At 45.0% G+C, this 121,896-nt stretch overlaps 7 protein-coding genes across 11 annotated transcripts; 5 read left to right on the top strand and 2 right to left on the bottom strand.

Moving 5' to 3' along the window:
• Window positions 1–2,280: 2,280 nt before the first annotated feature.
• dhcr24 (24-dehydrocholesterol reductase) lies at window positions 2,281–11,710 on the bottom strand. 2 transcript variants are annotated; one of them, XM_079266860.1, is made up of 9 exons: window positions 11,367–11,710; window positions 9,738–9,893; window positions 8,680–8,785; window positions 8,065–8,183; window positions 6,310–6,573; window positions 5,989–6,132; window positions 3,677–3,874; window positions 3,412–3,590; window positions 2,281–3,111 (listed from the first exon to the last, which is right to left on the bottom strand). In XM_079266860.1, the coding sequence occupies exons 1-9, from the start codon at window positions 11,595–11,597 to the stop codon at window positions 2,958–2,960; spliced, it is 1,551 nt and encodes a 516-aa protein (XP_079122986.1). In that variant the 5' UTR covers window positions 11,598–11,710; the 3' UTR covers window positions 2,281–2,957. The 2 variants fall into 2 exon arrangements, with proteins under 2 accessions (XP_079122986.1, XP_079122987.1); XM_079266861.1 differs by lacking the exon at window positions 11,367–11,710 and adding an exon at window positions 10,006–10,129.
• A 1,709-nt stretch (window positions 11,711–13,419) lies between these two features.
• On the top strand, window positions 13,420–17,701 carry LOC306776864 (uncharacterized protein; the record flags this gene model as incomplete). The annotated part of the gene is made up of 2 exons (XM_079267730.1): window positions 13,420–13,733; window positions 17,185–17,701. 2 exons carry the CDS (start codon window positions 13,420–13,422, stop codon window positions 17,420–17,422), a joined length of 552 nt encoding a protein of 183 aa, XP_079123856.1. The 3' UTR covers window positions 17,423–17,701.
• A 4,199-nt stretch (window positions 17,702–21,900) lies between these two features.
• On the top strand, window positions 21,901–25,308 carry LOC306776776 (uncharacterized protein). The gene is made up of 3 exons (XM_079267597.1): window positions 21,901–22,012; window positions 22,207–22,554; window positions 24,279–25,308. Exons 2-3 carry the CDS (start codon window positions 22,289–22,291, stop codon window positions 24,436–24,438), a joined length of 426 nt encoding a protein of 141 aa, XP_079123723.1. The 5' UTR covers window positions 21,901–22,012; window positions 22,207–22,288; the 3' UTR covers window positions 24,439–25,308.
• Window positions 25,309–25,539: 231 nt separating this feature from the next.
• On the top strand, window positions 25,540–26,720 carry bsnd (barttin CLCNK type accessory subunit beta; the record flags this gene model as incomplete). The annotated part of the gene is made up of 3 exons (XM_079267284.1): window positions 25,540–25,871; window positions 25,998–26,059; window positions 26,630–26,720. Exons 1-3 carry the CDS (start codon window positions 25,695–25,697, stop codon window positions 26,718–26,720), a joined length of 330 nt encoding a protein of 109 aa, XP_079123410.1. The 5' UTR covers window positions 25,540–25,694.
• Window positions 26,721–28,875: 2,155 nt separating this feature from the next.
• pcsk9 (proprotein convertase subtilisin/kexin type 9) lies at window positions 28,876–35,117 on the top strand. Its single transcript, XM_079267549.1, has 12 exons — window positions 28,876–29,156; window positions 29,325–29,516; window positions 29,917–30,049; window positions 30,242–30,375; window positions 30,472–30,613; window positions 30,866–31,062; window positions 31,163–31,346; window positions 31,446–31,616; window positions 31,699–31,847; window positions 31,935–32,100; window positions 33,627–33,793; window positions 34,820–35,117. The coding sequence occupies exons 1-12, from the start codon at window positions 28,986–28,988 to the stop codon at window positions 34,982–34,984; spliced, it is 1,971 nt and encodes a 656-aa protein (XP_079123675.1). The 5' UTR covers window positions 28,876–28,985; the 3' UTR covers window positions 34,985–35,117.
• Window positions 35,118–37,393: 2,276 nt separating this feature from the next.
• Window positions 37,394–74,653, bottom strand: usp24 (ubiquitin specific peptidase 24). Of its 4 annotated transcripts, none has more exons than XM_079266727.1 (66): window positions 74,259–74,653; window positions 70,402–70,570; window positions 70,078–70,145; window positions 69,835–69,978; window positions 68,801–68,926; window positions 68,458–68,493; window positions 68,287–68,352; window positions 66,671–66,736; window positions 66,400–66,474; window positions 65,602–65,760; window positions 65,399–65,513; window positions 65,136–65,239; window positions 64,919–65,026; window positions 64,734–64,829; window positions 64,040–64,201; window positions 61,544–61,651; window positions 61,299–61,448; window positions 60,657–60,788; window positions 58,196–58,307; window positions 58,032–58,108; window positions 57,808–57,948; window positions 57,059–57,112; window positions 56,846–56,979; window positions 56,650–56,716; window positions 56,187–56,297; window positions 55,977–56,075; window positions 55,614–55,787; window positions 55,445–55,530; window positions 54,691–54,799; window positions 54,369–54,515; window positions 54,087–54,184; window positions 53,362–53,457; window positions 53,062–53,281; window positions 52,812–52,974; window positions 52,039–52,200; window positions 51,832–51,902; window positions 51,300–51,460; window positions 51,164–51,225; window positions 50,867–51,058; window positions 50,397–50,511; window positions 50,140–50,284; window positions 49,903–50,022; window positions 49,683–49,808; window positions 48,748–48,846; window positions 48,562–48,647; window positions 48,327–48,468; window positions 48,130–48,249; window positions 47,796–48,010; window positions 46,826–46,953; window positions 46,340–46,481; window positions 45,878–46,028; window positions 45,696–45,791; window positions 45,490–45,593; window positions 45,049–45,162; window positions 42,975–43,182; window positions 42,785–42,874; window positions 42,584–42,686; window positions 42,381–42,496; window positions 42,130–42,243; window positions 41,980–42,045; window positions 41,824–41,890; window positions 41,295–41,373; window positions 41,105–41,180; window positions 40,394–40,480; window positions 40,143–40,253; window positions 37,394–39,589 (listed from the first exon to the last, which is right to left on the bottom strand). In XM_079266727.1, the coding sequence occupies exons 1-66, from the start codon at window positions 74,571–74,573 to the stop codon at window positions 39,527–39,529; spliced, it is 7,818 nt and encodes a 2,605-aa protein (XP_079122853.1). In that variant the 5' UTR covers window positions 74,574–74,653; the 3' UTR covers window positions 37,394–39,526. The 4 variants fall into 4 exon arrangements, with proteins under 4 accessions (XP_079122853.1, XP_079122854.1, XP_079122855.1 ...); XM_079266728.1 differs by having other exon boundaries at window positions 48,562–48,644; XM_079266729.1 differs by having other exon boundaries at window positions 56,864–56,979.
• A 1,405-nt stretch (window positions 74,654–76,058) lies between these two features.
• Window positions 76,059–78,242, top strand: bloc1s2 (biogenesis of lysosomal organelles complex-1, subunit 2). Its single transcript, XM_079267431.1, has 5 exons — window positions 76,059–76,235; window positions 76,431–76,547; window positions 76,677–76,796; window positions 76,906–77,010; window positions 77,439–78,242. The coding sequence occupies exons 1-5, from the start codon at window positions 76,070–76,072 to the stop codon at window positions 77,468–77,470; spliced, it is 540 nt and encodes a 179-aa protein (XP_079123557.1). The 5' UTR covers window positions 76,059–76,069; the 3' UTR covers window positions 77,471–78,242.
• The last annotated feature ends 43,654 nt before the right edge of the window (window positions 78,243–121,896 follow it).

Here is a 121,896-nt window from a genome sequence, read left to right as displayed (position 1 = left end):
TTTTATGACTTATTTCAACATCCTATACTATGACTTTTTTATGACTTTTTTCGACATGCTATACTATGACTTTTTTATGACTTTTTTCGACATGCTATACTATGACTTTTTTATTTTTTTTCGACATGCTATACTATGACTTTTTTATGACTTTATTTCGACATGCTATACTATGACTTTTTTATGACTTTATTTCGACATGCTATACTATGACTTTTTTATGACTTTATTCGACATGCTATACTATGACTTTTTTATGACTTTATTTCGACATGCTATACTATGACTTTTTTATGACTTTATTTCGACATGCTATACTATGACTTTTTTATGACTTTATTCGACATCCTATACTATGACTTTTTTATGACTTTTTTCGACATGCTATACTATGACTTTTTTATGACTTTTTTCGACATGCTACACTATGACTTTTTTATGACTTTATTTCGACATGCTACACTATGACTTTTTTATGACTTTTTTCGACATGCTATACTATGACTTTTTTATGACTTATTTCGACATGCTATACAAAGACTTTTTCATGACTTTTTTCGACATGCTATACTATGACTTTTTTATGACTTTTTTCGACATGCTACACTATGACTTTTTTATGACTTTATTTCGACATGCTACACTATGACTTTTTTATGACTTTTTTCGACATGCTATACTATGACTTTTTTATGACTTTTTTCGACATGCTATACTATGACTTTTTTTATGACTTTTTTCGACATGCTATACTATGACTTTTTTATGACTTTATTTCGACATGCTATACTATGACTTTTTTTATGACTTATTTCGACATGCTATACTATGACTTTTTTATGACTTTTTTCGACATGCTATACTATGACTTTTTTATGACTTTATTTCGACATGCTATACTATGACTTTTTCATGACTTATTTCGACATGCTATACAAAGACTTTTTCATGACTGTTTTCGACATGCTATACTATGACTTTTTTATGACTTATTTCAACATCCTATACTATGACTTTTTTATGACTTTTTTCGACATGCTATACTATGACTTTTTTATGACTTTTTTCGACATGCTATACTATGACTTTTTTATTTTTTTTCGACATGCTATACTATGACTTTTTTATGACTTTATTTCGACATGCTATACTATGACTTTTTTATGACTTTATTTCGACATGCTATACTATGACTTTTTTATGACTTTATTCGACATGCTATACTATGACTTTTTTATGACTTTATTTCGACATGCTATACTATGACTTTTTTATGACTTTATTTCGACATGCTATACTATGACTTTTTTATGACTTTATTCGACATGCTATATTATGACTTTTTCATGACTTATTTCGACATGCTATACAAAGACTTTTTCATGACTGTTTTCGACATGCTATACTATGACTTTTTTATGACTTATTTCAACATCCTATACTATGACTTTTTTATGACTTTATTTCGACATGCTATACTATGACTTTTTTATGACTTTTTTCGACATGCTATACTATGACTTTTTTATGACTTTTTTCGACATGCTATACTATGACGTTTTTATGACTTTTTTCGACATGCTATACTATGACTTTTTTATTTTTTTTCGACATGCTATACTATGACTTTTTTATTTTTTTTCGACATGCTATACTGTGACTTTTTTATGACTTTTTTCGACATGCTATACTATGACTTTTTTATGACTTTTTTCGACATGCTATACTATGACTTTTTTATGACTTTTTTCGACATGCTATACTATGACTTTTTTATGACTTTTTTCGACATGCTATACTATGACTTTTTATATTTTCGACATGCTATACTATGACTTTTTTGTGACTTTATGATTTTCATTTACATTCTTATAAGTTATATCAATCCAACATGTCAATTTAATTTCCACTTGTCAGAATTTAATTTTAGATTTCCAGAATTAAATTCATCATGCCTGTAATTTAAGACCACTTGTAGGCATCTACATTGAACATGGCCATTGGTGAAAATTGAGTTGTAATGAGTTGTCATTAATCAGAATTGCAACTCGTCAAAACTACATAATGGATATATTGACTTAGAATTCTAACACATACAAATCAATTTAAAGATATCTGTAATTGAATTTGAATAGAAGTCAATGGTAAAATTAACGACTAAAGACTTGTTGGTCACTGGTTTGCTATGTCTTTCAGATCACACACGGACAACAAACAAACCCCCCAAAAAGTGAAACTGTCCAGTTATTCAAACGAGGTGAAACAAGTATTGATGAGCACATCAGTTTATTCTGAACGCATGTAGAGAGAAGTGAGCGGAAACAGGACAGAGGATCAGCGTCGCACTGTGCTGTTCTTCAAACAAATGTGCTCAAAGCAAAGTCATGAGTTGTGACGACATTCGTGAACAATTATTACAGTTCAACTTCAGAATCTGTATTTAATAAAACATGAGAATGAAAGAGCTTTTAATTCATTATTTTACGAGTTACAATATAATTTGGCTGGTTTCTGTTTGTCAAATATTTATTACAAAAGTGTATTTAAAAATATGTGCACGACTGTAATGAGGAAGTCGTGTGCATAAAGTGTATGGCACTTGTAGGTGATTATTAGGTCGTTAAACACGGCAGAAAATACACATTAAACAAAGGAGAAAAAAGAAACGAGTGGGTCCAATATGCTTAAACTCAAGGACAACCAACACAAAGAGTCAAGCAGCACATGGAACCAGAACATGGATGTTGAGATAAGCTCTGGAGAAAGAGAAGACAAAATACATTCGTGACATACGATACTTGTGCTCCTGCTTCACATTGATAGAAGGGCCTCTGAAGACACGGCCTGGTAGCCAAAAATAACCCTTTAGCGTGTAGTAGCTTATTTCTGAGATGTATCTTTGAGTAAAACAGTTTGTCTTAGTTGAAACATCCCATAATGCCGACACAGGGCCGGGGTCAGTGTCGGGCGGATTTACAGATTTTGTCGTAAACCTCCGGGAAGGCGTCCTTACAGCCGAGCTCCTCTCTCAGCCTGTGATACAGCCGTCCGTCAAACATCTCCCAGAACTCCTCTCGGTCCATGTACACATCTGCATACAGCATCTGGAACCTAAGTACAAGAACGTTGATGTCATTATGTTTAGTATGCTTTGGTGCAGAGGTTAACATTAACGAGTTCCAGTTAGAGAGAATTTCCTCATGCAAAGGTCCGAACAATGTAATTCCACAGCGCTGTGAAGTCCAAAAGTAAAAACTTATTTTGATTTGCTTAAAAAAAAGTTGTTCTTAAAAAAAATACAGAATCATGTGATGGACACAGATGGCACTGTTAAAAATGAACAATTACAAAACAATTACAAACATTATATCGCCTAACAAATTCTTCTTTCACGTGTTATTTGAGACTTACCCGTGCACGTCTCTCACAAACTTCTCCAGCTGCCGCGTCGATGCTTTAGCTTCAAAGTGTTTGACTTTGGGCTCTCCATAAGCTCCAATGTCCACGTACAGCTCCTCCTCCGCACCTTTGGGGTGGACCATCCCTCTGCCGGGGGGCAACAGGAAGGGACACAGCCACAGAGGGTAGACCTGGAACCACACACACGACGCACAGGAGTTCAAACAGGACTGCAGGCGGCTGACATTAAACGGCTGCATTCAGACCCGAGTCTCACGTCGACGTCCTGGTGGAAGCGCGTGATGGCAGCCTGCAGGTTCTTCATGGGAACCAGCATGTCCTGGACCACGTGGTGCTGCTCGTACAGCCGTCTGATGGTCTCTCCCTGCGTGAGCTTCAACAGGGAGATCTTCGGAGGAACCATCCATCCAAAAACCCAGCGAAATATCGGGTTGTTGCCGAAGGGAATAATATCCTGGAGAAAGGACACACACACACACACAGATGTTCACAAATGGGGATAAAAGACGATGGTAACGAGGCGTTCCGTGACGCATTGTGCTCCAACAACCAATCTATCAGCAGAAACAATTGTAATAAGTCATTGTTTAAACAACAAAGACAAACATTTGCTGATATCAGTTTCTCAAATCTGCTGTCTTACAACTGAAAATGAAATATTGTTGGCTTTTGGGTTGTGAGTCAGACATCAGAAGACGTCACGTTGGCTTCTGGAAATCTGCGATGGACTTTTTTTTTAAATTAAACTTTTTTATTCCTCGTGTGTTTAAGTTTAAATGATGTTGACAATTATCATCATCTGCAGATCTGTTGAGATAAATGTGTGTGGAAGGAAAATCATATTATCTATATTTACATGCAACTATATTAAATACAATTTTAATATAATACAAATAGTTTTACTTTGAAACACATCTAACATCTGAATGTATGTGGATGGAATTCTCTTTAACATTTGCAAGAGATGGTTTCAAGTGGTGCAATGTCATAAAATAAGTAAATGTCAATACACATCTAAATAAATGGTGTGCTGGTTTCTATGATTTTGGATCATATGACAGAATATGAACTGATTGCACAAAGAGTTCAGACTCGATTGATCATGAGAGTTTGAATTTATTTTACTTGGCTTGCATTTTTTTAACAGAATTCGACTAAATTAATTTAAATAAGATTTTCATGAATCTCAATTTGTGAACACAAATAAAAATCTTTTAAATTGCACAACCTGAAACGACCTTCTGGAAACTCAAAAGCGGGAAATCTGAGTGAAATATTTCAAGACAATAAACTGTGAGATTTAAATTCCAGCTTTAAATAGTCAGTTGTGAATAAATGTAACGATTGGATATTCAGTTGCTGATCAAATTAAAATCACTATGGCCTTTCTTTGCCTTCATATTTGTATTTAATTGATCCTTTATGAAGCCAGGAAGGTTCCTGGTCAACACGGCAGCATGAGCAGTTTCACATGTTGGAGATCGCATCGCATGTCACAGGACATCCCATCACCAGAGTGCATGAAGGAGGAAGCAGTTTGAAGCTGCGAGCGTGCCCTGAGGACATTTAAAAGAATCCCATGTGTACATGTAATGCTCAGCTGCTGCTGTGAAAGGATAACAGGCTGGTGGTCTCAGTCGGTAGTTTACCCAACAATGTCTTCATAATAATAATAGCCACATGTGCATTCTCTGATGCAGAGCGGACCATCCTAAAGGTTCACATGAAGCATCAGTGAGCGTGTTACAGAACGTGCAGCGTGACGAGAAGAATCCAGATGTTTTAAATCAGGATGAAGTTGTGCGTCTGTAAATCACATCACGGTCGTCTAATACAGACAGAAATGAGATTGTAATCAGTGTTAATAACACGAATCATAAGCATTTTGTTTTCTTCATATAATGTTGCATTTCTGCATGAGGACAGAATGTGTGTGTAGATGAGACGCTGACACAATCCTCTCCAGCAGGGGGCAGCCTCAACCTTCCAAACAGCATCAAACACTCTCACGTCTCCAACACCACGAAAATCACAAAGTGTGAACGTAACCAGAGCGCCGGTCCGCCTTTCATCTCCGCACCGTCTACAGAACAAAACTCAGAGAGCCAGAGACCCAGAGACGGCTCCTGTAGGTATCTGCCAAACCAATACGATGCATAATTCATCACACCACTTACTGTTACAGAAAACAATGGATGCCAAGCCCTTCTCACTAATGGCTAATGGTGTGTGCGCGTGTGTGAGAGAGTGCGAAATGTGTGTGTGTGTGACAGAGAAAGAGCATTAGAGTGTAAGAAAGAGAAGTGAGCAAGACGTTGCTGAGATGATGACGAGCTAATATCTGGCAGAAATGTGCAGGACCTTAATGTAAGCTTGTGGAAACAGCTTCTGTGTGTGTGTGTGTGTGTGTGTGTGTGTGTGTGTGTGTGTGTGTGTGTGTGTGTGTGTGTGTGTGTGTGTGTGTGTGTGTGTGTGTGTGTGTGTGTGTGTGTGTGTGTGTGTGTGTGTGTGTGTGTGTGTGTGTGTGTGTGTGTGTGTGTGTGTGTGTGTGTGTGGTTTTGTGAGTACCTGAATCTCCCAGAAGATGCTGCGCGTGTGTCTGTGATAGTACTGTCTCAGAGGGATGTATTCAACTCCAGCCTGGTCGTCTCTCAGGTATCCCTCCACGTGTTTGAAGAACCAGGGCTTGAAGTGAAGGCCGATTCTATTGATCTGTCGTCAGAGAGGACGAGGGGAGGTTAACGCGGAACGTTGGTCATGTTTCAGCCTATTTCCCATGTTTGTGTGTCTTGTGTTTGGTGAGTCGAAGACACATTTACAGCCTACTGGTCGATAAAGATTTATTCTATTGTATTTTACTCCGATGTGATAAAACAAGTCAAACCTCACCTTGTCTGGCTCGGCGTGGTCCGTCATTGTTCCCGTCATGATGACGGCGGCGTCCCGAGCGTACTGGAGTCCCTCTACGAACGCGTTCTGCTTGTTCTTCGACGCTTCGGTGAAGCGCTCGCAGATGTTCTCCAGCCCTCTGACCGGCTCGTAGCGCAGCTTCACCCAGGCTTTAGTGGGGACTATCTTAATCTCAGCCGCAACCAGGAACCCCAGGGTTCCACAGGACCACGGGACGGCGTGGAACAGGTCCGAGTTCTCCTCCTAAGAGACAGAAGACATGTATATTGTGTATTTGAAGTCTATGAAACATAAATGGATGTGGTCTCGGCCTTCTGGGTTTCTAACGTTTGGCACCATGTTGGCTTTGACAACTAAACCATTATAGCAAACCTCACATTTCATCTCCTCCACAAGAAGACCTTTTGCTTACTTGATGAGACAATTACACAACATTTTACTGCAACCGTGGGCCTCCTATCACAAGTTAAACCAGGTCTGGCTCACCTTTACATTACGGACAGTTTGAAAATGATTAATCAGAAAAGAAAAAGATAGGGGAGGTGTTTTTTTGGGGATCATGTTTCTGTAACAAGATTCTATTTTGTAGTTTCCAGTAGAGCGGCAAACTCCAGGTCAGAAAAGTGAAGTCAAAGCTTCATGTGTTAAAGCTGCATTCTCTCCAGTGTCCAGCAGGGGGCGACTCCTCTGGTTGTATAGAAGTCTATGAGAAAATGACTCTACTTCTCTCTTGATTTATTACCTCAGTAAACATTGTAAACATGAGTTTATGTCTCAATCTCTAGTTTCAAGTCTTCTTCAATACAGCATGATGTTCATTTAGTACATTATGGTCCATTTAGAGTCACACAGACCATAAAGCAGGGGATGCTTTAGGGCGGGGCTACACAGTGATTGACAGGTCTCTACCACGCCGTTGTCCGGTCTGGGAGTTGTCCGTGTTTTCATCTCATTACTTTCACAGTGTGATTTCAGTTCATGAAAGTTAATTGTAACCTTTTTGGTCGCCTTAAATGTCTTATTCAGCGTTCGGTTGCACTTAACTTCCACCCTCTAGTGTCACTTCTGGTTAAAAAAACAAAATGGCGACAGCCAAAATGCCAAATTCAAGGCTTCAAAACAGCAGACCACAAACCAATGGGTCTCAGTCTGTGATTAGAACCAATATGTCAGCTCTGAGAAACAGCAGATGTGGATTATTTTCCTTTTTAAGGCTCTAACAAACTAATTTTCCCTTGCGGGATGAATAAAGTATCTATCTATCTGTCTATCATTATCTCTCTCCAGAGCCTTCACCCGCTTTACTTTATTACGCGTTACAACATAACTTAAAGTGTCATATAGATAGAATTTAACACGCGTTTAGAGCGACCCAGACTTTGCTTCTAACAGGTGAAGATAAAATCGAACAGAGCGGAAACCTGCTCACTCATCAGTGACGGCGGTAATGACATTCAGTAGCTCTTGGTTCAAAAATACAAAACAGCTGGAATGGTTCCGTAAACAGGAAGCACCATTTGTTATGTTTATTTTTCATTGATTTTGCCAATTTAATTGTGATTTGAGCTTTGTAAATGTTTTGCCTCATTAACATTTTGAGCTTGAAATCAGGGTTGAGTTGAGAAAGTGAACTTTGTAATACCGGAAGTCTTTCCAAAAATGGCATGCTCGGTAACTCACTCCTTCACGCCACAGGGCTCCTGAACACACACACGTCACACACTCAATACTCACCTCAGTGCAGCGCACCAAGCTGCCGTCAGCTAGAACCAGTTCAAATGCGACGCAGATGTGCTGAAACAGCCCGTAAATGTGAGAGGATGACTCAATGCCTGTACCCATCACCAAACCACCTGAGAGAGGGGAGAGGATTAAAGAGTTTTAAATTCAATATCTTTCCAGGTGGGCAAACACACACAAGCACAAAGCAGCGTTTGCCTGCTGGTTGTTGAGTATGTGTGTGTGTGTGTGTGTGTGTGCCTGCTTGGACATCAGGATAAATGAATGCACCGCTACCTGATGGAAAAACATTAGGATTGCTGATGCGCAGTTTATGGCATCAGGGAATCCATTATGAAACCCGATACAGGGGTGCTTCCACCGCTGCAGCCATTTCCTCCCGGTTTCATCTCCTGAGCTACAACATCAATCCTCTAACTCAATTAGAGAAGTCGCTGGTGCTCTAAACAGGATGCAGGGATTGATGGAGGAGATGCAGGATCTGCCTCACAGAACAATGAGCCGTGGGGATCATCAGCACGTCTCTATTTCTAGAAGCCAGAGAGCCACAGATGATGCCACTCTGTGATGGTAACACAGCAAATGATGCACGGTTGCAGGGCGACTCACCCACGGTGAGGTCATCCAGCTCGGGCAGCACCGGCAGCGTCCAGCCAATAGAGGTGAGGAGAGCGGTCACCTGACCCATGTTGGCCAGCGGCTCCACTCTCACCACCTAAAAGAAAACAAGCATTTGCAATCAGGCTGATACAAAATCCAGCCAGATACATTTTAACATTGCTGATTTCTGTCTTAGTGCCATCATTGCTATTGGTCAAGAATAACAGCAGATTAAATGCCGAACACGACGACCCTGCTGATTAACAGAAGTTCAAGGTGGCTAGAAACAGAGGCAGCCGGATGAGCACACAGGTTTAAACAGACCCCGTAGGTTAGCCAAATACAGTCAGTAGAACAGACTAGTGAGACGGTAAAAGTATTAAGCAGTGTCCTTCAAATGAAGTGGTTCTAAAAGTCTGGCTGTTGGCTTGTCAGCCATTTTATGCATCACAAGACCTGATTTGTGTGTTTGAAAAACGTCATCTCAGTGTCAGAATGTTCTGAAGGTATGTGGCTTCTGAAAAATGGATCCAATATTTACTTTGGCAACTATGGAGCGAATGTATTGGTCATAATCTGTGTTCAACTTCCCATTGGAGTCAATTGAGAGGTGAAGTTCTGCCCCTGTGAAATTACGGTAATAGAAAGACGACACACCCGAAAGTTGCGCAAGTGACGTCTCCCGCTAAAGATAAAGCTACGATGCCTGTGTGTTTCGTATCGGGTTGTATGCTAACACTCTCACAATGACAATGCTAACATGCAGATGTTTAGCAAGTATACGGTTTACTATGTTTACTATCTTAGTTTAGTGTGTTAGCATGCTAACACGCTCACAATGACAATGCTAACATGCAGATGTTTAGAGGGTGTAATCTTTACTATGTTCACCATCTTAGGTTAGTGTGTTAGCATGCTAACATGCTCGCAATGACAATGCTAACATGCAGATGTTTGGAGGGTGTAATGTTTACTTTGTTCACCAGCTTAGTTTCGTGTGCTAGCGTGCTAAAGTAAGCTAATGCGCACTAGAGCTGAGGCTGATGGGATTGACTGACTCCTCCTACCTGCCTCTTTGTGTCCACCTCCAGAATGTCCATCATGTTGATCATGATGTTCTTGTGGGTTTTCTTGTACTTCCCCACTCTGAGAGACACGGTGAGCCAGCCGGGTCGACCCGTACACATGTGGGTCTTACTGCCCTCCTTCCTCCACTCGCTCACCTGAAATGTGGGATAAAGACAAGAACACATTATAGTCTCTTGAGTGACCCGTAAGTGACGGAGGACCTTCTTCAAAGGCCTGAACGCTGATCTTCACAATTCATTCACCCACCTGTGGAGAGCCCATATGAGTCTTTCTGTCATTATTCCCGTACACATGATTGACGAACGCTCTCTTGGGGCTGTGGATCAGTTTGATTTACCTCCACTTCACATCAGATTCTTCTCTCCTGACCAAATCCTTCTAGGAATCAAGGTATCAGGTGTCTGTCTTGTCTGCTTCCAGGGCTCTCTCCCTCTTTACATAGTCAGCATTCTGTCAGAATGTGAACAGATTGCCTACATTGAACGGGACAGTGCACATTAATAAAAACATTTCTGCAAATGTGCCAGAGTTAGCCAAAAGGCTATTTTTCATCTGTCACACAACCTCCGCATAATCTTAACTGTACGACAGCACAGAGGCAGACAACGTTGTTACGGCATTAGCACTTTAAAGTGCTGTATAAGATCATCATGTTTGCCTCGTTTCTGAACTAGTTAAGTTCATTGATCACTTTTATTATGCCCCTTTTAAACAATTTAATGTGACCACGTCTGCCTCTTATTATCTGAGGATTATCGCTAACAGTGCAGCCATTTCTCTCACAGGAAGATACTGAGAAAACACACCTGAATCAGACTTGATTTCCAGAGCGTGGACACGTTGTTATTATGTAACTTTGTGGTTGAACACCCAAACTGATTCGGTAAGTAGTTGCTTCACAACCAGTTCACCAGTTGCTTCTTTATTGGTGGTGAATTTAAAGAAACCGTAGGTTTTGATAATCAATCACAAGCCGGTTCAAAACGTTATATACTGTGTGCAGGCAAAGTGAAACGTCCTCCAGTTGCATAAAAAGCAGGTTAATAAGTGAGTAGATATGAAACACTTGTGAAAAATTCATAAATTAATTTATAACATAAGAGAGATAAAGCAGCACACTCTTACATCACAATGCACTGCTAATAAAGATGATTTGACTCCATGTATTTCACACAAACATCACTCTGGTCCCATTGGAAACACAAGTGGTCACTGTGAGCTTTTTACTACCCAGGATTCCTTGCAAAGCAGGTAAGTCCTCAAGCTGTACATCGTATAGGTATCATATAGGCCACACTGTCACACTCACACACACCTGTAAGAGTCACTGTCTCTCACTCACACTCACTCTCTCACACACACACACACACACACACACACACACACACACACACACACACACACCTGTAAGAGTCACTGTCTCTCTCACACACACACACACACCTGTAAGAGTCACTATCTCACACACACACACACCTGTAAGAGTCACTATCTCACACACACACACACACACCTGTAAGAGTCACTATCTCACACACAGACCTGTAAGAGTCACTGTCACACAGATGATGATGATGGTGATGGTTGTGGTGGTCGTTGTGGCTCACCTGTCGCTGGATGTCTCGCACGCGCTGGTCGTGCAGCTTGGGCGCACTGCACATCTTGAAAATGAGCCACGCGCGCACGTAGTAATACACATCGAACACCACGGAGAGCGGCAGCAGGAACAGACACACGAATATCCACCTCTGGTGCACGATCACGTAATCTACACCTTTGACTTTGATCCACAGCAGGAACGCGACGACCACGCCCACTAAACACAACAGCGGCTCCATGGTTTGTGCACGGTGTTCGGTCTCCAAACTAAAAGTATCGGACAGACTGTTTTAAGTTAAACTACCGGGATATCGATTATCTCAACCCCCCCAAAACTCTGGAGACTCCTCATCACCTCTTCACCGCGATAGGTGAATGTTTTCCCGGTGGCCGGTTGGCCTTTCGCCTCTGCGCCACGCTGATTGGTTGAAGCTGCTAACAAGGCGGGACAGAGCCACACATGCTTCACGCTCATTGGTCAAACAGGTGACTGTGGGGAATCCTAGAGCGGTAGTCCCTCTGATGTTTAACCAATCAGGAAGCAGAGAGGCTGTCACGCCATGCGCGCGGTCCCTCATGGCTCTGTTACACCACTATGACCATATCAGCCAACCTGAGTTCACTCACACAGTGTGTGAATACAGACAGATATACACCTGATTAAACACCATTATTCCCTACTACCATACATATTATTAGGATCATTCATATACATTTAATGTATTATATCAGCTCTAATTTGGGTGCGTGACTATTTCCTTGAGCTATACATGGAAGATGAAGATGGCTTATCATCACAGTACTACATTTGATTCCAGCTCTTGTGACCATTTTAATAAATCAAACTTTGTGGCTTGTATCCAGCAGAAAACACTGATCTCCCGTCCCGATACCGACCCTTTTTATCTCCTTGGTTGTGTCTCTAATGCATCCCCAGCAGTGGTTGAGTCTCACACGAATCCAACAGAATATAAATGACGGTTGCTGTCTCTGTTTTACTCCCACTGTGTTTTACTCCCACTGCTGTTAAATAGGTGAATTATATTCAACTGTACCAGCTTGTGACGGCTAAGACAAACAACTGAGCCTCTTTACATATCGATCCGCTTTGCAGATAGATGTAAAATCCTGGATTCAGTTATTAATCAAAGATACTGGAAAACACAAGAATTAACCTTTAGACTCAGGTTTCTCTCAACTGCCTCTGTGTGTATCCGTAACATACAGTTGCACACTTACCGATTCCTCCTCTGGAACTAAAATAGCACTACTCTGTCAAAATACTTGCTGTGATTTATTTATTTAGTTTAGTCTACCGTGTCAAATTAATATTGATTGCACGGGGCAGAAATAAATAAACACTGCTGTTGGTTAAAACTTTGAACGTCCCAATCAGTCATATCAAAGCAGATTTTCTGTCACTGGCTTGCAAATAAACTCAACTGCCAAACATTCAACAATTTTTTCTGTTTGAATGTTGTAACCTGACACAATGAGGCAACAACAGCAAGAATGTAGGCCTAAATTCCACTCTATCTCTTGCCCAATATATCCATTTATGTTTAGAGAATTGCTGTCTCTCTCTCACACACACACACACACAAACACACACACAAACACACACACACACACACACACACACCCCTCAGACACATTAGACAGAGGGAGGGTGGGGCGCCAGTAAAGATTTCTTAATGGGCTCTGCCGTCCTCTTGTCCATCTGCCCTGATGATAAACACAGCCAGTCCTGATGCGCATCAAAGCCTTCACCGCTTTCTTTTTTCTTTTTTTCAGACAAAACAACTCATTTTAACACTTTTACCCACGAGCTGGAGATCTACAGCGTGAGGACTAACACTTTATGATCAGCTGTTGTCTGGGAGATGGAAATTATGGGAACAAATAAGTAAGATTTAAGGAGATTATTTTTCTTTTTTTACCTCAGGACTTCTGTAACTGTGGAGTAAATCTTTTTGTTGATGGTCAGTGTCAGCATCACCATCCAGCCGGTCACAGCCTTGAAAGTTAACCTCAGGAAAACAGTCGATGTCCTGCAGGAGGATGCCTTCCCTGCACCACGGAACAATCTTCATCGGAGCCTTCCTCATCGCGACCGGGGGCTCCACAGCCTTCCTGGCCTCGTCCCAGAGCCGCCTGCAGGCGTTCTCCCTCTGCTGCGTGGTGCTCGGGGTGGTCATGCTCATCCTGGGGCTGTTCTGGGCAATGAACAGCAAAAGTGCCGCCAACTACAACCACCGGGAGTTCGACCCAGAGTGTCCACATTATCCGTACGACTACCCCAACTTCGGCGGCCATGCCCTCTTCACACCCCCGGGGAGCCGCTTCCCAGAATCCCAGTCGGTGTTTCTGCCGAGGTGGGTTGAAAAATAAGATTCATTACTGTTTTGCACAGTTCAATTATTTGTAAGTATGGACAATTTTATCTTGAAGCCAGAAAATAAGACTTCATATATAATAAAGTGTATTACATGGATTTTTCTGCCCTGTATTTGTATGGAAAACCAGTTTATTTAACCCAAAGATCAGTTTTGATAAAGGCCCTACACACTGTTACTGTCCACTACATTATTATTATTATTCAGGGTCCTTTAGAGATACACCTGTTCATAAGCGGTTTGCACAAAGACGCCAACAACTGCACCGTTTCAAGAGAAAAGTCTACTTTCATTTTATTTCTTCTTAATTCTGGTCAAATATGGACGTGTTCAGCCCTTGATGACACAGCCCTTTCTTGGTAGTATCCAATTCAACAGCGCCCACAACAGGCGAGATACACAGCATCTAAATACGATCACGACAAAAAAGAAACTTAAAGAAATCGATTGACATTTTAGGAAATAAACTTATTTGCTTTCTTGGCGAACGTTCGGTGAAACAAGTTAATATCACTTTCATGTCTGTACGCTAAACAGTGACGTAAAGTAGTCACGACGGGCCCCAGAGTAGGCCTGGTAGTTACTCAATATGACACACACACACACACACACACACACACACACACACACACACACACACACACACACACACACACACACCATGGTATCGTATCATCACATGATCAAATAGAGACTTGACATTTGACAACCTGAACATACATATTGCACAGCAATCATCATTGTGTGATGTTATGTGAAAAGAAAATACCGAAGACAATATTCATTTATTTCTAATTTACGTTTCACGTACACAAAATCCATATATTATGCAGTCGGAACGCACAACATACTTCATTTGACCTAATATAAAAGTATGTTAGTATGCTATTACAAAAACTGTCTATTTCTTGTCTGGTTACCTTTGGACAGAGCAAGGCTAGCTGATTCACCCAATTTCCAGTCTTTATGCTAAGCTAAGAGGCTGCAGTAGGTAGCTTTATACTGCTCCGCAAAATCATGGCAGGAGAATTGAGCTCACCAACAGGCCATGGGGCCCAAAAAGTCAGAGGCCCCCCTAGTCTTCCCCTACAAAATATCACTCAAAGAGACACACACCAACTAGAAGGAGGCTCAAAATAAACACAACGGAACATAAAAATACTGCAAAGAGACAAAACAGACCAAAACAACTCCAAAGAGATGTAAAACAGCTGCAAAAAGACACAAATAGACCAAATAGTCTTACAGTGATTATGAAAAGGGGCAAAACAACCACAAAGAGACTCTAAATGACCACAAAGAGACAAACAATTACCTGAAAGAGACACAAAGCAACAACAAAGAGGTTCAAAATGAATACGACGAGATACAAAACTACCACAAAGACACGCGAAACAACACAAAAAGACACAAAACTACCACAAAGACACACGAAACAACACAAAAAGACTCAAAACTACCACAAAGACACACGAAACAACACAAAAAGACTCAAAACTACCACAAAGACACACGAAACAACACAAAAAGACTCAAAACTACCACAAAGACACACGAAACAACACAAAAAGACTCAAAACTACCACAAAGACACACGAAACAACACAAAAAGACTCAAAACTACCACAAAGACACGAAACAACACAAAAAGACTCAAAACTACCACAAAGACACACGAAACAACACAGAAATACTCAAAACTACCACAAAGACACATAAAACAGCACAAAAATACTCAAAACTACCACAAAGACACACGAAACAACACAAAAATACTCAAAACTACCACAAAGACACATGAAACAACACAAAAATACTCAAAACTACCACAAAGACACACAAAACAACACAAAAATACTCAAAACTACCACAAAGACACACGAAACAACACAAAAAGACTCAAAACTACCACAAAGAGACACACAACTACAAAGATACTCTAAATAACTACAAGACACAAAGCAACAACAAAGAGGTTCAAAATTAATACGACGAGATACAAAACTACCACAAAGACACGAAACAACACAAAAAGACTCAAAACTACCACAAAGACACACGAAACAACACAAAAAGACTCAAAACTACCACAAAGACACACGAAACAACACAAAAAGACTCAAAACTACCACAAAGAGACACACGACTACAAAGAGACTCAAAATAACTACAAGACACAAAGCAACAACAAAGAGGTTCAAAATGAATACGACGAGATACAAAACTACCACAAAGAGACGCGAAACAACACAAAAAGACTCAAAACTACCACAAAGACACACGAAACAACACAAAAAGACTCAAAACTACCACAAAGACACACGAAACAACACAAAAAGACTCAAAACTACCACAAAGACACGAAACAACACAAAAATACTCAAAACTACCACAAAGACACACGAAACAACACAAAAAGACTCAAAACTACCACAAAGACACACGAAACAACACAAAAATACTCAAAACTACCACAAAGACACACGAAACAACACAAAAAGACTCAAAACTACCACAAAGACACACGAAACAACACAAAAAGACTCAAAACTACCACAAAGACACACGAAACAACACAAAAATACTCAAAACTACCACAAAGACACGAAACAACACAAAAATACTCTAAACTACCACAAAGAGACACACAACTACAAAGAGACTCTAAATAACTACAAGACACAAAGCAACAACAAAGAGGTTCAAAATGAATACGACGAGATACAAAACTACCACAAAGAGACACAAGGCTACTACAAAGAGACTCATGACTACAAAGAGACACAAACCAAATACAAAGAGACTCATGACTACAAAGAGACTCATGACTACAAAGAGACACAAACAACCACAAAGAGACATAACGAACTACAATGAGACACGAAACAACAACAACACTTTCTAAAGGCTAAACAACGATAAAGTCAGTTTGTTTTGCTCCCTGTCTGCGCTCAGAGGCCCGTTGTCTCGTGCGTAAACAAGAGTGGTATCGATCTTTTCGTCTAACTCTCAGCAAGACAATGAATGCATGTATTTCCCAGATGTCAAACTTATCCTTTAACGAAGTAGGATTCAGGAGCTAGTGCTGCTGTAATCCAAAGATTCTGCAGACTGTAATTCAAAAGCTTTTTATCTTCTGGCACAGCCAATCCATTATACCTCAGTGTTACAGCCAATAGGTTCATTATACCTCAGTATTACAGCCAATAGGTCCATTATACCTCAGTGTTACAGCCAATAGGTCCATTATACCTCTGTGAAACCCAACACTGCCATCCCGTATTTGTCAGGAAACACAACTACGGACAGAACTCGACTCCATCTGCTATCATCTGATCTCTCCAACCGCCAACAACTATACCGTACTTGTGTTTCCACGAGATTGTTTTCACATCATTTGTTTTCTCTGCCGCTGTGTTCTCGGGTGCAGGACGATGGAGCGCCACAGGCACGGTGCTCGTGGTGAGGAATTCGACTACCCTCCCATGGACCCTGGTGGTTTCAGTCCGTCACCGCACCCTCCTCTGTGGCAGGAACCCCCGCCTCCCTACGAGGTCGCCATCAAGACCACGTGCAGCTCGACACACCTGCGGCGCGCATACTCGGACACACACCTGGCGACGGAGCCCCTGTTTGGACGGTCAAGAGAGATCAGCTTTGAGGTGTGACGCTGGACGATACGGACGCCCCCAGCTCTCTGTGCACCAGACCGGAAGATAAATAGTCATAACGGGGGGGCTTTTACTCAGACTCTGCAATAGCTGTCCTCTGACGGCAACAGACTCGATCAAACACTTGAAGCATGCTTCTTTCTGATGGCCAGTGGGTCCTAGCATGCTTTCCCCAAGTTTCCTGTAATCACAATGCAGGTGTAAACGCATATCTACATGTATGGAGAAAATGAAAAGTACAACACACCGATTTCAGCCATAGCAGAACTAAATAAAGCACCCAAAATGAAAAAAGTGTAAAAAGAATGACAAGTCGTGGTTTTAGTGGGAGTTTATGGACTGGACAATTTATTTATTTTGCAAGTCACAGTGACTGCCAGCCTTTATGCTAAGCTAACACAGACCAAACACATCGAGCACACATCCATTCATACCAAAGGAGATTAATTTAAACAAACAGCTGTGACGTTCACCGACTTAGAGCAGCAGATTCTTTACACAGAAGAATAAAAATAATGTCGGATCAGCCATGTGGACGTAAAACAAGGGACAAAGCCTGTTTTGGTGTCCTCCTTTTCTAATCGTACCCGTGGTTAACCCTTAACTTTGAATCACTTATTGGATTGAATTACGCTAGACATCTTTGAAGTATCTTATTTGCTTGGCAAGACAGTGTGTATTTTCTAAAAAGTGTAATATATCTCTTTACAGGCAGTCGGTCAATTAGCTTCTGCTACTTGGTAGCTGACAAAATGTATTGTGGAACCCTGGTCCCACATTGTCTTTATTCATTGTATTTAATTGGAATTAAAATAAAGAAAATAATAATAATACATGCTTATTTTTCTGGTGCAGTCACAAAAGTGCTTTGCAAAGGATACTGATGCAATAAGCTTTATAGTAAGCTGCTGATCCTAACCGTGGTCTCGATTAAAGGGAAGGTTTTGTGACTTCTTCATAGTCGGTGTATTACCGACGGTAGACGGAGTTTGGAGAAACAGACGAGTAGCAGCACAAGAGAAAAGCAGCGTACTGCTGTGGACGTATTTTGGACACTTAAAAAAATCATTGTCAATTGACGTGTACGTTATATTCAGAATATTGAAGAAGAAAAGTGAAGCCGAAGCTTCATGCGTTAAAGCTGAATTCTCTCTAGTGTCCACCAGGGGGCGACTCCTCTGGTTGTATAGAAGTCTATGAGAAAATGACTCTACTTCTCTCTTGATTTATTCCCTCAGTAAACATTGTAAACATGAGTTTATGTCTCAATCTCTACTTTCAAGTCTTCTTCAATACAGCATGAGTTTAATTTAGTAAATTATGGTCCATTTAGAGTCAAACAGACCATAAAGCAGGGGATGCTTTAGGGCGGGGCTACCTTGTGATTGACAGGTCTCTGTTGCTACCAGAGCCGTAAACCGGGTCTCTCCATATCTCCACTGCAGTCCAAATGGTCACTTTCGCTAACTGGTTGCAACAACAAAAACATGGCGTTGGCTAAATCCAAGATGGCGACGTCCAAAATGGCAAAGTCAAGGCTGCAAAACAGCAGTCCACAAACCAATGGGTGACGTGACGGTGACTACGTCCACTTCTTATAAACAGTCTGTGGCCATCAGACAGCCCTCTATGATGGGAAGTGAAGCCGTTATCTCTGCTCTCTCTTCAAAGCCACCAGACTCCACAAAAACAGTTATTTCACACAGAACACAGAAGCTGCTGGTCTGCCGCTGCCTTGATCTGGTTTGTTTGTGTTAAAATGACTTTGGTGAATCTGAACTAACCCCTTAAAACACTAAAGTCATGGTACGCCAGTCTGTTCCCCCAAACTCCATATAGGTAACACACGGATAAGTACTTCAGAAAAATCGGAACTATCCGTTTTAAGGTATCGCTTACATTGGTACAGAAGCACACAGGGAATCCAGGCTGCAGTTTCAGATCAATAGCTCTGGATAATCCTCTTCAGTGGGATTCCCCCTGGTGACTGCCGAGGACAACTTTCTTTTTTGTTTCCTCGTCTATGACACAATGCAGTGATGCTTCATTGCAGGATACGATGATAATTCACTTTAGCGCTCAGATCCGTAGACGTTTTTATTTTAGTTTGCGTGCCACACATGTAGTCAGCAGGGGAACGACGACTCGTCTGACCATGTGAGCTTTTCCACAGCAGCTCACTGGCAACACGGCCATTTTAAAGGCTCATATCAGTGGTTTTGCGTACTTTATTCTTGCATACTTACGGTACATTATTTTCACAATATAATTTTCTTTACAGACTTCCGTTGATATCGACACATTTCAATTGAAAGTGCAAATCAACTTGCAGAGGCGCTGGACTGGTTTGGGGAAGTTAATTCATCAGAGTAAAATCATTCATTTATGTAAAACTCCTTCAGTACGAGACATTCGAGTGCTGGTGGGAATCTCAAATGTGAAGAGTCAACCATGGAGGCTGTGGGAGGAAAATTTGGCAGCCATCTCTCAAATGTTGAAATATTGCATCTCAGAGAATTCCCACGAGGACCAGACTCACAAAAACATGCACCAAATGAGTGTAATGTATAATCTTTGTTAATGACAAGTAATTAAAGGAATAACGGTGATGTGATGATCGCTGCGATGGTTTGCTTCCTTCGTGCAATCTTGTATATCTGCAAGCTGATTTTCATACCTTCATGAAATTAATAGTTATAAATAAAAATGCACAAAAATCTAAGTATGCACCATCATTTTTTAATGATGTAAAATATGCAAAAACACAAGAATGTTCCTTGAATTATTATTTTTTTTTAAATACCAGTCTTCTTCTGCCACGCATTAGACCGTGTTTTATTTATTTTTCACAGGATGCATGAAGGGTAAGTGTAATGTCAGCCTTCACACGACTGTTATACTGAATTATTTGTGTGAAGAACGAGTCCAGCAGCCTTCACCACCTCTGAAATAAGATGCTGCACTGAAAGGACCACCACAAATATTGTTATCTTTGACAGCACAAGGACGAATGGCTTCTCTCAGACACACACACACACACACACACACACACACACACACACACACACACACACACACACACACACACACACACACACACACACACACACACACACACACACACACACACACACACACACACACACACACACTCTGCTGCAACAGGAAAGCTGATATGAATCACAGGATGTTGTTTGGAACTGTTTGAATATGCATGCTTCCATGACTGATGGGCTTTCCTCTTGGACAATCCTGCACCATGTTTTTTTAATGTGTGTATTCAACTTTATTTAATAAATCAGTGAATATCACTCATTGGCCATTGCCGTGGTAAATAACCCTGGGCTTTTGTTTGGCAACATTAAGTATATTTTGTGGTCTAAATTAACCTGATCCAGTGGTTCAGGTCTGTTTGTTCTGATATTTACAGCGAGAGAGAATCCCAGTCAGGGTTGAAAGGCAGAAACCACACACATCCCTGCTGTGCACAGAATTACACTTCATACACAAAGACTGATCCATATTTGCTAGAAAACATTTAGCAAAATGGTAGGTTGGAATATGAAGGAGCAGGAGAGAATAACAGTTCTGCAAATATATTGTATTTCAGAAGAGATTTACACAGAACACGATAGAAAAAGAGTGGCTCATAAAATATATTTGAGTTTTCAAAAAAGAAACAAGCATCATTATTGTACTGTCTGGTTTTGTTTTTACTGAAGTCTTTTTTTCTGGTCTTTTTAATGCCAAAGTGGGAGAACTTTATTTATTTTTATTTCATTCCTTTAATGATAGTAGGAATATAATTGTTAAATGGATATTTAAGGGTACATTTACAGATTTAAGATGTTAAAGAGCGACCGAGAGCTTCAGGGAAACAAATCAAATATAATAACATCAAATATGATGTGTTTTTCCAAACAGCTTAATATCAACATTGGATCGATATTGTGGGTTGAGCCTTGGTGATTTTGCAAAAAAAGATTATTTGTGATAGATAATCATGAGTAATGTGATATAATGTGATCAGCTGTCCAAATGAAGGCTCGTGACTTGTGAGCGAACCTCTCCAGCTCATTCATAATCTCGTTTTAACACAACAAACTGTTATTCTCCCGTTGTGCACACAGCTTGGCCCAGACAGAAGCAACGTGACAGTGTTCAGCCCGCCCTGCTCTCCATGCCTCGTCACTGGAAACCCTTCCTCTCAGAACACGAAATAAAAACACTTCCTCACACTGCTGCTGCTGCTGCTGCATGAAACCCAAACAGCGCCCGGCGCGCATGCGACACCAACTCCTCTACTTCAGATTTTCGTCGTCGTAATCACTCCAAAGCCGGATATGCTTCTTCTGCTGCGGGGAGAACAACGCAAAGAGGAGCAGCGAGAGAGAGAGAGGCGCGGCGGAGGCGGCGGAGGCGGCGGAGGCGGGGAGGGCGCAGCACCGGAGCTGCTTTCTGAGTTTCTTCTTCAGGGGAGAAGCCACACGGAGCGGAGGGAAAGTTGATGAAGAGGAGAAAAGAGATGGTGAAGCTTTCAGCCCACGCAGCGGCTGAGTCGAGCTCCAAACCGCGACTTCCTATCAGGTACAGACAGAGAGGAGCGATGCTTATTGGCACAGACGCACCGGGATGATTTACGTGTTGCATATCCGTGTTATTCCCTCTGGTGTCAGCTTCCTTTTGCTTCTGATCACATCACACACACACACACACACACTTAGACACACACACGCACACGGATGCTGTGTATCTGATGCCTCTAGTCTCCTCTCCTGCAGACTGGCTGCTGCTGCTGCTGAGGTGCAGCTGTAGCTGCAAGGCGTGAATTCATTCAGAGGAGGCAGCAGGGGTGCTCCGGAGATGCCGTTCCCCCGGGGCATGCTGCTCTGCCTGGGCATCGTGCTGATGACCGCTGGGGGGGTCGTGGCCCTGGTCGTGGGCCTGGCCCATCAGTCGGCCCCGCTGTTTGCACTCGGGATGTTCCTGGGCATGGGGGGCGTGGCCCTGCTGGTCAGTGGAATCTGCGTGGCCATGAAGAACCTCCAGGTGGCAGTGCCCGGACACTCCCTCCTGCACCCCCGCACGGGCACCCGCTTCAGCCCGCAGCAGGCCCTGGCTATACAAAGGTAGGCATGTCATAAAAGTGTGACAGAAGACGGGGGGAGGGGGGGGTAGACAGACCGTCCCCCCAGTGTTTGGACCAGGCGACAACCTCTGGTTCCGCCTAGTGAAGATAATGCGGAAGTGTCTTAAGCCTGCAGTCTCTCTAATGTCCATCAGGGGGCGACTCCTCTGGTTGTATAGAAGTCTATGAGGAAATGAAGTCTTCAATACAGGGTTATCAAACAGACCATAAAGCAGGGTATGCTTTAGGGCGGGGCTACACGGTGATTGACAGCAGCACACATGCTGCTGAGTGCCTCTGGGCGGGGGGGCAAAAATAACCTTTTTCGATAAACAAACCCTGCTGTCCTAAACATTGGAAGCAAAGAACGTTCCCGGCTTCCCCCTTCTGTTGTTCAAGATAAATAAACGAGCATGAAGACAAATACCAGAGCACAGCGTCCGGGGCGCCGAGCTGACAAACGGTCGGGTTGTTGTTGTTGAACAGATCTCAACACCTCGGTCACATCGCACAGTTTGTAAAAGAGCAGGAACCAAATTAGGATCTTAAAAACACTGGACTTGTGACACCAATAATTGGAAAGCGTGGATTATTGTGGATTGATCGGAGAAGTAGTTCATGGAGAAAACAGCACTCGTGCGTGTGTCTGAGGTGATCTACGACGGGCTGCAGGATCACACGAGACGCGTCTGCTCTTTGTCCGGCACCGAGAAACAGAGACGCCAGCAGCAGCATCCATCACGAGGAGTTCCTCTACCGGCAGACACGGAACAGCACGCAGACTGATCCGTATCACCGACCCGAAAACCACCTGACAAATGTTTCTCGTTAGAGGATGATGGAATAAAACCGGGAATGCCGGGATAAATGTGTTTGGAATAGCTGAAGGAGTAGAAGACGGTGTTCTTACATCGTGGAAGGATAAAAGAAAGTACCGGAATTGTGAGAACCGACAGCGCTTGAATTTTAAATTACAGTCTAAGTGCTGAAAGCAGTTGAAGTGTGAGATGTTATGTAATCGGTTCAAGTGAAAGCCATGAAAGGAGTTGAGCTTTAATGTTGAAAGAAGTTGACAATCAGTTGAAGTGTTTCTGCTGAAAACACTTGAAGTGTTTAAGTGTGATCACTGAAAGGAAGTCGGGATGAAGCCAGCGCTTCTTCCCGATGGAGGAAAACGCTGCGTGGACAAACGCAGCTTCACCAGTCGACCACCAGTGGAATACTGTTGAACCGCAGGAGTCCTTTTCCCTGAACACTGCGCTGCAGGTAAAGTGGCCGCTCGTGTTGCTGGACATTCAACGGAGAACACGTGAAAAATAAAATAACTTTCCGTAAAATATCATACGAACCCTCGTATGAGGACACGTTGAAGTGGTGGATGGAAAGAAATCATTGAAGTCGACTGACAGCTGAAGTGACAGATCTGAAGTGTCAGCTGGTGAAATATAAGACACAATTAAAGAAGCGTGACGCCAGCTGGAGCGTAAGCACTCATAGAAGTTACAGTGTCAATGAAAACACTGAAAGGAGTTGAAGTGTAAGCACTGAAAAGCGGTTTAGTACACTTGTCATTCTCTCTCTCTCTCTCTCTCTCTCTCTCTCTCTCTCTCTCTCTCTCTCTCTCTCTCTCTCTCTCTCTCTCTCTCTCTCTCTCTCTCTCTCTCTCTCTCTCTCTCTCTCTCTCTCTCTCTCTCTCTCTCTCTCTCTCTCTCTCTCTCTCTCCAGGAGGTTGGACCGAGTTCGCCGGGAGATGTCGGAGGACTCTGTCGCCGGAGCGCCGGAGCCTGAACCCTCGCTCCCATCCACCCCCCCGCCCTGGACCATGGAGCCGCCCCCATCCTACGACACCGTGATGAAGAGCCAGGAGCACAGCGAGCAGCTTTAGCCTCTCGCTCTGCCGGACTTCGTGCAGTCGGTGCTCCTCTGTGCCTTAAAGACAGCTGCTCTGAACCCGAACACAAGCCAAGCAGCAGCGAGACACTGCGGCGGGTTGAAGACGAAGAACCGCTCCGCTCTCTACACTAACGGCCTTTTCTTGAGAACCAGCATTCTGTAACTTTTATAATCACGTTAGTGGATTTGCGTCAGCGGTTTGGCTGCGAATGTGGATTTTTGTGACCTACTACTGTGGCTGCAGAGCACTCTTCATCAAGCGAGAAGAACTTTCCTCACCGCTTCACAGCTGCTCTTTGTATCGGCAACATAGCCCTGATGGACGACGCGTCTCCAAAATATCCCCATGAAGGAGCTGCCATCTTGCGCTTTTGAGTCGGCGCAGTGGTGACGCGGTGGAGCCGCGGTACCGGTTTCCCGTCTGAACCAATCCTTTATGACGTCAACTGCAGCCAGCCACCAGGGGGCGATCACGATGTTCTGCCTTCACTTTTAGGCAGCTGTCTACAATCCAGGTTCCGTCACATGACGCCCAAAAAGAGTTTTTCCCATGAACTTTCCCATAAATAGAACTTATTTCAATAATTAAGTCCTAAAAGTTGTAAAATGCACTCATGTTGTTTTCCTTCTTCATACATTATGTCGTCCATCTTTAGACACGGTCGATGGGCTGCACTCTTTTCTGTCTTTGCTCATCGACAGCTTGCTGCAATGCAAAGTGCCTTAACCAGTGACGGCATAATGTTGACGACGCCACGGCTCTGTATCCATGTCCACTGTTCTGTTGTTGTGATGTCACTATAAACTCGTTGCTGAACAGCCGCCGAGCTCTCTGTGGTCGGTGGCGCACTGAGAAACGGTCGCTTTTTCAACAGTTCGAACGCGGAGAAGAGAAATTGCAGAATTATTTAAAACCATGTTCAAACCAAGCAAACATAAACACTCACTCGGCACAAAAAGCTCAGTTGCGAGTCTCCTTTTTTTCCAGCAGCTTGAGGCAAGGTGACCTATCGGCTACACACACACACACGCACGCACGCACACCTGCAACCTTACACCTGAGCGGGCTGTCTGCAGGCTGTAATAACCAGCAGAGTGGAACCCTCACTGTGCTTTCTCCACCGTCGCCTTCAAGCTTCCGACACAAGAACACCACCGAACCTTCCCTTCGCTTTGCAACAGGCGCTTGATTCTTTCTTTAAAAGTTGACACGAATAAGAGCTTCATTCGTCGGCAGCAGTGGCACCGATGGTCGAGGGGAAACCGTATCGATACGGGCTGATAGCGGCGGGGATGTGTGTGGCGGCAGTCGGCCTCTTCATCATGACTCAGGAGCAGCCGCACGTCTACGCCGCAATGTGCGCGCTGGGCGTCACCATGGTGTGTATCGGGACTGTGTGGAGCCTCTGCCAGTGCTATCCCAAGGTAGACACAGACTCTGTGTGTGTGTGTGTGTGTGTGTGTGTGTTGGGGAGAAAGACACAGTGAAATAACCTGTGATTTGCTGCCCAACCGAAATTGATTTGGTAATGGAAAGTGTGTGTTTGTCAGGTCATTTTGGCTCCTGCGATTGAGGAGAAAAGTCGAGAGGACGTGGTGTTTACTGCAGCAAGGTACTGCCTCACTCTCTCTCTCACACACACACACACACACACACACACACACACACACACACACACACACACACACACACACAACCTCTGTCCTAATGGCCCCATTCGTTCAGGCCTTAATGCTTCCCTGCGGTTCCGCCTGTGGATCTCAGGACGCTCAGCCATCATCGAGTGGGCGAACATGGCGACAGCAGCTGTGTAATGTGTCTGCGGGGACCAAAGATCTGCACTAATACACTGTAGATGCTGATTTTATGATCTTATAATATATATCTTATCTTATTATCGAGTAGCTCTGGCAGCAGAGGAGCGGAGGGAGGAACATGTGGAGTAGAAGAGCAAAAGGAGAGATGGAGGTCTGAAGGTTTGTGACTGAAAAAGGAGAAGCTGAGTTGGTCACCAGAGTGATGTGATTAAGCCGCTGAGTCTCGCTTAGTATCGTGGCCAGCGGGTGGAAAAAGGAGGTTTGAACCGCTCAGCTCCTCCATGTGAGTGTTTGTGATAACCGACATGCATGCTCAGCAAAACCTTCCTTCTATTTCCGTCTCCCCCCTCTTGATTTGATTGTAGGCATGCTGAGGCTCTGCAGAGGCTCTGTGGCCAAAGACTTCCTCCCGAAGCCCTGACGAGCCACAGCTGTCCTACATTGCACCTGGTGTGAAGGAGGGACCCGGTCCAGCATCACGGTCCTCATTGGTCCAATCCAAACACTCCACCACACTCGGGACAGCGACGAGATCCTCTGGTGCATTTTTCAAATTTTGTTTTTTTTATAGCGAATAAAAGTGCATTTTGTGTCACTTTGTATTTGTTCATAAAGTTGAATGTGTATTCCATTAATATTCCAGAGGATGGCACTATTTACTGAATGAAATATTGTGCGTGCGTGCGTGCGTGTGTGTGTGCGTGCATGCGTGCGTGCGTGTGTGTGTGTTTAGGGCTCCTGGGGGACAGTAAGTGACGCTGCAGTGACCGACATTAATTCCATTAAGGCACATTTTTGGCCCCATCATGAGATTATAGGGGTTCTCTGGGGAACCAGACTTTATTTATACTTGTGTTCGGCGCCGTGGCGTGAGACTCCACCGATGATGAGCGAGCTACGAGCAAACACGCGAAGGCGCTTCTGCTCAGTGCGCTCTTCTCCTCGACACCAGAGGCTGCACAGACGGAAGGAACGGCTAAGAAGCAACGAGAGAGCGACCGTTTAACGGCAAAACCAAACTCCACAACGCAGAGCAGGAACAGTAATAACTGAAGTCACAGCTCATATTCATGACTTTATACAAGCCCTGCACAGAAAGAGGTCAAGTACTAAATGCATTGTTAAGAAACAAAGGTTCATTGTCCTGGAAACAAGCAACATTTAAGAACTTTTGTTGAGAGTGATTTAATCAGTGAACTATTTGCGACAGTTGGATTCGAGTGAACTCAGATGAACTCATGCAGGTTCACCAGAAACCCCTTCAGCTCAGACTCCAGCAGAGACCGGTCCACTGTGGACAGACCCAGATCCTCCAGCAGAGACCGGTCCACCGTGGACAGACCCAGATCCTCCTGCTGCGGTAGAATGAGAGGGACTCTGGCGCTCAGGAACACCACCACTTTTGTCCACAGGGACCAACAGAACCAACACTAAATGGAAGTTCCTCTTGCAGCTTTAAGGTTTGGGGTCTTGCGAGAGACAATGGTCAAAACCAGTGCAACACATATCCTCACTTTTAATCTCTATCAACATTAAAACACTGGACCTACAATTCCCAGAATGCAACTCAATAATGTTTTTCACAGTCTTTCATCACCCTTTTTATATTATTGTTATTATGAGTCAGATGAACAGAAACAAAACTCCGAATGAACATCAATGCTGCTTCATAACTGCTGGGTATGTAAATAAGAAATTGTTTGCAAACATATTTATCATAAAACCATGATAATGTGTCTGTAAATGAACTTCATTATTCTCCAGTGAACTGTCAGTCATACAACTTCTGCCTCCTCAATGCTGCCAGATGTGCACCGTCGTGGTCACATATTTACGGTCAAAGTTCAATTGAGTTGATTGAGGTGAAAGTCCAGGACTGACTATGACGCGTACAGTTTGTCTGCATTGTTTGCAGACTGCGTGCAACAGCAGTTTGTGAGCGCAGCTGCACAAAGTACTGAAAGAACAGAAACTCTCCATCGGAAGTCATGTTCTTGCTCTGCGCGGGATCACGTGTGCACATGACGTCATCAGGGTTATTTTCTCAGACTCGACAAAGAGCCATGAAGAACACATTGTGCAACTGATTTCACAGAAGTATTCCGTAATAAACATACACGCGATTGTTTGACGTGAGTTGAACTGAAACGGAAACAAAGAGAAGCTTTGATAGAGATTTAGGAGTTTTTGCATCTCAGCACAAACAGAAGTGACGAAAGTAAAATACAATAAAAGTATCTTATAAATAACAACAATAAAAAGACAAATAAGAGCTCCGAGCCTCTCAACACGAGTTCATATTTGCACCGGCATGCACTGCTCATAATACGTGAGTGCACACGTTAAAACTGCATCCACAACCACATGAACAGAGAAAGGGCTTTGACGTGAACGCACCGCTTCAGCGGAGCGCGTGAAACATGACTCCTCCACAAAGGTGTTTTTAACGGAGGACAATCATTCGCACTAAAGCGGTGGCGTGAGCCCCGGAGACGTCAGCAGTCCCCGCCTTAATTACAGGAATCAATTGTTCGATTTTTTTTCTTCTTTCATTTCCCAACTCAGAATAGATGGTTGGAGGCGTTATCTGACTGTCAGGGCGCGCGGGCAGTGGGAGACACCAAAACATCTGGAGAACTCTGTGGAATAAAAAAAATAAAAAAAACTCTCCTCAGTGGATTTGTGTGATTCTGCCTCACATTTATCCTTTTTGTTTGAAGAATGCGTCGCGCCTCAGCAGCCTGGGCTGGCTGGGCGCTCTGTTTGTGCGCATCTTTGGCCACGAGCGCGCAGGACTACCCGGAGGACGAAGAGATGGTTCTGGATCTGATCCGCGAGGACGGGACTCGAGCTGAGACCGGAGCCGCTGCTGAGTTCCTCAAGTGCAAAAAGGTAAGGGGGGGGTTGCATCTTCTCCACACTACCTGAGGTTGTGTGCCTGACAAGTTTGAAGTCTCCATCTTCTCATTATTATGCAGGAATTATTTTATATGTGCAATAACATACATCATGAACTCAGTTCTGAACTAAGCACCTGTACTCTTGTGTTCTCGGCTGCAGGCAGCGTGGCGCATGCCCGGTCAGTACCTGGTCCTACTGCGTCAGGGGTCGCGAGACTCTCACGTGCAGAGGACCATCAGGAGGCTGAGAGCCAAAGCGGCCAGGAGAGGCTCCCCGCTGGAGGTGCTGCAGACCTATTCTGGAGCTCTGCACGGCTTCCTGGTGAAGATGAGCAGCGACGTCCTTCACCTGGTAGGGGGGGGGGTCAATGCCATGACACCAGTCAAATAACCCAATCAACTTATATCAGCATCTGTGCATTTCTTTGTGTTTTGCACGCCATTAAAATGCAAAGTATTCCAAAATATTCATACCTTCGGAAGAATATCTTACATATGAGAAAGACAAACTTTGTGACACCTTTGCCGATTGTATGTTGTTTTGCATCTCTTTATTTTGCATAACTTTATAATTTACCTTTGCTCTTATCATAATGGAACTCAATGGAACCTCCATTAACTAACATTAGCTCTTCTTTTGAATTTTAAGATGTGAGCGACGTAAGAATTTCGGCATCCTTGGTACCAAAGTATCAGTTTTCATGACATTCCTATTTTTGACCCACAATGCAATGGGATTGTGTTCCTGGCAGGCGGTGAAGCTCCCTCAGGTCCACTACATCGAGGAGGACTCGTCGATCTTTGCCCAGAGCGCCCCCTGGAACCTCCAGAGGCTACTGCAGCCTCACGGCGGCACCTCAGAGAACGGGACATACAGGCCACCCAGTGAGTCTGCCTCTGACACACACACACACACACACACACACACACACACACACACACACACACACACACACACACACACACACACACACACACACACACACACACACACACACACACACACACACACACACACACACACACACACACACACACAGTAATCACATCTGAAATCTCACCCTCTGTCCTCTGCAGACGACGGAGGGATGGCGGAGGTGTATCTGATGGATGGCGGTGTTCAGATTTCTCACAGAGAGATTGAAGGACGAGTGCTCGTCACAGACTTTAACAACGTCCCCGAGGAGGATGGAGTGAGAGTTCACAGACAGGTGAACACACACACACAGAGGGAAATACATTGCACATTTGTCATTCAAATAAAAAAAGGTATTACTTGTGCGTCCAACCCTCTCTCTCCTCTCCAGGCCAGCCAGTGCGACGGTCACGGCACACACACGGCGGGGGTTGTGAGTGGGTCGGACTCGGGTGTCGCTGGAGGCGCCGGCGTCAACCTGGTCCGTGTGCTCAACTGTCAGGGGAAAGGGACCGTGTCAGGAGCTCTGGCGGGTAGGACTCACGCGGATCTGTTGGAGATCATGTGATGGTTGTTCACGTTTGAGAAGCATGGCTTCAGAGAGCCTGCTCGATCACTCTAAGCCTAATCAGTCGTCCGTTTGCATGAAAAGCAGGCGTAGAAATGGAGCTGCTGTTGCATGCAACCGTTATGTAGAAACACATTGGCAAAGGAGAAATGGAGGGCAATCATTTCTGCAGCAGCAGGCTTTCCAATTATTATTCAAACCAAATGTGTTATCTCAGGTCTGGAGTATATCCGCGCAGCTTTGCAGTCCCGCCCCGTGGCTGCTGTGGTCGTTCTGCTTCCTTTCATTGGTGGATTCAGCCGTTCGTTAAACGCGGCCTGTCGCGACATGGTGGCGAACGGAGTCGTGGTCGTCGCCGCTGCGGGGAACTACAGAGACGACGCCTGCCTCTACTCACCTGCTTCAGAGCCCGAGGTCACGCGACACTTTCCATCTCGAGCAGCCTGACGGATGCATTTCAAGCACATCCCTTACCTTAACGTGTGTGTGTGTGTGTGTGTGTGTGTGTGTACAGGTCATCACAGTCGGGTCCGTTAACTCGGCGGACCAGCTCATGTCACGGGGAGCGGGTGGCACCAACTTTGGCCGCTGCGTCGATCTGTTTGCACCCGGCGATGACATCGTGAGCGCCAGCAGCGACTGCAGCACCTGTTTCACCTCCCGGAGTGGAACCTCTCAGGCTGCTGCTCATGCTGCAGGTACGCACACACCTGAAACAAGACGCCAGTAAACTTAAAGGCATCTGTGTTGCAGCTGCAGTATAAGTGCTTCACATCTTTTGGTTTGTGCACCTGCAGGTGTAGCGGCGGTGATCCTGTCGTCCAATCAGAACGCGTCCCCGGTGCAGGTCCTGCAGGTGATGCTGCGCTACTCCGTCAGCAACACCATCAACTTCCTCTCTCTGTCCGACACGAGTCGTCTCATCACCCCAAACCTGGTAGCCGCCATGCCTCCCGCCAACGCCACAAGTTAGTGACACGACGGACACTTTGATTTTCAACACGACCGGCATCAGCGAGTAGTTCACACCGTGTGCCTGTGTGTGTGCAGATGGGGAGCTCCTGTGTCGCTCGGTGTGGTCAGAGAGGTCAGGGGTCACGAGCACCGACGAGGCCGTCAGCCGCTGTCGTCGGGGGGAGGAGATGATGAGCTGCAGCGGCTACAGTCCTGACGGTGACCACGTGGGAGAAACCATCACTGTGAGTTCAAACTGCTCTGTGATTATCACTAAAAACACTTTGATCTCAAGTGTGCAGTTCATAAAAAGCCTCGCTCGGCGTGTACAGGTGCACAGCGGGCAGATGGAGTGTGTTGCGCACAGCGCTCCGGGGGTTAAAGGCGTGTTCGCTGTGGCGCGTTGCTGTGTGACCGGTGGGCTGCAGTGCCGGATCCACGCTAGTCCTGAACCCGGACGCGATGCCGAGTGCGTCGGCACGCAGCACCACCTGACCGGTACGTCTCAGCTCCAATCTGCTCGAGAGGAGTGTGAAATTACAAAGCTTTTTCTTTTTTGACAATTTGGGGAAATACACTTACTTGATTTCTTGCTGTGAGTTGGATGAGAAGATCGATATCACTTTGGTGTCCGTCCATTACATTTGGAGTAAAGCCAGCAGACGGTTGGAGACGGAAGGACAATGACTGGTTGGAGGAACTTGATGTTGGACTTCCTCCTCAGGTTTATTCATACTTGTGTGAAAGGCACAGAGACAGATGCACGAATGCAGGCGAGTGATCATCTGTTTCATTTGCCCCTTGGCTCACACAGAAGGGAGAACGGGGAATATGGGAATGTTCTCCTCCGTTCATTTTGCACACGTGACGGCGTCTTAAAGATTTTCAAAAAGATTCCATTTTAAATGACTTCAGCGGGTCATTCATACGCCACTGTTACACTTTAATGAATCAGATTGTTGGACAGTCCTTTGGACAGAGCCAGGCTAGCAGTTTACCCCCGCTTCCAGTCATTATGCTAAGCTAACTGTCTCCTGCCTCATATTTAATGGAGAGATATGAAATTGGTTAATTCAAAAATAACAAGGTGTTGAATTCAGTCCACACTGTATATAAACCAGAGTACCCTTTAAACCCGGAGGAAGCTGCATTTAGAACACCGCAGTCAATTATGCCAGTTGCCATGGCAATCACCCTGAGAGTTCTATGTGCTCCCCGCCAACATAAACACCGGCTACAGCACACGTGCGCTGTAAAGAGCAGGGCTGTCACACGCCGTTAGAACACTTGAATGCATCGTTGTTATCCATAGATATCACGTGTTCCAGCCCAGCATCACGGCAGGTCGGGGAATAGTCACGAAATGATGATCTATTGGTTTCATGGACACTCGTCCATCTTTCTCGTGTCGTCAGGACCAAAACAACACAGATGGAAAGTTGATCAGGATCCTGTTTGGTGGAGGAGACATGTTAAAGGACCACTCACAGTATTCCTGCACGATCTAATCTGAAGCGTTTCTTCAACTTATCGTCTTTAAGCGTTTGGGGAATACTTCTCTCCCCTCTTTGTCTTCCCACCGTTTCCTCCTCTGCTTAAGAAACTCTGAAAAGTCCTCCGAACAGATTTTCACATTAGGATCCAACTGAAAGACGAAAGACTTTGTGAATAACTTTGACTTTACATCTCGACTTAATTCTCAGAAAATGTACTCTGCATCTAGAGATAAACGGCTCATTCTACGAAAACACAACAATTCTTATTTTCAGGTGATTGTACACAAAGAAATACTTGTTAATATGACATTACATTTCTGCCAATACATCCCCCAAAATGCTGCACACTGCACCTTTAAATAATTCTTACAGTATGCTTGTTTGTCTGCCGTTTCATCTTGTTTTGATGTAAAGCATTGTGAACATCTTGTGTGTGATATGATGCTGTACAAACACATTTGAGTTGAATTATTGGGCAACACTTCTAAAGGCCGAGTTCATCACAGCGCGTCGCTCACGTGTCTGCAGGCTGCTCCTCTTGGTCCGCTGCCTCCGTGTCGTCCGACTGGCGTCCACATGGAGGCGATCGGAGGCGCTGCGTCGCGGAGGCCGGGGTGACGTCTCACGCCGTGTGCTGCCACGCGCCGTCTCTAGAGTGCAACCTGTTGGACAACAGATCAGCTGACGAAGATCAGGTGAACGTTTTATCTCTCAAATCTTTGTATTCGTGAAGAACTCTTGACGTTTACAGAGTAGGTGACGGATTACACCACGCAGTGTGTTCAAGAAAAGAAAGAAATGCTGAGCGTACTTTAAAACATTGCTTCCGTTTATCATTCAAGATAAACTTATTTCTCTTTGTGTCACTGGAGGGAATTTCCTCCAGAATTCAAAGTTGTCTTTCTGCTATTAGCCAGCTGTTTACTTTGTGGTTGTTTGTGCCTCTCTGTGGCTGTTTTGTGCCTCTTTGTGGTTGTTTGTGCCTCTTTGTGGTTGTTTGTGCCTCTTTGTGGCTGTTTTGTGCCTCCTAGTGGCTGTTTTGTGCCTCTTTGTGGCTGTTTTGTGCCTCTTTGTGGCTGTTTTGTGCCTCTTTGTGGCTGTTTTGTGCCTCTTTGTGGCTGTTTTGTGCCTCTGTGGATGTTTTGTGCCTCTGTGGATGTTTTGTGCCTCTTTGTGGTTGTTTTGTGCCTCTTTGTGGCTGTTTTGTGCCTCTTTGTGGCTGTTTTGTGCCTCTTTGTGGCTGTTTTGTGCCTCTTTGTGGCTGTTTTGTGCCTCTTTGTGGCTGTTTTGTGCCTCTTTGTGGCTGTTTTGTGCCTCTTTGTGGCTGTTTTGTGCCTCTTAGTGGTTGTTTTGTGCCTGTTAGTGGTTGTTTTGTGCCTGTTAGTGGCTGTTTTGTGCCTGTTAGTGGCTGTTTTGTGCCTCTGTGGATGTTTTGTGCCTCTTTGTGGCTGTTTTGTGCCTCTTTGTGGCTGTTTTGTGCCTCTTTGTGGCTGTTTTGTGCCTCTTTGTGGCTGTTTTGTGCCTCTTTGTGGCTGTTTTGTGCCTCTTTGTGGTTGTTTTGTGCCTCTTTGGGGTTATTTGTCATTTTGAGTCTCTTCCTGGTCGGTACGTGTCCGAGTAGTAGATGCAGTCCATGGTGACCACCTTCTCCGTATCAGCCTCAGTTAAATATTCTAAACCGATAGAAATGTCTGTGAACACATCTTTCCTTCTTGTTGCAGGTGGAGGTGTCCTGTCCGTCTGGCTGGACTCTGACAGACTGCCGCGCCGTCTCTCAGGGCTCCGCCATCATGGAGCCAGACGCTAGCGGCAGTAGTTCCCGTGTCCGCGGCGTCGCAGTCTGCTGTCGCGTCCGACCAACGCAGCCCGATACAACTCCCCGCTGATTTAATGTCCAACGTCTTAAAACCAGCTTTGACTCGTCTCTTCTCTCATGTTGTCATCTTTAACTTTCACCAGAGACTCTAAGCACTTCTGTAACGCGGTTTGTGTGCGTTTCAGTTTTAGGGATTAGATCAAAACATGCTTCAGCACACAAAGTGTTATAATAATGCCTCCGACTTGCTTATGTTGCCTCAGTTAGTTCCGTCTTTAAACTCTATATAGTTTGTCAAATGTAACCAAATATTTCTGCATCTTTTAAAAACAATGAGCTTTGACAAACATTTCATTTGTGTTAAAAAAAAAGAAAGACGCCTTGCGGCATAAGATACGTTATAATCGTTTATATATCGACCTGATGTCGACGTAACACAGCAGACATTAAAGGTGACATGTGTATGATGTAGTAAATAAAAACAGCAGATCTCTCTGCAACGTCGACGCTGTTAACTCTTCACATTCTGTTGATGTTCTTTAAAATAAATCTGTTTATTGCTTATGGTGATTCCCAACTGAGTGAAACGACCAGGAAGTCTCAAAGTGGCAGCCATGATGAGAACTGGTTTAATTCTCTAAATGCAAATCAAGTAATGTCCCACAATCCTTTGCTGGAGACACCGGGGGCCTTTTCTTCTTTTCACGAGATTCATCATCACGTAAATGTATTTGTTTAAACTGTCGGTTTGTTGTCAACACGGAACACAAATGTTACAACTCATCACATTGTGTGCAACGGCTCGAGTTGCACCTATAATTTATGAACCTTCTGTTTTCACCTTTCACAATAAAAGCCCTAGACGTATAATATATTTGCAGAGTATCTTGCAGTTCCGTGTCCGTTATTCATCAGGTGTAAAAGCCTTCAGGAGGTGTGTATCTAATTTGGACAGGAATCTTTAATTGAATTGTAAAGCAACAAGTTAGTCACTGTAATAACTTACTCATGAAAAAAATAAAAAATGTGATCTTAGCAACGTGGTCGTCTTTTCCTTACATCTATGAATTCTCCTTCACATCTTTCCTCGACTACATGACGTTCGGCGTCGAGGAAAAGTTAGGATGAAATATTTTTGGGACTATTTGACCGCAACCCCAGGACCCTGAAACAAGCAGCCAAATGGAACTCAGCCATCACTCATGTCATTATTCACGCCGGTTATGTTCCTACTGTCCTAACTCTTCAGATAACACACACAAATCACCACACACACTGATGAAAGCGCTTCATGTTTCTGATTGTGAGTAAAGAATCAGGCGGCACCACCGCTGTGTGTAATCAGCCTGATTAGCTTCATTAACAAGATAGTTTCCTTCTGCTCTCACCAAAAATAAAGTGAAATAACCGACTTTACACTTACAGAAAGCATTTGTCCGTCCCGAGCGTCAAACTGTCCTCATGTGACAGTAAATAATAAAAATGGAGTGTAAACCACAAAGCAGTTTAAACAAAGCTCACTCACATGGGACTTGACCCCGCGTTCAAACACACAGACGCGAGCATGGCGCGCGACGCTGAGCCGCACTGATGAGCGGACTGGAGGCTGATTGGCTCTGACGTCATCACTGCTGCAGTGATCCGTCTCGTCGGGCGGCTGATTGTTCTCGGCATCATGTAACACGAGGCCGAGGTCACATCTCGTCCGATAAGACCTTTTTCAAAGCAGACGTTGTGACTCATCGCAGCAGGAAACGCACCGGCGATATCAATAACGAGGCTCTGTTGAGTGAAGTATCTCGTGCATTAAAACTGCCTCGTGTGTCGATTGCGTGTACACAACAAATGCTTTAATATTTACGACATTGGGAAGAATTTCTGAGACGTGAGCTTACTGCACATGCTCCACTGCCCCACAATGCATTGCGTCCCCGGGGGCCTCGAGACCCGACGTCAGCAGTGAGAGATTTTGAGCAGAGCTGACAGCCGTTAACATGCCACTTTTATTAAGTGAGTAAATGTTTTACATTCAAATGATGTGGTCAGTTTATCCAAATGACGCGCGCTGGGACATCTGAATGCTGATGTGCGCGCAATGAGCCAACGAAGGTTTGCCTCTCATCTGGGAGCAGAAAATAAGGAGTTAAAATGTTCAGCATGTACTCGTCATTGAGCCAACTTCAGTGTGAACAGTAGAGTAAAATGATACTTTATGGCTCGTTTAGTGGGCAGTAAGCAGGACATTCTGATGGAAGTATTCAGAACGCAGCGCAGGAACCTAAAACTGAAGCAGCTAAATGCTACACCTGTGCTTCACCCGTCAAAACGTCTGCAAGGAAAGTCTATTCAGACGATATAAACATGAAAAAGGTAAAACATCTAAATGGAGCATTAACGTTTTATATAAAAATGACAATGTGTAAACATACCTAAAAAAAACAAAAACAAAAAAAACAAATGTTTACAAAAGGTTGTGCATTCCAGTTTATTTTATATCAAATTTCCCCTTAAATCAAACTCCGATGTACAAATTAAAACTCGTGTTTTAACATGCGTTACAGAATCCTGCGATGGCAAGAAGTGAACTTTCCAAAATCGAATGACAGTAAAAACCCGTAAAGATGCCACGATATCCCCCCCCCCATCCCAGGATTAAAACCGACGTTTCTTTTTTTTAAGTTTTCTTTTTCTTTAAGTAGTTGTGGGTGATGAAGCAGTGAGGGGGGGGGGGGGGCAATGTAGGAGCGACTGTTGGCTGAATGCAACTCGTGTTGCCATGAACACACATGGCTAATGGGGGGGGGGGGGGGGGGGGGTTACACAGCAAACAACATGGAAAAGATGAGTGTTCCTCTGTCACATCTAGTGAGATAGAGAAGGGGGGGGACAGAAAAAAGAACGCATTGCATGATGGGTTCTCACGCTGTAAACATTGACCTGTTAAAGCTGAGAGAGAAATCGGCTAATGACTCGTCTTCAGAACATCTCGAGTGGAAGTGTTGCTTCCCGAAAACCAGGCAGCGTGAACTCGGTATCTACAAAGTGTCTGAGAAGCAGCATTTTGTTCTTGTTTGCTTTAAACTGTCATTGAAACCCTTGTCCTGTCGCCTCAACCCCGTTTTTAAATCAGGGTAGAAGTTACAACCCCCCCCCCCCACACATACACACAGAATCAACAGCCAACGGTTACAGTCCTACAATCCTTTGTCCCGACACACAGAGGTCTAACCGGGGGATGAAGAAGCCCTGTTGTTCTACAGCGAGACGATTTTAAACCACAGGAGACACCAAAGTGGAGCAGACGACGACCCACCTCCTCTGGAGATGTGACGATAGTGTGGGAGGTGGGACGGGGTGTGTTGGGGGGGAGATCGGGAGGTTAAGGCACTTCAAGTCTCCCGACGATGGAGCTACGTTTGGGGTTCAGCTCCTCTGTGTGTGTGTTTCAAAGACAAAAGCTGAAGGCGGCGCAAAAACAAAAACCTGATAAAGCAGAGGTGACAGTGAGGCGAGAACGAGCTGCTTCTTTGTGTTTGTGAGTGGATGAGTGACACACGCTTGCATGTTAGGTATCTTTCCCCCACTGTGTGTGTGTGTGTGAGTGTAACCATGGCACCTTAAAGTAAAACATGCTCCTGAGCTCCCCTTCAGTCGGCACTGACGGCCACACCGCGGCTGATCCGTGCACTTCCCAGATCAGCTTCTTTTGCATAAGGCTTGAGTCCCCCCCCCCCCCCCGCCCAAAACAAAACAAAAAAACATTCCTCTGCAAATATTCAATCCAGAGTCAAAGAAAACTAAAACACAGGCGATGAGAGAACAAAAGAAAAGCATAAAAACCCGGCACAGGAGGAGCGTCCGTGTGTCTGCTTAGTGGCACTGAAACATGTTAAGTTGTCGAACGCTAAAGCGGCGGCGAGGAGGCTCTAGAGGAACCGCCCAGTGCTGCTGTACATTCACAATAGAACTGGGCCGGACTATAAAGTGCATACTTAACCCCACCCCTCCCAAGTGCTCCTCTGCGTGTGTGTGGAGGTGTTCCTGTACAAATGCACACGCGTGTGTTTGTGTGTCTGAGAGTTCCTCTAGAGCAGCTTACTTGACCTCTCGCAAAAAAACAAAAAAACAATGTGTTGCATGTCTGTGGAGAAGAGCGCAGGAGACTTTAAAATATTATCTTACACTGGAAATTACACCTATGAAACAAATCTTTACAATATGTCTGTAGATACATTGGCAAATATGAGCAGAAAATTGTTAAAACACAACCCAAACCCATCCTCCACCTCGCTGTCATTCTGAGTGAATGAATGAATAAAAGGATAAACTGAAGTCATCCGTGATTGAGGAAGGTGTTTTTCTTCTTTTCTTTTTTAATGTACTTTTGCCCGTTATGATAATGCATCTCCATCATCGCCCTCGGCGGCTCTGAAAGGAAGTAATTTATGATTTTATTCATAGCTCCTCCGCTGCCGCAGCGACCGAGAGAATTAAGTGTTCCGATTGGCTTGTTGTGGAGTCCTAAATGTCACCGGCCAATCACGAGTGCAGCTCTTCCAGTTGGCTGCCGGAGCCGTGCCGCCTCCTCCCCTTCTCCGGAGGGCTGGAGGAGCTACGGGTCCACGTCTTCCAGGTCACTCTTCGAATCGCCGAGCATCATGGGAGATTCTGACCCCTGGAGAGACAGACGATAATAACAGGGTCGGTACAGATTTTTTTAAAGTCAAAGTCAAGCACTTTCAAGGTACCTGAACCAAAAATGTCAAGACCCTCGACGTCGACTATGAATGCAATCGCAAATAAAGTTTACCGGAGTTGAAAATCAAGCATTACTCAAGAAGAATATTCAAAATTCAAGCTTAACCCCGACCTTATAAATAAACCACGTTTCAAACTTTCTATAACCAAGAAATGTTTTTGGGAGGAGAAGGAACAAATGGTGGACCATCCCTGTGCTGACCAGCCACAGTGGGATTATGACTCTGAATATCTGGAGTATTGGTGACAGCGTTGAGCTGTGTGGGCATCCCGTCAGACTCAGCAGGAGTCCCAGAAGAATGGAGCCGCGGAATAACAACCGTGGGAGGCAACGAACTGCCTTTACAGCTTCTGACAGAAGCTCGGTGAGATGCTCCATTTTCGTTTTCCATTCTTCTCTGCGTGAACAGAGCGACGATGAGCTGCTGTAATGCGATGAGTCATGCTCAGAAGGCACCGCGGCTGCTGACCTGTCGGAGGCTGCGGTCTGCGTTTTCGTTGGCCGGGCTGCCGTCGGAGCCGTTGCTGCTGCCGGACTGCTCCTTCTCGTTTAACAGCGCCGTGGCGTAGGCCAAGGTGTCCTGCAGGGTTTCACACACACACAAGACAGTGAAACGGGAGAGAGCCAAGCGGGGAGCAGAGAGCATCAAGTAGAAACGTTTGTGTAGTCGTGGTGGAGGAACTGGAGGGGGTTGTATCATGTATTACTGTGTGTGTGTACCTGTGCAGAGATAGTACGCTGGAAGGTTTTGTTGGTGGATGTCTCATTGGACACGTTGCTCTGTGGAGTCCAGTAATGCTCAGTCATCTGAGGGCAGAGAGAATTTGATGCAAACATGTCATTTCCTTTTGCTAAGTTATTGCTCCGAGAAACAAGTGAGAGCCGCTGCACAGCGCTGGAAGGAAGTGTGGAGATCTGAGCGACAGAAAATTGTTAAAATTCATGTATAAATTGTTAAAATAGTTATAACGTAATGAATAAAATGTAGCAATAGTTATAAAGTCATGTATAAATTGTAGCAATAGTTATAAAGTAATGTATAAAATGTAGCAATAGTTATAAAGTCATGTATAAAATGTAGCAAGTTATAAAGTCATGTATAAAATGTAGCAATAGTTATAAAGTCATGTATAAAATGGAGCAATAGTTATAAAGTTGTGTATAAAATGGAGCAATAGTTATAAAGTTGTGGATAAAATGTTAAATTTGTTAAAAAGTAATGTATAAACTGTGAAAAAGGTTAAAAGTCATGAATAAATAGACGAGTCAGATATAAAGGGTAGATGTGAGCTTTTGTTGCATGTTATTTGTGACGTCTCTCTCTCCCCTCGTTTCCTGTCAGCTATCTACCGTCACTCTCAAAGTCAAAGAAAACCTAAAAAATAAACACTTCTTCGACATAACTGACGGCTCAGTCGTTCAGACGCTTGCCTTTTTTTGCAGCCACTGCACTGCCCAGCTCCAGTGACCAGACAAGTCCTTGAAGTAATCTTTGGCTGGAGCACACCTGGTGGGAGGAAGAAGAGGATCAGAGGGATTGTATCGCCCAGTTCATCTGTCAAATAAACCATCGAAGTATCACAATCACGACTCTTAACTTCTGACACTCGGATGAACTCACTTCTGGGCTAACGTGACCAGGAACTTCACACACTGGTAGCAGCGCCTGCTGTCCACGTTGTTGCTCTGGTGCATCAGAGCTGAAAAGAAAAAGCCCTCAAGTTAGATTTTTATACATTTAATAAATACATTTCATTCCAGAGATGCACGGATATGCAGATTCTCTTTCTATGAACCAGTGTGCAAAGTACCCTTCTGAAATACAAGTGTACTTCTCTCTTGATTTATTCCCTCAGTAAACATTGTAAACATGAGTTTATGGTCTCAATCTCTAGTTTCAAGTCTTCTTCAATACAGCATGATGTTCACTTGGTACATTATGGTCCATTTAGAGTCCATCATGTAAATTTGTCCAAACAGGGTTCTGTGTAGTCCACCAACAGACGTGACGACCGGCTCACTTCACCCAACCTGATGCGTCTGTGAGTGGCTGTGACATCACCGCCTGAGCAATCGGTGTATCTATCTAACAGCAGTTGAGTTCTACTCCACTGCTTTGGGCATCAGAGCAACAACAGACGTACTCGTACCTAAAAGGCCTTTCTCCGACTCAAAAGCATACTTGAGTCTCTGCGTCTGCAGCGGGTCCTCCATAACCTGAAAGATTTAACCGATGTTAGAAACTCATCACGACCGCAATCGTATCTCACAAAGCGAGCGATGAAAAAGGGGAGGAGTGAACTCACGAGGAGCTCCTGCAGCATCTGAAAGATGTTCTTCAGCTCATGAGGTGGAGCCGTCTCCAGCTGGGTCTACGAGACACAAATTATTCACAAGAGTTTAGACTCCTTATTGGCAAATAGTCTGTCAGGTTTTTTCTTATTATTTATTTTTACCTTGAGCAGCTGCAGCACACCCAGGGAGAAGGGCTCGTTACAGTACGAAGAATAGGTCACCATTTCTATCAGGAGCGACAGGGGACCCGACAACTCCCGCATGGCAAACATCACCTGTAAACACCCACGACGAGAAACATCAGGCAAAGAGGCTCCGAGCCTTTTCCACACAGTCCATGCTTTTATATCCCCGAATGACAAGAAGTGCAGGTCTGGTTTAACGCCACAGCACGCGGTGTTTTTAACGTCACCTCTAGAAGGTAAGGCTGTCCCTCTGGAGTGAAGAGTGAGGCCAGGATGTCGGCGTGGAGGAGGAGCTGGGTGGAGGCCGGGACGCAGCTCACGCGCAGCTTAAACCCTCCTGGAGCTACGCAGGAAATAAAAACAAAACAGGATCAGACTAACAGCTGGATCGCATACAAAGACGTCAAATCCGAAACCTGCAGTGTCTCACCCTGCGTCCGCTGGGGGTTGAGGTCAGAGTGAAGAGTGATGAGGGCCAGCGTGTTGTGGAGGTGGAGGAACTCCCGAGCCTGAGCTGGACTCCACCGCCGGTTCTGTGGAGACACACGGAGGAAACATTGGTAATGTGGGCAAAAACAAAATCACATGTATTTGTCTACTGAAAGTGTCAACACAACTACATCGGCTCTACCTGGTTGTTTTGCCTGTTGGGTCCCAACAGGAAGATGAGCATCCGGCGATAAGCAGAGTGTTTCAATAGCAGCTGACACGGACCGCATCCCTGAGGAAGACCAGAGGGACAAAAGACATTCAACTCAACGCGTTGGACACCAAAGAGAGCAGAAAGGTCCAAATCCACGCATCAGCTGACGGTTTCTTACCCTCTGAGCAAAGTTACTGAAGAGGCCGAAGTACTGAGCGCAGTTCTTCACATTCTCAGGAACGTCTTTGTCCAACAGGGACAGCAGCGTGTCCGTCAGGTTGTCCACTCCCGGGTCTCCGAAGTGAAGCGCGCTCTCCAGAGTCCTCTCGAGGATGGAGGCGACCACCACCCTCACCTCCCTCACGCTGCACTCCAACAGACAAACCCTGAGGAGACGCGATGGTGATCAATGTCTGTGGTGGAAGTGATCACGAGGCGTAAACGTCCTCAGGGTTCAGACACTGAAGTGACTTTATAGTGTTTACGTCATGTCCGCTAAGCAAAGGAGCAGCCAAACCTTTCCTTTTGTGTGTGTATTCATCATCTCTTTCCTCTACACTGTTTTACATTTATATTATAGAATTTATTCAGAATTTTATGCCTCTGATGAAGTTTGAAAAAAATGTTGATTTAGCAACAAAACAGCAATAAAGCAGAAAACATCAGAAACAATCATCAAGATCAGCTAATATGAAATAAAAGGTAAAATGATGAAAAGTTAAAGATTTAAAATGGTAAAATATGTAGTAAATTGTGGTAATATAGTCGTGTTTTATTGCACATCAAACTCACGTTTCTGTGAGTATTATCGGAAAAAACCGAACTGACTTGAAGCCTAAATAAACTCGTGTATGTGAGAACGGATGCGTTTGAGTTCTAGACACGGAGGAAGACAAGAAGTCTCAAACAACGTTTGTGTGAGAAAACACATTTGATGTCTTTGTCCTTGAGACACACAGCTGAGTGGGAAAGCTCCTCATCTGGTCTCTCTGGGAAGAAGACGAGTGATGAGACAACCGATCATGTCTCAAGGACTTCATAGCAAAACAGAGCAGAGCAAGACAACACCTCTCCCTAAACACCCCCCCTCCTCTGGCTTTGTTTACAATTCTAGAATCAGCAGCCAGCCAGTGAGGGTGAGTGAGTGCGAGGGGACACACACAGAGACAGAGAGAGAGAGAGACAGAGAGAGACAGAGAGAGACAGAGAGAGACGGAGACAGACAGAGAGACACAGAGACAGACAGAGCGAAGCTTTAGCGGCTGCAGCAGCGTTATCATCAGGGTGGATTATGTGACCTGAGGTCAGAGGGTTTAACGTTCAATGATTAGGACGAGCTGTGGTCTCTGTGTTATCACGTATCACGAGGACAGCGACAGACGCGCTGCAGCGATGTCAGACAAAACTGTTTTGTTTTCAAGTCTGCTCTTTGTGCTCTTTGTAAATGCTGCCCTCAGAGAAGAGATCTTAATGGGACGAATCAAATAAACTGGAGTGATTATGTGTCACTGCAGCTGCAGAGCTCAACCACCGTCCCTGATCTACTGTCTGACTAAAGACTTTTGGAAACATTTTGTTGAGCAGGTCGACAGAAAACGGCCCTTTGTTTCACTTCGTCCACCAAACAAATAATTCTGCTGCAAAATGGCCACGTGAACAAAGTATCCCAAAAAGGGAGAAACTTCTTGGTAAATTGAGGTGAAAGAGATCCACGTTTAACAACATCGGTGTACCAGCTCTCACATGACTCGCGCCGTATCATCCAAGTCTCTTGTATCCAGTCGTACACTCGCTACTTCACAAACACCTGCATTTTGTGTAAAACCTTTCCGTTTCCTCTTGTGCTCGCTTGTCCTCAGAGTGGCACTCCTGCCTGTTTTACCGTAAATCTATGTGTAGAGTCGTGTTGATATAGTTTTGCTGTTGTTGAACATTTCACTTCAATTAATCAAGACTTTTCTCAGTTTTGTAAAATTCCCCTGTTCACCGTGGAGGCGCGAGAGAAAAAAATGTTTTCTTCAAGAACTCAGTGTAACACGGGGTGAGTAACGGATAGAAAAGCTCATTCTGAGGAGTAATCAGCTGAAATAATTACAAATGCAGGTGTTGTTCCTTTCTCTCATTTGCACAACAAACGATCTCTTCTCTATATTCTATAAACCGCTCTGTTGTGCCGGCACAGTACGCATCACAGACATGTAATCGTGAGCACACTGTACGTGATGCGACAGGTCTGCGGGTGAAGCACTGACCTGGTGATCTCTCGCCCCTCTGGTCCGACCAGGTACTGCACCATCCACTGGCACGCCTCGCAGCTCTTAGACAGCAGCACCTCCACCGTCGCCATCCACTCCTCCGTGTCCACCCTGCAGGAGAGACGCAGACGAGTGCTGCGTTCATGTGGCGTCGGAACAATCGGGGAAAACGTGTTCCAGACGCCCCTTTAAGTCTGAACTAGAACGCTGGCACGCGACTTGCTGAGCCAAGTGATCTTAGGGAATAAATGCTCTTTGTTGTATTCTAACGTGATGTTTTAAACATTTAAGCTTCCATGTTGTTTTGACTCAGAGCTCATGAACTCCCCGGCTCTGGAATCGTCCGAGCAGCCCGTGAAGGCACCACGAACGGCGGTAGAACACGGATGCTCGTGATGAGGGACGTTGACCGTCGACAGGATGTATGCGCGTACGTACCGGAGCTTCTTTTTGGTGTGCAGGTAGGTGTGAAAGAGAAAGTGGACAGCCAGCTGAAGACTCTCTTTGGCCATCGGCTGGTAGTCTTGGTGCTTCAGCTTTGTCTGTAACACACACACACAATAAACCACATTTGTCGTTTATCAGTAAACAAAGCGAGCCAGAAGTGGACTCTTCACCACTACTCAAACAGTAGAAGCACATACTGCGTTGACGGAGGCCAGGGAGAGGGTGAAGTTGAAGTAGTCGCTGTTGTAGACGTCTCGGTTCCTCATGAACTTGAGATTCTCGTCTCTCACCATCTGACGGAAACACAAACGGAGACGTTCACGTTACGCTGGCTGCGATGAGCTTCTTCCTCCTCGTCGCCGCTCGACTCTTCTCTAACCTGATAGATGCTGGCGGGCATCTTCTCCACAAACAGACCCTTCTTCTCTCCCTTGCGGACCAGGCGGGTGAGGAGGGTGAGGCGGTCGTTGTTGGCCCTCGGGGGCCGAGGAGAGGACTGAGGGGAGACGTCAGGAGAGGACGGGGCAGACCTGGGAAACAAATAGAGACGCGTGTTTACTGATGAAAGGGTTCACGGGGACGACCCTGCATACCGATTGTGACAGCAGCCGTGTTTACAGTGAACTTTACAAATCATTTTCATTTTGAAAATGTCGCAAAAAAGAAATGTGAATAAACTGAGTAGTTTAGTCAGAGGCCGGTGCTACAGGCTCATGTTAGGAATGTCTGTAATCTGCCAGGAAACAGCAGAAGAAGAAGTAGAGCCTTGGCCGATGCACGAGAGACGAATGGAGCGATGTCTTCATGGATTTGTATATATTACGTTTAGAGGTTCACTCACAGAGTCAGGTCCTCGGCCTCCTGCCTCATGATGCTGACTCGGCTCTTTTTGGGCAGCACGGGCGAGTTCTGGTCGCTGATCTTCTGATAGAACAACATGTAGGCGTTCCAGTACCTCCTCCGCACGTCGGGGTAAGGGTTGGCTGCACACACACACACACACACATCAAGGTGACTACGTGTTTGCATGAGGAAGCGGTACGTGTGCAGAGTGTCACATATTTAAACTTCACTTTAAAAAGGTGCAACATTTGAGATATGGTCAAAACTTTGGTTTAAAACCAACTGAATGCGCTCGCCCCGGACCGTCCCGTCTTGTAATACCACTTGTGCCTCTAGAGGCGATAGCGAGTCATGAAAATGAATATTCATGAATGTTTCTGATGTCATTTCCAACAAGCAGAGTATTCTTATGTCTTAAAACATGTCTCAGTGGGATCTTCATGTTCTTGTGACATAGACGTCGGAGTTTATGCATTTGACTTACATTGGTCGTAAACCTTGGGACGGTACTCTCCACCAAAGCACTCGTACTCCAGAGTTTCGTCGTTCATGTCGAACTCCTCCACCACGTTGTCGTTGAACTTGTACCAACGTCCCCGAGCGCTGCCACCACTAAGAGACGAGGACAAACGGAGGCGGAGGAAAACGTCACATTGGAGTCAGATTCATCACAATTGTGCAGATTCAGAACCGGGAACTTCAGCACATGAGTAATAAACCAACAGGAACATAAAACTCAAGAAAGGTTTACGTACTAAAACATGCACACAATGCTCGGACTCTGTTTGCAGTCAGAAGTATTTCTCCCACAAGACTTCTGCTTCACAGTGAAGCCTGACATGACATGTGGTAGAGCCATGTGTGCACACCTGGTCCACATACTGCAGTACAGGGTGAGGTGTCCACCTTGAAGTGAAACCAGCATGTCAGGTGACGACAGACTTCAGAATGTGTCAGCGTTTCTGTAAAGACATCAACGTCCTGAGAACAAGCCGTCTGTGTCGTGGTATTGAGCGGGTTTAGGATATTCGCTCCTGTGGTCTCTTTGCGTTCCACTTCTTCTCCAGCGAGCTATCCTGCCTTCCAGAGCCAGACATGTGGAGACGCTTCCAGCCTAAACCAGGACAGCCCAAAGTCTGACGCTGCCCAGAGGAGCTCCTCTGAAACCCGCCTGGAAAACTAAAGCAGCAGATTAACGTGCTGCACTAAGTTTGAACGGGAGCCGTAAAATACGATGCAGCACGAAACTGACGAGCAAATGAAACAGTCAATGAGTTTGATTTTTCAGTTCTGTTCATAACTAACAAATATTTATAATTTTCTGAATTTTAATCCTTTAAATGCCAATTACTTCACATTAAGCAGCAGTTGTTTTTAATGTCTAAGACCTCACACTCTTGTCAAATGTATGCCATAACCAAAGTGGTTGAACAATCCCAAAGCACGTCTCTTACCGTCTGTCTTTAATGAAGGAGTAATAGTGACCGGCGTGGGCCTGGCCACTGTGCACGACGACTCCCACCAGTTCGTAGTTCTCGGAGATGGTGACTTTCTTCCTGGGCGATCCTCCCGAGGTCCCGTCGCCTCGCCCCTCGCCGCCCTCACCGCTGCAGTCCTGACGGGCCATTCCAGAGACGGTGTAGGGCTCCATGTTCAACACCCAGGGGAACTGTGCACCAACGACAACAACAACAACAGAGTCCACACCGATCAGACTCCTGGGACTTGAGACGGTGTATCGTAGTGACTCAACATTTGTGATTGTAGGATGAGAAATGCGTTGCGTACCCGGATCTGTTCGTCATATTTGATGGAGCGTCCGCTCTCCCAGTCGAAGCCGAAGCGCATGAGGTGAATGCAGAGGACGCTGGGCAGGGATTTGATGCACGTCCTCTTCACGGTGGTTCTCTGATGAAGGAACGTACACATGAGCGAGGCGTGACATCAGTGCAGCAGAATGAAAGCGCGCAGAGCCATTTACACACCTTGTCCTTGCACTTCTCACAGTAGTAGGCGTTGCTGCCCTCCAGCACCTCTCCCCTCACAAACTGGTCCAATGAGATCTCTAAGCTTTGGCAAGATGTCACTCCGAGGTTCAGCGCCATGAAGGTTTCTTCACGCTCGTACCTGTGTGTGACGACAAAAAGACGACGAAAGGTCAAACATCACCTGTGACGAGTCTCAAAAATGGAAACGAGCGTCGTGAATGTTCTCGCTCACCGGTGAGGACAGTCTTTACAAATCTTCTGGTCGGAGAAGATTCCCTGAAAGGTGTTTTTGAAGATCTGTTCTCGGCCCATTTTCTGCTTGGAAAGGAGTCTCATCGTTAATATAGATCATCACAACCAATCAGGTTGGAGAAGAACTTATCTTTCTCTTTTTGTTCTCTTTGTAATTGGTCCTTACTTTGAGATGTTCGTCAAGCTGATCCACCAGACTGGTGAAGAACTCGTACGCATCCTGCTGCTCTCTTACGTACAACTCCTTGTTCCACATCTTGAAGATCTGCAGCAGACGGAACACATGTGCACATAAATATTATCCAGTATTTCCCACAAAATAACTTCTCCTGGTGGCCAGTAATCCTACACACCAAGGCAAAGCTGTGTGACGGTACTACTGTGGGATTTGTTGAAAATTAACATAAAATACAAATGTTTCAAAAGTGTCATTTTATTTCTGAACTTGGCAAGTTTCTCAGAAACAGGAAGCGGCTCGCCGACCAATATCATTGACGTCAGGCAGCATTTCTGTTTCTTAACAACGTGTTATTCTAAAAGTCACTGAGAATTGAGAAACACTAAAACCTTTTTCTGTGTATTTGTGCAAGTTCAGCACAAATAAATGTTACATTTTACATGAATGCAATCGGTTGATATAACGTTTTAAAAACTTTATGATCTTACACACGTTACTCTGTCAGAAGAAAGACTTTCACCTTTAATTGTTCGGTGATAAACTAAACTGACTCAAGTCGCAGTTTAACTGAAGATAAATCTTCACAGCAAGAAGAAACCTGACGGTAAGAACCTGCTCAGAGATTTCTTCGATGTTGCAGACAATGACAGCATCATTATAGAGGCGGTGGACTTTTTGTTTTGTCGCCTGCAGAGAGGAAGACGCTGCCAAGACTTGAATTAAATGTATTTTAATAAATATCGAGCTTTTTCCTGAATAAGTCACCAAAGTTGTCGCTGGTAGTCGACTCTGAGGTCTTTGAACCAACAACAATACTACTTGGAAACACGAGGAGGAGAAAAGTTGCCACTTTAACAAACACACTTGTGCATTAACAGTTGAAGTTGAACGGTTGCGTCGGAGCACGCCGAGCGGTCCGTTACCTTCCAGAAGTTCTCAGGTATGTAGTACTGCAGTTTGCTCTCCATCAGGTGGCCGAACAGAGACTGGACCTGGTAGAAGACGCTCTCCTCTGGCTGGTCCGTGTCGTCCTCGATGGACAGGAAAGCCTTCAAACCAAAACACACACACACACACACACACACTCGCTGATACCGGACGACTCTGTGAACGCAGGAGGTGACTAAGACGACCGGTGCGTACCTCTGGGAGGCCGGGCTGCATGTAGAGCTGCTGAAACACAGCGTTCATGTAACACGTGGCTCCGCCGTTCTTCAACCCAACGAAACCTGAGACGGACCGGCTCTCTACGGGGGGAAGGTACTGAGACACACACACACACACACACACACACACACACACACGGTTTGATTCACATTTAAACTACCGTCCAACCCACAAACATTAGAGGAAACCATGTGATTTCAATGAGTGTCTTACATCGAACTCCTTGCAGAGGGAAGAGTCGGACTGGTGGTGCATGGACATGAGCTCTCTGGTGATCAGCCGGAGGTTGGCCAGAGAGCTGTCTGCGAGCATCACCAGCACCTCGTAGGCCGCCAGCCGGCTGCTGGCTGTGCTGCACCTGAACACACCACGACACGGCGTTAACGTGGCGGCGTAGCAATGTTTGAAATGGTCCAATGCACAGTAGGAAAGATTAGCTGTGAGGGAGGGAGAGGACTAACGTGTCGTACTTTGGGTGGAAGTCGTGGCTGGGGGCCGGGGAGGGCGTCGGGTTGGAACTGTTGATGATGATGCGCGACGCTCGAAACAGGAAGTCGTCCAACAACTGCTGGATCAGAGAGGCACCTGGAGAAAAGAGTTAAGCATCCTCGCATCACATTTGACAGAGTAACAGGACACATGGAAGGTGATAAAATACACAATCAGATTCCCGATGGGGATTATTAGCAGGTTTAATATTTTAAAACACATTTTGAAATAAAGAACGTGCAAATGCGAACACATTAGAAAACTTCTCTGGATCGGATTGAGGTATCCAAAAGCAGGGGAGAGTAATTAAGTTGTGTTACTTTAACATTGTGACACTCGGACTACACAATTGGTCCATTTAAACTCTTAAAGCAACCCTCCCAACCCCGTCATCTCCCGTAACTTCCTGAACTGGTTGAATGGCTGCGATACGTTTCCCTCGCGTGCTCACCGAGATGCTCCTTCTCGTTGCCGCAGAGTGAGAGCAACGTCTTGATGAGCCGGAGGTGTCCTGCCAGGAGGATGTTGTCCGCCTCGCTGGTCTCCATCTCAGAGCTCCAACTGGGCTCGAAGTTGTCGAGCCAAGAGATCTCGTCCTCCAGCATCGCGGCTGAGCTGACTTTCAACACCTCCATCTCCGACGCTGGAGGAGGCGAAGAGAGAGAACACAAGAAAAAGAGATTTTACTTTGTATTCAATCTATTCCTACATCTGGGACAATTCTTCATATCTAGGTGTTGAATCTTACTGGTTAGGTCGTCCAGAAGCTGACATCTTAGGTCAAAGTACTCGGTGCATTGAGACAGCAACCTGAGAGGAAAGGCATCATCAACACCAGAGCTTTGCTAAAGTTTCAGACACGTGTGTGTCTCTTTCTGAAGTACCTCTGGTTGACCCCTCTCATGATGGAGGTAGGACTCCACAGCGGCAGCTGGGCAGTGAGGACGACTGAGATGAGGAACAAGTTGGGCTTCTGGACTTCGGCGAAGGCCGACGTGTCCGTCTGGCTCAGAGTGTAGAGCTGATCACAAGCCACCCGGCGGATCTGAAGAGAGGAAGGGACAGAGGACGCAGCTGTAAACGCACACTGCAATGTTGGGGAAGGATTTCTACTGTGATGTTAAACCCTCTGAACACATACAACCGCTGGCTGGATTGAAAAAAAAGCATGTTTTCTTGAATCAATTGCCAAAACTACACCGTTTATCACAGCCAGAAGCTGTGTTACACCGCACACAAGACATGTTTGAGTTCTCTCTGCTTATAGACATGATTGTTCTGTTTCCACACAGGTGCAGGTCTTACATAATGCAGTAAGAAACGAGGCCGCAGGGAGTAAAATGTGACGGCAGCAAAAAATGCAACAAAAGCTGCTTTGGAGTTCAGAGGGTTAAACAAAAGGAGGGCGTTGTTTACCTCTCCGCTGGGAGATCCCAGCAGAACATCAATGATGAAATCGTTGACGGAGGGAAGGTTGTAAAAAGAACCTGAGGAGAGAAACCACCCACAGGGTTTAATTGCATGGCAGAAGTCTGCAGCAGTATCAGCTGCAGTATCATTACACGGAGGCCTAATGTGCAGTCGTCATCATAAGTGGTGTGTTTGCTCCTGCGTGAGTCTTACACAGCTGCTGGCAGCGCAGCTGCAGACAGGTGACCAGCAGCGACAGAGCCTCCCGGGCGATGATGGTATCTTTGACAGAAACGCACTGCTGTCTCACACATATCCCAGCATGCAACGCTGTTGGCGTGGTCTCCCCCTCACTGCTGGAGCTGCAGTTACTCCCTGCAGACAAAAAACAAAACAACATTTGATTTACTTTCGTTTCTTTAGCTTTTGTTTTGTGGAAACGGAAACGCTTCGACCATGAGCTGTTGGCAACATAAATGCAGATGAGGAATGAAGTTGTGCAGCATAATCACCACACACACACACACTGACTGATCAGCTTGTTGAGAATCAGAAGAGCTGGCACCCAGGACAGTGTTCAAACAGACATTAGTTTAAAACTCAAGGACCTTAAAGCACATTTAATCTCCAACGACTTGGAAGGAAACAAATAAGGACGATAAGTCCAAACCTTTCAATTAAAAAATGTTTCATTACCTAGAACATTACAAGCAACCAGGCGGCTTGATAACTATATAGTAGATATAAGAATCTAGGGTTTTTGGAGAAACTTACAAAAGCGTCCTAAACTACAATTTGAATATGATCCTGAACATTTCAGATGACAATGTTGTGTGTTTTGTGGAGCTCTGATTGATAGACTAGTGGTTCATTCTCAGCTAAAGGTCAATAGGAGAATGTTGAATATTATTAGGAGCCATTATCAAGGTATTGAAGCACCTCTGAACGCTGCCACATTAACATGGAAAGTGTGCTTCCTGTGTCACCTGTACTGCTGACTCTGGTGCGGACCCCCTGAGGCAGAAGGGAGCTGTGGGTCTCTCTGATTGGCTGCGGGCTGCCAACCAGATCCAACCGGCCTGCTGCAGCTGCCCAGGTCAGACGCATGAAACAGGCCACAGTGGACGTAAAGTCACCCACCTCCATGGTCTGGAAAAGAGGAGGTTGTACGTTTAAAGGATCAATCTGGGTGCTGAATGGACGGTGGGTTTCGTCACGGTCGCGCGTGTGTTTTACCTGAATAGCTACGCGGGCAGCCGGGACGATCTCCTCGACTCTGATGGAGGAGCGCTCAGACAGAGACATCTGCCTGTAGGACGACTTCTCTGGAGTTCCACAGAGAGACAGCTGTCGTCCGGCTCGTCCAGCGTTACGAAACGGACGAGACGACAGCGCCTCGTCCCTGATGACGTCATCGTCCAGCGCTGAAGGCATGCTCTGGCCAACCAGAAGAAACCTGCAAACACCAACAATTGAGTATGAAGTCTAATATCAACCCGTGTGTGTGTGTGTGTGTGTGTGTGTGTCATTCTGCACCTGGCCAACTGAAGGCAGATTGAGTAGACTCCTTGTCTGGTCTCGTAGTCCACCTCTGGTGGGATGGAATCTCTCTGCATGACGTTCACCACCAGACTGCAGAGGAAACACAGAGAGACTGTTGAGTGCTGTGTTGAATGTTTGTTTGTATTTTTACATTCAAAGCTTCTATTGAGGTTTTCAAACGAAGCTTTGAATGTCCATCACACTATTTATGACGTCATTGTAGTTGTGTGGTCACGTAAATGTAATTCATGGTGCTGTTAGATTGCTGCTCGATCAACACGTTAATACAGGAGCGTGTGGAGTTTTTTGACAGCAGTGAAGATGTTCTTTGAAAGGCTTAACGCCAACAAATATAGATTAAAGTAGATTATGTCATCAGATCAAACATCTATCAACTAGAAGAACTCGGAGAGGCCGCACAAAGCGGTCTGGAAAAAAAGATGCTGACTGTAGCGCTTTATCTACATACGCGCTGCCACACAGAAGAAAACACTGTCTTTACACCACCAGCATGATGTTAGGGTCGCCTGATCTTTATCTGCACGTGTGAAATGTCGGGTTTAAACAGAAGGAATAGATTTAAATGTCAACGTTACGAATGAAGCTTTGAAGTTTCAAACTATTCAGTGCAGCCCGACTACTGTCAGAACTAAAAGTACAAAAGCAAAGCAAGCACCACACAGTGACTTTTCTCTAACAGGTGTGCTGTTCTCTGTTACCTGAGGCCTCCTGCTTTAAGGAAGTTCTCACAGAAGGACTTGCTGCTGGTTTTCGCCATCTCATCGTCCGACGTGGGCATGAGCTTTGAACTCAACACCTGACACACAGAGAAGAAGATATGATACAGAAGTTCCAATCTACCTTTAAAGATTGGATCTAGATCCCGCGCGCGCACGCACGCGCACGCGCACACGCACACGCACACACACACACATGCGCGCACACACACACACACATGCGCGCACACACACGCGCACACACACACGCACACACACACACACCTCCAGGTTGTACAGCACTCTGAAGGTGGACATGCCCGGGGCCGAGGACCTGAAGAGGGACTCCAAGATGGAGGCCGCACTGGGCTGGTGCTGCTGCTTGGAGGACATAGACGGAGAACGAGAGCCTGTACCCTGGAACAGTGTCTTCTGTGGAACAGAGAGGGTTTAGAAAAACAATGGAGACAGATGAGAGAGAATGTGTGAACCACAGGACGAAGTTAAGACTTATTACAACACAATAAGCTAGAGAATGGAGAGCTTTAACGTTCAGGCACGGAAGTTCCCACGTGACCTGAACGCGTCGCTGACTGCTCTGACGTACCTGGTGGCTCCAGACGCTGGATTCTTTGGGAACAAAGTTGTCGAGAGCGTCCTGCACTTCTGGATCTGTTGGAATCAGCAGCAGCAGCTTCCTCACGCGGAGGGTGATCCTGGAAACAACATCCTGAATGAGGATATGAAGTCCTTTCTTTGTTGTTGTTAACAAGGTGTATGTAAAGCCCCTTTCCCACTAGACAGGAAACCCACCAACACCCGCGAATATCTGGCTATTGTTTTTAGTGGGAAAGGTTACAAACGACAAATTTCTCTGCAGTGGTCACATTATTTATCTGCTCCAACTCCGAAAGGCAGGGATAGAAACATGAGAGCCGGATACGCTAATGTGTATGTGGCGCCCGTAAGTGAATACATAATAAACAAATTCAACAGGGATTTGGACAATTATTATAATTAAGACGTGCAAAACATACAATTAATATGCTCTCCTCAAAGCCACCAGACTCCAATCAGACAACATTCATTTCACCTCAATGATCATCGAAACACACTTCCATCAAACTCGACAGAAACTAAATCAAACTCATCAGAACCCTCCGTTAGTCTTCCAACTGTTCCAATCACCAACAACTCTGGTTTGAGAGACTGAATAATAAAATATCTGAAGAACAAGTAACCACCAAAACCTTTTCCCTGCTGTCCGTCGTGTTCAACGTCCAGCGTGACGCAGTCGCGTTTAAAAAAACCTGCATATTTACTCGCTCATTTTGATTTAACTTAGAGCCGTTCCATCTTACCGGGTTTCATCGAGGTTAGCCAGCTGGTAAAGCATCTCAAACACGTTACACACCAAAGCCATCACCACACCGGGCAGAGACTTCTCCTGGAGACAGACGAACACAGACGCAGCGTGAGCTTCAGTATGTCCAGTTATCTTCCAGTGCACAGTCATGTCGGCGCTGCTACCTGCTCCAAGGCGTAGGCAGAGTTGAAGACGGCGGAGCTGGAACTGCTGGAGGCCGAGGCCGAGGACTCGGAGCTGCCGGAGGGAGTGCCGGTGCCCGAGCTCTTCACGGTCAGGGTCTGCTCGTCGCTGAAGCCGAGCTGGGAGAGCAGCTTCTGGTCCCGGTTCATGGTCATCTGAAACATGGTGGAGGGAGCAGAGGGGGGGCGGAGTGAGGCTGCGCTTCTGTGCATCGATTTGTAGTTTGTAACACATGATTAACAGAGGAGTAAAATACTTTGATGAGGGAGTAACGGGTACAATCTTATTGTTTCAAAACAAAAGAGCAACAAGAGTCCCCGTCACTTAGAGTAATCAACACTTACCACACTGTCATTGGCAAAGATCTGGACATTATCCACCGGACAGCTCAAGTGCTCCGATATCTTCCACCGGATACTTCCTATTGTCTCATTACTGTGGGTCTGCAGGACGCACACGCACACACACACACACACACACACAGGTTATTTCCTCTGTAGATGTTACTCCACGTGATGAAGGGTTTATCACAGGTGCACTCGTAAAAGTCTTACCTCTAAGGTGAAAGTGTCTTTGGTTGACTCGTAGGTGATGTGAAGAGTGACGGGGTGTCCGTTGTACGAGGCCCCGTGAGGTAGAATAGTGCGAGGAACAGAGTACAAATCCTACACAGAAAGAAATATATATAAAAAAAAAAATGCAAAAATAAAACCCACAAAATAATCGACCGTTCTTTCAAGGCTTTCTCCGTCTTATTCTATTTGAGCTTGCTTGTATTCTATATTGTCTTGGGTGTTAATGGCTGTTTTTAAATTGTAGTTAAAAGTCCTTTTATTAAGATATATTTCTGTCTTCTGATGTTTTGTGTAACGTGCTTTGAATTGCCTCGTTGCTGGAAGGTGCTACATAAATAAAGTTGCCTTCAGGGTCTATGTTTAGACTTATTACACCCATGGTTAAATGTATGGCATACGCAGTAACACAGACAAAATAAGGTGTGAAGTGAAGAAGACCTACCTCTATAGTGATGACGTAGCGTTCAGCCAGTAGCAGCAGTCTTTCGATTATCACCAGCTTGGTGGATCTACAGATGACCAAAGAGTTTCAACATGACGGAAAAACAACATGTTTCTACTTGTGTGTGTGTTTTTTAGTACCGGTACTTCTTTTAGTGACGAGGAAAACGTGTTTACTAACTACGGTATGTTCTTACCCAAACCCCCCTCTGTACCTGGATGGTGACTGTACAGATGTGGCCACGGTCGGCATGGCGGTGGCAGTCAGCATCTTGGTGGCCCTCGTAACAGCGTGGGTCAAAGTAGGACCCCCGAGGGCCGAGCTGGCTGCCTGAGAGCAGCGGAGACACAAATGAGTGTTCGGGTACAAATCTCTCCTACGAGCAAACACATTCCGCTCCTCTTCTTACCTCCAGTCGCTTGTAACAATCAGCGATGAACTTCTTGTGCAAAGACACAGAATCCTGTAAGGAGGTCATCATTTAATCAATCATTTAATGCGTGGTTCCAAGATTCAAAGATTCACTCTGGAATAACTCAATCATATTCAGTATTTGTTCTTTTCTTGTTAACTTAACTACTTTCCAGACAATACTCCTATGAATCACTTTATTCATATTTAAAACAAGCCGGCAGCATCTTAAAGGGACAGCGTTCAGATTTAGGTCACATGAGTGTTCACTATGTTTAGGATATTTTCACCGCTTCCCCTCTCCGTCCGACGGGGAACTGTCGTCTACGTTCACCAGACTCCATTCACTAAAACAGTGATTTTACACAACACGGGAGTTGCTGCCTCCATCGGTCAGTTTGTGAGACTTTGGTGATTACAAACTCTTTAACACCAAAGTCACACAATAACAAACAAATAGACCGACAGAGGCAGAAGCTCTGCGAGAGGTAAAGTTACTGTTTTTATCAAAGCAGTCAGACTTTGAAGAGAGCAAAGATAACGGCTTCAGTTCCCCGTTGTCTAACTCCAACCTTATATATAGTGTTCACACAAACTGATTTATCTTTTTCAAGTTCTTAAAATACGTCCACAGCGGTACATTGCTTTGCTCCCGTGCTGCTCCGTTTCTCCAAACTCCATCTACTGAAGTCAAGCACTGACTGCTAGAAGAGTGAGCCACAGGGAAATGTGCACACACACACTGACCTTCTTCATCTTGGGATTGAGGTTAGTGTAGCTGTATGTGATAATGAGCTGGATAGCCTCGTTGGCTATCTCTTCATCAGGGGTTTCCATGGCGATGCGCCAGATAAAATCCATCCCAGCCAGGTCGAGGCGCTCCACACACTGAAATCAGGACACGTCGCACATTAAATACAAATGTAATCAAGGTGTGTTTTACTTTTATAAAGGTGCGAGCGAGGACTGACCAGCTGAGTTCCCTGGCGTTTGAGGCGATGGTCGCACAGATTAACGTTCTCGAAGAAGGTCTTAAACAGATTGAAACCTGGGGAAACGCATAAAAACATGTTGCATCACAAACACGACGGGCTGCAACGCTGTTGACGGTGCATCTCTCTGAAGCGCCCCTCACCGTTCATGGTGATCTCGTAGGGCTCCAGTTTCAGGATCTTCTCCTTGAAGAGCTGCTGCTGAACGTCACTCTCGAGGTCGTGTTGTCCTTTAGTGAACCACTCGAAACACGACTGCACACATGGAAACACACACATGGAAACACACACACGGAAACACACACCATGTTTACTGGACCGAGTCTCTCAGAGGGAAATCTGAAAGTCATCTATTTCCCTTTGGTTAAAAAGGTTGGTGTACCTGTACGCATGTTCGTGTACCTGTACGCATGTTCGTGTACCTGTACGCATGTCGGTGTACCTGTACGCATGTTGGTGTACCTGTACGCATGTTCATGTACCTGTACCTATGTTCCTGTACCTGTACGCATGTTGGTGTACCTGTACGCATGTTGGTGTACCTGAACATGTGTTCGTGTACCTGTACGCATGTTGGTGTACCTGTACGCATGTTGGTGTACCTGTACCTATGTTCCTGTACCTGTACGCATGTCGGTGTACCTGTACGCATGTCGGTGTACCTGTACGCATGTTCATGTACCTGTACCTATGTTCCTGTACCTGTACGCATGTTGGTGTACCTGTACGCATGTTGGTGTACCTGAACATGTGTTCGTGTACCTGTACGCATGTTGGTGTACCTGTACGCATGTTGGTGTACCTGTACGCATGTCGGTGTACCTGTACGCATGTTGGTGTACCTGTACGCATGTTCATGTACCTGTACCTATGTTCCTGTACCTGTACGCATGTTGGTGTACGCATGTTGGTGTACCTGTACGCATGTCGGTGTACCTGTACGCATGTTGGTGTACCTGTATGCATGTTCATGTACCTGTACCTATGTTCCTGTACCTGTACGCATGTTGGTGTACGCATGTTGGTGTACCTGTACGCATGTTGGTGTACCTGAACATGTGTTCGTGTACCTGTACGCATGTTGGTGTACCTGAACATGTGTTCGTGTACCTGTACGCATGTTGGTGTACCTGTACGCATGTTGGTGTACCTGTACGCATGTTCATGTACCTGTACCTATGTTCCTGTACCTGTACGCATGTTGGTGTACGCATGTTGGTGTACCTGTACGCATGTCGGTGTACCTGTACGCATGTTGGTGTACCTGTATGCATGTTCATGTACCTGTACCTATGTTCCTGTACCTGTACGCATGTTGGTGTACGCATGTTGGTGTACCTGTACGCATGTTGGTGTACCTGAACATGTGTTCGTGTACCTGTACGCATGTTCGTGTACCTGTACGCATGTTCGTGTACCTGTACGCATGTTCGTGTACCTGTACGCATGTTCGTGTACCTGTACGCATGTTCGTGTACCTGTACGCATGTTCATGTACCTGATCGCATGTTCATGTACCTGTGCGCATGTTCATGTACCTGATCGCATGTTCGTGTACCTGATCGCATGTTCGTGTACCTGTACGCATGTCGGTGTACCTGTACGCATGTTGGTGTACCTGTATGCATGTTCATGTACCTGTACCTATGTTCCTGTACCTGTACGCATGTTGGTGTACGCATGTTGGTGTACCTGTACGCATGTTGGTGTACCTGAACATGTGTTCGTGTACCTGTACGCATGTTCGTGTACCTGTACGCATGTTCGTGTACCTGTACGCATGTTCGTGTACCTGTACGCATGTTCGTGTACCTGATCGCATGTTCATGTACCTGTACGCATGTTCGTGTACCTGTGCGCATGTTCATGTACCTGATCGCATGTTCATGTACCTGTACGCATGTTCGTGTACCTGTGCGCATGTTCATGTACCTGATCGCATGTTCATGTACCTGATCGCATGTTCATGTACCTGATCGCATGTTCATGTACCTGATCGCATGTTCATGTACCTGATCGCATGTTCATGTACCTGATCGCATGTTCATGTACCTGTGCGCATGTTCATGTACCTGATCGCATGTTCATGTACCTGATCGCATGTTCATGTACCTGATCGCATGTTCATGTACCTGATCGCATGTTCATGTACCTGATCGCATGTTCATGTACCTGATCGCATGTTCATGTACCTGATCGCATGTTCATGTACCTGATCGCATGTTCATGTACCTGATCGCATGTTCATGTACCTGATCGCATGTTCATGTACCTGATCGCATGTTCATGTACCTGATCGCATGTTCATGTACCTGATCGCATGTTCATGTAGCTGATCGCATGTTCATGTACCTGATCGCATGTTCATGTACCTGATCGCATGTTCATGTACCTGATCGCATGTTCATGTAGCTGATCGCATGTTCGTGTACCTGATCGCATGTTCATGTACCTGTACGCATGTTCGTGTACCTGCCTTAAACACTGCTCTAAAATCAAAAAGAGAGTGGAGTGAACAGCTCATGTTTGCAGTGCCTTTGTCATCCAGAGAAAAAAGTGTTTGCAAACAAGGACGAGCATCGATTTGCATAACTGTCTTCATACCTCACGGTCGAGCTCACAGACGTCCGGCCCCGACACCAGACACTCCCAGAGCTCCTTGGCCCTGTTCCAGACCAGGTAGAGGCTGGCCTCCTGCAGGAAGAAGGCCAGGAAGCGCAGGTGGCTGTCCAGATACTGAAGAGATGGAGAAACACACACGTCATCATCACCCTCACACACACAGTCATACGCTGAGCTGCTCAAGCTTGATTACTTCCTCTGAAAACATTCCAGCTCAGACGACATTACTCATAATCAATGTCACATCATGAATTGTATTATAAATCATTTGCAATATAGTTCCATATAAGTAAGGATGATTAGAAAATTACACGGGAAATATAATTATAAAACTAAAATATAGTCCTGACTCCTGTAATTCAATTTTCAGGGATATTTCGGATGTTTCGAAGCATTAAAACATTCTAAATATAGCGTTCACTTAAACCGATAGACATTCTTTCACGTCCACAGCAGAACATCACTCTGCTCCCGTGCTGGTTCACCTGTCTGTTTCTATGAACTCATCGACTGTAGTAGAACCCTGACTGTGGAGGAGAACCTCGTACAAACACACTTCTAGAAGTCCACATTGTCCCTTAACTAAGATGAGCTGATGAGAGACATTTGGGGACGTGGACAAACCTCCTGGTAGGTGTATCGCCCGTCCACCAGAGTGGAGCCCGAGAGGCCGTTATTCCCTGCAGCGGCCACAGCCAGTCGATGGCAGCACACGAGGGATCCCGTGATCAGTTTCACGATCTCAAAGTTCTTCTTCAAGTCCTGGATGATGCTCTGTGGGGTTAGAGGAAGGTAGAAGTTATCATGGCAACATGGCACCGACCGTATCATGGATTTTGCTGATGCACTAGCTCGTGCGTCTGTGTTACCTTGTCTTGTTTCTGATAGGTCTGCTTGATGAAAGAACGAGTGATCTCGTGCAGCTGACGGAGAGCAGGAACAACCCAGACCGCCTGAGGACTGCTCTGCTGAGAAGCCTGTTGACACACACACACACACACACACACACACACGATAATGACATCCATTAAAGCAGAATGAGCACACAAACGCGTGCTCATCAGATTTTGTAATTAGATTGCTTTGTCATCACAGACCCACTCATTTTTGCAGTTGTGTAAACATGAGAAAGAACAAGCAGAGCCTGGGATGTAAAACATTGGATCAAGACTTTGACTGTTGAAAAGAGAGGTCAGGTGTTTTTAAATGCTTTTGCATGAGGATCGTCTCCATAGTCTGTGTTTCACTACAGTAGATGTTTGGAGAAGCAGCAAAGTAATGTACTGCGGTGGACGGGGGCAGCAAGACATATTTTAGACCCCGCCAAAAAATCAATATCAAGTGTACGCCATTTTAAGAACATGTTCATCCTTAAACTTGCCGTCAAACAGCCTTTTCTAAAGGGGAGCTGAAGTAGTTATAACCCTCTATGCTCTAAACTATCCTGTTAAAATATGCTGAAGATTAAGTTTGTCCTCCAAATCAAATATCAAACATGTCCTTTTATAAATCCGAGGCTCTGATTAGGTTCCTCTCTGCATGAGTAAATGTGTTTGCACTTCCACCAAAGCTGACCATTCATCCAGCAGCTAAAATCACTCATTTAATGCCGCCAGCTCTCCCCCAGGACCCGATCAACACCGCTGTGTAACCGCTGTGTAACCCATTAGTCAGTGCCAACGAAGCCCTCTCAGCGAAGCAAGCAGAAGATTAACACACACACCTGGTTTAACTACCTCTCGTTACAATCAAGTGTGAAATTATCAACCGGTGAGCAGTGAAACCCCTTTGTGGTCAAGCGCCTTCCTCCACGATTGGTTGGTGAAATTGGACACAGATTGTTCATTGGAAGTATAAATGATACAGGCTTGTTCTCTTACTTTCAGCACAGAGTTAGCTTTCTTCTTGCCCCAAGTGCCAGCAAGAAATGAGCTTTGAGTGTCGCTGCCTTTACAGTCCTCCTGAGCGTGAGTCTAGAAACACACATTTCATTTGAGGGGCAGTTTGACTCTGAACACAGTTCACTTCTTTTCCTGTCTGTAAATATAAAACACACATTCCCTCCAACGGCTTTCACTCATTTCTATCCTTAATAATAAATCAATCAAGACGACTTTGTAACGCTTCAAGCCACCCCATTTATCATCAATAAGCAATGAATTAACATTTAAATAAATGGTTTATAACACACTATCATGTAGTTAGCATCACGTAAAAGGATATTTTTCAAGTGTTTAATAATGAGCAGTATTTGGCGACGATTACACCATCTCCTCTGAAGACATATTTTACATTATTATAACTGTTTTACTAGATTGTCATTTACGGGTGCCCACAAGAGGAAAAGATGATATGCTGCTTAATAATGCTAAATCAATAAATATCCTTTAAAGAACTGAGGAGTTTAATCAGAATACGTGTCGTTTCTTGAATCGGTCAACATGATTTTACAAATCCCATCTTTATGTAAACATGAATAATTATTATCATTATTGTGGAAAATGAGTTGGTTAGCACACAGAAGGTGTATAAGCTCCTTTGACTCTCGTAAACACTGAGTCAAAGCTCTGCAACAGGAAGATCAGAGGGTGAGTAAAAAGGGAGAGATTTTGTGACATCGGTCTCTGTACGATCAGAGGGAAAAGAGGAAATTAGTCCTTTTTAAAAAAGCTTTGAAATGAATAATGAACTTGTGAAAGACAGTTAGTGAGATGCTTCATCTCCACAATCCACTGCAGCTCCGTCAACGCTAGACGGAGGCAAACTAAGAGGAAACACATGTAAACAAACTGCGGCTGAAGGGTAACATGCTTCACTGACGAGGACACGCTAACTGTCACAGCAGGCAGACAAATGCGGTGGCCCAATGTTTGCTCTGGAAGACCATTTACACCAATGTGATAATATTTATAAAAAGAACCCGTCAGTCATTATGAAGAGAAACGTTCTCAAAATAATGACTTTCATATCTCGAAATAATGACTTATGGTAGTTTCTCATTGTTCTGAGATACCAACTCATTTTGTTACAATACTAAGTCATTATTTTGAGGAGGTTTCTCATTCTTTTCAGATATAAATGAATTATTCTGAGATACTAAGTCATTACAATGACTTAAAGGATCTTTTTTACAATCACAAGTCTAAGTTTTCATCTTTTTTTTTCTTTTACTGTCATAAATGGTCCTCCACAGCTTCATTTAAACAGATTGAGCGGCACAATAAGGAACAGTGTTTTCCTAAATGTAAACACAAAATAAACAAATATATTTACTCTTAAGAGCTGATCCTCGAATGACCCCGGAACACCATCAAGCACAATAAACACTCGCCCCCGCGTCCGCAACTGCAGCACGCCTGTCTCACCTTCTTAATGTCCTCGATACATTTAATGATGTAACCGCGTTTCACGGTCTCCTTGACGGCGTAGGCGTCGCTCAGGATCCCCAGGTGCTCCTCCAACGCCTGCTGAACCAGACTGGTGGGCAGGCTGGGGAGGTGAGCCAACTCCCACAGCACCTCCAGCACCTACACGGACACAACGTGCGTCAGACTTCACCTGAACAATAAAGCCGTCTATTTACTTCTCCGTGTCCTGAGCCTCGACAGGCTGACAGATAGACCCACGAGCGGGTTATGAGACAACCAGCCCCTCGTACACAGACCTGCACAAGGTCCCACAAACCTCTCCTACTCTTCCTCTGTGTCTCCTTGTGGTTGTTAAGTGTCTCTCTGTGTGGTCATTTTGTGTCTCTGCGTAGTTTTGTGTCTCTGCGGTTCCTTGTGTCTCTTTGTGGTCATTTTGAGGTTGTTTTCCCCCTTTGCATTGTCGTAAGTCTCTTTGTAGTTGTTTTGAGAGTCTTTGTCGTCGTTTTGTGTCTCTTTGTAGTTGTTTTGCAGTCTTTTTGTGTCTGATTTTAGTCGTTTCGTGTTCCAGGTTGAAATATGTCTCTTTAAATGACAGTCTGTGGGTTGGCTTTGGGGCCCCTCACACTTCTCACCCATGGGCCTCTGCCCAGTTGGCTCGTTCAGTAATCCATCCGTGGATAAGCCAGCATACCTTTCCTGTTGTAGTTTCAGAGCGAGCCTCTCTGCCGATCCTCCCGATCAGACTGAGCAGCTTCTGCCTCACGCGGTCACTCTCGACCTCCCAGCTCTGAACAACATGCAAAAAAGGAAAAGATGACCATTTCCTCTATTCAAAGACGTAAAAAACACTTTTCATTGAGCCAACACAGCACTGACCTTCTGTATGAGGACGAAGAGGTGGGTGAGTTGATCAAAGCTGAACTTCACAGCAGCAGCAGCGATGATTGTATGAATGTTTTCTATCACAGTTGATGACTGGCCGGCCTGAAACGATCACAAAAGAACCAATAGATTCATCAAAAGCAGGAAAATTAAACCTTTTCAACATTTGTCAAACAAAAAAGTGTTTTTTGATGTGTGCACTGGTGCTGACCTGTATTTTCCAGATCTTGGAGAGTTCGTCCATCGACAGTTTACTCCCCAGCAACTCAATGATTCCCTTAATTCTCTCACAGTACTGAGCTTGATCGATGTTACCTGAGACATACAAATATCTAATGAGCACTGTGAACACCGTCAAACCAAAGCCCACAAACCTTTTTAAGATGCATTTATGGTTACAAATTAAATTGTTTTTCAAAGCACTTTGTGACAAACATTTAGATCAGTTTGTGTGGAAGTGATGGGTTCTCTTACCCTCCAGTGCTATTGATAGGACCGAGTTCTCCACCAGCCAGTCCAAAAGCTTATCTGTGTCAATGGCATTTTTCACCGTCTTTGACACTGTGCTCTCCTCTATCAACTTTGTCACCTGAGAGAAGAGACAAAAACTCATTAAAACTCATTAAAATCACACCAAAAAAAGAACTCTCGTGTAGTTTAGATTCCAAAGGGCTGACCTCTTTGAGGGAGTTCATCTTGGTGGAGAAGTGGGGGGTTTTGAGCATGCGCAGCAGTGTGTCCAGCCTCAGGTCGTCCACCACAGTGACCAGCTCCCTCTGGAACCTCATACACAGCAGCTTGATGGCCGACAGAAGGTCCGGGATGCTCACCAGACGCTACGGCGGGCCGACAAAATGAGGAGCGGCATCTCGGTTAAAGGCACAATCCACGCAGTAAAATAAAGAAGTGTATACGTCTGATCCTGTGTCTGCGAGTTAAAAGGCACAGCGAGTAGGATTAGTCGATCGTTGTAAAGACAACATTCAAATGTGGCCCCTCCTCACAGGCTCAACGATGGCTACCACGTTTGCCACTCACACTTGGAACGTCAGCGTAGCGCTCCGCCTCGCTATAATCACGTATTTTGCCGCCATTTTTGTAGTTTCCTCTTGGATGCCTGCTGACGATCTGGCGCCTTGTTGCTACATATTTATGACGGTTGATGCCCAGAAACGTACCGAACGGTACATACATTGTTTTATAGCAAAAACAAGTCATTGTGCTTTTAATTATTCAATTGTCTCTTGTTTGATACAACATGTGTCAAAAGATATTTTGGAGCATTTTTTTTTTTAATGCCGATTGCCCGATCTCATATTTGTGCTGAACATCCGTCGCTAGTGCAGCAACAAGGACACAACCCCTCACTGGCTTCCCAACACAAATGCACAAACAAGCCGAATTGAACACAAGTGTTGTTGCGTTTTCTCTCCATGAATTCCAGTGAAGTGAGGGTGACGAATATGAAATGCTACCTTGTCTTTAAGGTCCTTTTCCTCCAGGTTCTGCACGTACGTGATCATCTTATGGATAACTGGATCGAGCATGGGCTGGGAAAAACAATATGAGACTTTAACGGCCACTGCAGCAAAACAGTAAGAAGATACAGCAAATAAACACGGAATACTTGAAAAACAAAACATACTAGAAAGATGTGAATTACAATATATAAGGAGAATTAGAGGTAATACACAGTAGCAGTTTAGGGTCAGTATACTACCAACAAGTGCGTATGAGATGGCTCACCTGGACGAGGCTGGAGTTCAGATACTCTGCACCGACTCCAAGAGGCTGAACCAGAGCCGACACGCACTGCGGAGGCAGAGCGGAAGAGACTCAGATACAAACAGACTGATGAAATCAACTCATAAATACCAGCAGTCTGACAAATAAGTGTTCATTTTTTAACATAATTGGTCTTAGTTGTGAGGCCGGGATGTATCTTTGACGGCTTATTAAAGAAGATCTACACAACAGCAACAACCTACCACTGCTTTCAGATTTAAGTGTGCAGAACAAAAGTCACACTGTGTTTAAACTGATGCTGTTTATGGTCTCAATCTCTAGTTTCAAGTCTTCTTCAATACAGCATGATGTTCATTTAGAGTCAAACAGAACATAAAGCAGGGGATGCTTTAGGGCGGGGCTACTGTGATTGACAGGTCTCTACGTCGCTCCTCCACAGTCCAGATATGATCACTTCCGAACTCAAAGCTTCGAAACATCAGTCCACAAACCAACAGGCGATGACATGACGACTACGTCCACTTCTTATACAGTCTAAGGTTCTCACTGGTGCATGCGAGTGACCGTAAACAGATGTGTGGGTGAGTTTCCAACACCAGAGGCCAGCTGTCATTTGTCCTTCGGTGCTAAATCACAGGAGCGTAATGAATGGTTCCCATGTTCCTGGCTATCTTCCATCTCTGCTTCTGGGCTCCTGTCTCCTCCACCTCCCTCTCTCTATTCACTCAGTGAATCCCCCCCCACTTGACTTCCTGCTTCAAGCAGACAAATGAATGAGTCAGCCCTGGGAGTCAGTGGAGGAGGGAGCACTCATCCCATTATCTTTCCTCCTTTCACTTTCATTCTCCCTCTCCCTGTGCTTGTAGTACGTTAAGTATCTGGCAGCTTACACACTCGTATTGAGCTTTCTGCCACTGAAGAGCTGCCTGCACCCACTCTCCGTATTTAAGAGCTGCACCTAAATCTGACTCGTCTTTATTAGCCAATCGTGCACATGAACCTTTTCAGGAAGCAAATAATCGCTTCAGCCTCGGCTACCAGTCGTTCATTTCAACACGGATAACGGATCACAGGAGTCGCTAACCTCGTTAATCAGCAGCTGTTACGCAGCTTATCTTTGAAACGAGGCTAAAAACGATGGAGACCATTTTCGTTTTTAAAACGAAGTGCGTGTCTCCGGTGATGTCGGCAAACCCACCCGACCTGTCTTGAAACACAAGGGTGTGTGTGAGTGTGTGTGTGTGTGTGCACTGAATTAGTGGCTATGCTCTGCTGTGGTTCCGGTTAGGTTCCCAGAAGGAAGCATCAGTACAAGGATGCCTCAGAACACACAACACAGCAGAGCAGTTTAACCATCACAGAGCGGGAGGATGAGAGAGTGTGCTTGTGTGTTAGTGAGGGTGAGGGGACGGGGGGACGGGGGACTCTCAGTACTCTGCAGCTGAGAGCCGTGGGGGTGAACAACGGTGACCTTTCGCCTGCATAGTCTGTCTGAAAGTCAGTCTGCAGCGCTTCTCTCCGTCCACCGCCAGTAGGAACCGTCTCATCGCTCTCACGACACGTCGGACCAGTTAAAAAAAAGGCAAGAAGATCAAAGGAAGGACGGTTTCTCTTACAGCAATCTCGAGTTTGTCCGTGTTGAGCTTCGCCTGGATGGCGGTGAATCCTCCCAACTCTCCAAACTTGACACACACAAAAAAAAAAAAGAGAGGAAAGGAGACACATGAGGGCAAACTAAAACAAACATGGCATTAGTGTAAAGGAGACAGATCTGGCTCATTACTCACTCGATTCACCAAATCAACCAGCCAACCGTGAGGCTCCTGGAAGAGAGATGTATGTTTATTGGTGGATTTATTCAGCAGTGACACTGCAGATTATTGTCTCACACACACTCTCTCTCTCTGACAGCTGCTGTGTGTCCCAGTGGCTCAGTTACACAACAGCGAGGATGAATAATTTGTGTCCCCCCCCCCCCCGGACCCGACTACGAACAGTAAACACAGGCTAATAAGGAAGTGAGTGTGTTCATACTAGCACAGCTTTACATACTTTACTGGTGCATCTGGATGAATTGACACACAGACGCCGATCACACTTAGAGTCCCGAACACACGAGTCGCCCCTTACCTTCTGATAGGCGTTGCTCGGCGAGACGGCGAACATGTTGGCCTCTTCTCCAAAAACCTCAGCCCAGTTCCTCTGACAGGCCTTCATCCGGTTCTTGAAGTGGTACTCGTTATCCGGGTTGAAGGCCTGGACACAAAGACAACGACGACACAAAACACGAATACATATTTACGATTCATTTCTCAACCACGTAATGTCACATGAAAAAAAGAAGAGCATTTCTTGTTAAAATACCTTTGACAAATGAACAGGTTGGCTTTGAATCTCTACAATACTCACCGCAGCAGATTCGATTTTTTTTAAATGGGGTCACTAGAAGATCATTCTTGGTTTTGGAAACAAACTAAAGTAATTTGCTGATTCACAGCATCAGCCAGTCACTGATTACAATGAAACGTTTTCTCATATAATCTACGGGCATTGTCCAGAGGTTCACACATGAAGCTCACAACAGGAGACTGTCTGTCAGACGCGTTCTCACGAACTGGAAATACTCCCTCTGGTTTAGGCGAGGGGCGAGAGCCTCTCTCCCTTCCTTGAATTTGTCTGACGACTTTTCTCCAGTTCTACTTCTTCGTTAACATCTTTGTGTTCATGAGCCTTCTTCTTCACCCTCAGATGTTTGCCTTCTTCTGTTTTTAGCTCCAGCCACATGATAGAAAAGTCATCAACACACTCACTCGCTCGCCATGAATTCTGGGTAAAATGATCGGCTCTATTCCCACATGGACTTAATCGGACATCACAATGACTGTCACGGGGAGCTGGTAAAGTCCGGCGTGGTTACGGTCCGGTCGAGTCGGACATTTGCGCTCTCACATACAGCTTCCTGTGAGTAATGTCAGATAATTCCAGGGTTGATCTTCTGCCACACAGTAATAACTGATTGATCATTTAAATTAAAATGTGTGTTTTTGTTCCAGAATTGTGTCACGGGTAAAGTATTTATTTAAAAGTAATAAAAACAAGTTTTAAGAACGAATACAAAAAGACAGAAGAAAGGTAATAAAAAGACAAGTATTATGAGAACAGACCATAGTCAGGACTCCCATCAGGTTTACAGGGACGGGGTCCTGCTTCACCCTCTCTGCAACCAGCTCCACCAGCAGCATCAGCATGTTGTAGATTCCCTCGTGAATCTCGGTGCCCCATTTGTGCACGGCACTGCTGGTCAGCAACTGGTGACGGCGAACAAGATGGACAGAACGGAGGACGATTAGGAAAATGTACGTCGATGAATCAAGTACTGAAACACACTTAATCTCTTTGTTGCTCACCTTTTTAAAGGCCTCCGGCATGCACCGATCTATGAACCGCTTACAGTTTTCATCAGCGTCAGCAAGACCTGGCAGAGAGGGAGGAGTTGGATTCACGTATTCATCTCACATTCAAACATGGGGACAAAAAAATAAATAGCTGTGACGAAGGAGGTACAGATTAAGCCATGAGACACAAGTGTCCAAAATGACAACATGTGAAAAACACACAACGTTCCAAACAAAACATGCCACCCACACACACAAAGACGCAGATGGCGAGCATTTTGGTTCAACACAGACCACCAAAAATACATTCTTCCTCCCACACAACCGCGGTCTTACCGTGCCGGGCGAGGCAGGTGGAGGCGATAAGACACTTGCCCAGGGACTCCTCTCTCTTGTACGGGATGGACCAGTGGTCGGTGAACACTCGACTCTCCAGCTCGTACAGGTTGGTGGTGGGAAACTCCATGCTGCCCCCCGAGCAGTTCCCATTCTCATCGTTGCTCCGCTGTAAACGCACATGCGTGACACAATTACAACCTTTACTTTTTTTTTTTTAAATCACACTGAGTCGTCCGTTGTTTCGGGGTGCTGCAGCTGTCCTCTATGCGAGGTTAATTCAAACGGCCTCTTGCAAAGACAAAGTCAGAGAGAACGATGCTCGATTATTTTGCTCCCTCGTGTCCTCTCTCCTCAACGATCTGCCCTTCATCTCTATTTCCTTCCAAAAAAAGCTTTAAAAAAAAAAATCTGCACAGGTGCTTGTTTTCAAGTGTTTCACTGAAGTCAAAAGGGTTGTGATGTGTAAGACGTGGTGTGTGTAATGAACCCCCCCACCACGTGACATGATGCTGTCTTGTTAGCAATATGATGCTACCTAGAGTTATCCTGGCACCAGTATCACATATGTCTCCGGTACAGATCCTAAAACGCTGGATCGGGTGTCGGCGAGTACGCGAGTCTATGCACCGATCCGATATCACGTTATTATATCACTCATCAGCTGATTTACACTACACAGGAACAACACGCGTCACACGCTACCCGATCTGTACATCCTGCTCAATAAGTACTGCAGCTCTGTAAAAAAACATTGCTGTAATCTGTAATCGATGAAGGAAGAAGCTAACGAGTGAGCCACCTCACGTCTCTCTCATCTCTGAGGAGTTACACGTGCGCAGTACCGATCAGCCTGAGGGCAATCAATGCTAGAGCCGGCAAAATGTCAGCAATTTGGCAATATTTTACAGTGGAGAATCTGTCAAACTAGGTAATAAAGGAAGGTTGTATGGCAGTCATTCTCTGTATGCATTTGTTTTACTAAAGGGTTTAACTTGAGCCAAGTCATACACCGACGATAGCGATCATATCACAGCCACGCAGGGTTAGTAGTATATAGCTGTTAATAAACATTGTAGTAATATATATATTTTCAGATCAGAACTCGGCTGATACGCTGCTTCAGGTATCGGAGCAATACCAGGAAGGAATAAAATGGCCTCAGAAACATCTGTCATGCTGCCACACGATGACATATTTTCTGCGGTCACAAGTGAACCGGTCGTGATGGTCAAGTTTAAAACCAAAGTGACCTCTTAATTAAACCGTCTGCATTCACAGTTCACAAAGCTGAGCTCAGACTCAGAACACAGCGTGGCCAGTAGCAGTAAATTCTACGAGTCCACGCGGTGAACGCAGCCGAAGGATTATTTAATTATCACATTACATATTCATGACGTCATTTGAATATTCATGATTAAATTCCTCTGAAATAGTGCCGTGGAACATTTCAACATGTGTACAAACACTAAAGCACGTCACATTCATCAACTAATGATTGATTGAACTCATTTTTTTTAATGCAATGAATGTTCTTAATTGTTTTAAAATCTCCTTTTCTTTTGCCTTATGTTTTGATGCTTTTAATGGTTTTATGTGAAGCACTTTGAATTACCTTGTTGTTGAAATGTGCTGTACAAATAAACTTGCCTTGCCTTGATGTTCGCTCTGCAATTGTGCAATGCATTTAAGCAGAGCTATCTCTAGAGGCTTGACCTGCTGTCTAGTATTAAAAAGCATCTTAAGCTACGACGGCGCTCTGGGATTCAGCTCCAACTACATTAGAAATGACCAACAGTGTTCACAGCTCATTGGTCACGTTGGCACTGCAGAGTACAAATATGAATACAGCAAAGTACAGTTGGGTCAAGTCTCACCATTTTGAATACATCTCCACATATTAGCATACATAATGGTCAAGGTGTTCAGTGTATGTTTTAATGAAACATTTTATAAAAGTGCTGGACTGAGCGCAAAAGAAGAGATCCAGAGAAAGAGGGAAAGGGAGCATCATGTTTCATCCCTTCCTTTTCTGGGTAAATTAGAAATGACAGATAGATGGATGACAGGAAGGAGAGAGGGCGAGAGACTAACCTAACACCGGTATAAAAACAACAACACTTGGTTCAAAGTAACAGAGGGGAGACATTTCATTCCTGGCAGAATTTGCAAATCCCTGATAATTTAGGATAAATACTGGTTCCTCTGATTTCTACAAGAAGGACAACATAGAGAGAAGAAGAAACGTCCTATCTTTGTATACAATATTCAGGACCTCTTGTAAATAACCATCAAACGGGAGAACAAACGTGCAAATAAGTTGCAACGTCCTCATTGTTTCAAGACCTGCAGGCTTTAGGAGAAACGGCTCAGGTCTCTAAAGGCACAGACTACATGTGAGGTGGCTGTGCAGGGTGATGAGGTAACTCAGGCCACTGTTACTATGCACCCTGCAGCCCTCCTGGGACCCCCCCTGCAAAAAAAAAAACTGCAATGTGTTGGTGTGTTAGGGAGACTGCGGGCTATATTTAGGAGCATAACATGGGGCCATAGGCCTGTGACGTGCCTCTTCAGCACAAACACAGCAAACACAGGACGCGAGGAAGAGGGGAAATAAAGCAGTTTTATATTCTTGTGGCTGATTTTCTACGCTGCATGTTTCAGGAGTTATGATGACATGTGGGAGAGACGCTTCTCCATCTCACGAGAACTACACATTCTGTAAAGGTTCCAATAATATACATGAGTGCATAACGCAAAAATGGCTGAAACAAGATGGAGAAAATAGGTTCAAATTTGACTTGTGGACATAGAGGGAAAATCATTTTTTGCAGCTCTTTTTTAGATATAATGAACTCAGTATGAGTCACTTCGTGTCGAGTTAGTTTGGATCATTATTGGCATATTTACAAAAAATAGGCTCATTATCTACAGTGACCTGCAAGTGCTGTTTTCTGCATACTGTAAATGCCAACTGTTGTTTACGCTACAGCTACAACCGTGTGACAGCGGGGAAAGAAAGATGGCAAAAAGCTATTGTGGATCATTCATACCTATTTCATGCTGATTCATAATCACAGCAGCTGGAACAGCCAATCAAAAGGGATACAACACGTGGTTAGAAAGTCTGAATCAGTCATCTTACAGTTGTGATTTTTTTTTTTTTTAAATAAAGTGCTGCTCTCCTTTGACAGCACCTGCAGGATTTTAGGAGGAGATCTGAAGGGAGCAACAGGCTTTGAGAGGTCAAGTTGCTTAAGAGTCCTCGAGTCTTGTGTGGACAGGTATTCATGAGTTGCCAATGCAGTCAACGGTTACAACACATAAATTATGCAACCTGCAGGTGGACCTCTGACAGAACTAACGACCGGCCTCAAAGCATCAAGTGCAACGATCCTCACACACACGCGCGCGCGCGCACACACACACACTCACACACAAACACACTCTCACACGCACATGATCGATTACCTACTACCAGAGAGAATCTGTGATTTAAATCCTCCAGAGCGACGCCTCTGTGCCGCTACACCTGGTCCGGCTACTGGCGCGTTCAACAACTCTCAACTAACGTTAGCTTAGCTAGCCGGCTACTATAGCTAGCTGGGTTTAGCTTGTAAGTTTAGAATATCGATTTAAAGGTGAAGCTACATCTGTTTAATTAGCTATAGGAGTCATGTTAGCAGACAAGTGACAACATCCTGGTCTCGTATAGGACTGGAGAGTATTTTCCGCCACCTGCTCTCTGACAGCTCACGTTGGGCTCGGTGCGTGTAGCATCGAGGCTAGCTTTAGCTAGTTTAAATGGGCGAGCCCCACTGTTCTTGGTTGGAGACGCTGGTTGCTGCTGCTCTTACCTCGCTATCCACTACATCGTGGTACGCGGGCGGTGGATCAAACCCTCCCGTCCCGGTCCCGGTCCGCCCGCTGCTGCTGCTACTGCTGCTGTTCTCCACGTCTCCTCCGGTCGAGCCGCCCACGCCGCCGCCGGGTGCAGGCCCGCTCTCCATCGGCTCGTATCCATACCCGAGTCCGGGGCTTTCGTTCGTCAGCAGCGCCACGGCCTCGTTGATGTCGTTCTTCGCCAGCCGAAGCGCTTTCCGTATCACGTCGGGGTCCGGGAAACCCATGCAGAGGAGCGTCGTTATGTGCTGCTCCTCTTCGGTCTCCATGTTTTTTGGGTGGGGGGGTGGTGTGGTGTCTCTACAGACTAATAGTAACGGGGTGGTCGGCACAGCCCTGTAGCTGTGCACGCCGCCATGTTTACAGTCCACTGCTGCTAGCCTGTCACGAGCCTAGCTTCTTCCGACACAGGTGTTATGCCGAGTTCTGCCTGCCAAGAACCGGATGCTTCTCGCGGGAGCGCGCACAGCGATAAATCCCGAGACGTTGTAGTGATTTCTAAGGGTTTTCTCAGATAAAATAAGATAATCCTTTATTTTGGACATTTACAGGATTGCAGCAGCATAGTGGATAGTGCAAACAAGATACAGAGTAAAAAAAACAAGATCAAGACAAGTATTATAAATAAGTAATTAAACAGTAAAAAAGTAACAAATCCACAATAACTAAAACATAACAAAAATATATATATACAGACAGAATATTTTTTCATTGCACAGTGTATTTATATTGCACAGATTTGTACGGTATATTGGTACCGTGTTGTGTATCAGGGATGGAAGCCCATTTTAACAAGAAATTTAAAAATAAAATAATAAGTTAAGCATAATAAGAAAAATACAGATATCCTAAATCAAAATGTAAGATAGCCTAATTTTGATTTACCATCTCATAATTTAAGAATATATATTTTGAATCATGTCTTAACTCGTAATCAGTTTTTTCTTTGGCAGAAATTGGCTTTTGTAATTATTATTAATGCATTAATTCAAACATTATAAATGCAATTCAATTGTAAACTATTATGTTACAACCATAATATGAAATATGGTTTACGTATTTTTATTGGGGGGGGGGGGGATATAAGGATGACCTCTTCTAGCAGTAAAATAATTATCTGTATGTTTTTAAAATGGTGATACAATACTAGAGAACAATGATGTAGTTTTGGAGTCAAATGTGGGATCCATTTGACGATCAAAACTGATGTTGGAGAGGAACCTATGCGTTCTATGTCATCAGGACATAGACAATAAAGTAGCTGAGTACATCTACTTTACCCAGAAATATACATTTTATTGAGGTTTATTGGACAAAAGCCAATCAATTCCTCCAATGAGTCCTCTGTGCTTAAATGTTTTTGCAATTATTGGTTCTACTCTGTAAATGAAAGCAATCACGAAAGCAATTAATGTTGAATCAGAAAACAAAATGCAATCAGTTAAGTTCAAAGACCTATTTGTTGATATCCATACTTTTTGAAAAACAATTTATTCATTCTCAAATTCGATTATCTTTTTTATTTCTTTATGTGAAAAGTCTAATTATTATGTTGACACGATGCAGCCGCCATGCATTTTTTTTGTTACTTTCTTGTTTTTACTAAATAATCAAATACATTGTTAACAGTCATTCGTAAAAGTGGTATTAAATAGCATGCCTCACATTCCAACCTCATCAGGGCGTGGCAAAGCGCGCGACTAGTGGGCGGTCGTCACGTGACCACTCATGTGACGAGAAAAAAAAAAGTCAAAACAGGAACAAAATGGCTGCGACGGGCGACGACGCCGCAGCAATGGACAGCATCTCCAGGGCACCAGCGGCACATTTGGCGGCTCTGAACGCGGCCGCGAGACTCCGCTGCCCGGCGGTAGCCCCGGAGGATGTGGCGGAAAGCCCGGCGGTCGCTCCCAAAAAGCCCATCACGAACAGTGGGTGATTGTCTCCTCGCAGCTTCCGTAGCTTGCTAATGCTAACGTAGCAGCAGCACACAGTAACCTCATTTATTGCTTTTACGTGCGTTTTACATTGAAAACCATTATTGTCAGTCTGTTTCCTCTTGAATTGTTTATCCTGGATTTATTATTATTTTCTTCTGTATTTGTCCTGCTAATGCTCGCGTGCAGGTGATGGTGGTGTGGAGACAGCAGAAGAGGCTGTGGAGCCTGCAGAGTCCGATATCAACGAGTTGTGCACCGATATGTTTGAAAAGATGTCAGTCTTCCTGCAAGGAGAACTAACAGGTATTTTAACACATTGCACACCTCCTATTTCTGCACAGAGGAATCAACTATATGTTGCGCCAGAGTAGTGATTTAAAGATGCACTCTTTCATTTAACCCTGTCTCATGCACATGTCCTCACCTGTTCAGGGACTTGTGAGGACTACCGTCTGCTGGAGAACATGAACAAGATCACCAGTCTGAAGTACATGGAGATGAAGGACATCAGCATCAACATCAGCCGTAACCTGCAGGATCTCAACAACAAATGTGAGTGAGACGCATTATCCGTCACGGTATTCTTGTTTATTTCCTCTTCTTGCGTTGTATCTACTACTGCAGCATCAACGTCCTGCTGGTATGTCTGTTGTTGCTCTAGATGCCAGCTTGCAGCCCTACCTGGACCAGATAAATCAGATTGAGGAGCAGGTGTCTTCACTTGAACAGGCGGCTTACAAACTGGACGCGTACTCCAAGAAACTGGGTAAGACGTTTAATGTGCAGAAGTGTGCATGTATAATATTTCACTTTGTTTTCATAGAATCGGTCTCACTCGATATATCATTGGACGAAACATAAAGCCTCAGCACAGCATGTAACATCACGTCTTCATGCACGCACACACACACAAACTGTTGATATGCTTCCTTTACTTTACTGTGTTTGGTGAGCAGAAACATTATAGCTTCTCTCTCTATTTGCTGGTTATTTGTCTGGTATGTGTAGCACTGACCAATAATACTACAGCACCTCTATCGGCTCACATTGCAAAGCATTATAAAAATCCACCAGCAGATGGTGCTGTAACACCACAGACGCACTTGGATATTTCTCCGTTACAGCCGAACATCACCGGACCGCGTTGCCTTTAGACTTGAGTGATCACAGCCTTGTCTTTTCTCATCTTTGCAGAGGCTCGGTTCAAAAAACTGGAGAAGCGATGAGTAGAGGAGGGGGGGGGGGCGACTTGAGAGTCCCGGTGCCTCCTCACCTTCAACCCTGCCTCGCCTTCGCCTCGCCTTCGCCTCGCCTTCGCCTCGCCCTGCCAGTCGAGCCGGGAGCTGCGGGGAGGATGTGAACTGAGACTGTAACAACAAACAGTTCGAGACACTTTGACACAGCAGGAGGACCCTGGAGGAAGCAGCTGAAGGCACATGAATTAGTAATGCAGCGCTCTGCTTAGATTTAACTCCAGTATCACTGATTTTGGCAGCAGTCGTGCGGCCGAGACGAACTGGAGAGTGTGGCGTGAAACCCACGTTCTTTGGAAATTCACTTTATGTTGAACAAATCTGCCCAATTATCTAATATCTTTAATTGAGTGGTGGAATCAGAATGTACTAAAGAAACATATTGGCAGAGACTCGTGTGTAGATATTTGCCTGATGAAGCATGCTCTTAGATATTCTTAATAAATATCCAGCCTTCTAATTCTGATAATTTTAGGCAACCAACCTCTTGACGGATATATTTCCACTTAAGATGTTGTGATTCTCTGTCACACGTTTACTTGTCCTAGCTGTGAATTCTACCACCAACTGGTTAAAAGGTTACTGTGTAGAGAGCTGCTCTCTCTCCCTGTAAAGTGAGTTTAAAGCTTCCAGTTTTAGATGAAAGATGTTTGATATGGATGAATTATTGTATCCCTGGAGCTTTTGACACTTAAAACTGGGTTTTTTTTTTATTTAATTTTTTTAAATAAACACCATGTGCATATCATTGCATGACTGTTTCCTTTAAGTTAGTACCAGGAACTTTCATTTTGTTTTTCATTAAGAATAACTATAGCAATAGACCATCTTCTCTCTGATGGTCTCGTTTAATAATGGAGGTCATTTAGAGACACACGTGTTAAATTAAGATGTTTTCATAAGCAGTTAGAAAGTTCCTCACTGGAACTGTAACATGAACCTCATGCTGGCAGCAGATGGCAGACCTGCACCACTGATGGGGACTTAAATTGATGTTCAGTGAGTGCATTAAATATTTTGTAGCTTTGGGAAAAAACCTGCCCGGCTGGCGGTTTGACTTTCAGTCTTAAGGAAAAAAAAAAACTCTGTGAAGCGTGAGACCAACGGAGGGAAACGGATGACCCAACACTTGACAATTCAAAGGAATGGGTGACTAAAGATGTGTGTGGTGCCCTCTGTTTCCTCCTTTATATTATCTGCCCCACAGCAGAACCCAGAGTGCTTTTTGTTTTTGCCATGAGCAACGGATTATCTAAACTGACAGGACCGCCGTCCTGAGAGTGTGTGTGTTGGGTTGTGCATGTACACGTGTGTGTGTATATGTGTTTGTGCAAGACCTAATCTAAAACAGGTCTCTGTTATTAGTCCAGTTGAGGCCCCGGCACAGAGGGAGCTCATTATTCACACTAACATTATTTACTGTTGCACTGTGATCCTTCCATCTCTGCCTTCCTCCAGAGCCCTGGGGCATAGACTCAGCCTCCCCGTCCCAAAGGCTCTCAAATCGGGTCTATTAAATGATCTTTGGGGTTGTTTTCTGAAGGCTAAATGTGAGTGCCGGGAGGCAGTCGAGTAGAAGAGAAAGGCAACATGGTAATCATAGGTAAACCTTTTTTTGTATTATTCAAAACTAGACCACACTGGAGCAATATAGTTTGTGTGTGGAAAGGTATGAAATGTGTTTTTAATGGTTTTCAGGCCGCGTGGATGTAAAGTACTGATATAAGACTTAGTGGACAGATTTAAAGGGGGCATATGGAACTTTTTCCGTGCTTGTACATTTGGGTATCTGGAGTGGCTATCAACTCACAAACTGTGAAATAAGAGTCCGTTTTTTGTGGGCTTTCCAGATCTTGACCGTAATTTTGAGCCATTCAGATTGTGGCTCCCCTTCCTGTGTCCCACGCAGGCTCACCGAGGGCCTAGATGTGGTTTCAACAGTGTCAGGGACACACGCAAGGTGCTGTAGACGAGATTGGGAGCATTTTCATGCTCTCAACGTGTCAAAGCCTGAGCCTGTGGCGCGTAACTAGCGGGCGCTAACGGTACAAACTATGGGAAACCTGCTAACGGCGTTGTGCTACGCTTCCACGACTACGGTGCTGGTTGGACTGGTATCAGCTGCTATAAGACAGCAGAGCAGCAGCTGTGAGCCAGCCAGTGGGAAATATTGGTACACAAATATGAAGCTGACAATAAACATATGTCCCCTTTAAAGTCTGGGTGTAATTAATTGAACTGTGACGCCAAGAAGAAATGTCACCAGGTCGCCTTCACATCCCACCATCTACTCTCCGTCTAATCATTTTCAAAAGAAAGTTCTGTTATTCAAGGGTGTTGCCTGTACAGAGAAGGAAGCAGAGAAACAATAGAAACATACGTCCAAAATGACGGAGCCACTTGGGTTGACGTAGTCGTGAGGTAATCTAAGCAGCAACGGATCGTCGTCGCGTTTCTTTGTCTTCTTTTCCATATATTTACAGTTGAGACCGAATCAGGAAAGTGTTTCCACATGCTACCGTCTATGTATGTTGAGATGCAACACAGACGCATCAACAGGTGTGTACTAACTTCATTGTAATGAAAAAGTTTTACATTGATTGTGGTTACCTGCTAGAGAGTCAGACGAGAAGATTGATACGACACATGTCTCTCCATGAAGCGAGGCTACAGCTAGCATCTGCTTAGCTTAGCTTAACATGAAGACGGGAAACATCTAGGTCTGGGAGATAATTCAATAGGATCTTATTGTGATGAAATCATATATCACGATGAACAATTATGTCGTCTAAATTGATAATAACAAGCACATACGAACTCAAATGATAGTAACGTTAAAGGTGCAGGGAGGCAGATTCTTTTTACCTTTCTGACAAAGTCAAGCGAGCCGTTTCCCTCCCAGTCTTTGTGCTAAGCTAAGCTAACCGGCAGCTGGCTGTAACAATATCAATCTTTTTATGAAACTTGGGCAAGCTAGCAAAACATGTTCCCAAACTTTGCGTGGAGTCTCCCCTCATGTAGCGGTGTTACTTGTTGTTCATGGGATGGTAACGCGGAGGAGGACTCTTTACAGACCGCCTGCTTCATCACTCAGGCCTTTTGTTGCATTTCATCATCATCATGATGTTTGACCCCGTGTAACTGAACAATGAAGATCCTTCAGCTGCACTTTTTTCTCAAAGGATTACTGTCATAAGAAGAAAACATAATGCTTTCAGTGTATTCCTCAGAAAATACTCTTTTTTCCATTTCTGATCCTTATCCACAATGTAAATGCTGATTCCCGGCGTTGAAATACACCACAACCAGCGGGGGACTGTGTGCAGACAATGACTCTCCTGCAAACATGCTCTAAAAATGATCTCGCAAACCTCATCCACTTCCCTGCTTCTACTACATGCAGAGAGAAGAGGCTGAGACAATGCATCAACACATGTCACATGTCAACACATGTTCCATAGGAATGCTTCTGATTGAATTAGATACACTGTGGCTTCAATTTATAGACGTAATCACCTTAACATACAGATTACGCAAAATGAACCAAATAGGCCTAACTCAAGGAAATAAATCTTTCCAATTCAGATCTTTAGAAACGATACGGCCTCAATCTGATTTGGTCTGACGGACTTCAAGGGATTTTGCCAGAAATCTGACTGAGAAAAACAGAATCAAACACATGTCCGTCATCAGCTCCGAGCAGAAGAGCCGTCTTTCTTCCTCCAGAAGCCTCGAAGCGGAGACCGGGCCAGTTAACAATAACAGGGCAGAGTGCCACGCCGCAGTGTTGTGTAACTGACAAAGCAAGCACGAAGCTTTGGGCAGATTTCATGTGTTCATGAATGAGAGCGGACAAGGACACTCAGAAAGTCATTTTCAAACCACATTTGTTCCGTGTTTTTTGTTTTTACAAAAGTTAGCATTTCACTTAATTGGGCAATGTTGAACCAATGTAGTATTGTGAAATATCTCTCTCTCTCTCACACACACACACACACACACACACACACACACACACACACACACACACACACACACACACACACACACACACACACACACACACACACACACACACACACACACACACACACACACACACACACAGAAAACGTGATGGGATAAACAGCCCTCCATAGCTGCACATGTTCATACCCTCCTCTGTCCCTGTAAAGCAGTGACACAGTGACAGTGTTTACATCCATTTTCAAAGCAGCCAACAGCTCTGGGAGGTATTTCGGTGCAAATACGAGCCACATGTGAGATCTGAGGGGACGGAGTCGTACCTTCTACGAGCAGTGCACGAAAAGCCACACGAGGTCAATGTTTGAAACTCGAGCCTCGATAGATGGTGTCTGCCAGGTATGTGGTGCTGTTAGACAAACGCAATCCATTTTGATTTGACCAAAAACGTCCACACCGTCACTACTAATCTAGAACAAGACCAGATGGGATTGTGGCACAGACCACGTAGGTGCAGCATGCAGCGCTATTTTGGACGTGAGCCGGAGTCCAGCCGTTCCCAGCGGGCAGCAGAGTCGGGGTGTCGGGACTCTGGCTCCAAGACTCTCAGATCCTGAGGTTGAAACGTGGGCCGAGGGTCCTTTTCTCTGCAGGAAGTCGTAACCAGCGACACCTGAGAACCGTCCTGTGTAATCTTTGTTAAAATGCGATGTTGCTTTAGTCCCGGTGTGTCTCCCCGTTGTTGTTTGTGTTCCCATTCTGACTTTTCTGTGAGGAGTCAGAGCCAGACTCAGACTCTTTGGCACCAGAGCCATCAGTGCATGTGCATTCATCCGCATTCATCCGCATTACACCCAATTCCGACGAGCCGTCCTGGACACCAACATCAAATCTTGCTGAAACGCATGTCAGCCATTAAAGTCCAAGGGTGTTTATAAATGTAATAAAATGCATTCATTTATTATTGTGTCGAATATTTACACATTTAAAGAGGTTGTTTCCCAAAACAAAAACACAAACAAAAGCAGGAGAGAAGAGTAAATCAAGCCGACATGTCTGGATTAATTGATTAGATTAGGTTGATCTGCCAGAGAATACATATTTTGAAATGAATAGAGAATGCCTGCGAGCCTTAATGCATTATACATAGACTGTATATAAGAAGTGGACGTAGTCGTCGTGACGTCGTCCATTGGTTTGTGGACGTTTTGAAGCAAGCAATAAGCGGAAGTGACCATATTTGGACTGCGGAGAAGTAACGTAGAGACGCCGTATACGGCTCTGGTAGTGAGGGACCTGTCAATCAGCGTGTAGCCCCGCCCTAAAGCATCCCCTGCTTTATGGTCTGTGTGACTCTAAATGGACCATAATGTACTAAATGAACATCATGCTGTATTGAAGAAGACTTGAAACTAGAGATTGAGACATAAACTCATGTTTACAATGTTTACTGAGGTAATAAATCAAGAGAGAAGTAGAGTCATTTTCTATAGACTTCTATACAACCAGAGGAGTCGCCCCCTGGTGGACACTAGAGAATGCAGGTTCAAGGCACTTCAGCATTGACTTCACTTGACAGAACCAGAGGTTGCCGCCTGGCATTATATTATTACTTTTTTAATTGTCACCTGACGCTCGATGTTTGTGTTTTCCTTAACGTAAATAAACTCATTTCCACTATAAATTGATGCAGAAACACATTTTGGTCGCACAAAGTCACAAGAATGCAGGAAAGAAAGTGTTCGATGCTCAAAATGTGCGTGCTTGTGTTTTCTGTTCAGCATGTGTTCATTAGCTCATCCAAATGACTAATAAGTGTCCGGGAGCCATTCAAAAAAAAAGAGTTGACTCAACTCTCAAGACACCAAACGCTGTCCAAAAAACCAGAACTCAGCAATGACACATGCACGCACGCACGCACGCACACACGTGCACGCACACAAAGACATTCTGTCTGTCCAGCACAGGCTCACAATAACTGCTTTTCTTCAAGATTTACTGATTTGGCGAATCGTGAACCTACATCAATCTCTGTACAAGTGTTTTTTCTCTGCACTGTCTGTTCCAGTTCCATGTCGCTGTTTTTCCATGGACAACAAACAGCATGAAGACTGCAGAAAGGCCGAGCGGCAGCGGCAGAAATCTAAAGTCGTACACAGAACTTCTGCTCTACAATCCCAGAGTTAAAGGAGGCATGAGCTGCTTTCTGTCAAATAATTTAAGTCAAATTCATTGGCTGCGTACGCATACATGGCCAATAAAGCTGATTCTGATATTATTAATTGAACCTTTGTCTATAAAATCACTGATATAATATCAAACATTATACTGTTTCCCATTCTGACTGTCCTGTTCTGAGACATTAAACCATGAATTATGCTCATGATATGCATCTGTACCTTACAAACAAAATTGTAAAATACAAATAAGGTGAAGGTGCTTTTGCCATTGTTGCTCATGTTAAACAGACTCTTCGGTAGAATACTCCTCCCCTCGTAATGTTAGACCCTCTGGTTGGTATGTGTCGTATGTCCTTTTATCTTTCTTCTCTTCATATTCACTCATTTCTTTCTTCTCACAAGTCCCCTTTAACCCACTTTTCTTGTTTTCTTGTAACGCTCTCAGTGCAAAGCTGTCTCACCGAAAACCGAGAGAACCCGGGGACATGAAAATGTTCTGCTTTGTGTAACCGTGTGTGAGAGAGATTCAGCAGAACATTGAATGAGACACGCTTCTTATCTCCCTCTGCTTGTGGACAAGGGTGGGACAAAGCCAACGGACAAATTGTACAAAGACAGAGACCAGAGGAGAGGCTTAACTGAATAACTGAATCAATTGAGCAGCTCAAGTCCATCGAATGTTTTTTTTGTCTTACTCCGTGTTTCTGTGATTTGGACCGAACCACCTGGAGCCGCTGTGATCGCTCTCGTTCTTATCCGGTCCCACTCTGAGTGGATGAGCTTTGGCCGGAGCCAATGGGCAACAGGCTGCAATAATATTTCCCATAATCACCCAGATAACATAAACATAACTGCACCTGGTTCAGCTGGGCTACCTGGTCAGTTCTGCTGTGTGTGTGTGTGTGTGTGTGTGTGTGTGTAGTCTTTAGCTGGTGGTGCTACAGAAACAGGTCATGATGAGGTCAAGCTCAGTCTGCCAAAAATATCAGGTGGTTCTTTCGTCTCTTTTTGGGTTCCAACATCAACTTTCTCAATGTATTTTTAATGACTTGGAAACTTCTTTCATATTGAATGGTCAACATCACGTACTAGTGGGTGTAGTTGGTGTACGTGCCCCAAATAAAACACACAAACAGTCTGCCTGTGTGTGAGTCATTGTCATCGTGAGTGCGAACCAGCGTTTGAGTCATTCTGACTTTGAATCCAGGCGAGGCGGTGACATGTGTGGTTTTACAAGTCAGAATTTCAAGGTAGTCATCAATACACTCGGATAAATGTGCCAAACAGTTGGATGAGCATTCCCGTGGAAGCCAGTTATTAATAAGTCTTAAATCTATTGAGCCGTCTGACAGGTGACGCCATTCTTTAACCCTGAACTCGTCCAACAAGCAAAGAGCAGATGCCCGGCTGCTTGACCACAACTCATATCTGCATTCAATACATTCTCACTCACAACTCGTCGCATAGTAGAAAAAGAAAACATATGGAAATATGGAAATTATTATTCGATTGTGGTAAAAAAAAAAGCAGCAACTATTCAACAGCACTCATGATGGGAGAGAACTCGACCACAGAGAGAGACGGCGTGTCCGAACAGCGTTAGATGGGCGAGTAGCTCTCGATGTCTTGACATCTGTACTTTTTCAAACAGAAAACACACATTTTATATTGTGATATTTACTGGAAATCTCCCTCCGGCCAGCTTCCACCTTTTACACGGTTTTTGAAGTGAAATAAGACGACGTCATTTTTGGCCAATTTAGACAGCCCCAACATGTCTTTTCACAATAAAGGTCGAGCATAGGTTTACTTAGTCTACTTCTCGGTTAAGTTTACACAACAAAAGTACTGAGTTAGGCGTTAAGTACGTACGTTACTTCACAAAGCTAAGGTCAAATAAGTCAATGTTGACTTGGTTTCACATGGGACAAGGACAGCGGTGTCCCTGGTGAAAGCCCTGTGCTGGTTTCACCCATCAAACCTAAACACGGACATTCCCGCTTCTTGTCCAGCCATCATCCATGCTTATCCAGTTCCAACGGTCTCACAAATAGCCACTGGTTCTTTAAAAAAACAATCTAAAACTTTTCACACCATTCTCTGGCCCCGCGGTGGGATTCCAGCATCACAGCAACCAGTTTAATGTCATTGTGAGTTTGAATCTTAAAGTGAATTTGTATTTCCATTGAAGAGTGATCACAAATGTGGATCCTCGTTTCACTCTCTCCTGCAGAGACCCTCACTGTTTCCAAACACTCATTATCCCACCAAAGCTGAGTCTACCGTTACATAGACCAACTGGCCACATATTGAATTAGGACAAGTAGGAAGTATGGCCGTACATCTGGATCAATGAGAAAATGCTGTCAGCTCTGCACCACTGAAACACATGCATGTGCATGTGTGGGAGTTGCATTTCCCCCAGAAGCAGTTACGTTTCCTTTAAAAATCACATGTAACTGAATCTCCTTATTTACCCTTCAGACTAGAGTCCAGTTAACCCCGATTACCTCGAGCTCTCCTGTTGACGATGACGGTCCCTCACCGTGATGGAGAACTTTGTGTCGGACAAACCAGCACGCAGCTCCGCTGTTCGCCCTATTTAGAGTTGAGACAGGAAAAAGGCCTCAGCTCTACTTTCACTGTTACAGTAAACACAAATAATGTGTTTCCCCGAGTAGCCTCAAGCGTCATGAGAGGAGGGGGAAAGCAAGAGGGGAAGGGATGATTGATGGTTTTACCCCCACTGGTCTTGAGATTCATACAGTCTGTAACTGATCTAACGTACACCAGATGTGAGTACGTGTGTTTTTATGCGTGTGTGCATGAGAGAAAGAGACTGGCCTCCACGATCCTGCACTCATTTTCAGATCAAGCATCACTCTGTCAAGAATTCATATGTGATCAATATATATAATCGTCGTCTGCGATGAATGGCACTGAACTGGTGAGAGAGTTTGGCTTGAGGCCACTTCCATTAATAAGAGTTCCACAAGGGATCTACCTGAAGGGCTGGGGTTCAACCCAGAACCTTTTGCTTCTGAAGAACCCTTTAAAGAAAGGGTTGTTTTTGGAAGACTAAGGGGTTCCATTAAAAATTAATTTTGATAAACCTTGGGTGGGTTGTTAAAAACCCGTGGACTATAAAACGGCTCTGGCTAGAAGCCCTATGGGTGGGTTCAAGATGAAACCATTACATCATAGAAGGGTTCTCTGTAGAACCTCTTGTAAAGGGTTCTGGGTAGAGCCTTTCACAGATGGTTCTAGGTATAACCCTTTATGCTGGCTTCTAGAAGGACCACAGACTGTATATAAGAAGTGGACGTAGTCACCGTGGCATCACCCACTGGTTTGTGGGCTGCCATTGTGAAGCCTCGTGTTCGGCGTCGCCATTTTGGAATACGGCTTTTTTGCAACCGATGAACGGAAGTGACCATATTTAGAATGCATGATGTTCATTTACTAAATGAACATCATGCTGTATTGAAGAAGACTTGAAACTAGAGATTGAGACATAAACTCATGTTTACAATGTTTACTGAGGGAATAAATCAAGAGAGAAGTAGAGTCATTTTCTATAGACTTCTATACAACCAGAGGAGTCGCCCCCTGGTGGTCATTTGAGAGAATGCAGGTTTAAGACACTTCCGCATTGGCTTCACTCGGCAGAAGCAGAGGTTGGTTAGACAACACTCCACTGTATCTTTACAGAGCAAATTGTTCTTTGATGCAATATTAAAGCTCTGAATGTCTTGTATTGCTCCTTTAGGCGGAACCAAAAAGAGTTCTCCAATGAGGAAGAGCTGAAGAATCCTTTATGGTTCTCGTATTTTGAATCTACATTCCTGCACATATAGCTAGTTCCACAGCAGCAACAGCAAAGTAATAATTTCAGAGAGTTCTACTCTATTCTAATGTATTCTGTTCTGTTCTCAGCCATTGTATCCCATCTCGGAGTGTTATAATGACATGATGATCCCATGTGAGCGACCAGACTTGGACCAAAGGCATTATAATGATTTCCATGTTAATGTTTGCCAATATTAAAGCCAGTAACACCACATTATTTGACTGTCAGGCTGGTCTGCAGAGAGGGAACTAACATAATGTTCCCTCCGTGCTACGTGCCTCCGGGTTCATCACAGGTTTATATGTGGATCAGGACGGATATTTAAAACATCCCTTGATAAAACGCAGTGCATTTCTTGTGGTTTCTCCTGAAGGAAAGAGAACGTGGACACAAAACATCCTTACGTTTCGAACACCAGCAAATAAAGTAGGGAGGCGAGGAAGTGACTATTTTGGACCTTGACTGTGTTTATCAAAATGTGTGTGTCTGTGTGAAATGAGCTTGCGAATGTGTGTGTGTGTGTGAGACTGTTCCATAGGCGTGTCCGTCAGGCCACCAGTGACCCTCAGATTCCCTCCCGTGAGACGTCATGTCACTTCCCCCTTTTGTTTCCCCTCTCAAGAGGACCTTTCTAAAAATGTCTTTTTGTTTAAAGGTTCTCAACAACCCTTCTTCCTCCTTTGCTTGGCAGCGCTGTGCGTGTGTGTGTGTGTGTTTTAGCGCCATGATATCCTATAGCTGGTCCCATAAACAGGAACTGTTGGGATGCAGATGAGGATGCTGAAGGGTGTGTATTTTCCTCTCCGGTTTGTACCTATATACAGTCAAGGATACTGTTTCATAACACACTCTGGTTGCGATGAGGTGCAGATGGTGGGGACCTGGATGTCAACACACACTCTATCTGGAGTAACATACAGACTCTCAAACATAATGTACCTCTCAAGCTGTACTGTAGGACTCTGCACAGAGTAACCTCTGGTCCTGACCCCGGTAGTGTTGGGACATAGAGCATCTCCCAAAGCTCTCGAGGAACTGCCAGTTATATTGTGACAGGCATGATGTCACGCTCTCTCTGGGTCACCGTGACTATGCTGAGGTGTTGCAGCAAGAACACGGTGTGATAGTGTCATAATGTTATAACTAAGGCCTCCCAGGCGGCAACCTTTGTGTCGAGCGTCTTAAAACTTTCTAAAGCATTCTCTCTAATGTCCACCAGGGGGCGACTCCTCTGGTTGTATAGAAGTCTATGAGAAAATGACTCTACTTCTCTCTTGATGTATTACCTCAGTAAACATTGTAAACATGAGTTTATGGTCTCAATCATTCATTTAGTTCATTTAGTACATTATGGTCCATTTAGAGTCAAACAGACCATAAAGCAGGGGATGCTTTAGGGCGGGGCTACACGGTGATTGACAGGTCTCTACCAGAGCGTCTGTACCACTTCACTTCCGTTCACTGCTTGCAAAAAACCAAGATGGCGACGGCCATGTACTCGAGACTTCAAAACTGTAAAAATCCAAGATGTGGACGTCCAAATCTCCAAACTCAAGATTTCAAAAGAGCAGTCTACATACCAATGGGTGGGTTGACTACATCCACTTCTTATAGACAGTCTATGAGGCCTCCACACAAACGCCTACATGCTTATTGGAAGTCCAACAGGAAGCACACCTGCTTTTCTCCTCCGTGAAAAGTTGCTTTTGTCCAGGTGAATCAGTCACCTCCAGACTTCCAACACCACCAATGCATTTGTCGCTGTAGCGGTACAACAATAACAGTTTGTGGAGGCTATTCAGAGGCAGAGTTATAAGATGCACCAGGCGGGAGCGCTGATAAGCTGACCTCAGGGGACCAGCCCTACCTGGACCAGGTCCAGCCTGTGGGACGGCAACGGAGCAGGGAAGAGGACAGTGATGATGATAAAAACAGACTGTGTGTTGTGTGTAGTTGTGTGTGTGTATAGTAGTTTTATATATAGGCATTGTTCAGAGACTCGGGGGAGAGTTCACGTAGCATTTTGTTATTTGTCGTTGGCAACAAGTCATTGACAACATTTTCTCTTTTATTTTTTTTACATTATCATTTTGTTATTTCAAAGAATATGTATTTCCGTACCATCTGAATATGGTTAAGTCTAGAGAAATATTGTGGTTATGGCCAGGGGTTGAATTGGGATTTGTTAGGTTGGGCGGCTCTGTGGTTCCGCTATATGTCAATCCACCGACCCCTCCTCCACACCCTGACTTCCTTCCTCGGCACATCAAGTCTGACACCGATTGTTGGAGATGGACCTGGAATGTGAGATGCATAAGTGTCCAACATGGAAATGATTCCTCTTGATAATCGGCTGGGTCAACAGAAACCAATGTTGAGTGTTGGTAGGGGACTCTCACCTGTAAACCTCTATTTAGAGTCAAACAGACTTTGCAGGGTTTGCTTTAGGGCGGGGCTACTGTGATTGACAGGTCTCTACCACGGCGTTTGTCCGGTCTGGGATTTGTCTGTGTTTTCGTCTAACAACTTTAACCCTTTCACAGTGTGCTTCATGGAAACACACAAACTGAATAATAAATGTCTTATTCAGCGTTCGGGTGTACTGAGCTCCACCCTCTCGTGGCAGTGGCCAGAAATACCAAACTCGATGCTTCAAAACCGTAGTCCACAAATCAATGAGTGACTTCACCCCAAACAACCACGATCGACTCCTTCACAAGAGACTTTGCGGCGCAATCTATAGTTGCACAAACACAAGAGGAACATTTTAACACGGTGGTTCTGCATATTGACCAATGTTGTCGTTTTCCTAGCGGGGACCGTCTCGTCTCACCGGTGATCATCATCAAAAGTTTGTATATTTTGGATAATTCACCAGTTTTTGCCATGGAGGCAAGATATCAAAAAGTAGACGCGCAAGATACAGAAAAAAACCACCATTAATTCAATGTATTGTAAAGCTGTGTCACCTATTTGTTTCGGATTTGTTGAAAAACAAAGACATAAAATAACATAAGCCTCATCTTCTTCACTGTGCTGCACAGCTCTCAGTCCTCCTCTTGTCCTCATCTGTCTTCTCCTGTCCCTTCCTCTACCTCTTCATTTCCATACACTCATCAGGGGATCTTGGATAGCCATCCGGAAACTCTATCCCCACCGCGCAGCTTCCCCACTCAGCTTCTTAAAGGGCATCACAGCCCTGTTGCTCTATTTACAGGCCTGTGAGTGTGTGTGTGTGTGTGTTTTCCGGTATAGCAGGTCTGAAATAGTTCGGTCAAAGGCAGCGCCAGGAGCCAGGGAGGCACCAGACTCTAGTCCCACGCGGATGTCCACCTCTGCGGACGGTCCCGCATACGACTTATCACACGGAACTCAGGATGAGATTTCCATATGCTCAGAAGTAGGAGATGAGAGGAAGGAGGCGGGACAAGAGACGGGAGAGGAAGAGGAGAAGGAAGCTGAAAAACGAAGGGAAGTGAAAAAGCTGTGTAAAGTCTTTGTGATTGTGGAGACTCCTTGCGGGGTTCGGAGCACAGACGAAGGGGTTTGTTGTTTGAGGATCTGCTTGAAAGACAAGTAGACACATCGTGCTGCACTTGGCATTTGAATAAAATACTGAATCTCACGGTTGGAGCCCTGGAGGAGCAGCGACCAGAAAACTGACCCCGTTTACTAACTACCACCCACTGAACTCAGATCAGTTACTTGAGACGCCCCACTAGGCCTCTTCAAGCCAGATAGGACTGTTTCATTCCCTGGCAATCTGCTGCTTTACACCTCAGTCCAAACTAAACACATTTCAAAAGCACACACACACACACACACACACACACACACACACACACACACACACACACACACGCACGCACACACGCACGCACGCACACACACACACACACACACACTCTCTCCTGGCTGTGGATCAGAGAAGACCAGTGCTGCAACACTAACACAAACCTTTGGACAAAAAGAAAAACTAAACCGTATCCTGCAGCATTGAGTCGAGTCCATCCATCCACAGCAGTGTGATAACACCGGGCCTGAACCCAGATATGCACAAACACACGCAACATATTTGCACATCAACACACGCACACATAAAGCTCGCAACTGGCTCCCATACCCCTCCAAACCCTCGGAACCACACGGGGCCCCTGGGCTTTGATCATTCTTGGCCAACAAAAGAGCGACTAATGACTTCACAACACAAACATACGTTAACGGCCTTTTCTCACTCTTTTATGTTTGCCAGGTTCTGCTCGTCATTGTGCTGTTTATAAAGAGGGAGGAACACGACCAGTAGACTCCTTCTGCATGACGCTTTTAAACGTAAAACAAAAAGCTTGCTCGTAAACGCTCTCTGTGCGGAGGTAGGCGGTGTATTTGCAGGAATCTGTTGGTTTCAATATACATTTAAGTGTCCGTGCATCATCCTGGGGAATGCGAGTGTTTATTCTTCTGGAATCTGATGAATTTTGTGCCGTCGGTTCACCCAAATGACTTGGTATCCAGACTTAATGAGCGTTTTTAATCCGCTAGTTTGTTTCATCTGTTCTGCTCAAAAACTACATTTGAAACTAGAATTCGCGGTAGTATTGTTCAGCTGCAGGTTACATCCACGCCTGTCCAAAATATCAAAATATCATCACTTCATCATTTTATCCAGTAGGACATTTGTGTGAAATTGTTAAAATTAGCATATACATTCTTGAGTTATGGCACAGTGACCTTTGACCAACAAATTCGAATCAAATCGAAAATGTCAACCACCAGAAAGACAGTGACGTCACACACACACACACACACACACACACACACACACACACACACACACACACACACACACACACACACACACACACACACACACACACACACACACACACACACACACACACACACACACACACACACACAGCACCTGACCCCTGGTAATGATCACCCCTGTGCAGGCCACCTGGCTCCTGTTTTGTTCCAAAGCCGGACCCCCATGGATGACGGACTGTTTTCTAGTTTGTGCCACTGTCATTTCCTCCACGCTGATCCAGTGTTGTTATCTTTTCACTGCTCTGCAGCGGTCGTCAGCGTGATCATCGGTGAGGTCAGCAGGGTAAGGTTCGGATAGTAAACACATGGACGGGCACGTGTTCCTGCTGAGTAGAAGCAGGAAAGAAGAGGAAGCTAGAAGGAAGACTCCCCTCCATCAGCCCCGCGGTACCAGGAACAGTTCAGACCTGTCACTCAGCATCGGCACGGGGGTCCTCCTCCATGCACACCAACACATCCACGCCTCCCCCCTTCTGCGCTCGCACCGCACTGCACCTGGTTTAGTTTTGCGGGGGTCGGAGGTGAGGCATAGATGGATCACTATCACGGGTCACACGAGGCAGGCTCCAGAGCGCGGATGGGCGGACGCTCAACAGAAACACGCACAGCGGTATACTCTCGGCGCTCTTTTGATTGACACAGCTCATTTGGCCGAGGCTCAGCATGTATCTGTTACTCTCCTATCATCGGCTGATAAGAGATCTCCCAGCGCGGGGGGGGGGGGAGCTGGTTCGTGGAAGTATTGCAGTCCAGTTTCGCCCGTTTCCTCCCTGGTGACTAAACTGTTGGCTGTGAGTTTTCGCTGCAGTGAGCAACAATGTCTCCAGTTGGCATTCAGCTTACAACATGAATATTGGCCGTTGTAATCACACATGAATGCACCCACCCACATGGACCACCTCACAGTATCACAGACTAATCATGTCTTTGGGCATAAGAGTGGGAGCGCATCGTCTTGTTTTTTTCTTTATTTGTTAAGGGTCTTGTCGAAGTGTTTTCTTGGCTCTCCTCTGAAAACGTCCAGCTGGGAACACTTGTGAGCGCTTTTTTTTAAGCCGACATGCTTTTGGTTTCCTCTGGTTGCTACATATAAAAACGTCGGCACAAGGTAGAGTAGGCTACTTGCTCTGGATGAAGCTCACAGGGAGAGACGACGGACCTGCCGCTCAATGTGGCAAATGAGGTTTCGTTGGCGCGTACCATCATTTTGTTTCGATTCAGATAAATTGAATTATCCCTTAGCCTTCGCATAGCGCCTTTCTAGTCTTCCGACCACTCAAAGCGCTGTACACTACATGTGGTCATTCACCCATTCACACACTGGCTGCCATGCCATCACATCTTGGGGTTAAGTGTCTTCCCCAAGGACATTTCGTCATGGACTGGAGGAGCCGAGGATCGAACCGCCGATCTTCTGTTTGGAATACGAACCTGTAGAGCCACCCCCCAAAATCCCTTTGGCTCCAGACACGGAGGACACCATGAATAAAATATGCACAACATACACAACAAGATCACAACATATTAAAAACACATCTGGTCACGTCTTTGAGGTAGGCTTTTTTTTGTCCCGCTCCTCCTCCACTGTGATTGGACGGCAGGAAAAAAGTGACACTGACGACAAAAACATCAAACATGCAGCGCTCAATGCAGAATTGATGCCCTGGCGCCTCGTCGCGCTGCTAGCATTTATAGCATAGCATAAATACCAGACGGCAACCTCCGGTTCTGCTCAGTGAAGCTGACGTGAAAGTGTGTTAAAGCTGCATTCTCTCTAGTGTCCACCAGGGGGCGACTCCTCTGGTTGTATAGAAGTCTATAGAAAATGACTCTACTTCTCTCTTGATTTATTACCTCAGTAAACATTGTAAACATGAGTTTATGTCTCAATCTCTAGTTTCAAGTCTTCTTCAATACAGCATGATGTTCATTTAGTACATTATGGTCCATTTAGAGTCACACAGACCATAAAGCAGGGGATGCTTTAGGGCGGGGCTACACAGTGATTGACAGGTCACTGCCGCTACGTCACTCCTCCGCATTCCAAATATGGTCACTTCCGTTCATTGGCTGCAAAAAACAACATAACAACGGCCGTAATCCAAGATGGCGACTGCATAATCGCGTCCCCTTCGTTTTTTACAGTCTATGGTAAATACGCGGTGCTCCCATTGGAAATAATTTAAACAATATGCTGGTCTGGTGGGAAAGAATGGCCGGTAAAAGGTTTCTTGATTGATTCAACATTCTGTTGCTGAAGAACGGCTTGCCCAGTGGCTGTGTGAGAAGTCTGCCTCGGCCTTTTCCACTCCACAGTCACTGTGGGATGTTTCGGGTTACGCAGAGTGGATTAGTTCATGTCAGTGTGACCTCATAAAGAAAGCACCATTTCACATTTCTGTGTTTATTAGGTTATGCAACTGCTATTGTTTTCGTCACACTCCCTCTCCAGGCCCAGGTTTCTTTTGTCTGCGTATTATTGAAAACGTAATTTAACTCTACTTTGCAGGGTTGAAGGATCAGGTCTCTTCAATTCATCAGTTTTTGTGTAAGAGCTAATGACAGCGCCGCAGCACTCCATTGACCTGGACCGCTTCGTCACTAGAGCAGAGAGATGTTGTAACGCTGATAAGCCTGTTTGTATCCAACCACATGGGGCCAAGTACACTGAGCAACATGTATGCGAGTGAGAAAAGAAAGTCCTGTTTTTTAAATGATGCAGTCAGATGCGACCAAACCGCCTCCAGATGTGTAATCAGAGGAGGGTCTGGATTCACTTACATGTCCCAAATACAATAGGTGTCTGCATGTATGCCGTTATATATTTAAATGCAGTTTTAGCAGTGCTCTCAGACAGACAACGCAACTGCAGAAAAATATATATATATATTTAAACAATCTGGCAGAAAAGGTTTTCAGATAAATACCGTGAAAACATATTAAATAACAGGATACAATTGTTAATAGAATAATAGCTGCAGTGCAGTTTAAGAAATAAAATACAGTAGAAGCAGAAATTGATTAAGATCCTTGAATGTGGTTCAAGTGAAGGCAGCAAACAGAAAAGTCTTCAATCTTGATTTAAATGAGCCGAGGGTCTCAGCAGACCTGCAGCTTTCTGGGACTTTGTTCCAGATATGTGGAGCAGAAAAACTGAACGCTGCTTCTCCATGTTTAGTTCTGACTCTGGGAACAGAAAGCAGACTCGAGCTGCAGCGCTCTGAACCCAACTATGTTGTTTCCTGTGTAGGGCAGTTTATTCTGAAAGGACTGTATGTGTGTCACGAGTGGAAATTGACATGTGTTACAAGACATTCGTAAGAAAACGCAGAGAAAATGAGTAACTTTTCGTAAGCTTTCATACGAAGCGTTGTTAGTAAACACCTCCAAACCGCAGCTCGGCCGTCACCTGAACGAGTCACATCAGAACATATTCATTTGTACGAGTGTTCTTTTTCCCATTAAACTATTTGTCGGTGTGGGTATTATGGTAATGCGAATATCTGTTCAATGAATAACACGAGGGATTTATTACATTTTCATGCTGTGTGACTGACAAGACAAAATACATCAGAAAGAAAAACACACATGACCGTCCCGACACACTGACCCAGTAACCTCTGACCCCCAGCTGGATCCAGTGTCCGGTCCAAATTGTCCTGACCTCATCCAGGGGTTCCCACCGAGCCCTCGTCCTGACCTCAGAACTCCCCATGGTAGAGGGTCTTATCTCATGTTTGTAGGTTCTGTTCATTTTCCATTTATCAGCCGCCTACAGGCAACGTTACATGAGGGGATCACGTTACCGAGACCACTGTGGAGGAGCAGCAGTGTGTATTTATGTGTGTACCCAGTGGATGGACGGATGGATGGATACATGGGAGATGAGCTTAAAGTAAATGAACAGCAGATGCATGACAGCAGGGGCTACACACACACACACACACACACACACACACACACGATATAAAAAATCCTACTTCGAACAGATATATCTTTCACGATTCACACTCTCACCTCGACATCTGAAAGCGTTTCTCCCCTCGTCTTCGAACAAGTGCCCTCCATATAAATCAGTTATGAAACAGGTGTGTGTGTGTGTGTGTGTGTGTGTGTGTGTGTGTGTGTGTGTGTGTGTGTGTGTGTGTGTGTGCGCGCGCGCGCGCGCGCGCGCGTTTGTGGTATTTCTAAGTAGACGTGTGGAAATTCCCTGATTCAAAGCAGGCGGCAACCTCCGGATCTGAAAAGTGAAGCCAACGCTGAAGTGCCTTAAACCTGCATTCTCTCTAGTGTCCACCAGGGGGCGACTCCTCTGGTTGTATAGAAGTCTATGAGAACATGACTCTACTTCTCGCCTACTTTTTAATAAATAAAAGACTGTTGTAGTTCTAAATAACAACGGGAGTCCAGATTTATCTGACTGCTTGTATTAATTGATAAAAAAGTTGCCATGAGTCGTCATATAGAAAGTCGAGAATGGTTGACAGATTAATGGTACTCGTCGTGAAGATTCACTCCTCTACTTCTTAAGTACTTTTATAAGATGTGCAGCAATAGAGGAAAGATGGAGTAAGGATCATTACACCACAACTGGAGTAAATCACAGGAGAGGTGGAAAGACGGGATGTCGGGAATGGAAAAAAAAGGGTCGTAGAGAAACAGACGAGGAGGGAGGCGAATGTTGAGGGGTGAGGAGGAGGAGGAGGAGTGGAGCTGGCATCATTACGGGACACAGGTGTGTTTACATTACGAGGCAGTGTTTCATGGCGATTAGCACACTTTGGCAAACCCCGTCTCCGACAGAGCCCTCCGCATCACTCACGGTGCTAACCCGGGACTGACCGACACCTCCACCGGGACCCGCTGCTGAGAAATCCAAGACAATTGCTAAAGCCCCTGAGCTGTGTGTGTGTGTGTGTGTGTGTGTGTGTGCAGGAGATAGGGAGAAAAGACGAAAGAACAACATATGAGATCATCCTGACAAGTGTTTTATCACTCGCAGCCTGAGGCCGGCTAAACACCAGCTCTCTGGAGGAAAGCTGCAAAAGAAGAAGGTTCAACATTTCAGTTTGCTTTCCTCATTAACGCAACACAAGAACGGGGCCGTTTAGATTTAACTGCCTCGGTATGTGCTGCAGAAGATGAGGTGTGTGTGTGTGTGTGTGTGTGTGTGTGCAGGACCCTTCTGTCATAACGCGGCATCGTAAATTCTTGAGTTACGGCCAAAATTGTGGGTTTTTTATCTTTCCGATGACCGAATTCTAATCAGTTGATGATTTGGGTCCAGGTGGACGTTTGTGTCACGTTATGAATGAAATCCCCTCCAGGCGTTCCTGAGATATCACGCTCACGAGGATGACGAGGACGGACGAACGCCTCGAGCTTTTAGTAGCTTTTCATCCGTTTTATGACGTGCCAAAGCTCTGGTTGTGGTTTTGGCTTCGACAACCTGCACGGGTTACTTTGAAGAGTTATCGTTCGGGTTGGTTGGGCCCCTAAAGGTCGCCAGAGATCAAATAAGTGAGGTGAAATGATCGCTGGTTTATATTTTGGGTTGGCGTGTATGGATTAAACAAGTGAGATACAACATGTTGATGGATGAGTTGTTAAAGTTGCTGTCAGTGGATTTTTCTTAAACCTTTGGATAGAGACAGGTTAGCTGTCTTTATGCTAAGCTAACTGGCTTCTGGCTGTAACTTTATGTTTAACATGAGAGTGTAACATCAGATGTTAAACTCTTCCTTTAATGAGATGAAATAATTACTTTTAATTGTAATCTGGTAACTTTGATAAGATGTTGATTTTAAATGTTGTTTCTTAGTTTTCAGTACAAATGATTTACGTCGACGTACCTGATGGCTTTAACAGTTCCGCCTCGATTACACATCTGCAGTTTGCAAAATCACTTACCAACTTCCAGCCCGACCGATGATGAAGAATAAAGATGAAATCGTGGCAGTGCTCTCTGCCACACAGAGGGAGGCAGAGAGAGAGACAGAGAGCAGGGAATGCAGCTCCACTTCTCCAGCTGCAGCTTTTACCTTCAACATATTTCTTCAACCACAGAGTCGCCTTTGAAGTTCAGCAGGAGGCTTACAGGAAACGTTCCCACTCCTCGCACCAAAAACCTACGACAGAGGTCGTTTACAGAGATGATTTTACCGTTGAGAAATACTCCTACCGATAAAGGAATGCATCTGAGCTCGAGGCAGACCGGCTGATCCGTGATTCATTTTGAGAGACTGGTATCTCACTTTCTCTTGACAGCTTTGCAATGGAGAGTCTCTGTCTTTTCCTCTCTCCCTTCAAGAGAGGGCGGCGGATACGCTACGTCTACACACCTTCTACAGCTGGACAACTTTCAATGTCAGAGTCCACTTTGAAGTCGCAGAGTCACACACAAATATCAACAGTTTTTTTTACAATCTCAGGTATTGTATGCTCAGCAGTATAATTAGGAAAAGTCTGGCTCACAGCTCTATAAGTCCTCCTGACTCTTCAAACCTCCTGCAGAGAAATGAAGTCAACGCAGAAGTGCCAAACTGCAGTTCCTCAACTGGCCACTTGAGGCTAGCGCCAAAAGCGAGTCGATCCCTGAGCAGCTCGCTCTATAGGCCGCCCTAAACAGTAGCTGCCGTGTTATTCCTTTTTGGGGTTACACGAGGGTTGACTCTCATACCAGAGAAGCACATTCATACAGCATGATGTTTACTGTGTGTGTGAGTGTGTGTGTGTGTGTGTGTGTGTGTGTGTGTGTGTACTGTGCAGCAAGTTATGTGTGAAAAGCTAACTGACTTAGACGCTATTCACCACTTAGTTCTTAGTCGTGTGAAGCAGTGTGGGCTTGTTCATCCTGTCAGACAGAGACAGAGACAGAGAGACAGAGAGAGACAGAGACAGAGAGAGACAGAGACAGAGAGACAGAGACAGAGACAGAGAGACAGAGACAGAGAGAGACAGAGAGAGACAGAGACAGAGACAGAGACAGAGAGAGACAGAGAGAGACAGAGACAGAGACAGAGACAGAGAGACAGAGACAGAGAGAGACAGAGAGAGACAGAGACAGAGACAGAGACAGAGAGACAGAGACAGAGAGAGACAGAGAGAGACAGAGACAGAGAGACAGAGACAGAGACAGAGAGACAGAGACAGAGAGACAGAGAGACAGAGACAGAGAGACAGAGAGAGAGACAGAGAGAGAGAGAGAGAGAGAGAGAGCGAGAGAGAGCAGCATGATGAGGTCATCAATGGACATGTTTGGGCTAACGGGCAGCAGAGAGTTAATCTGGCTTCAACTGTCGCCCTTAAAATCACGTAACAGCCCAGTAGTCAGGGGAACATGTTGGCATTGTACATTTCTGCAAACCAGGGATACGTTAAATGTCGTCAGTGGTCTCTGTTTGTTGGACCCGACCCCCTGCTGTGTGCTTTTGTGGTATTTATACTTCCTCGTTCACAGTACAACAGTGCTGCGGCACGTGGCAATGGTTGACTCATTCATTGTGATAATATTTAACGATTGAAAGCCATGTTAGCAACGCGGCTCTATGGATGGCAAACTTCGTCGGTCTGTCGGTCCACCACTGCCACATGGTTAAAATATACATATATATACTATTGTTTACAACCAAACGCCTGCAAAACTAACAACATGATCATCATCGCCAGCATTAGAAGGTGGGACTGATACAAATCACAAAATATGTAATGCCCCACGTCATTACCTTGCATTACTGATATGGTGTTACATGCAAAATACATTTTACACATCTCTGCTTCTCTTCCTGTCAAAATGTTGTTGGTGATACATGTAAACATGTGGTGGTAGATTCCAGTTTGGCTTTGAAGTTGCACGAATCAATAGTTCTATGTTCACAATGTGTCGTGTGTCACAACAATCTCTTGTTGCAGCTTCCAGCCAACTAGCATCAGCGTGAGTACAACAGTGTGGGCGTCTGCAACAAAACAAAATTCCATTTCTTAAATTGCTGTTGCAGTTCAAGTGGCATGGATTTACTTGTAACTTCTCACCCTCAGATAATCCTCACCAGCCCAAAGGCTTCGTGCAGCAACACGTCAAGCACACGGAGGAGAACAATGTCAATTAGGACTTCAAGGCCGTTTCTTGGGGCTACGACCTAAAGTGAACATGTGTGTCTGAACAGGCATGTGTCACCACGTAAAGTACTTTACAGCTTCCCTTCTTTTGTGAGGACTTTTATATCCTCGCCGTGGTTTTATGTAAATGAATGAAAACTGTAACGGCAGCGATGAAGACGGGGGGAGAACAGCAGAAAACAAACGTGTGATTCATCTTCAAGAGAAGTAATGCTTGCAGAATGCTTTGACCCTGAGCCAGTAAAGGTTGAACGGCGATAAAAGAAAAGCAGATCGCCGGGCAACAAACTAACAAGCGTGCAGCAAACACACGTCTCCTCGACAGCAACATGTACTGTTGCACACTGAACAGATCTTATTTGTACTCATCGTTTTGTGCATGCATGTTGCTTGAAGTTTGTAGGTGTGTGCTGTAATCGAGTGGGTGTGAGGCTGCAGCTCTTTTAATGATTAGCAGGCCGGTGTCGCTCGTGGCCATCGGAAAACATGTTTATTTTGATGGCGAAGCCGAGAGCGGACAGCTGGTTTGAGTTGGCAACAATACTGGAGATTCAGCCTGCATATGGTTTTGATTTCGCCCCCCCTCTTCCTCATCCTCCTCCTCCTCTGATTCTCAATCCCTATTCTCCATCGCCCCCCCCTTGCTCTCTCCACAGGCCACTGTTGCCTGCATCTTCATTTCCTGGGAATCTGTCTTGTCCTTCACCTCACGATCACTCTCTTATTATTATTTTTTTCGGTTCCGTCACACTCCCCTTACAAGCCCGCCGATGATTGGAGCTGATAACGTAATAAATGCCTCATGTTTTATTGTGAGAGATTAATAGAACAGAACAAGTTGTGTAATCCCTGAACTACTGGCCCCTCTGGTCTATTGTTCACTTTCTGAGAGCACAGCGGTGCTTATTGGCCTCTGCAGCATATCAAGCCTGGTTTTATCCGTCAGGGAGCGAATGATAAAGGGACATTAATGATAAAGGGACATTTAGAAAAGTACCGGTGCAGTTATGAAGACGTTGCACTCATTTAACAGAATAGAATAATGTATCTGCACATGTATCTGCACATGACGGGGTGAAAACTGCAACAAGAGGGGCATATGTCAGCCACATGAGAACTGTGGATGTGTGTGTGTGTGTGTGTGTGTATCTGCATCGCTCTCCATCTTGTTTCACGTATCCTTCTGACACAGTGCCGGGTGCCTGGTCAGCTCAGGTTGTGGTGGAGCTCCTCTCACTCTGTGGTCTGTCTGTGGTCAGTGGCCTCCTCACACAGGATTCAACTAAAGTGGCTTTTCTTTCCCCTTTGGTTTCCTGTTTCAAACCCACACACACACACACACACACACACACCCACACACACACACACACACATCTAAACACACGCCCACATGTGGACATGCATGCATGCACGTCACATATGGGATGTGAGGAAATTCGGTGCTGCGGCAAACCCATTAGTTTTAAGAAATGGCGTGTGTGTCAGACATTGTGGCGGTGTGGGGGGGCGTTTCCCCGCCAGTGCAGCATTTTAACGGAAGTCCTCCAAGATTTGTTTACTTTTCTTATTTCTATATTGCACTTTGGATCAGACTGAAATAACTCAACAACTGTTGAATTGATTTCCATGAGACTTTGTGCAAACATTCATGGTCCCCAGAGGATGAATCCCTCTGACTTTGGTGATTCCCCCACAGACTGGAAGAAGTGGACGCATCGGACTTTGGAGGACTGACATTGCGGTGAAGACGCCGTATACGTCTCTGGTAGCGACCTGTCAATCACTGTGTAGCCCCGCCCTAAAGCATCCCCTGCTTTATGGTCTGTGTGACTCTAAATGGACCATAATGTACTAAATGAACATCATGCTGTATTGAAGAAGACGGGAAACTAGCGCTTTCCACAAAAGAAAAACATGAAGAAACAAAACAAAAACAGTATAGTGCATTCTTGTGGTGCATTTTTTGAACTTCCAATCATGAGGAATGTAAAGATCAGCAACAAAACAATTCTTTGTTCCAATCATACGGACAGCATCTTAAGATAACAAACTGGACATCACGTAAAACGGGCGATCAACTTTGACTACGTTTGAGCACCAAACGTCACGATGTTACGTCACATTATGGCGCTCTGGGTACATTTCTAACTTCTGTTTTCACAGGAAACAACTTTGGTGAGGTTTGTTATGCAGTTAATGTGGTTACATATGGGGAAAGCTGTAACCTGCAGCCTGTGTAACTACACTGCTATACCCTTCAGAGCCGCAGTCACTCTGCACAGGCTCTCCAACCAACGGCAACAACAACAAGCAGCTTTGGCAGGTTCAGCTTCTGCCCAGAATCCTGGACGGATCCAGAATTGCGCAACAGAGGGCTTTGACATTAAAGTTTGGGTTGAAAGATACTTTTTGACAGTTATATGTTGCAGAAAAATGCTCCGGCACATCTGAACCGTGATCTTCTACACAGATTTGAGCGTGTGTGTGTGTGTGTGTGTGTGTGTGTGAGTGAGTGAGTGAGTGAGTGAGTGAGTGAGTGAGTGAGTGAGTGAGTGAGTGAGTGAGTGAGTGAGTGAGTGAGTGAGTGAGTGAGTGTGTGAGTGAGTGTGTGTGTGAGTGAGTGAGTGAGTATGTGTGTGAGTGTGTGAACACACCGCTGAAGGTTTGGCTCAACAGCACTGTTACCTTCATGATCAGAGAATTAGGTTTCACTGGACATTTGTGTCCTGAAATGAATGTTTTGAATTAAATAACATTTTGGGTCAAGATAGAGTGAAGTCAGACAAACAGGCCTTGGGTCCTTGGCACACACACACACACACACACAATAAAGTACAACAATATTAAAGTTAAGTGTGTATCACGCTGCTCAGTCTGCGTTGGATTATGTGAGCCTTCATTACGGAATCAAGAGTCGAAATGAGAGCGAGTGAGTTTAGGCTGGGATGAAAGGGGGGGGGGGGATTGGGGGGTGTGCCCTCTGGTGGTGGTGGTTTATTTCGTGAGAACTTATTATTTTACAGACGAAGTAAACCCACCATCAGCCCCCTCTGGTATTTGTGTGTTCTTGGCTTCGTCTTGAAATCGTTGCCGAGCCGACAAAAGATAACACGTCACAAACAAATCCCCTCTTTGAACACACGACTAACGCTATTAAGAATCAATCAGATGCTTTGATTGGGTCTCTCGCTCGGTGCACAAACACACAGAGTTTGATTCTGATTGAATCCAGGTCACACGTGCATCTCGTTTTCTCTGACAAACATCTTCCAACAATGTTTCTCATTCTGTGGCTTTCATTGCAAGAGTGAGCAAGACAGATAAGTGCAGTCGAATGAAACATGCACAGCGCTCTCCGGAACATGCAAGACAAGAATGACCGGCGCCTTCAAACAGCTTCTCACCTTTTCATCATTTCACAGCTGAAACTGAATTGAACTCATGATCTATTTCTAGAAAGACGTAATGAAATCAATGCAAACGTTCTGTGTCTCATTCCCCGGGTCCCACATGCTACAGCTGCTCCGCTATTTATGTGTACGTACGTGTTTGTTTGTGCCGTGAGATTACGTGTTTATTTGTTAGTTCGAGGCACGAGCGTTCAATTAACGCACTTAGCGGTTCACCTATAAAATGAGTACAGTTGGTCCGTGCTGCAGAGATCTCACACGACGTAGGCAGCAGTAAAACCACAGCTAAATAAATTCCCCCCTTGTTTTCATATATATATATATATATAAATAAATGAAACATGTGCATCTGATACAGGGTTGTGTGCTTATGGCAAGCTTGATGGAAAATTGATACCGCTAAACCACCAGAGAAGTTATTGGGGCAGCTGTTACAAAATTCAGGCTGTTCTCACACACTGTACGAAAAGTAATGCAATATAATTCACATTCAACCCACAAACCAGTCCTTCTGTAAATCCAGACCTTAATCACGTAACTTCCATCTTTAAGAAGCGCTCCTTTCAGCCTCAACAGACGCGTTTGTCACGTAACGGTTGTACTTCAGTAACGACACGTCTGTTATTTTAACCAAACGCACAATCTTCTACAAACTTCCAAACCAGAAAGTCATGTTGCGTAAAGCTGCTTGCACAAGTGCACTGACCGCTCATGTTGCTGGACAGTTGTAGGAAAACGCAGAAGAAATCGCTCAATATGTTGCCAAGAGATGAGAAAAGTCATGGCGCTCTCACAACTTCAGGTTTAGTCTACGAAACTACTGGTGCTGGTTTATGAAAAGGTCGTGGTTTGGCTCAGCTGTCTCCTGGGTGAAAGTCCTGTGTTTGTTTAACGCATCCATTCTTTCGATTTTGTTCAACTGTGTCAAAATGTGTTTCATGCCGGACTGGGGAAAGGAAACGATCTCCGACACGGCTGTCTCACCTCATTGCGCCTCCGAATCCATCGCTCTGCTTCCAATCATGCAACTTTTACTTGGTCTGTCTTTACGGCATGCATGCATGTGTTTTCATGAGCATAAGATGCACTACCTGGGAACTCCGTGTGAGCGCACGGAGTCGCACATTCCGAACGTGGCTTTCCAGGACTCATTCTTGGCCTTTTGCTCAGGCTGCATAAATCAGTCGGGGGTTGTTGCTTCAGGGCCAAGTGTGTTCAGGTGCCAGTAGTCAGTCACAGTAACACTAAACTGAACACTTATAACATTACAACGATTACTTAAACACTCAGGGATTCGTGACATTGGCATCTGTCATCCTTACACACGCATTAAGGCGGCCAGATGATATTTAAAGAAATGTTTCACCTCCATTGAGTGGCTTTTCTGGAAACCAGGGTAAAGTGCTGACCTGTCCAAAAACACGCCATTCATATTAAAACTCTTTGTTGTTCATATTTTACGTGAGAATAATAATAAACGTGACGTGAATAAAATATCCCCACCAACTAGGAAAACGTAATAAAATAAGTGAACAAGGGAAGTCAAGTCTGCGGGGGATAAAAACGAAGGAGCGCATTTTACCCTGGAGGCCGAGTGAGAAACCTGAGCAGCGTGCACGAACTTCCAATCCGCCAGTTTGGTAAATGTTCGGGGTTAAATCAAATGTAGTGCCTGTGCAGGGGTCTGGATGAACGGCTGTGCAGGGGGCCGCCGTAGCGCGAGCTTCATGTTGGGAAAGAAACATTTGGAGCGTTTCTTTTCTCGGGGTCGCCTCAAAACAGAAAACCAGCCCCTGCACTGCTGTCGTTTGTGTTGTTTGTACGGTAGATAAACATTTAAAAGCCATTGTTCAATACAACTGATTGCAGATTCTTTCTGCTTCCTAAACACCGATGCCTGGACGGTCCGTTTCAGATGAAGCTGTGTTTTAAATCTGCAGTGGGATCAGTGCGATTTGTCTCGGGGGGGCTCAGAGCGGCCGTAACCCAGCGATGAAAGACAATTCTGTTGAGAGGTTAAGTAGCGAAGCAATGAAACACTGCGGCTGAGGGACGCCAAACCCTCTGGAGAGACAGCTCCAGAGAGACGGAGTGGAAAGAGAACGAGACACGCTTGGAGAGGTGTAACATCAACTCTACTGTATTCCAACAGAGCGATGCTCCGATACGACTGCAACGCATTCTCAATTACCTTTTGAGGGAAAGGTAGTTCCTCCCTGAACACGCGCTTAACCATTTAAATTGAAACAAGACAAAAGATGTAACAAAACACTTGGTGTTTAGGCAACAATACTGCTGGTTTAGGCTGCGTAAAACAGTTTGGCTTGAAATAAGTATGTTTGTTCTGTAATATAAAGTCACTGTAAGGAACTTTTACGACGAAAGTGGTCGTGATCTCGAGCACCAGACTCCCTTTAGAAAACCTCTCATTTCACTGCAGCAGGTGTCTGACAGTCCTGGTTCTGGTTCTCCCTCCAGCGGGTCCAGTAACACGGCCTGGGTCTCCAGCAGCGTGGTGTCGGTGTTGACTTTGACGTTGAGTTTTGGTTTGACGCGGGACACGACCAGCGGCCTCCTGCGTGATCGTCCTGTGTTTGACCCAGCCACAAATACCGACTTCTTCTCAAACTGGAGTTCCACGGACGACGAGAAATGTATTTGTGACGTGACAATCAGTGGCCCGACCAAATAAAGACGTATGTCTTCACACATATAGAAAAAGTCCCTGCATTTAGCTACTTGTTTACTCTGCTTAGCGTTGCACATTCTTTGTTTGTTTTGGGGTTAACATGTCGGGGGCAGCGTCGTGCCGACGGTTGCTGCGGCTTCGGGCTGCATGACTGTTTCCTGATCAAAGCCGGCTCCGCTGTGATCACACTGGACAGAGTCCCGTTCTCAGTCTCCCATGAACCACGAGGCTGCAGGGGACAATGATCACACTCATGTGTAAATATTTGAAAATGAATCAGTGAAGAAACTGGCGTAACGGATGAAACCAAAAGCATTTGTATCGTCTTTGGTGGGCTGATTGTGGACCCCCGTCAGAGGGATTGTGTAGTACTACTACTACTACTACTACTACTACTACTAGTACTACTAGTAGAAAACTCTCAGTGCAGCCTGGTGTGTTGATGAAAGAGGGTTTTTTTAAGACAGCATGGTGATCCAGTTTAAATAAAACAACTACAGCAAAGAAGTTTAAACCTTGTAGATTTATGGCAGAATAATAAATAGACAATCTAAGCGAGTACCGGCAGACTACAACAGAAAGGTAATGCGGTGCTCCCACCCACACAGCTCGTTCCTGTGAAGCAGCTCTCTGTCTCCTTGCTGTACTTTCGATGCTGCCAGTTCTAATCAGCTCCACCGTGCATCCTGCAGATTGCCCCGCGTAGTCCTGGATGGTCCTGTAACTGTGCCAGGTTTAAACCATCACATGGCGCTTCATGTCGTTCCCATGGTTCTCAACTTCTTGGCCCTCAGCAGAACCTTTTTTTTTGTGTGATTCAAGCCACCTTTCACCTCTTCACTGCTGGGATTAAGTCACCTCTCACAATAAAAAAGAAAAGTGCTCAAGCCAGCCGACTTTTATCCCACACATTTAGACTTTCAGCTCTGGCTCCACACCCGACGCTCACAGTAACCCTTTCACAACTCATTAATTCTCTCTCTCTCTCTCTCTCTCTCTCTCTCTCTCTCTAAATGAAACACAGTAGACAACCAAATGACGAGAGACTTCTAATTGACAGCAAGAAAAACTTTCCCATGAAATGATTTGGGTGTTTGAACCCACTTCCTAAAACTACGACGAGAATAATCCTGCAGCTCAGGCTCAATTAAACCGCTAGATCCCCGTTATCGGCTTCTGCTGGTGTGGGAAAAAGGGATGTGAGGCAATGATCCATGCTCTGTGTATATGTGTGTGAGCGTGTGTGTGTGTGAGCGTGTGTGTGTGTGTGTGTGTGCACTAGAGAGCGACAGACAGAGAGTGAGAGAGCTGTGGCTAAAGTGCGGTGACAAACACTAATTTTCCGCCCTGATAGCCAGAGCAGTGGGAACTTCCTGTGGGCAGCTCACTCACAGAGCAGCTAAAGCCCGAGCCGGGCGCCACACAGGGCTGCTCAGTCACTTACAGAACACTTGGCTGAAATATGACGAGTTACTAAGAAGGACTCATCTTCTGATGCACTGACCAGGACACGCTTCTTTCAGATAACACTGAACAGAATGGACATTCCGCACATGAAATCTTTAGCCCGATATCTTTCTGTGTTTAAAGCAGCCGGCATCCTCCGGTTCTACCGAGAAGAACCGGAGGATGCCGGCTGCCCTAGGGTCACATTGTGTTTTTTATGCTTTTAAATGTCTGCTCTGTGAAGCACTTTGTGATGTTATGTCTGTGAAAAGCGCGATATAAATAAATTTCATTCATTCATTAAAACCTGCATTATCTCTAATGACTCCTCTGGTTGTATGAATCCAATATTAAAACACTGGAGCGCCGCTTCAAGAACACTGCTAATACAACGCTGTGGTATTTTTATTGGTCTGCAAGTGAAGGACTGGAACTGACATTTGTTTCTACAAACTTTTAACTTGACCTCCATAAATAAAGAGGTGAAAGGGTCCAAATGTTACCAAATCATGTGCAATTCCCAAAACCCTGTCTGAATTGCTGTGGACAGTGTTTCGTAAGCTTGACGAGTGAAGGATTTATATGATATGTGGTGATGCCATTCTGGGTGTAGACAGGCGGGTTGAGAAAGAAGAGAAGTAATCAGACCTCCGCTGCGTCAAACTGGGACAACTGTGTCTAAAGGACTATAAATAAAAAACCTGGCTCCGATTTGATATATTCTGTGAAATAAGCTGCGGTACAGCACACGCACACGCACACACACACACACACACACACGCTCTTTAGCAGCTCCAGCTTGTGATGAGGACCATGTGGTCCCATGTACTCACTGCTGGCTTCTTCTGGTTCCCCCACCGTCTCTCACACAGAGGTGACGACACACAGTCACGCACGTCCATCATGTTGTTGTGAATCCATAGAAGCGACGCAGGAAGGTTTGCGGTTTGAGGTTTGGGAAAACTCTCCAGCATGACAGCAAACGTCACATGACTTACTTCATGGTTGTTCAATGTGTGTGTGTTTGAAACGAGTGCTAGATTCCTGAATTCAGTACCTGCAATCAAGAAATCCAATTAGAATTGTGCCCGAAAACAAAGACGAGATATATTGTTGTACATTTTTCCAACTTTCCACATCGTCCAGTTCTGCAGCTCCGCATCATAAAGACAACACAGCTGGACCAGGTTGTTAAAGAAAGAGTTCGTCAGTTTGGGAATTGTGCTTATTGGCTCTCAACATGGTGACAGCTGAGCAGGCGGCTAGCAGCTAACGGTGCTAATAGCGCTAACGACGACCCGGAGGGCGGGTGCTACGCGTCCACAACTCCACGACATCTTTACACAGATAATAGTTGATTGATGGCAGCAAACAAGTATTATCTGCTCTTAATATCGTACAGATAACTTTTAAAGATGAAAAATAAAACTTTTCTGAAGATTGTTCGTGATATAATTCCACTGTGGTCTTTGCTGTGTGTGTGTGTATTTTTTCCATCACTCATTTTTTGTTTAAAAAATGTATTTTCTTCTCTGGATTACATTTTTCCAGGCCTGCTGCTGCTCAGGGGACCTCAGAGTCTCGTATATTATTCCTGCATATGACTGCGCTGGGAGCCATGTTCCCTTCAGAAGCTCTTCTGTCAGACTGGGTTCTCTGGCTCTGTACCACTGGGACCAAAGTCTGAATTGCTGTGTGTGTGTGTGCATTCATTGTTGTTTAAGCCAAAGTTGGCCACACACACACACACACACGCACGCACACACACACACGCACAGTTGTGGAGAGGGCTGCAGGTATTTTCGACTCCAGCTCGGTCCGTCTCTTGGACGGCCTGATAAACCCATTTAGAAATAACCGATGGCAAACGCTCTCCATGTCGCTGCAGCTCCCTGACCCCGTGCCTACTATCTCTACCGTATGAACTCTGGAGCTGCGAATTCTTCGGACGCCCACAATTATTCTGGCGGGCATCGCTGTCGAGCTCCGTCTAAATGCAACGCGGGGCCGAGGTCTTGAATTAGCAGCTTCGTAATCAAACCGCCCGCTCCCCTTTAACGAGAAGACCACCTGCTGCTGGTTAAACCTGGCTGCAAACATGACCAGAGCACACGGCATGATGTCATTATATCATCACTGCCACTGGAGGAGCTCACGTTTGGCTCAAGCACGTCTTGGAACATCTTGACAACTGTAGCCGTTTAAGAATCTGACATTTACTGCTATTTTACTTGTTTTAACATTTACAAGCTGGTGTTGATTGTATTCTGGCCCCCAAACAATCTCCCATTGAAGTCGATGTTAAAAAGTTAGTTCTACTGGTTCTAAGAAGAGAAGATCTGACGGTGGTGTGAACCTTCTCTTCTAACCCTCAGCTCTAACTGTCTCAGAACATGACGTAATCACGGCCGGCGTGTGGTCGCGCACCTCTGAATGTTTGTTAAATTTGCGTGCGCAATCACGTAACCGTCACAAATAATTAACTGGTAAAAACACTTTTTACATGTATGAGGATTAAACAAAGACCAATTCACTTTAAATTGTTTAGAATGATGAGGTCTTAAAAATCTACATTTGAGTTTACAGATAATAACAATCCCTCCTCGTCATTGTGCAGGTTGGTTTATGGCGTTTTGCCGGTTTGGTTTTTTGGGCTGTTTAGCGCATAGAGTATAAACGCCTCCGTTCATGCTCGGCGCTTGCACACCGTCTGCGGAGGCTCACGCTACGGCGCCAAGAACAAGAGACCTGTCAATCACTGTGTAGCCCCGCCCCTAAAGCATCCCCTGCTTTATGGTCTGTGTGACTCTAAATGGACCATAATGTACTAAATGAACATCATGCTGTATTGAAGAAGACTTGAAACTAGAGATTGAGACATAAACTCATGTTTACAAAGTTTACTGAGGTAATAAATCAAGAGAGAAGTAGAGTCATTTTCTATAGACTTCTATACAACCAGAGGAGTCGCCCCCTGGTGGTCAGTAGAGAGAATGCAGCTTTAACACGTGAAGCTTTGGCTTCACTTTTCATGACCGGAGGTTTTCGCGTGAGTAGCCCATGCAGCAGTGACCGTCAAGATTTCTGGACATTGTAATTAAAGTAACATCTGTTTATTCATTTCCATATTCAACTGATGGTTTACTGTATTTGCTGCGCGTACTGAACATGATATAACTATGTTGTTTGTTATAATTGGTATAAAAAAGAGAACATATTCTGTTGCCCAAAATGTCAAGCTTCTGCTTTAAGTGTTCTTCTTTGCATCAAGACAACAGTGTTCCTGGAGGAGAAGTCTTATTTATAACTGACCAAAACTCACAATTTGGTTGCTTCATTGAGTTGACCAAGACTTTTTCCCCACAATGCCCACTTTTTTTTTTTTTTTTTTACAAAATGCACAGTAAAAAGCCCTGCTCTGCAATTTCCCAATGTGTGCCTGTGTGGCGTCTGCACTTAAAATCACATCCAGCTCTCACATTTACACTCGGAGCATTTGCTTCCAGCAAGTTAAAACTTGATTAGTTTCCGCCACACAGTCTAAGGATTTAATGAACAACATGGTTTCTTCCGTTACTGTCGCTGATTTCTGCTCCTCGGTTCCTCTCCGGTTCTCCAAACCTGGAAGCAAACTGTGTTTGGACGTAATGTCAGTGCGAGGAGAGTAAACAGCGCTGTTGGCTTCAATTGACGATTTCTGGATGTCTGAGGTCTGAGACAGCGCCGTCCTCTGACCAATACATACTGGAGCTGTGTGAATTTGCCAAATACCATTGCCTGAGTGAATGCTCCACATAGCACCCTTAATTAGCCAAATGTGGTTGAGTCTATAATTAACACACTAAAGCCCCATTCACTCGGGACTATAGTGTTACCAGGAGATTCTAAATTGACTGATATTTTCCCCAGATATGTCAAAGCGCTGCGTAACATCCACTTGTATCAAACATATTACACAATATTAAATATCATAACTATAGTTGTTTATTTAGGGTATACAACACTCACAAAGACCTCTTGCTTCGATGCCAATGGGTCTGCAAGCTGTGGAGTGAGATGGCCCTCCTGAATTAGCAAAATGCTTTTCTATAAAATATATTTAAATACAAATTATAAGTCAAGTTGCAGTTTACATCCATGTCTGTCGAAATAGTCCTCACGTTATTATTTTATTCTAGTCATTTTGTGTGAATTTATCATAGTTGGCGTATGAATTCTTGGTTTTGGCAAAATAAACTGCTTCAAATACGGATGTTGCTGCAAATTCTAAAACACACATACTATACAAATACAAATGATTAGCATGGGACTAATATTCTCACGTGTTTGGCAAAGTACGGGAGGGAATTTGTGTTGGAATCGTTGCTTATTAAATGACGGACGTGGCAGATTCACACCGGATTAAGATCACAAATTATTACAAGTGACTAAAGGTCCCCAGGATATACTAGTCCCGTGTGAATACATCTGTACACGCATGAGAACACGTTTCATAACTTGCCGTCCCCGGCAGACGAATACCTTTCTCGTCATCCTCCAAACTATTTAGAGAAGAATCCCAGCTCTGTTTTACCAGCAGCTGACTTAATGTCCAACGCTGGAGAGGGAGAGCGGTGCAAAATCATAACTCATGACCGCCGGTCACAGAGTCCCCGCTTAGACATACCTTAGGAAATGTGATTTAGAGTTATTGGTTAACGTGCATCATGGGACGCGGCAAAATGTGCACCGAGTGTGTGTGTTACGCAGCGAGTCAAGAGCGGTTATAAGTAGAAGAATCACATGAAGCTCGGTGTCGGGGTAGTCCAACTCGTCCCCTCGTTCTCTTTCAGCATCGGAGACGAAGCTGAATATTTTCAGAGGCGTCAGATGGACGTTTTTATGCACGAAACATGTGTGTGTACTGCATGTGTGTGTTAACACTGTACAGCTCACTCTCACACACACACACACACACACACACACACACTGCCTGAACGAGCCCTGCGGAGGAAAGTCTCACATCTTTATGACCTTCCCAGATTGGGAGCTTTTGGGTTGGTCGCTGTGTGACAGAACGAGAGAGAAGGAATCGGAGGATAAACACAGGAGGGGGAGATAAAGCTTCAGGGTGCAAAGGAAACCTCTTACTCAGCAGTCTGCCGAACCTTCAGTCCCACCCTCTCATCCTGACCCTCCTGTATGAGCGATGTCCAGGAAGGAGCAGCAGACATCAACCAACGTGCATTTTGTTATCGTGTATTTGTTCAACGTTTCCTCGTACAAAAGTTCGTAGGATATCTTACGAAAAAAAGTTACTCTTCATTTTTCGCGTGTTTTCCAACGAAAGTCCAGCAACACGTGTCAATTTACGCTCGTCACATGCAGATAGTCCTTTCAAAATAAACTTCAGACTTCATCGGAAACAACTCAGTTAGGTTTAGGAAATAAGACAGTGAAGTACTTGGTTAGGTTTGGGCAAAAAAAAACACTTAGTTAGGTTCAAGAAAAGATCGTGAAATACTTTGTTAGGTTTCGGAAAAGATCGTGAAGTACTTTGTTCGGTTTAGGAAAAGATCGTGAAATACTTTGTTAGGTTTCGGAAAAGATCGTGAAGTACTTTGTTCAGTTTAGGAAAAGATCGTGAAGTACTTTGTTAGGTTTAGGAAAAGATCGTGAAATACTTTGTTAGGTTTAGGAAAAGATCGTGAAGTACTTTGTTAGGTTTAGGAAAAGATCGTGAAATACTTTGTTAGGTTTAGGAAAAGATCGTGAAATACTTTGTTCGGTTTAGGAAAAGATCGTACAATACTTTGTTCAGTTCAAGAAAAGATCGTGAAATACTTTGTTCGGTTTAGGAAAAGATCGTACAATACTTTGTTCGGTTCAAGAAAAGATCGTGAAATACTTTGTTAGGTTTGAGCAAAAATCAACTTAGCTAGGTTTAGGAAAAGATGGTCGTTTGGGCTAAAATAACTGCGGAAGCGCCGTAACTGAAGTATGCAAGTTACGAAACAAATAAATTAACGTTGACCTCAGCATCTCCTTGTCTTCTCCTCTCTTCATCCTCCTCACAAAGCTCCTATTTGTATCAGAGTCATCACTGCATTCCCGCTGTTTTGGGCCCCATGTTTTGACCCCCCACCACAACAATCCACACATTATTGAGCCAAGGACCTCTGGCTCTCTGGGCAGCCTGGAGCTCTGATAGGCCAGATGAGAGGATGAGAGATGAGAGCACAGTGGGAGCTTTGTGAGATGAAACAAAAGCCGCGTCCAATTAAAGAAATCTGCGGTCTCTCCCCAAGTGGCGCTGGTAGTTTGCCAAATCGGTGCCATCCTGCAGGAAGAGACGGCCTCGCTCTCCTGGGTTTTATTCAGGAGTTTGGATGCTGAGGTGTTTGGTGTCGATAACAGACGTGCGACTCTTCTTCTTGCCGACTTTGAAAACGAGTCCCTTAATTTGCCAGTTTAGTCCGTGGACTATAAATGAACGACGTGTCTGCAAACTAATCAACACAAATTAGCCGGATATGGAGAAATGTATTTGACGTGTACTTCAAAGTTTGGCCCGTCCACTAACGAGGGGGCGGGGTTTATGACCTGTCATTCAGTCTGCCACCGCGGGGCAAGCGAGATATTTTGGCTTCACTTTTAGGGAGCGGTCACGTCGGCCATCTTTACCAACAGTCTATGGTTTAGACGTTTTGATGGAAAACAAAATGCCTACAAAGTGAGAGCATGTGCTTCTACGTGACTCCAGCAGTGGATGACTCTCCATGTCACTCGAGGGAAATAAACCAACCTGACATTTCTTTGTCTCTGCAGCCACACACCGATAAAAACGTCCCGTCGTTAAAAGTTTTATGTGCTTCATTTTGCGTCTGGCAGGACTACAAACGTCCCTTCCTGACAGCCTCCGATGGGAAGAACAATAAATCGCCTGCAATGTTTCGTCACCAACGGGTCTGGTGGTGTACGCACAGACCTTCGACGTCGCGTCCGTGGGGATTTGAGTTAAAGTGATCTTACGCCAACAGTGGCTCCTGAAGTGGCCCTCTGCTTCATCTCCGTGTTGCTGCAGGGAGGCACTCGCAGATCTCGCTCGGACACTTGAGAAGCAGGCTGAGAATGACACTCCACTGCATTCCCGCAGAAGTACGTCCCGGCGCTGGTTTTGACTCATTTCGTCTAAAAGTTGAAACTGCGCGGAGACGTTGATGGTGGGTGTATGTGCGCGGTGAGTCAGGGAGGGTTGCACGCTTCTCTCCCTCTTTGTCAGCGTTTACTTCCCAGCGGAGGGAATACAAGTGAAACGCTGATTCACAATCCGATCGGCACGGTCACGATCTCTCACCTCGTGCATCGATGTGTCTCGTTACAACCTCAACGGATTGGAGGGTTAACGGAAATACACATTTGCTTCGGATTAGTTAGCAGTTGGATGTGATTGAGACCCACAGTGCTAAATGCATGAACATAACCAGTTCTTGTTCAAATAAACTGCACACATACAACGCTACAAAAACGACATCTTGCACTGAGCAACGCTGACATTGAGCAGAAGCCCCACACAGTCGTCTCGCACTGACTGAACAAACAGTAAGCAAGCGTTTGAGTTCCCCTGCTTTGATTTGGGTTCTATATTCTGTGTTTTTGTGTTGGGAAATTGAGGGGAATATTTGTTTTTACAGCGTGAGTCACTGGGGGAGAAGAAAAAAAAAAGCGGGAGGAGGATAGCCAAACACAAAACCTCAAGGAGGAAGTCTTAGGACGCAAATGAGACATTCCAGCATAGGTTGTTTAATTGTACGCTCTCGTTTCTCTGCGCTGCTGTTGCCAGATGTTCTGAGATGTTTGGCAACAACGATGATGGATTCTTCTGACCGGCGGCTGCTGCTGCTGCTGCTCCGCGACCGTTTAGAAAGCAGAGTCGTTGTGAAACCGGGAGAGATTTGGAACATTGTGCCGTCACTAAAGTCCACGGGCGCAAACACACACTGAGAAAAATAAAACCGAAGTGCCGGCGTGATAATAACATTTCTGCACTCTGTTGCTGCTTTTCAGCTTAATTGGCCGCGTATGTGTGCACATACAAGGAGTGTGACTTGTTTTTGTATTGCTCTAAATGTACTTACAACCGCTCAGAGCAAGGAGAAAGAATAGACGGGACAATTTTAGTGTGTAAAAAAATAGGTTTTGTAAATGTGTACACATATACTGTATATATATACATACATACACAAATAAAAGGTCCTGGTTGGAATGGGGCCTCTCCCGACATGAACTCTTTTCAGTATGATCGCTCACAGATTCCAGAGGAACAGAACAGAAATGATCTCCAAACAGCTGAAGTATGTCTCAGATGTTTCTCTTTCATTGTCTTGCTTGTCAAAGGTTTATGACTTTTGGCATTTTCATTTCAAAGCCACATCCCAAACTCACGCAGCATGATGCAGAAGTAGCCGTGCCAGATGCATCAATGTTGACGCGACACGGGCGGCAGCAACAATAATGATTCCAAGATGATGCAAAGAACTTATCAGCGACTAATGGACTGAATAATAGGCCCGCTATGTATTCATGAGGTTTCAACGAGGACGCAGAGCTTCCTGCACTCACTTTCAGCAGACTCACTCTCACACCAGCGTTTCCACTCATGCTGCTTCCTGCGTTCATCGACACACACACACACACACACACACACACACACACACACACACACACACACACACACACACACACACACACACACACACACACACACACACACACACACACACACACACACACACACACACACACACACACACACACACACAATACAACAAGCTCAGCTGTTGCACACACGCCTAAAGCAGCGGCATGCCAGTAATCGCGGTCTGCAGGCGGGCAGATTCAGGGAGGCATCCTCGTCCTCTAAGTCACTCTTGGAATCGCAGACTCTATTCTGAACCCGGGCTGAAGTGGGTCATCAATCCTGGCAAATCCCCCGTCACTGAGGAGGAATCCAGGGTCCATGCATGCGTACTGCAGCGCGGCAGACACACCCATGTCCCTCATGTTCCCCCTCTGTGTAATGAGTGTAATGGCAGCAATGTGTGGCTGAACTCCTCTGAAAAAGAAGAGCCTGTGACTTGTTTTGTCTTTGCCCCACACGTTACAAAACACATCAGCGGGTCAGTAAGCGGCATTCGGAGGCTCATCTGTCGGTGATATTGTATCCAGGTGGATTGATTCCGACAGCAGCGAGCAGCAGCGATGGCTCCAGACTAGCCGGGAACGCGCTCGACCAGGTATGCGCACCTTCTCCTCTTACCGCCGAGCTCGGGTTCAATCACGCAGGCAATGCTTTGATGCCTCCTATAAATGATAGTGTCAACGACTCCCCCACTTAAGTCCTGCCAGCCACTCGCCGTTGACTTCAGGCGACCACAGAACGGCGCGTATCGCTACGCACCTGTCGTCTCCGCTCGATGGCTGAAAGAGGACGACGCCTGCTGTGGTGCGGTCGCCAGCTGAAGGGCCAAACTTGGTCGGGTCTATTTTGAAAGGGGGGGTGAGACGACGAAGGATACGGAGAAGGAAAAGTGAGAGGTTTGGATGTTTAGAACCAGACGTACCGTATGTAGGACGGCAGACATGCCGGTTTATGTCCTCTAACTCTAGTGTGTGTGTGTGTTCATGCAGGTAAGTACAGTGTGTTTAGTGCTGGGGGGGGGGGGGACATATTTATATGAATACATTTGAGATCAGACTGGGTCCATTTCTAGCCAGCTCATTGTTAGTGTGTTGCGTCAGAGACACCCTGGGGGTTGGTGTGTTATCCATTTATTTCTGGTAAATGGTAAGAGATACGGTATCCAAGGTCTGTCGAAGAGCAACAGTCATCCGCAGCATCAAGCCGAAGTACAGTACATGGCTCACTTCTAGCTCGTTGCATTTTGGCAGCAAGGAGCTTTTATAAATGTTTCCCCACTTAAACACATTTACAAGATCTCTCCTTGAGTACAAATACGAGCAGCATATGTGAAGAAATGTGCTTTACCACAAAAACATGAAAGAGGTGAAAAGTCCATGACCCAGTTTTCCACAATCAGGATGAGAAGGAGGAAAAAAAGAGGCCAAAGAGCCGAATGAAGCCGAAATTCCTCCGGCATGAAATGGTGGAAGTCTGAATGCAGCTTGTGGCTCGATGTCCAAGCATCACAAAGTCATCATGTCTGCCAAGTGCATCTGAATCGAGCCCGTCCGTTCATCGCACTGTGTGCTTTTTATCCCGGTCAGGGTCACCGGTCGAGCTGGAGCCAATCCCAGCATGCATTGGTGCATCCAGTCTATCGCAGGACGAGCACACAGACTGACCCCATCTCTCCTCCGACAGCGCAGGTGTGAGAAGCAGAGTGTTAATCAAGCCCATCGACAGGTTGAAACCAGGTCTATTGCATTAGCGACACAGGTTTTGGCAGCGATGCGGCCTCTGTGATTCCAGTAAGTGTTTTGAAACCACCTGCTGCTGCCAGATACCCCCCCCCCCCTCCAAAAGACAGCTGTGTGAGTACATGTGCACACGCGTTTGCCCTTATCCACTCATGTTTGCGTGCACGCACGGTCACTTGCGTGTGCGTCAGGAGCGCCCAGCTCACGCATTCCTCTTGGAGGGAGTCAGTGCTCGAGGAGGAGACCTGGACTGTTGAGTGTCAGCACTGTGAGGGGGAAACGAGGGAGCGGGAGGAGAGAAAGTGAGCGAGGAATACTTGGTAAGAACAACTGTATGCAGTTCAACGCCAAGGATTACGCCACACACAAGCTTCCCAAAACGTGATGCACCAATTCAGAAAACACTTTGCTGGATCCTGGATCCAATTTCCTCCCTCGTATTCATCCAGAAATCATTTCATAACTCGGGACAGCGGTTGTTTTTTCCGATGACGCGCGTACAGGTGTACACCCCCCACCGAGGACCCCCCGTCCTGAGCCCAGAGGACGGCTCTTGGAAGCTTCCTTCTGATCCCGGTTCCCCCGACCAGCGTTGGTCCTTCTCTCGTCCAGAAAGCCTCCTCCTGGGAGGCCCGATTACGCCGGGGCTCGAGGGCGGATAACAGATCGGAAAGCTCTGCTATTGTGTTAGCGTGTGCGCGTGTGTGTGTGCGTGTTAGCCTGTGTGTGTGCGCGTGTTGAACAAGCACGCTGGTCTCCACATGCGTCGTTCATAACGGGAGATTCGACTGGTTGTGCAACATTTTGTACGTCAAAGTCACCATTCGTTGTTTTGATTATTTTCAGAAAAATTAGGAAATCACAGCTGGTTTAATCTGATCAGTGCCGCAGTGGAAAGTAAACCCACGACGAGTAATACATCTTGGTATTTGAAAGTAAAAGAAAAAACATGATGCCCATTTATTACCAAAAAAAACCCATTTGTAATATATATGAAAATATAATAAACAGGTTTAGATTTTTAGAATCAGACGTACTTAATGTAGGACGGCAGACATTCTCGAGGGGACCATGTGTATGAAATGAATGAATTTGTGATGCATATTTGGATTTTTAGTTAAAAATCACCCAATATTGCTTTGATACCAGGCGGCAACATCCTGTTCTGCCGACTGAAGCCGATGCTGAAGTGCCTTGAACCTGCATTCTCTCTAATGTCCACCAGGGGGCGACTCCTCTGGTTGTACAGAAGTCTATGAGAAAATGACTCTACTTCTCTCTTGATTTATTTCCTCAGTAAACATTGTAAACATGAGTTTATGTCTCAATCTCTAGTTTCAAGTCTTCTTCAATACAGCATGATGTTCATTTAGTACATTATGGTCCATTTAGAGTCACACAGACCATAAAGCAGGGGATGCTTTAGGGCGGGGCTTACTGTGATTGACAGGTCTCTACCAGAGCTGTATACAGCGTCTCTATGTCACTCCTCCGCAGTCCAAATGTGGTAAAGTTCCTTCATTGTTTGCGAAAAACACAATAACAGGAAAACCAAAGCAATGAGCCGAGAGGAACCGCAGATTGTTAATATAAAAATATTGATTATAGCTGCTTTAAAAGGACATTAAGGACTTTTCAATTATTTATGCACACTTAAGTCAATAAGTAACAACATGATACATCAATACATTGACTCCCGTAGAAGCACTAATGGAGAGTTCCTGATCCTGGTCTCTCTCTAAGCTGTTCAGACCCCGTTCCTGAACCCAGCAGCATTAGCATAGCGTAGCATAGAAACACTTTCAACATAATCTGAAACGTCAACAGTGATTTCTCAACATAAAGTCAACTTGTGAACTCTTGTCAGCTTAAATTTGCGCCACCAGATTTTCTCTCCACCTCTCAACGCACACACACACACACACACACAACACACACACCTGGCGGTTTACTCTCAGACATCAAACCACAGCAACTAATCTCCGTCCCAGGAGGGTTCGTCTTTGATCTGCATGTTGTCGCAGCTCACGGGGAACCTACACGCAGACAGAACCCAGAACAGGATGCTGCTTCATGCTTTTTTTTCCTGCAGAATTCTGCTGTAAAGTAGAACATCAAAATGGATTCCATGAAGGTTAGAAAACATGGCATGAGACCTACGTAACTGCTCGTAACGCCATGTTGTTTTACAGCAGACCCATAGCTGCTGTCGTTGACTCTGTTCATCCATTCAAATGGCAGCTGTAAATCAGTGGAGAATTTGGCACGCGTTGATTTTTTTAACTACGCAGGAACCGCGTGACCTTTGACCACAAAGCAGAGCCGAGTGGCGGAAGACGAACGGCGTCAAATGATATGTTCTGAATACGTTAAGTGCAGCTTAATGGCTCTGGGCTTGAGGTTCCTATGTCGCACATTACATCACCTAATTAATGCGAGCTAAACTAAGGCGGGTTTTCGCTGACGTGACAGCTTGACGACTGTTTTAATGTGCGAAAGCCAAGCGGCGCTGGGTGTGTCGGTTGGAGGGGCTTCAGCCTGAAGTATGTCCAGGGCAAAGAGACCCCTCAGTGCAACAACTTAACCCTCTGAACCCCAAAAAAACCACCCCGGCGGGATTGAAAAGCATGTTTTCTTTAAACAATCACCAAAACTCCACCGTTCATTACAGCCAGAAGCTGTAAAAACGTCATCATCTTTACGACGGTCCTTAAACACGTCATGTGTGACGAACGCTTCTGTCAGAACGAGCAGCCAAATCGAAGCTTTACATTGTTTTATTTCAAGTATATTTCACACTTCAAGTATTTTATTCAACATGTCTCATCTTAAATCTTGCCTCGAATGAACCTTTAACTTGAACAAGATCCTGTAGAAAACATAAAATTCTGCGCTCCTCGGCGCAACTAGGAAGCCATGATTAATTCACCTGAGACCAACAGTCAGGTGACAAACACGTGTGAAACGTTAACTGCTGATCACGGAGCAGAGAGGAAGAGACGGGAGAGGCTGTCATACTAATGTAAATAGTTCAATGAACACAGCATGTGGAGACGCAATTTATTTTCCCAACATTGGCAACACTTGTGGCAACTTGAAGAAATGTTGGATATATAAATTCCATTGTTTTCCAATTTTTGTAAAATAAATGATTGAAGAAATTAAACCTGAGTTGTTTTCTTTTTTATGATTTATGGCGTTGTAACTGTGTTATTCTGGATAAAATACATGTTTGAGCACTTTCAGCTCCTGGCCATGGTTGTGCTGTTTCCATAGAGGTGCAGGACTTACATGCTGCAGTGAAAAACACGGCCACAGAGAGTGAAAATAATACAAACCGCCCTGAAACTGCTTGGGGTTCAGCGGGTACAGAGTCATGAAACCTGCGGTGTATAATTTCATTTTAAAATGAAATGATTAAAAAAAGCAGGTGTATTCTAACCCAATTAAGAGAGGGAACAGTGACAGCGACACGGGGGTTCACTTCTCATGATTTA

Source organism: Melanostigma gelatinosum (assembly GCF_949748355.1).
Source record: "Melanostigma gelatinosum genome assembly, chromosome: 4".
Lineage (NCBI taxonomy): Eukaryota > Metazoa > Chordata > Actinopteri > Perciformes > Zoarcidae > Melanostigma > Melanostigma gelatinosum.
This window is presented reverse-complemented; position numbering and strand designations above follow the sequence as displayed.

What these genes read in the sequence shown, in the direction of transcription:
- pcsk9 (XM_079267549.1), top strand. Translation starts at nt 28,986, where the DNA reads ATGCGTCGCGCCTCAGCAGCCTGGGCTGGCTGGGCGCTCTGTTTGTGC. An exon ending in GGCTGCTGCTCATGCTGCAG is followed by an intron (nt 31,347 to 31,445) that starts GTACGCACACAC and finishes GTGCACCTGCAG; the next exon opens with GTGTAGCGGCGGTGATCCTG. An exon ending in GCCTCCCGCCAACGCCACAA is followed by an intron (nt 31,617 to 31,698) that starts GTTAGTGACACG and finishes GTGTGTGTGCAG; the next exon opens with ATGGGGAGCTCCTGTGTCGC.
- dhcr24 (XM_079266860.1), bottom strand. Translation starts at nt 11,597, where the DNA reads ATGGAGCCGCTGTTGTGTTTAGTGGGCGTGGTCGTCGCGTTCCTGCTG. An exon ending in GCATCTTCTGGGAGATTCAG is followed by an intron (nt 3,875 to 5,988) that starts GTACTCACAAAA and finishes TCCTTTCTCCAG; the next exon opens with GATATTATTCCCTTCGGCAA. An exon ending in TTTGTGAGAGACGTGCACGG is followed by an intron (nt 3,112 to 3,411) that starts GTAAGTCTCAAA and finishes TCTTGTACTTAG; the next exon opens with GTTCCAGATGCTGTATGCAG.
- bloc1s2 (XM_079267431.1), top strand. Translation starts at nt 76,070, where the DNA reads ATGGCTGCGACGGGCGACGACGCCGCAGCAATGGACAGCATCTCCAGG. An exon ending in CCTGCAAGGAGAACTAACAG is followed by an intron (nt 76,548 to 76,676) that starts GTATTTTAACAC and finishes TCACCTGTTCAG; the next exon opens with GGACTTGTGAGGACTACCGT. An exon ending in GCAGGATCTCAACAACAAAT is followed by an intron (nt 76,797 to 76,905) that starts GTGAGTGAGACG and finishes TTGTTGCTCTAG; the next exon opens with ATGCCAGCTTGCAGCCCTAC.
- LOC306776776 (XM_079267597.1), top strand. Translation starts at nt 22,289, where the DNA reads ATGCCGTTCCCCCGGGGCATGCTGCTCTGCCTGGGCATCGTGCTGATG. An exon ending in CAGGCCCTGGCTATACAAAG is followed by an intron (nt 22,555 to 24,278) that starts GTAGGCATGTCA and finishes CTCTCTCTCCAG; the next exon opens with GAGGTTGGACCGAGTTCGCC.
- usp24 (XM_079266727.1), bottom strand. Translation starts at nt 74,573, where the DNA reads ATGGAGACCGAAGAGGAGCAGCACATAACGACGCTCCTCTGCATGGGT. An exon ending in ACGATGTAGTGGATAGCGAG is followed by an intron (nt 70,571 to 74,258) that starts GTAAGAGCAGCA and finishes GTGCGTTTACAG; the next exon opens with CGGAGCAACGATGAGAATGG. An exon ending in GGCGATACACCTACCAGGAG is followed by an intron (nt 60,789 to 61,298) that starts GTTTGTCCACGT and finishes CCATCTCTTCAG; the next exon opens with TATCTGGACAGCCACCTGCG.